Here is a 136,564-nt window from a genome sequence, read left to right on the forward strand (position 1 = left end):
TAATGGTTTGAAGTTGCAAGGTAAGGTTTCATTTTATTTAAATATGTTTTGCTTTTCTATTGCATTTTGTTTATAGTCTGTTTATTTTCTCCTTCTGTGTGCTTGCAGGGTTGCTGCTTTGTTTCTGTTGCTTAACTGTTTGTCGGCGTCGCTACTTCCAATTTGCAAGCAATTTGCTCCTGTGTGCTTGCAGGATTCTGGATTTGTTTATGTTCTTTAACTGTTTGTGGGCGTGGCTACTTCCACTTTGGAAGCCATTTTCGAGGTTGCTTTGTGAGTTTCACGGCGTGAATGCTTTGAATTTGTAAGGTAAGTTTTGCCGCTTGCAACCGTAAGATTTAATTTGTTTTATTGTTGTAAGCAATATTTCTCTCTGCAAATTTACGCATGGGTTTGTATATAGTCATGCAGTTAGGTTTTGTTCTCGTTGTATGAGCTTCATGCCTTGAATGCTTTGATGTCCTTGCAGGGTTGTTTGTTTGTTTATGTTGTTTAACTGTTTGTGGGCGTGACTATTGAAATTGCAAGGTAAGTTCTCATTTTATTTAGATTCTTTATGCCCGCTTGGAACACTAAAATCTAATTTGTTTTGTTGTTGTCGGCAATATTTCGATTTGCAAACTACTTTGTCTATGTTATTAACTGTTTGTGGCCGTGACTACTTCCAATTTGCTAGGCAATTTCACATTGCTTTGGATATAGTTGTTGACTTAGGTTTTGTTGTCGCTCTAAGTGAATGATTTGAATTTGCAAGGTAAGTTCTGGTTTTAGTTAGATTGTTTTTGGTCTTGTAATGCATTTTTGTATACTCTGCTTATTTCCCGGTTTGGTGTAGTTGCAAGGTTGGTACTTTGTGCATTTTGTTGTAGGTTAAAAGGGTTTTAGTTCAGTTTTGTTGTTTGCAAATATTTATTGATTTAAGTTATTGCTTTGTTTTAATCTTTTCGATATTTATTGATTTAAGTTTATTACTTTGTTTTAATCTTTTCGTCCCCGGTGATGTGCACCAATGCAGACTGTTTTATTGGGCTTGTTTTTGAGGTTGTCGGTGTTAATGGTTTTAGGTTGCCAAGTACTTGTTTATTTTGTTTTTTAAGTTTTCAAAATTTGTAATGCATTATTTGATAGCGTCCTTATTTTTGGGCATGGTGTGCTTGCAGGATTGTTACTTTGGTTATGTTATTTAAGTGTTTGTGGACGTGATTACTTTCAGTCTGTAATGTCTCTATTCACTTTGATAGGTATTTAGGTTTTGACCATTATGTTGCCAATTAAATTCTGGTTTAAGTTAAAAGAGTTTTAGTTTGCCAGTTGTAACCCTAAAATGTAATTTATTTTGTTGTTCTCAAGAATATCTTTCTTTGAAAATTTTCACCAAACATTCAGTATTGAATTTCAAGTTTTCAAAATTTGCAGTCCTTTATTTTATAGGGTGTTTTGTTCTTTTATGTACTATACTTGCATGGTTGTGACTTTGTTTATGTTATTTAAGAATTATAACGTTTGCTCAGCCTGAATATATATGCAGTTATGATACATGTATATGAATATATAAACATGTACATATATATATATATATATACACACACACACACACACATGCACACATATATTATGACTTCCTTGTGGTCATCTCCATGTGTGTGCTCTGTTTCTGAAACAACACTATCTTTAATGACTTCATTCCTGAGGTTGTGCATGAATGTCGGCATTCTTTATGTGTGCAAAGATTAACAAATTCTTAGAGTACCTATATATGTGTGTGTGTGTGTGTGTGTACACATGTACGTATATATATACATGTACATATATATATAATTGTTTTTCTTAGAATGCATTGTAGTCCTGATATATATATATATATATATACATGTCTGTATGCGCATGTATACATGTATATAAATACACATATGTACGCATATATTTATGCATGTATGTATATATACACATGTGTGTATGTATATGTATATAGGATTTTATTAGATCTCTGTTTTAATAACTATGTTCTAAAGTGTGTAGGATTTATTGATACAAGTCTGCATTGTAGTCTCAAAGTAGTGACGTCCACAAACAGTTAAATAACATAAACAAACTATTTGTATAATTGTTTTCCTTAGAATACTTTGCAATACTAATATATGTATATGTACATACCCATATGTACATATATACATATGTCTATATATGTGTATATAGGGTTTTATTAAATCTCTCTTTTAATAACTCCATTGTAAAGTGTGTAAGATTTGTCGATACAAGACTGCGTTGTAGTCTGAAAGTAGTCACGTCCACAAACAGTTAAAAAACATAAACAAAGTATATATGTAATTATTTTTTTTAGAATACTTTCAAGTGTTGATATATGTATATGTGCATACACATATGTACATATATATACATATGTGTATGTATAGGCATTTATACATGTATATAAATACACACATGTATGCATATATATATATATATATATGTGTGTGTGTGTATGTACATATAGACATGTGCGTATGTATATGTACATAGGGTACTCTATGTTGTAGTCCAGTAGTCACGTCCACAAATAGTTAAATAATATAAACAAAGTAGCAAGCCTGCAAGCATAAAGGAATTTTTACAGTGCCAATACTTTTATATATATATATATATATATACAAATGTAATTATATATATAAATGTTCATATATATACACATGATGTACATATATATATATCAATTTATCTTACTAAATAAAAGCCTTCGTGTGCACACAGTAGTAAACACTCATAGCCAAAACAAAACCTAACTCGACAACTAAATCAAAAGTTACAAGAAAATTTACGGAGCAAAATACTTACAACAACAACAAAACAAATTACATTTTAGAGTTTCAAGCACCCATAACAAACTAAGAGCCCTGCGAGTGCAAGACGCAAAAAAAAAAGCACACTATAAAAAAAGGCATAATAAATGCAAGAAACTTTAAGATGAACATTTGTCTTGCAGACTAAAAGTAGTCACATCCACAAACAATTAAACAACTAGGGTGGAAAATACCTCACAAAGGGGAAGTACTTAGTTGCACAAAGAGTTAAACAAAGTGACAACCTTGCAAGCAGATGAAAGGAGAAAATAAACAGACTATAAAAAAAATGCATTACAAAACAAAAAAGAATTTAAATAAAACCAAAGCTTACCTTGCAAATTCAAACCATTCATGGCGTGAAGCTCACAAAGAAACCCAATAAAACTGTCACAACTAGAACAAAACCTAACTCCACGACTATATACAGCCTCATGTGAAAATTTGCACAATAAAATATTGCCTACAACAATTAAACTTGAAGTAGCCACGGCCACAAACAGTTAAACAACATAAACAAACATGTCACCCTACAAGCACACGCAAGGAGAAAAATAAGCAGAATATAAAAAAAATGCATTACAAAACAAAACAAAATTTAAATAAAACGAAAGGGAAAAATGCATTACAAAATGAAAATTTCTTGCAAACTGGAAGTACTGACGCCCACAAACAGTTAAGCAACAGAAACAAAGCAACAACCCTGCAAGCACACGGAAGGAGAAAATAAACAGACTATAAGCAAAATGCATTACAAAAGAAAAACATATTTAAATAAAACAAAACCTTACCTTGCAACTTCAAACCATTAACGATGTCAAGCTCATAATGAACCCCAGTAAAATAGTCACAACGAAAACCAAAATTAAATAAAATGAAAGCTATTTCCAAAAATTTGTACAGCAGATTCGCAAAAAATGAATTACAAAATGAAAAAGAATATAAATATAACCAAAATTTACCTTGCAAATTCAAACCATCCATGGCTTGAAACTGACAAAGCAACCTCGAAAATGCTTTGCCATTACAAAACAAAAACACATTTAAATAAAATGAACCCTTACCTTGCAAATTTGAACAATTCATTTTGTCAAAGTCACAGAGAACCCCAGTAAAATAGTCACAACAAGAACAAAAGTTAATAACCTTATGTGAAAATTTCCAGACCGAAAATTGCAAAGTGAAATATTGCTGACAACAAAAAAACAAATTAGAATTAAGGGTTGCAATCAGCCATAAAGAACGTCGACATTCGTGCACAGCCTTGGGGATGAAATCATTAAAGACAACATCGGTTTGCAAACATTAAACATAACATTGCTCCACAAAATATTTGGTCGGAGTAACACAAATCACATTACTAACTTTGTGCACATGAAGGCTTTTAATCTCGAAGATAAATATCCACTAACAAATGTTCCATATTTAGAACGTTAATATGTTGTAATTGATGTCTATAATTGTGATTTTGTGACAACTGTAAAATTGAATACTTACCTTGCAGAGTGAAAGAATTCATGCCCATACTTAAATATGTATCTATGTATACATATAGATATATGTATATGTATACATGTATGTACACTGATATAGACATGTATACCTGTATATATACACATGGATATATATATACACATACTCTAAAATAAATGCAACTAAGCACTTCTCTTGCAGACTGAAAGCTTTGTAAGTTGACTCATTAGTCAATTTACAAAACTTAAAGTATTGGCCTAATTATTACAAGTTTTTATAGTTAGTTAATAGTAAATTCATTATGATTCACAAAAAAAAATGTGATCTACTTAAAGATTTGTAGTATTATTCTTGTATATTCACTTTTTTTAGTAATGCATTTCCACTCTGTCATTCAAACAGAAAATAGCCACACTAACACAATCAAATTTCAACAATGGATAGAAGATTGAAATCAACAAAGAACATGAACAATGTAATTGAAAGCATGTTGCAAGAAAGCAACAAATTAAAGAGCAACCTCAGAAAGATAATTGACCACTACCAACATAAATCACCAAAGCAAACAACAATCAACCTCTCTACATCTTGTAGTGATGTAACAACCATACATAGTATTGAATTAGCACCTTTACCAATACCAAGTACTAAACAATTAGTTGTTGCAACGGTTATTTTCACATTGGGAGACAAAGTATTTAAATGGACTGATAATGAGCTTGGATGGGTTGCTTGGGTTGATCCTATGTTGTTGTAATTATTCAATCTTTGAAAAGTTACATTCACATTTTGGTTAATATTCGAAACAGACAGAAGCATCCCATTTTTTCAAAGATCTTTGATGAGATGAACTCATATTTTATTAATATGCTCTCAAATATGTAAATCATGATGTCATATTTAATGTTTTTTAAGCTTATCAGCATATGACCAATTATCATTTTCAATGCATGTTTCAATCACATTATGATCAATTCATTGCCATTTGAAACAAAAAATAAATTGTAACAACGTTACTCTATGCTCAGTTAATTTTGTTATGCTTGTGCATATATACCTTTGATAAGCTTACATCATGTTGTGATTGTATTTTGATATAAGAACTACAATTCATCATGCTTATAATTTACTTTTAATTCTCAAAAGGTCTATATGCACAATGGCATCTTCAACAGCTACCTCTGAATCAATAGAGCACTCCACTATTGATAATTTGGTAAGCTAAATTATCAAAGCTTTTCAATATAGAAAGCTTTTATGCTCTTTTTTTGGACAGTGCATCACTCTTTTCCATACCACCATTTTCATTACCACATGTATCCTTTTTTCATAGCATAGTGCAAAAGTAGATGCATACTCTATAGACAACATAGCTTGATTACATAGTTTACTAACACAAGCTTTACATTAACAAGTAAGGAAATATTTGAGCTGCTTGCCAATAAAATTAAATGCTCTATATTCATATTGTTTTTTGTAGGCAAAAACCCAAGAGTATGTCCCTACCCCTTTTGCAATTCAATCTATCAATGTTGGGGATGACCTTCCTTCAGCATTGCTACAAGTTTTGTCATTTCAGAAAATGCAGAACACAACAGTTGATACTGACAGACATAAATTAGTGTTATCTGATGGCACATATATGCAGTTGGCAATCTTGCCTTCTAAATATGCTACTCTGATAGATTCAGATATTCTAAAAATAGGCACAATAGTCCAGTTATCGAGTTATACATGTCGATACATATGGAACACAAGGTAGAAAATCAACTATGATTATTAAATACAATATGTTTCATCTTTTTTTAATTTCATTTTTGTATAATTAATAGTAATTTAAAAAGAAGTCTTTTGTTTTCACGGGACTATTGTAATACTTAGTCTGGAAGTGAAACAAACTGATTGCCCGTTCTTTGGTAAACCAGTATACCTGTTCAAAGAACAAGAACCAGAAATTTTGTCTGAGGATAGACCATCAACATCTAAACGATCTCTTCAGTTTGCAAATGAATTGCCATCCCCACAAACAACTACTTCTGAAAATATAAGCCCTATCAAAACTTTGAATCCATACCAAAATAAATGGACAATCAAAGGGAGAGTTACTCATAAATGCCCTATTAAGGCATATAGCACAGCCACCAAAAATGGCCATGTGTTTAGCTTTGACATTGTTGATTGTGAGGGTTCTGAAATTAGAATTACATGTTTTGATGAGATAGCTAAGTTACACTCTAACCATGTGGACATAGGTTCACATTATATTATTTCAAAGGGATCTGTTGAGGCAAATGCAAGGTACAACAAACTAAACATAACAGCTGCAACGACATTACATATCAACCCAACTTTTCCAGAAGCAGAGCTTCTAACATTAAGAGGAAAGGACCCTTTGCTTGTTGTACCCTTTGTTGCAGAAACTATCCACATAGATGGAAAATATACAAGAATGACAATTTCTTCAATCCGTGAGCGGATAAGCATCAAACTAGAAACAATTCAGACAACTTTGCTAGTTGTTCTGTGCTTTGTGAATGTAAATGACCAAAATTTCTATTACGTAGCCTGTCCACTAATAGTAAATAGAAGGCCTTGCAAGAAAAAATGTACACAACAAGTTGATGATTCTTGGTTCTGCTCTAGATGTCAAATCACTATGCAAGACTGTAATTATAGTTACCTCTTGCCACTAAAGTTACAAGATGCCATAGGTACTCTATGGGCCACTGCATTTGATGAGGGTAGCATTCACTTGCTACACAAAACTGCAAAACAGCTTTATGCACTACAAAATGATGCAACAACAATAGAGACAACTTCCTCAGTGATTAAGAGAATATTGTCACGTTACTATTCATTCACACTACTGGTTTCTACTGAGACATATAATTCAGAATCAAAAATGAAAGTGATAGTCAATAAAGTTGCTCCTGTTGAATTCAAAGCTGAGTGCCATGCACTACTTGCAAAAATTGGCTGCCTAAGTACACAGACTTAGAATTATAACGTATCTTTTTTTATTATTAAACTTTGCAGTTTACAATATAATTATACTATTAGCTAATTTACATATTTAATAGTTTTACAAATACAAACAATTACGTTTTACGAAGACAAGGCTGCTTCTATAAATATCTATATGGACATTTCTTACATCTATCGATTATCTCTTTGAAATTTTTACCTCTTGACATAAGTTATTTGCAGTCATACTCATTACTTTTAAATGTGTTGACACTATGTTGTTTGCAAAAAAATTACACATATAAGCACGTATATCATTGTTTTTCTGGTCTAATATCTATCTGTATAACAATACAACACCACAATTATTCATACTTATAGAATTCCACAGATATACAACAATACTTATATATGTACATAACTATATATAAGTATTCATAGTTATAGTCTTTTTGATATACACATGTGTAGTTATATATGTGCATATGTTCATATACAAAACTTTGAATTTTTAAATGATATGTATATGTACATGTGTATATGTGTGCATACATCTGTATGAATCAGAATTTACTATAGTTGTGCATACCTATATTAGAATCATGCTTTTAAAAACATGAAACAACTAAGAACAACAAACAATTATACATATATACACTGATATATATATATATATATATATATATATATATATATATATATATATATATATATATATACCATTATTATTCATAGTGTTAGTTTTTCTGATATATACATGTGTAGTTATATATGTGCATATGTTTGTATGCAGCACTTTGAATATTTAATTCATATGTATATATACATGTGTATATATATACATACATGTGTACGTAACAAAAATTACTATATCTATGCATACCTATATTACAATGCTACCTTTTGAAAAACCAACTTGCTAACAGCAACATGTCTACACAGTCCAACACTACAAAGTCAATTTATGACTTTCCAAAACCCATACATTTTAAGTAAAGTAATTTACAAGTATATAAAAAGGTGTACATATAAGTTGAGTGAACGAGGGCAACAAAACAACATAATGGATCATTAGAGATACAAATAAACACAACAAAAGCAGTTTACATACAGAACAAATCCTCTGAAATCACATAACCATAGATGAAGCAATTTTCAATTCTCATACATTCTTGATACATACTTCAAAGTTAACTACCTTCAATTATGAAAATTCTGACATACCTCTGCTCTCTTTCAAATATTAGATATCTATCCAGCCTTGCCCTCAAGAAATTGATGCTATCAAATTGAAGAGAAGCAAGACCAATAGAACTTATCATGCAAAGAACAGAGCCGATATCTCCAAGAAATGACAACTGAGGCGTCATGCACTACATAAACCTTCCAATAACTCATGAAAGTTATTAGAAATAGAAAACAATGATGTTGAGCAAATTAATCTCAATCAAACATTTTCTATTGCTCCTGAACTTGCTATGAAGACTGCTTCGTTTCAAAATACGTTGTCTAATTTCCGCAAAAATATTGATATATTGGAGGTCACATAGCCATGTTCTGTTTGCAAAGAAATGTATGTGGGCATGAATATTAAAAAAGTCAATCACGTAGTTATGTGCATGAGATGTTATGGTGAAAAAGGCTTGTGAAAAAGGCTTGCACCGCTTCTCATTATCAAACAATATGGACCCAGGTGAGCAACCTTCTATTTTAAAGTCTCTCTCTCAAGTAGAAGAAATGCTCATATCAAGAATTGCCCCTATTTTACAAGTAACACATGCAAGGGGAGGGCAATACAAATATTCTGGCCATACAATAAACTTCCCACAAGATATTTCTGAAATTGCAATAGCATTGCCTCGCCATATTAACCAATTAGAGATTCTAATTGTCCGTAGAACCAATTTGCAAGGATTAACTTATGACTGTTATGTGAATAGATTTCATGTCATGAATGCAATGGCTTACAAAATGAAACATGATCAATACTACAAGGATGTAGTTATTGATCCAGATGCAGTGCATCTATTGCCAGAGCAAACCATTGACATTATAGAGCTACTACATTTAGTGCATTTCCTACAAGAAGATGTTGTTGAAGATACTTCTACTCTGTTGAATATTAACAATGAAGAACAAATCAAGGAGAATAGTTCCTCATTTATCCCACAACTACCATCATCAATATCATAACTTGATGCAATCAAAAACATCCTCCATCTAGATAACAGCAACAACAATGTTATTCCTTGGCCACAAATTAGTACATCACCTATCAATGAGTACAATACTGAGGGTCTCCTTTCCATGGCATTCCCAACGCTTTTCCCTTCTGGAATAGCTTTACCACTACAACAAAGAACAAAGCAAGTGCATTTACATGAATATGCTTTGCACTTGATCAAATACTATGATCAAAGATTTGGGCAACATGTTCATTTTAGATATTATATCTACAATCTTATGATGAGACATCGATCCCAGCAATCAGCTTTTGTCTTCATTAAGACTAATCTACAAGATAGTCTTCCACAGAATCTTTATGGCCTAAAGGAATACTTGCAAAACACACTATCAAGTGAATTACCAAATCATATCATGCGATATGCAGCCTCATTGCATGGTACACGAGCATTTTGAAGCAAGTCCCGGCATGACCTTATATCAATGATAGAACAATTAGGTGCACCTACACTATTCTTCACCTTAAGTTCAGCTAATACAAAATGGCCAGACTTGCATAAGTTATTGCCAAAATCAAAGTCAGCTAATACACCCAACAACACAAGACAATTTACTAAAAATTTAGTCAATAATCCCCACATTACAGCTTTATACTTGCACTTAAGATTTCAAATCTTTCGTGATGAAGTAATTGTCAAAGAACTGAAAAACTATTGACCACTGGTACAGATATGAATGGCAACACCGAGGATCTGCACATATACATGGCTTTCTTTGGTTGCCAAAAGCACCAAATGTTGATAACCTTGACTAGTCAGATCATGCAAGTATCCAATCAGTTAAACACTTCTTTGACCAATACATCATAGCATGGAATCCACATCTTGAAGAAGCTTGCTTGAACAGGCAATATATGCCTGCAATTTCAGATCCATGTCTTGTAGATACAGAGATCATATCCAAATCAGATCCTTGCACTGATTACACTGAGCTACTCAATGTTTTTCAACGCCATACAAAGTATTCAGAGTATACCTGCTTGAGGAAAAAAAACTCAATCCTTCAATGTCGGTACAAAGTTCCCTGGCCTGAACAACTTGAATCCTCACTGATATTAGACCACAACAATAACCCATCATACAAACCAGCAAGGAATGATAACTGCCTAAATGTACACAACCCAACAATGCTCGCCATATGAAGGGCTAATGTTGACTGTCAGCCTGTCTGCTCCAAAAAAATAGTTCTACAATATATTTCGAAGTATGCATCCAAAACTGAACAAAAGTCAGAAAGTTATATTAATATCTTGAAACGTATAGTTGAATCAACAAATTCAGATGATACAATCCTCTTAGCATACCAAAGGCTGCTCATGGGAATTGTTGCTGATAGGGACATTAGCGCACAAGAAACTTGTCACATGCTGCTTAAACTCCCATTGATATCTTGCACACACCAATTTGCAACACTGAATGTTGGTAAAAGAATCTTCCAATGCATAGCTAATTGTGATGAAGAATCTCAAACCTCAATATCTTACATCTCAAACTACATGAATCGACCATCAGAATTAGCAAACCTGACTCTGCTTCGTTCATCCCAACTATATACATACTCTGAGAACCGTAAATCATGTGAATGGATGAAAAGAAAGCTACCCGCAATTGTAAATGTCTACCCACAACACAAATCTTTACCTTTAGAAGAGGATAGCAGTTTTGAAAGTTTTTGTTGGAGTGAATTACTTCTTTACAAACCATTACGAATTATTCCTCTGCATAGAGGGAGCTCAGCTAAAGAAATTATCATAAATTGGAAAGCTCTTCAAAGTACAGATTACATTCGGTGGCATGTAAATGGTTTTGAAGAACACATTACCACAGAAAATGGTGAAGAGCTACAAACAGAAGATATTCTTCAATCAACTCATGAAGATCTGTACGAATGGGAGTTTTTGTCACAAATGGGAGCATCAAACAACTTTGACGTTGTTGCTCTTCAAATGCTTGGCAAACGTGATTTTGATCTACAATTTGATTGGACTGCTTCTATACCTGATGAACCACTACATTCAAAAGCATCTAACTTTATTTTAACAGAGAAAAGCCAAGCACCCCACAATCTTGCCAATCCGCATTTAAATGCACCTACTAACTATGAGCTTGCACGAAACCAAATGATTGCACTTGATATTATTAAAACTCATGTTGAACAGAACCTGCATTCTTCACCATTGGGATTAATCATTCAAGGAACAACAGGTACTAGAAAATCATTTCTTATTGACTGCATATGCAGATAGTTAAATTCAAATACAGAACATGCACAATACCCTTTGCTTGTACTAGCACCAACAGGTGTCTCCGCATATAATATCCAAGCAACCACAATCCATGCTGCCCTCTATATACCCATTCAAGAATACAAACCCTTAACAGTCCATTCCCTATTAATGTTTCAAGAGCAATGCAAACACTTACATTACATTTTAATAGATGAAATGAGCTTTTTTGGCCCTCAATTACTCATTAAGATTGATAAAAGATTGCGAGAAGCTTTTCCCAGCAGACAACATGAATCATTTGCAGGTATCTCAGTCATTTTGGTTGGTGATCTTGCACAGCTTCCCCCAGTTATGGATAGGCCATTATATGCATCTCACTCAATGGCACTGGCTCTATGGAACACATTCAATACTATTGTCACCTTGGATATTCCATTTCGTCAACAAGGCACAAGTTCTTCACACATAAGATTCCATGAAATATTGCTTAATATTCGCAACTCAACACCATTGCAAATAGACTGGGAATCCCTCCAATTGTGGTCAACCCATGCTTTGACACTTGCTGAGAATAATCACTTCAGCCAACAGAAGCATTTGTTTGCAACAAATGCAGCTTCAAGTGCACAAAACATAAAAATGTTAACACAATTGCACTCGCCCATTGCACGTGCAACAACAATCATTGCACATCAAAGAGATAAGCAGGCACACCAAGAAGAACAACTACCATTTGAAATTCTTCTTTCTATAGACCAGGAAGTTACGCTTATTGCAAATTTATGGATAGAAGTTGGCCTTGTAAATGGTGCTTTGGGTCAAATCAAACAAATTGTCTACGATGCAGCTTCCAAACCACCTGATTTGCCAAAATATGTTGTTGTTATTTTCGAACATTACACTGGGCCTTCATGGGATCCACATAATGCAAAACATGTCCCAATTCCACCAATTACTAGAGGAAACCGAACACAAATTCCACTAGCAATGGCATGGGGCATTACTATTCACAAATCACAGGGGTTGACATTAGACTTTGCCACAGTTGACATCGGTAAAACATAAAAACAAGGCCTAACATTCATAGCACTTTCAAGAGTAAAAGTAATTGAACACCTACATATACACCCAAGCTTCACCTACCAAAGGTACTCCTGATTGAAAGGTGCAACATCAACAGTACTTCGATAGGCAGAGGAAGCCCACTTGTTGAAGCTTTCGCACAACATAGAACAAGCATACCTACAAAACAAACACAATCGGGTATGCAAATCACATCTTCATTATATTTTCATGTATTGTATATCTTGTATTCAATGTATCAACACAAAACAATATTTATACTTTTTAGGATGGACAACACAATTAATGTCTGTGGAAGTCAAGAGCCCTTTTACATGGCCCAAGTCTACAACAAAAAGGTACACACCTAACACCTACTTCCTATTCAACAATTTTGTAACTTTCAACAAATTTTTCCCCTCCTATTTGCCAAAAATTGTTTCTCGTACATTCTTATTTATCACAGCTTCCAATACACTTTCATTTTGCAATGCACCTATTCACTTTTGCACATATAATGGTTTGTGATGCTATTTACTCACTGCAACACTATTTACAATTGGTAAGTATTATACTATTTATCATTGCCTACCTTTTCTCATTAACATTCCTTTACACCTTCAACTAAACAATAGCATCATATGAATATAACAATTACTATTTTTTGCCACTTGTTCAATACATTTAATATTAACTAATGATGTACTAATACAAGATTCTTCCTTTGTTTATCTTCTTTAACTGCACCTCTTCCATTTCACAGGTATTATACTTTGTGAAGGTTAGCTTTCAAAAAGAACAACATCCAATACACCAAGTTCGGTAATTTGAAGGTATGTAACACTCTTCAAATTTTTTGTCCCCTACTTTCAGGTTTCTTGCTTTGTTTATGTTCTTTAACTGTTCATAGTTTTCACCGCATTTATTTGTGATGATGTTTCCTCACTCTGCCTCTCTTTACAATTACTAAGTATTATACTATGTACTAATACAAGATTCTCTCTTCCATTTCACATGTATTATACTTTGTGAAGGTTACCTTTCAAAAAGAACAACATCCAATACACCAAGTTCGCTAATTTGAAGGTATGTAACACTCTTCAGATTTTTTGTCCTCTATTTTCAGGTTTATTCCTCTGTTTATGTTATTTAACTGTTTGTAGTTTTCACCACTTCCAGTGTGCAACAGACTTGTTCACTTTTACACATTTATTTGTGATGATGTTTCCTCACTCTGCCTCTCTTTACAATTAGTAAGTATTATACTATTTATCATCACCTATCTTGTCAAAATTAACAATCCTTTACACTTTCAAGTTGTTTTGATTGAATAATTTAAATTTCAGTAAAAAATAACATCATATGAATATAACAATTACAAATTGTAACCACTTGTTCAATGCATTTAATTTTCAATAATGATGTACTAATACAAGGTTCTCACTTTGTTTATGTTCTTTAACTGTTTGTGGACCTCAGCACTTTCACTCTGCAATCTCAAGAATTTCAAGGTATGTAACTGTAAAGCGGAAAAATCGAACCCTAGTTGTTCTCCCCTCCCCAACTCCAAGGAGAGAGAAGGGGGAGTCACTAGGGTTGATGGGTTTCACTTAGTTGAGACTTTACATTCAAAAGAGGGGTTGAAACCCACAAGATCCAATCCCACACAATGCAAGATTGGATTCTAAATGAGTTTCAAGGGGTTGTGATAGCAAGGATACCCTCTTTTGTAAAGAATGTAGATAGAAAGATTGAACTAGGAATGCATGTAAAGTAGGAAAGATTCGCTTATAAACAGAGATAGGGATATGGGATGAAGTTGCGGACCTGGAATTAGCAGTAAAATGTCGAGATGGTGTTGTTCTGCAAATTTGAGCGAAAGTTGACGGGACGATGGCGCCCGGCGTGCACACGGTCCTCCGAAAAATCTGCGAAACGAAGGGGGATCTGTTCGTCTCTGCACAAGGATTCCAGATCTTAAATTACAGCTGCGTACCTGCAACCTTGTTGTAAGAATGTTTGTATTCTTACATGCGAAGGTGTAATTTATGTAGTATGTTGTATGTTGTATGTGATCTCCTCTTCAATGGTTGAATCCTTGTCTTGAATGCAACACCTAGCCTTGAATGGAGACTTAGAATGCTCAATTGCTTGAAGGAATGCTTGAATGCTTGAATGTTTGAATATTGCTTCCGCGTCTTGCTCACATATATTTTCCTTCTCCCTTTTTTTGGAAGAGGAAATGTAGTTTATATACTTGTCAATTAGGGTTGATAGACTGATTTTCCCGACCTTAGGCCGACCAGGAAACATTATTTCCCGAATTGCAAACTTAAAGACCCGATGCCCAAAAGAGACCGGGCCCAAAATAGGGCCAGGGACCAGGGCGCTGGGCGCCATGGTCCCACCTCCCGGGACAGCAGGGTGCAAGGAGGGATCAGGCCAGGGTGCAGAAAAATGCAGTTTTTGGTGTCGTAAATAGGTTTCGGGGTCTCCATTCAGGTTCAACATTGCACCGCCATCGTGAAGACCCAAATGCAGTCGAAATTGCAAGTGTCGCAATTTTAGGACGCTACAGTAACGGTCTTCAGATTTGCTCCACTGTACTTCTAGGCTCCTTGCTTTGTTTATGTTCTTTAACTGTTTCTACATTTGACCAATTTCAGTCTGCAAGGTACCTATTGACTTGTACGTATATAATGATTTCTGATGGTATTTGCTCATTGTGCCTCTCTTTACAATTGATAAGTATTGTACTATTTATCATTACCTACCTTTTCCCATTAACATTCCTTTACACCTTCAAGTTATTTTTATTTGATAATTAAGCTTTCAGTAAAGAATACCATCAAATGCAGCTAGCTCATTGGTTTAACAGTATGTAAACCTTGCATACTTGTTCAATATATTGAATTTCCAAAGTCTGCTTGCATGCTCCTTACTTTGTTTAGGATGTTCAACTATCCATCCACATGTTAACTTTTACACGTATTATGCTTTCTCAAGGTTTTGAATTTGTACCTATTATTCAATTCAACATTTAACACCCGTTCCCACTTTCAGGTTCTCTTCACTGAACAAATCAGCTTTCCATAAAGAACAACAGGTAAATCTTTTCAGATTACAAAAATATTCTTAGGTAGATAACAATATCATAACCACTTGAAAAAATTAACTTCCTTTCACATCTTAAACCAAAGTTAATTTTTATTTTCATAAAGTTCAATACAAAAAAGCTCCCTCACAACAAACAAATACTCACATGAATCATACAAGAGATTCCAATTCTGCAATTACACATCCATCAGGTATTATATTACTAAAAACTACTAACTTTCAAATTTTCAACATTTTCAAAGTTTTTAACTTCAGCAAATTTATATGTTATCCAAATCTAACATATATAAATGAAACAATGATGCAAGTCTTTCATCATATACATCACATGGAATTCAACAAAAGACTATATAACATGTTGCTCTTACCAGCAGGGGGGATGGAGGGTGGATAACAACAATACTCTGGGTCCAACCAAAAAAATTGGTTGGGAATAATATAGCCTACAAAAAAAAATGTAAAACTATATTCATGAAATATTCTTCAAGTACATCATGCTGCATACACCAGCATGGGGGATGGTGGGTGGAAAATTTTCAAATTTGGGAACAACCATTGGTTGGGATATGTACACAAAAATTGTCTTACTGTACAATTAACTCTTTGACTTTAATAAAAATTTCGTAGTCAGTTATACAATACAATATACTACTCAATATCACAACTGTTAATATTTATAACTCTACAACATAGATCACCTCATGTCTCCTTTTTTCTTACTTCTGTAGTCACTCTCATTTATTGGGGAACCTTAGTTTATAAATGTGAAGAACTAAGTAATTCGAGAGGACGGGGTAGTCATGTGTATTTGTATAACAGGAGTATTTGTTACTCATTTGGTCTATTCAGGCCTTTTACCATTAACTAATTTGTATGACTCATTCATGTTCCTCCAAACATACTGCCTTAACAATCAGACCTATCAGCCTCCTGCTGCAGGCACTTCCCCTACAACTACTAATTTAGAAGTAGAAGTGAACATGCAACAACAAGAAAAGACAAAAATTTCCTTGATTTATAGAGCACATTTAATACTTATGAAAATAAGGTAATCTTATCACAATTTTGATCAGTGTAAAATATAAAAATTGACATTCACAATATGTAAAGAAGAATACAAAGAACAATTGCAAGTTAAAAATACAAACAACATACAACCAATAAAGACTAGTATGATTCAAGGTTTGAGTTAATATTATCTTATTTCTTTGAATCTTTGAGGCATGAAGTCTTTTCAATTCTTGTACAATAATTATGAGAGAGACATAAGTCCTTTACTTTTGAAAGCCTCTTATATTTATAGCCTTTCCCCTTTGTAACTAATATGCAACTAATTTACGAAAACTTTCTTTTTTGAGATAATAATAATATTTTATACTTTAAAGTTCACTTTTAAGTCATAAAAATGAATTAAACTACAATATCAAAAAAGTATAATGAATAAATAAAATAAAACTTAAAAAAGAGAAAACATCATGAATTTTATTGAGGAAAAGAAAGATTATGCAGGTTCATGCTACCACAATAATGTGTCTTATTTATGTGACATCTTTCTTTTTTTTATGCGGATTCATGCCACCACAATAATATGTCTTACTTAAGTGACATCCTTTTTTTTTCTTGAAATTACATATTCTTCAGAAAAAATAATGATTCAAGCATTGAGGGTTTATCCTTGTCTCTAATCTTAAATCAAACGCTTGATGGAGTCTTCTTCACAACAATCAAAATGCTAAAAAAAATGATTTTGCTTTACCTTTTGAAGGATCAAATGGATCCATTTAGAAATTCCAATCTGTAAGTATGTAGCCCTTAGTATAATATTTCCAACACGCATAATTTGAATATATTTAATTTGATTATTATATGCATTTTTATAATCTTTCCAACATGTATAATTTGAATATATTTAATTTGATTATTATATGCATTTTTTATTTTTAGGTGAACATTAATTTTCTACCACAAATTATGGTCTCTATTCCACACATACAAAAAATAAAGAATAGAAAAAAAATATAAAAAAGATTTATACTAGGTATTGATTTACTTACTTGAACAAAAAAGAATATGTTAAACCGGATAAAAAAAAGTTATGCCTTATGGAATAAACCTATCTGAATTATAATTAATCTTACTTCAAAAATTAATAAAAAATAAAATATGAAAAATTATTTCTGCACAACGTATTAGTGTTAATAGTCTATGTTTAGACCTGTTCATGGGTTCCCTAGGGTTAATCATGTGTGTAGTATTCATGATACTGTTGAAGTGAGTTGGTCAAAACCTGAGAGGGGTTGGGTGAAGATTAACTTTGATGGGGCCTCAAGGGGGAATTCGGGAACTTTGGGTGCAGGGTGTGTGGCCTGTGATGGTGAGGGGAAGATTCTCTTCACAAGCGCTAAAAGATTAAAGGACAGAACCAATAATGAAGCAAAGGTTCAAGCGACATTGTTAGCTACTGACTTGGCAGGGAACATGAAGGCTACGAAATTCCACTTGGAGGGGGATTCCCAAGTAGTGGTAAATGCTCTTATGAAAGATGACACCACGTGCTGGAAATTGAATAAGTTCATAAATAATATTTGTACAAAATTAAAATCCTTTCAAGATTTATGTACCTCCCATGTTAAACGAAGTGGGAATGTCATTGCTGACAGCCTGTCCAACATGGTGTAGGAGCTATCCAAAGGTGAGGTGAGGTGTTGGGATAGTAATGATAGCATTGTACGATGGAGTTAAGATAGCCTTCCAAGTTCAGTACTTCTGCAAATTTGATATGTGTGACTTCTGACCTGCTTTTTATCCAAAGTGTTGAGTCCGATTCGTGTTTATGGGCATTTAATGCGGAATGTTTTCTGAAATGGCGGCAGTTATGGAGTGTGCCTTCTTTATTGCTAAAATTGGAATTTTCAATCATTTAATGTGGTTGTCAAGAAAGTTTGGTGGGGAAGATTATAGTTTTTTAGCAGAGCTAGACGGTTTTGAGGGGCCACCAGCATGGAAGCAAATTTTACTCTGAAATCTTCAAAGCTAATGTCGGCTTTCTGGGGTAATGTCCCTGCGAAGAGGCTCGAGAATATGTTTTTGGAAAAGGACCCTCTGTTCTTGAAAGCAGTTCAGTTGGCTCTTGGCGAGGAGGTGGCGGTAATTGGCCATAGATATCATTCAAGGGTTGATATCTATTCCTTCATCATGCCCTGGGGACTGGACTTAGGTCATTCATGTGAGGAGGTTAGGAAAGTGATGAGGAAGATTGTTTCAAGTTAATATCTATTAAACTTGGAGTCTCTATTGGAGTGGGTTGTTTCGGGTTGGGGCTTCAATGTCTCTAAAGGCATTCCAAAGAATAATGTTGAGCTCCGGGCCAGACATTCACGAATTTGTTTTTGCGACGTCGTGAGGAGGTCAAAGCCCAGTTCTGAGATGATGTGAGGCAAGGGTGGGAGGGTCTAGTAGTCTATGCTCAGATAATGGAGATGGAAGAAATTATTAGACGGGTGGATGAGGAGGCTCTCTGTAGAGTTGGCAAGACAAGTCGAGCTAGGCGAGGTGGTGGGCGGTTTGAACAGGTCGGAGGATGCATTGTGCTCACATAATGTTGTTGCTGAATGAGAATCATGGTGAACAGTGGTACCCCTTGGTACAAAATATTTTATTTTAGATTAGATATCTCGTGTTTCATTTTTTTAATGAACAGTTTATGCCATTTTGGCACGTTGTAATTGAACTTACTTTTTACAGTGGGGATGGGGGAGGGTTTTTCATTTCAGCTTGATGAACAACATGGTTTTGATAGGATGGTTTGGAGTTCAGATGGTGGTTTTGGGTGGATGATGGTTTAGCATGTACTATCTTTTATCTTAATAAAATTATAAAATCACCAATCAAAAAAAAATAGTCTATGTTTAAGAATTTAAAATTTTATTCTTTTTTGTAAAAAGTTTTGTGGTGTGGAATAACTGTTACTTTTAAATAAATATTGTTAATTATAAAAAATAAATTAAATTTTCATAAATTATTTTTTATTTTTAAATGCATTTAGAATCTACACGAAATATCAAAAATCACTAGTTCACATCATTCTCATATTCTTAACAGTTTAATTGATATCCAGATGATAAAAGGTAAAATTTTGGTTTAAAAAGATAATTTCAATGTGCCGCTTTAACTAAAAAGTGAGGCAAATTATTGTGGGCCATCAAAACTTCCTAGTGTAACTACTAAATATTATCATTATTGTGAAAAAAGATAAAAGACATTGATTTGTACATTTTGAAATTGACAAAAAGCTTGGGCCGTGACCATATACTAGAGATTGTAATGACATTTATTAAATGAATTCTCCAAGTGTTCAATGAATCATTTGTTTTTATGCTTTGCTGGAAGAATTTGGATAGATCTTATGACATTTGATAAGTAAAGAGGTCATAGTGTTTAGCTTCTTTATAGCTTTAAGGTTAATTTTTTCTTTATTAAACAATTATTTCATGATTATTTAAAAAAAAATGATTATTCTCACTTGGATCTGTTAGTGTGAAAAAGTGTTTTACCTAACTAGTTTGATTTTAGCTTACTTAGTTGAGTACTATTCACACTATGATTAAGTTCACTTAGGGGTTGAAATAATCTATCCTCGCCTTATGGGAGGTTAGAAAAACTTTTGTCTCACCTCATGTAGACTCACCAAGTGTTCTAACACTTGTCCATAGAGTCCTACACTTGTTGCGCACTTGGAGAGTTAAGTAGATTTTGATTCCTACCTTCTCAACTCTTCTTAGTTGCTTTTATATGCAAGACACATCTTTGTACATTTGGTTACAAGTGATAATGTGACATTTCTCATTTTGCATCTCTTTTAGGCTTGATTTTGAGAGGGACATGGGCATAAAAAAAAAGAGTGTGTTGTAGAGAAAAATCGACATCACAATTACACTCAAAAGGGTAAAAAACCCATGTTTTCATATAAGGCACTCCATATTTTAGCAACCAAAAAGTTTTTTGTGTTTTCTTGGCAGCCCCTAGCTAGGTTGTATGAATTTGTATTGTTGTATCAGTTCATATGTGTTCTCGTTTTGTGTGCAGGGATTTTTCATGTGCTCAAATATTTTTATTTGTTAAAAAAATTGCATCACAAAATATTTTTTTTTGTATTTTAGAAATGCAAAAAAATAAATTATTTTTTTACCTTTTAAAAAAGGCACCTACGTAGGCTTGCATATTGCGCAATTTCTATGCAGTGTACTGCATAGACATGGGGGTGTTTTTAATTTTGTTTTTTAAAATTTTAACAAAAAAAAAATTAACCATTTTTTTATGGCAGGTAATTTTCCAACAAAATATTCTATTTAAACCGATCAAACATCCAATTAGCCTACAAAATATTATTTTTCGCTTAGCTAGCACCATATCATCCTGCACACCCAATCATTGCTCACTCACACCCAATCAACATGTTGATGTTAGCATGACATTATTTTTTAAAGCCCCAAATCACCCCCTCCCCATTGCCATGGTTTATTTTTACCCTCAACTTTAGGAGGCCATATCTTGGTCATATGTAGGGATTTTTAGGTGATTTTTTTTCATTGTGATTATTTTGTAATTCTCTATCCAATGATCTAACTCATTTTGTAGAATGATGTATGGATTTTTTACAATTTTTTGTTTCTCAGAGGACACCCTACACAATTTTTGAAACTTTGAGAGGCTTGTTCAAGCTCATGTGGACACATTTTTCAGTGCCATTTTTCTTAGCTGCAAGGATTTTCAAGCTATATGAAGTGGTGATATTTATTTTATTTGATAGTATGCCACAACACCATATTCTAATTATGCCTTTTCTAGGCCTTATACATATTTTATCTTTTGTAAATGCACTAAAATAAAGTGTTGTGTTATTGTATACTTTCAGGGGGAACTATGTATTTAAATACACTCATATAAAGTGCCACAAAAGTGAATGTATTTTAAGAACTCATTCTCTAGCATATATTTCTATAAATACACTCATATAAAGTGCCACAAAAGTCAAGGTGTATTACTTAAAGAGGGAATGGTTGATCTAATTTTGGGTCTCATTTCTATGCACGTTATTATGCCCAATTTCAGTTGATTTTCCATCATCACTTTCTCATTAACATTAAGGGGGGAATCATGACATATGTATTGCTAATATTTTATGTTTTTCAATGGAGGAGTGGAGGAAACTTGTCAAGTCTTATAGACTTCACACATTTGTAGGGGTTCATATAGACCTAAACTTTTTAGATCTCTCATGTGGAGGATCTTTTCAATGGATCATTTTGTGAGATTCATGAACACTAAGCACTTCTAAGTAGTGTACTACATGACACTCGTGTTTTGTTAATTTGTCTTTGATCATCTTTGTTGAACACCAAGCACTTCTAAGTAGTGTACTACATGACGCTCATGCTTTGTTATTTATGATATTGGATCATAGGTGTATCTGTTGATCTACATATTTTGGAAGTTCGTTGATGAACCAACATACACTTGTCCATCTTTTGGCATAGTTCTTGACATGCTTCAGGAGTTCTTCGTCATCATGTTTATCTTCGATTGGACATCTTTGTAGGAGGTTTATCTTGCTCTTTCTCTCTTTTAGGGGCGAGTTTTGTTCCCACGAGGTTTTCTCCTTTTCTCTATCTATGAGAGATCTTTATTTGTACATGAGTACCTTATTAGGTCATGTTGTCGAGACTCATATTTTATGTGATTCGCTTACTACCTAAGTTTCACTTAAGGGAGGGTGTTAGTGTGAAAAAGTGTTTTACCTAACTAGTTTTCTTTTAACCTACTTATTTGAGTCCTATTCACACGATGGTGAAGCTCACTTAAGGGTGGAGACATTCTCTCCTTGCCTTATAAAAGGCTAGAGAGACTTTTGTCTCATCTCCTGTAGACTCACCAAGTGTCCCAACACTTGTCCATAGAGTCCCATACTTGTTGCATACTTGGTGAGTTAGTCAGAGTTAGACTCTAGATCTTCTCGCCTCTTCTTGGTTGTCTTTATATGCAAGGCACCTCTTTGCATGCATTTGGTTACAAGTGATAATGTGATATTTCTCATTTTCAATCTTGCTAATTTGTGGAGAGTATTTATTTTGTAATAGATATTGGTTGTTTCCAACATGATCTAAATGTTAAAATTCATCTTCCTACAAGAGTTTGGAGCCATTCAACCCAAAGTTAGCTATAATTTTGCATTTAATTTCATTGTGTAACTTACAATATTCATTGAGAACTGATTTTAGGATTGGTAACTTCCATTCAACACTCTTGAACCAGACATGTGAGAGGTTTTTTTCTAATTTCATGTAAAAATCCTTTTATAAATAGGTTCTTATTTGCATTTGAAATCTGATTGAGCTCTCTTATTACATTTAACCATAACACTTCTTCCTTAATAATCGATTGCATTTTATCATCGATATATTTCTTATCAATTTTATTTATAATGCACATATTTATCACCTCTTCAATAAATTTGAGGCAATCCAAAACTATATGTTCTACCCAAGTTTATGTATTTTTTTCTATAAACTTAATACTTTCTAATTTTAGCAATAGTGTCCTAATTAATATTACCACCAATAGTGATTAATGTGATAGATGTAATGGAAGTTGCATGTATAGGTTGTCCATTAATATCTATAATTGATCTAATGTGTTTTGTCAAAGAGTAGACCTACTCTTCAAGTTGCTTTGTAGTGTATTTTTCTTCTTTGATTCTCTAAACCAACTTGGCAATTAACACTTAGATTTTGTGAATGTCTTCTATTGTTGTGAACATGGGCATTTTTCATTGTTTCCCCTTTGTGAATAAGACACATTATCTAACTTGTTATTAGTTGGGTCATAATAGTTCACATGATCACATGTTAAGTTTACTTAGAGAGTTAGAAATGTTTCTATAAGTCTCTAGTACACATGTGACCTTATCCTCTAAATTTGTCTCATGACATAGGATTAAGGCTATTACAGTCATCCTAATTAGTCATATATCTCAACCTTGCCTATATAAGGAAAGTCTCATATGTACATAATAGAAGGCTAATCTTTGATCAATAGATCATAATCAATTTTGTAACATAATCAAGTAATATTTATCTTGCTATTCTCTTGTAGAATGTAATTTTTGGAGTTGCATGTGGTTCTAGGAGCTTGAACATATTGCTAAGTCTAACATGGTATCAAATCTTTAAATATATAAGCCCCTTATTAAATCTAAGTGATAATTAGGTAGGATATTTTGTTAGGTGCACTTTGGGGTAAAATGAACCTCACAATTGAATTGTATTAGTAAACAGATTTGTGTTTAGAATAATCAAAGAATTAACTCAGTTTAGCCCAGGTATGAAGACAATCTGCAACTAATAGTTGGATAGATTATTATTGAATTAATGATCTTCCTCTACATTTAAGAGGGGTAACCCCCTCATAAAATCAAGTTTTGATTTTCTGGGGTATGCTTTTAACCAAAAAGCAGGAAAGACAAACTAACAATTATGTGTAACCACAACACCATTGCAATAGATGACACACAGATTACCCATTTCAACACTCATGAATGATGATGAATGATGATTAAGAGGAACTAACAGCAATATCTTCCAGAAATATATATATAAAACTCACAAATTTTACAACATATATTCACAATAAAAAATGACAGAAGTATCAAAGATAGATTATAAACTCTCACATAAGACAACTTACAATCTAAAAGAAAAACTATTAAACACACAGTTAAAAGAATCCTTATTCTTTCAATGAAAATATGAGCACACAGGCTCTACATCTATGATCTCAAAATGGTTGTGCTCTCTATTCTTTAACTTTTCACAGAATCGAAACTGCCTTCTTCCCAACCGATTCTCACTCTTGCATCAAAATACGAAACTGCCTTCTTCCCAACCGATTCTCACTCTTGCATCAAAATACGATAAGTATCAGAAAAATTAGGACCTTCAAAATAACTTTTGATTGCATCATAATAGAACTTCGATTTCATAACTGTTTCTTTTCAAAGAATCAATTATAAAAGTAAATTTTATGACTTCCGGAAACCTTTAACTTCAATAACTCCCAATCAATTATTAAATTGCCATTTCTAACTTTATGCATCATCACTTTACCATAGACATCAATATTAAGCTCATTAATTTGAGTTACAACATTATTATAGTGAAAATATTGAGAATGGGCAGTAGTTCTAGTTGTCTTTTCTTCTCGCTGAAGAAGTCACTCTGCAAATGCTGTGGAAGAAACAGAAACTTGTCCTTTATAAGATGGAGTTGTCCCCACCCATCTCTAAATTGTTGCAACACTTAGCCAACACGATCAGCTAGTATCATGACTGGAATTAATAGAGTTATAGACAAAAACCCTTTCCCCTAAAAGTGTAGAATTGCAAGAAGAAAATATCTTTAACTGGCCACTTGCATCTATTATTAAAGGACTTTTTCTCAGTATTAAGAGTCTTTTGAAGCACATTCAATTCAATAATTTTGAGTTTGTTTCAACTCCAAACTGAGATAGTTTCTCAAGGGATTTGTATTGTTCTTCATATTGGACAATATGTACCTTTATCTGTATCTGGTCATGGTTTCCTACCAGATTAGCAGCATCTGTATTAGGAAGTTTGAGTTTAATTGGTTTCTCCCTCAAATTCATGAGTTGTCTTTCATTTAGATCTCTTCCAAGCAAATTCAATGTGGATTTTAAAAAACCTTTGTGCATTGGCTTGTATTGCAACCTCAACTGAGAATCAGTAATGTTAACAACCTATTTCCAAGATAGAAGGAATTTTGATGCATTATCAAATATAGTATTTGAAATGTAAACCAGCTTTTGAAGTGCCTTGTGTTCCTCTATTACAACATCGTGATCTCCTGTAGCAAACATATTGCCATCTTTTGTCGCATGCCATGCTAGACAAAGTACATGAAACAATACACGATAAAACATATTCTCTCAAAATGATAAGGAAAACTTGTAACCCCTCGCCTTAAGCAAGTCAAATGACACCTCAAATACACAATTTCTTACTCCAATCTGAGGATCAGAAGTTAAATTTGATAAACCTGCAACAATGATAATCGATTTTCATGAACGTGTTTTTGAATAAAGCTTCATTAAGAGCATTGATGTATTCCATGGCTTTGAAGTCGAGAAGCTTAATTGTATTAGCTTGCGCCTTATTGATGACAACATCTATATTTGGGGTGAAATATGCCACATTATACTCCATTAGCATAGAGCTTCACAAGCATTATCTTTTCTCTGAACTATCACTCCTTCACCCTGCATTATGAACAACCAGGCTCCTCTACCACACTTGTTGACGATTTGTGCATGAATGAGGTAGTTTTGAAAATGAATTGGGGAATGGGCATCATTTCAGTAGCCATGATAATTGCTTCTCCTGTAGGCAACAACTTTTCAAACTATTTGCATCGAGCAACCACCTTAACATCGAAAAGTTGCAATGTGGGGCACAGTTTTATGCATATCACATAATCATTGCGATCCACAAAATCACATCATGCAGCAGTATCTTATCTAACGATTCACTCGTTGTCTGTATGCCTATTCCAAAGGCACAAGTCGAGAAGATGCTATCAAATGTTGTTGAGTTTTGCTTTTATTGCTTCGAAGGCATTCTCTGTGATAAGCCACATATTGGTACACCGAAGGGATTTTATTAATGTATGACCTCTCAATCATTTGATTCATAAATATGTTAGAGAATGAATAAAACCCACAATTCAAAACACCATTGCACTTGATGCACCTTGATTCTCTATTTGAAGACTTTTACAAGCAGTGCACATAAATTGACAAGCCATTTTTAGCATAAGAGTTTCTAAAACCTTTTCAACAAATTCATTTTGTGCAACTGCAATCATTACTAGCTGACAAACACGACCACCATTTGAAGCACTAGTAAATGAAAACTCAATCTAAGACATCTCAGTCCCTCTGATTTCATTTTCTACCTCAAGACTAAATGAAACAGTTGTGGCTAAGCCAGTCTTCAGTTGTGAGGTTTCCGAGATTATGAACTTTGACCAATGTACCTGCTGAGGCATCAAAGGCAAAAATATTCCTTGTATGCAGTCCTTGAAGAGGCGAGTCCCAGTGTCTGCATCTACATCAATAATACTGAAAGGGTCATCAAGAAGATATATATGTGCATCTTGAAAACACTTTTAGTTGATTGAGCAATGATGGATTGTTCTAGGTCTCATAATGTGCTCTTTATGGTTTCATAACCCTTGTGACTGTCTTCATATGACTGCCTTAGCTTCTTGACTGTATTTAAGTCGACCGATATGCATTTCATACTATCCAGTGTGGTTGACATTTTTTAGACCGTGACCTATGTTGTTTTCTTGGTGCACATTAGATTCATATCATTGTAAGGTTTATATAAACTCTCACATATTCTATACATCGACCATTAGGTAATTTGGAGACTCAAAACTACTTAAAGTGTGTTTGGGAGTCAAGCTAGAAAAGTTAAAAAATGGGCGTACTAAAAGCAGGCCAACAAATTTCAAAAGCTTCAAAAACCCTGTATGAAATCAAAACTACTTAAAGTGTGTTTGGGAGTCAAGCTAGAAAAGTTAAAAAATGGGCGTACTAAAAGCAGGCCAACAAATTTCAAAAGCTTCAAAAACCCTTTATTTTCATACAGGAAACTTCATATTTTGACGACAATTTTTTTTTTGGAAATTTTTGTCAAGGTTTGAAAAATTTATAAGAAAATTCCATATAACTATAGAAAATATATACAAGTTGTATGGTCTATATAGGTTGTATCATTTGTAGATTATGTAATTGGGTTGCACTAAATATTTTGTGTCATGTTATGTCTACAAAATATTTTATAGATTTAATTTAAAATCTATGTAATATCACACTAGCAAGTCACTATTAGATATGGGTTTCTATTTTTTTACATTAAAAAAAATAAATAGAGGATAAATGGGTGCAATAGTTTAACACTGTGCCATAGGGAAATAAGTGATTGGTTTCGCTCAGCCCCGAAGGCTTGAACCCCAATGTGTAGTGTGGTTGCCATCACCACTAAGTGTTACCATAATGCTTCTTGCATTAGTGGTCTACCCCAAATCATTGCCCAATCAGCCAAATCAAACTAATAGATAGACCTTTGTAAGCATTTCCTAGGCTAGTTGTGTCATACAACCACCATCAAAATAATGCTATCAGACTATTGTCCCCCTTGAAATAGTTTTTTTTTTTCATTTTGTCATAACATAACTTTTTGCTAGAGTGCCAAATTTTTGAAAACGAGATATCATTAAGAAGATGGTTAACAGCACTTCATAGTGGTACAAACTGTTTTTGTTGGATTTTTTGCAAGTCCTTGATATTGTAATTCATGCCAAATCTTCATTTTTGTTTAGCATCTCTTCAAGGAGGTGTGCTCCATAGATCTCTTTGAGCTCTATTTTTTTTTAAGAGGCCTTAATGACCACTTGAACCAAAATTTATGGCCTCCAACCAAAATTTATGGCCTCCAACCAGAATTTATGGCCTCCAAATGTTGGGTCTCTTCATTGGAAATGCAAAAACATCCCAAACACATAAAAATGTTATAATAGGAAAGTTTTACTTGTTGACCAATAATGATGTGTGATGTGGTGTCATAATAAATTTTTGAATGGAGATAATGGATCTAAAATAGACTATCCAAGTTGGTGAGTTGTTATGATAAAATTATGAGAGGTGGATGGGATAGGTTACTTTTTATCTTATTAACTCATCTTGGGTTTTGAATGTTAGATTTCTAACTAGGGATTTGGGTGCTTCAATTTGCATGGTTTTAGCTCATGGTTTCCTAATTTCTAGATTTTATGGTTTCATGTATTTCATCTCTTATTTCTAGGTTCTTGAGATGGAAGGGTATTTATAGTAATGGTTGAAGGTGCTATTATGCTATTTAAATTAGTCTAAATATTTGGTTGGTGATAATACTATAAAGGCTTACACTCTACAAGTGTAACTTTTGATTATTGAATAATACAAGTCTCTTTGAAGTGTAGACTTTTCCTCCTAGAAGGATTTTATCCATGTAAATCATTGTGTTATGGTATATTAATTTTTATGTTTATTTCCTTGTAATTGTATGCTTTGTTTAGTTATTTGCACATATCTACTCTCATAAACTAATGTAGGAAGCACATTTTACACCTATACTTCTTTTCACTTTTGAATCCTACCACAAAAACTATGCAAATTTACATTCCCTAGCACTAAGTCACTAAATTCTAGTAGGTCAATTTCAAGGATAGACATATATTAACACCCTTGGTATTTATATCTCATCTTCACCTATTTGACAATCAAGGATCTTTCTTGATCTAGAGATACCAACCATCTCAAATGAGTTATATTAGAAAAAACATTAAGCTTGAATTATTAATAATTTTTTGCATAAATTTCATTTAACTGACTCAACAAGTACTTATGATATTTATTAGTAAGCATAATATAGGATGGGGGTTTCTAGAGATCCCATGAATTTGAAATTAGCAACCTAAACATATATGAGGAAATCTAGTTGCTTGTGGTTGAGTGAGTGTTGCATAGTACATATGAATTATATTTGATGAACATGAATATTTATGAATAAAATTAGGGCTTAGTAAGAAAATAAGGATTAAATGTGTGTCTTGTAAGAGCAAAAACTGAGCTTTGATACCATGTACAAGTTGATGATACAATCATAGGAGCCAAGAATCATCTCCAAGCAAAATACCTACCACACAAAAGAGATCAAGCAAAGATAATATGCTCAATAACAACCTGAGAATTATGTATTGATTGCACAAAATAACTATTGAATACAATGCATAAAGCTTTCTTTATAGAAATAAAAAGATGTCCTAATCCTAAAATTATGAAAACTAAAGAAAATCAAAGAGGAGCTAGAAATAAAGCTCAAATACAACTAAACTAAAGTACCATTAAGTAAACTTAAGCTAGAAAGCATAACTCTAGATAAAAAGGCATATAAGTTTAGCTTAAGTGAAAAAGTAATTAAAGGACCTAATTAATAAAATAATTAAGTAAAAGTGTCCTAATTACTCTTACAACCCCCCTTAAGATTAACTTAGGGAGTAGCTAAACAACTAAATATGCAAAATGCATGCATGAATGAGTCCTGACAATAAAGGTCTAATCAAGTACTCGTGTACAAACCAATGTAAAGCAATGAAACTCTAAAAAACAAAGATAAGGAGAAAAGCCCAGTGGGAGAAAACTCTTCTCCAAAAGAGAGAAAAAGACATGAATGTACTAGTGAAAGAAGGAAAGAAGGAGGACTCAATGTGACCCCCCAAGTATTGCTTATGTCAAAATGGTATAATAAATGTCTCTCCATAAGAGAGAGAAAATGAGGATATGAATCCCCCCAATGAAGAAGTGGCTTCTATGCTAATGATGATTGCCTAAAGACAAAACATGATCCACTACCTTCAAACAACATTTCTCCCCTTAGGAAGAAACAAATCCACTCCCATAAACAAGAAGAAGTAGGAATTCAAATCCAAATATTGTGTGCCTTTAGAAATTGCTCAAATTTTGTTGTGTCTATGAGATATGATGCCACATGACTCTGCAAAAACTAATGAAGAACAAGATCCATGGGAGATGGGGCGATGAAGATATGTTGACAACACTAATGCAGTTGTCAACAAGGAGGAGATGAATATCCTCAAAATGATCCTCCAAATTTGCAACATGAGACTCCACAAACAAGGATGATATGTTTGTAAGATATGAATCCCAAGTAGTTGTGTTTGGAAGAACAATGTCCCATTGCACTAAATTAATGGGGGCCATGCATGCACCAATTCCAAGGTCATGAGGAACAATAGAAGATGAATATTATTGAGATGAGATCTAAATGTGATGAGTAGGAACATGAAGATAGGCCTTTGATCAATCAAAACATAGAAGACATGTGATATACTCAAGCCTCTCTAAAGTACCATTATACAAGGGTATGAAATTTGAATGTGTAAGGAAAAGAAGACAAACTAAACAAGATCCTATTGGAATGGAGAGATATGAGGGTCTCCATGAATCTCCTAAAGTCTAGTCCAAAGTGCACCAGGACACTCAAGGTCCAATATAGTACACATAGTGTCATGATCAACACTAGAACAAATGAATTCTACAACATGGCCTATGATATTACCTCAAGCTAATATACCTCCTGGAGTCACCAGTTCACGTATGATTCCATACAAATAAGGAAAAATATTTAGCATCCTGACTCATCTTAGGATGCCATGTCTCTAAGATTCATAATTGCCCTTTGCCAAATTGATAACATAAGGATGAAAATAAAAACACATGATACCTCCTCAAATGAAATAATCAGACCCCAAACACCTCAACACATGTAACGTAGATCAAATACAATCCTTTCCAACAAATACAACCATTCTAGATGCCAAAATGTCATAGTAGTTAACTAGATAGTGAAAACATATAAATCTGAATAAAACGTAGCTAGGAAAAAATATAGAAAAGTAAACCTAAGATTTGGAGAGATGATTCCTCCATCTTTGCAACAACATCTGGTTTACAGAACTGGGAGTCCAAATATGCAATATATGGCCTTAGAAGTGTGAAACTAAAGTTCTAACTTTGCAAGCCTGGTACACAATATTGGAGTAGAATCTTACAAAACCACTTGCACCACTAAATTAACCCCTGAACTAGCTTTTTGACAATATCTTTTTTGTTCAATTTTGACTCCGTGTGACCAATTTATGGCCAAAACCGATTGCATATCAATTAGAGCTTGGAAGGCTTGAAAGATTTCCAAAAAATGAAATATTCCAAAATGAAAAAAATGCCAAAAATGAGAAATTTCCAAAATTTATGATGTAGGTATAGGCTTAGACAGGTGTAGGTACGACCATATAAATTTGTGTGCCTCGTAAAATGTTCCCTCATATAATTTGACCCATAACTTTAACTACTCATATTTTGATGAAATGAAAACCAAATTTAGGGTTTTGTGATGCAGTGAATGCAATAGAAACATCCATTTGAGCCCATTATGCATGAAAAAATCACTCAAGGTTGGATACCTCAAGAATATAAAAAATAACTTGGGGGAACTGCTTTAATACCATGTAAGAGAAAAGATTGAGATTTGATACCATGTAGAGGTTGATGGTACAACCACAAGAGCCAAGACTCGTTTGCAAGAAAAACACATGTCACACAAAAGAGCATGAGTAAAGATAATATTCTCAATTATAACCTAATAATTATGTATTGATTGCACAAAATAATTGATTACAATGCATAAAGACTTGCTTTATAGAAAGCAAGAGATCACCTAATCCTAAAATTAGGAGAACTAAATAAAAGCGAAGAGGAGTTAAATAAAACTCAAATATGGCTAAACTAAAGTACCACTAAGTGAACTTAAGCTAATAAAGCATAACATTGGATAAAAAGACACCTAAGTTTACCTTAAGTGAAAAAGTAATGAAAGGACCTAATTAATGAAAAATTAAATAATGTGTCCTAATTACTCCATCATGTCTTACTTTTATAAATGAAGGCTAAATAAACATGAGATGTAGTAGTGGATGTAAGGCACGACCTTGGGTATGCTAGCACATCATATTCAAGTTGTAGGTCTTGCTAGAGAATAGTTTGAACTTTCACACACAAGCATCACATAGTAGTCAATTTGGAAGGAACAAAACCCTTATATCATTAAAATTGAAATATTCTTAGCCTAGTTTAAAATAAATGTAGAGAGATTTGTTACTAAATATAGAATATATACCAACTAGCAAATGACACTAGTAAGAACATGAACATAGGTTGTATATATAATCCATTATTTATGGAGCATGGGAAGATATTAGAACAAACTTTGTATTTAGATTATGTTATAGAAAAATTTGGGTACCAGATTAGATTTCAATCTATCAATCATACCAATTTGATGGACAAATAGAAATGGTTAATAGGAGTCTTCGTGACCTACTCAAAACTTTAGTTGAAGAGAGACCTACTTAGTGAGATTTTATTCTTGACTAGGATTTTTTTGCATACAATAATTCAGTTAACAAGTCAATTAGTGTTTTCCCATTTCATATCATCTAATGAGGATTTTTATGAGGTATCATAAAATTGATAAAGATGGTTGCTAATAAAAAAATATAAAGAATATACATTATAGTTGCATGAGGAAATTAGAAAAGCAAATTCAAACAAATATTTTTAAATAAAAGAAAAAAGGTTGGTGAGAAAAGGGGAGTGAATCATTTGCAACTAGGTATAGTACTTATGTGGAAAGAGAGATTTCCCAAAACGGAAATAATAAAGTCACAATATGTTAATTAGCTAGTTAGTATACAAAATAAAGATAATAAATTAAAAACAATATTTAATTAATATAATTTAGGTATAGTAAATTTATATGCTTAAATATGATCATATCTTATTATATGATCATTTCTAATTCAACTGAGTTGTAAGTTTTGAGATACACAATTGAAAACGATGACATTACTTTAAATAAGTGAATATTAATTTAATTCTCCTTAAGTATTATAATAATAACTAATCAATTGAAAAAGCATCAAAGATCCTCCTCAAGTTTTCTACAACAGATATTAGGTCAAAGCATTCAATGTCTAATAATCGTTTGAAGTGAATGATAGGTCAAAACATTAAAATTACTAAGATATATATTGATGATTATAAACTGATAAATGGAAATGGGGACAAGCCAAAAACAAGGTTCAAATGTTAGTATGTTAGTTTCAACCATAAAACCCACAACAAATGAACTAAAAACTATTCCAATACATACCAAAGGAGATTATAATCATAAATGAAGTATGAACAAAATAAAAGAAAGGAGAAGAGCCACCCTGAGATGCTTCCATGATGCCTTTAGTTGCTCCTCCCTTGTTTCTTTCCTCTCTAAAATCCAAATGAGTGTAGCTCTCAGTTATTAGCACTAACCATGGATGCCAAATGGAGATTCAAGATGGTTGAAAATGAAACACAAATGCTTATGCAAATGCAAAGAGTAATGCTATGAGAAATCTCAAGTATTTATGCTAATTCTAGTATAGTAACCATGCTCTAATGCTTCCTTCTTTGCTTGAGGAGTAGGGTTTTATTTATAGGAAAAATAGAAGATTGAATGGTCAAGATTGATCCGGTTTGTGGAGGGTCAAGATTGCATGATTCATGATCCATGTGATGGTTTTCAACCTAATCCCATGATGACAAGTGTCAACATGAGATGGCTTGAGAAGAGAGGGAAGGAGCATTTAATACTTGAGAAGACATGAGGGTAACCTCATATGGGTTGGGTTATTAGATAAAGCTATTATCCAAGGGTAAGGATATTATCCAATGGGTAAACTCTTGTGAAAAGTTTACCCATAGTTAAACCTTGACTAAAGGGTCAAGACCCATGTGGGTTAGTGTGTTGAAGAAGGGAAGCATTTATGACTCTGTAAGAGTCGTAAATGGTTGAGATGATGGGTTGAGATTTAATTTTGGTTTAGGATTCTGTAAATGATTAGAAGAGGGATTAGGCTAATTTAGAAGGGCTTAGAAGAATCTAGAAGGGGGTTAGAAGAATCTAGAAGGGGATTAGTGAGCAAGTGGGTGAGGATAAATAGCCCTTTTAATTAAATGTTTTATTTAATTAAAATAGGTAGTGCAACTTGCATTTATAGGAGAATGCAAGTGGATGGGATTATTAAATAAATTATTATTTATTTAAACAGGGGTTTGATAGGGGATTTTAAATAAATATTTCATTTATTTAAATTAGAGGAAAGGGGAATTAAATTAATTTATTAATTTATTTAATAGATGGGACTATAGTTTTTTATTATGGAAAAACAGGTTTTGAGGGGACCCGAAACCCCTTACAACAAGTTTTGGAGGGACCTGAAACCCTTAGATTTTACCAGGATCTGGAACCCAAAGAACAACGCTGCCAAAGAAAACTAACCAAGAAAACCAGCAGCCCAAACAAAGCTAAGCCAACAAACACCAGCAGGAAGAACCAGCCAAACACTTAAGATATAATCAATATAAAACAAGTTGGCTACACCAACTAGGCTAAAGATTCAAACTATGACGAGGGTTAGCATGCACCCTCAGCCAAACAACAAGGATGTTTCTGGCTCCCTTGACCTGAGACAGAGACTTCAAACAACAAAAATCATGACTAGCTCATAACCAAAAACAACCACAATCTGGACTATGCCCTTGAAAACTATCAGCAACCAGACAGATGAGAAAAGACAAGGAAAATGAAATAAGATTCTTAGAGATAAAGGGATTTTGAAAGGCTTCCCTAACCTTAAAACTAGCTTTTGAAATGGCTCCCAGAACCACTTCAAAGGGTTTTGAAGTGGTACCCTCAACCACCTTGAGCTAAAACAAAGGCCCGATCAGGAAAGAATCCATCCAACCAAGCTCCGCCGCACTCTCCACCTCAATAGGAGAAGATGGAAAATAGCTTGAGAGAAAAGATCCAACAACCAAAAAAATCACCATCCTCAAGAGAAAGGTCCTCCAAACCATGAGAGGAAGCACCAAAAAACCACTTAACCACCCAAACACCAAGCAGCCACTCCACCTCCATAGGAGGGCACAACGCCTCAAGAAGAGATCCATGGGACTAAGTAGTAAGAGGAAAAGCCCTCAAAAGGGAACCAATCGTGGAAGCACCGAGGGCCCACATAGAAGAAACGAGACCATCAAATGTGTTACCAAACTCCAACAGCACAGAAACAACCCCCACCTCAATAGGGAGAGAACAAAGTTTCTTCAGAAGGAGAGACCACACCAACTACAGCACAATACCAGAACAACCTCTGCCCAGCATAGCCGCCTCAGAACAGGAGCATCCAACTCCTTCCCTGAAAGATATCTCCATCTCTATAGGAGATAAACCCTTCTTAACAGGCACATAGAGAGAAGAAGGGTGTCGAGAAACAGCCCAAAACCAAGGCATTTCCACCCAAAGGGCATCAGAAGAGCTCCACAAATCCCAGCCCGAGAGGAGGAAAATGAAAGAAGAAGCACTGCAAGCACAAAATCCTCCGACCCAAAAGGGGAAAGGGTGCAAAGAAGGGACACAAGCCAAAGTAGAGAAAAATGGCCTAACAAGACCGACCCAGCAGACAGGAGAGGAGGAGAGAGCCGCCAGAAAAAATCTCCACTGGCTCCAACCCACTAAGCCCGCAGTTGCAACAGCCCAAACAACCGCCTCAGTGAGAGACCCCAGAAGCTGATGCACTAGAAAGAGGGAACGAAGGAGGCATCGCGAATCATCCAGGTCAAGCTAGACAGTGATACCCATTGCCAAGGCTCCCAAGCCATCATCCTCATTGTCGTCTGATTCCTCCCCTTCCTCCGCAATAGCTGAAACCCTAGCTCCCGCACTCCCGCTCCCACTCATGGAGACTTTTTAATCCAGTTACTACAGATGGGACTATAGTTAGTAATTAAATAAATTTATTAAATTTATTTAACTAGGATAGAAGAAGAGGCGAATGGTGAATTAATTAAATATAAATTTAATTAATAGAGGAATATTAGTGTATTAAATAAATATTAAATATTTCATTTAATTAGTGTACAGATTTATGTGTCTACATTTGCCGCTCTTTTAGATGGTGCAGTTTATTGTGTCGTTTTAAAGAAAAACTAATAGGCATGAGAAAAAAATGCCCCAGGGATGTTAGTTTGTGGGTTGGTATGCCCCCTCAAGAGATGGGCCAAAAATTTTGAAAAATCGAGCGATCTCTTGAAAAATAGAATGAAGTGGGGGAATGATAGATAAGAAGAAATTGAATTAAATGGTGAAAGAATGGAGAAACGACGAGGCTCAAAAGATCCTAGGGTCCATGGTGGCGAGTGGGGTGAAGCAAGGGTAGGGTTGGCCCGAGTATATTAGGGCGAGAAGGGGAAAATTGGTCTCATTTCCCCACTCCTCCCTAACGATCCAACGCTCTAATAACGACCCTTTTGGAGCATATTGTGGCAGAGAAGATGGTGCTTTCGATCACAGATCACTGCTTTGAGTGCATTTGGAGGTACCAATGGCCAGCTGACTATGGACCCTCGATAAGTCCAGTTTGAACCTTTGTCATTTGAGCTCATTTATGGCATGTTTTAGCTAAGGAAAAATTTTGAACAACAAAGGTGCTAAAACCCTATTTTAGTGCTTTTGTCGCCCAAAGTGGCACTTTTGCTCCGCAATAGCGCTTTTGGCATGTAGTTGTGGCGCTATCATTGAGATAGTGCTATTGTAGGGTAGGATTAGTGCTATTAATTTTAGTAGTTTTGGTGCTTTTGTGGGTTCATCTGGGAGGGTAAGTTTTAGCGCTTGTGGTGCACAATGTAGCGCTACTGCTTGATTTTAGCACCTTTATAAGGTGTTTGAGTGCTTTTATTATTGTTTAGTGTTCTTGTGTAAATGGTTTAGTGCCTTTGGGTTGTTATAATTCTAGTGATAGGGGTTTTAACACTTTTGTTAGTGTTTTTAGGATAGTCAATGTCGATTGCCCCAGTTACTTGTAAGATGATGACAGTTGATGTCAATTTGTTGTTTAGGCTTGGTTGTTGCATTGTTCGAGATTCAGTGTACCTATTGAGACTAGGCAATTGATATAAATGTTTGTCATAGTCTAGGTGTAGGTGAGTCGAGATACCTATTGAGACTTGAGATACTTGATTAAAAGTATCTGATGAAGTCTAGGTAGTAGCAGATTGTGTATAGCAAAGAGGTTGACATTGTCATTTTGATTATGTTGGAGGACTTTCGTGTACTACAGACGCGAGAGAGGTATCCTACCACTTAGCATCTAGGGGATCAGCTGACAGACCTAGAGATTGATTGTGTGTGTTCTATTGGATTGTTCGATATGATGCACTTACCCATGATTCAGATGAATTGTGGATTGCTAACAGTGTTGGTCGAGTGATGGCACGGCGAGACCTGTTCATTCCATCTCCCGACGGGAGAAATGACAGTGACGTTGGAGGACGTCTAGAGGATCCTTCATATTCCTATCACTGGTGAGCTAGTGACATATGACAGCGTAGTTGGGGAGGCAACACTACAATGAATCTTCCCTTACCCAGAGTTGGAGGTATATGACAGGTCAGTCCCGTGGGAGGACATTGCAGATTTATATGAGCCATTGCCAACAACGTTGTTAGGGATTGTTGGAGGAATATTATACCCTGATTAGAGATTGCATGGGTTGGTTGTCAACTAGGGACATGTTATTAAGCAGATGGCCAACGAGGGTACCCAATATGCATGGGGGCCATGTGTCTTAGCTCACTTGTATAAAGATTTACATGATGTGGTCTATCATGAGATTACTTCACTAGGGGTTGGGATCAATTTGTTGCATATCTGGGCATGGGAGAACTTTCTCGTCACTCGACCAGTATACATGAGATTCAGGGCCATTGATCAACCCTGTGTGTACATGTATGGAGGGATGATGACTCAACCCCAGCTGGGGAAGATGGATTATTAGCGACATGCTATAGATGATCTAGATTCAGTGGTGTGACGCCCATACTTAGATTGTGAGTCGTGGGAGGATGATGCGGAGGCGATTCCATATGTGTATTCTACTCGGTTTTTTATCGGTCACACATTACATTATCAAGAGACATCTACCAGGTCGTGTGATGAGACAGTGAAGCCAGACACAAGGTATGTCACGGGGTTCAGGAGAGTATGCTCTATTGGTACACAAGAGATATCGGTGGGGTCCTTTTTTATCGTATGATTACGTATTGGTAGAGTTTCATGGGTTGCAGCCTAGGCCATGGCCATACAGAGTAGATGTGACCAATGTAGGAGTTACTGATGAGTAAACACAGTACCTTACTGTATGCGGGAAAAGCGGGGCTATGAAACTCAAGATGTGAAAAATGATGTTCAAAGGGTTTGTCCACACACCCACAGGACTTCTTGGTGCAAGTTATGGAGTCATGAGGAATGACTCAACTTCCCAAGGTAGGTTCCATGGTTCTCTATCTCACAAGGTCCCTCAAGCCAATGCCTTTGCTCTCATATCACTGAGTAAAGTGACTTAGGGATGACGAATGCAAGAACGAGGGATGCTTTAGATTGATTTTAACATGAAATGCATCCTATTTATGCATGATTCTACAAATGAGTTAAACTAGATGATAAGATGACAAGGTTAGTAACAATGCTATCCTAACATGATATACTAGTTAATGATTTAAACTAATGATAATAGAAATACTCTAAAATAGTTATTAGATTAATAACTATTACAAAGAGAGGCTAGATGTATTGATAAAATTGAGCATAAATGAGATACTAAAAGCTTGGATGTATAAAAATGGATAAATGAGGGCTCTATTTATAGGAAAAATAGGGCAATGGATGGTCAAGATTGGAGGAGTTTATCAAGGGTCAGGATTGAAAGTTGTCAATCCATGTTTACAATTTCCACCAATGAAATGGTGACAATTGTCAACATAAGACTGCTTGAGAGGAGAGGTAAGAAGCATTAAATGCTTGAGAAGACCTCATGGTTACCTTAGAAGGTAAGGGTTAAGGTTAGGTTAGGGTTATCCAATGGATAAATCTTTTACCCAAAGGATAAACTCTTGTGCAAAGGTTAAAGGGATAACCATGGTCAAAGCAATGAATGCTTGATGAGACCCCTGGGTTAGAAGAGGGTTAAGTTAGGCAAAAATTCTCTAACCGTGCCACTAAGGGTTAGTTAACCATTAATGGTTTGAAGACTTTGGGGACAAATTTGTAAGAGTCCTTCCAAATTTGGGGGTATTCAACAAGTTAGCCTGTTGAAGGCATAAAGGCTTTAATGCCTTTTGAAGACTTTACTCCAAATTTGAGAAGTGACCTCCTCAAATTTAGGGAAAGGGGATAATTGAAAGGTTTAGGTTAATTGATTAGGATTAGATGGATTTTAGAAGAAATTGGGAAGAGGGTTAGGATGCAAGTGGGAGATGTAGGAAAATGCAAGTGGATGAGGGATAATAGGATTTAATTAAAATAAATTGTTTTATTTCAATTTGGTTGCAAATTGGGGATTTAAATAAATTAGATTTATTTAATTGGGGGGAACTATTTAATTAAATGTAAATTTAATTAAAAAGTAGAGAGAAGGGATTTAATTAAATAAAATGATTTATTCAATTAAATGATATAAAGGGCTTAAGTGAATTTAAATAAATAAATTGAATAATATATTTAATTAAATAGAAGAATGTGGGTGATTTAATTAAATTAGATTTAACTAAATAGAGGAATGAGAATAAAATGAAAATTTAACACTCATTTAGGAATATGGTCATTTTTATACATCTACATTTTGCCCCTCTTTGAAGTGGCGTGTGTGCACATGTTGATTCAAAGAAAATGATGTGTTGTCATGATTTGGTTGTGATCAGTGTGATGTTGTGTCGAGATGCTCATGTCGTGCCCCAGATTTGATAAACGATGCCCCAAAATTGATAAATGATGTTGATAATGCCCCCTTGGGAGATGAATCAAAAATTTGAAAATTTGATTTGTTTTGATAAATTTGATTGCATTTTAAATTTTTGTCTATGTTGAATGTGATAAGTTGTTTCATCTCCGGATAATGATGTTTGTGCGGGTTAGAAATGAGAATACGAGCAATTTACGTGCTCGTCCACGCAACCCTAATTTTCATTTACCTTATAAGAAGGTAAAAAGTGATTTATTTTGCCTCATTTGTGCTTGTTGACTTTGGAGAAAGTGACATTTGGAGAAAAGACAAAATGTCAATTCCTTTTGCTTCTCATCGATTCGAGCGTGTTCAGAGGTATCGGAGGCCCGCCACGTATGGACCACCGGTAAGTCATCCTTTTTTACCCCTTTTTTATTTTGGATTTGTCATTTTTTAGGCATGTTTTTGAATTTTTCCACGCGGATTCAACGGTTTAGCGCGTCGGGTAAAAACCAAAGCGCATACAATAAGTTGCATAGCGCGTAGCATTTAATGAAGTAGGGTAGCATCTGGGTAGATTAGGATAGTGCATGGGTGGGTTAGGGTAGCACATAGAAATAGGTTAGTGCATCGGGGGCACAGGGAAGCACATAGGGGAAAAATGGTAGCGCATAGGGTTAGCAGGGGCTCGCATGGGTAGTATAAGATAGCGCATAGATATGACCTAGCGCATAGGGTTAGGTTCATAGCATAGGGCCTAGGTAGGATAGTGCATAGCCAAGAAGTGGTGTGTCGATAGGACAGGGTAGCGCATAGGTGCAAGCTAGCTCGTAGATAAAATTGTTTAGCGCATGAGCGGAAAAATTTGGGTAAAGTAGGATTTTGGATGAAGAAAAATAGGTAGGTTTTTGCCAGTTTTGTCGAGATGGGTGCCAATTGTCAGTCTGCATGTCTATTGTCATTGTTTTGATAAGTTGTCCAATATGAGCTTCAATATGGATTTTGGATAGATAACTTGATTTGATTTGCAATGTTTCAAGTTGATGTTGATCTGATGTTGATTTGATATGATATGGATTTTGATATGGATGTTTGATATGAACTTGATTTGATATGCATTGTTTCAAGTTGATATACATGTGGAACCTGAGTTGTTTTACAAGCTGATATGATTGTGGAACTTGAGTTGTTTTACAAGTTGATGTGATTGTGAAACTTGAGTTGTGTTACAAGTTGATATGAATGTAAAACTTGAGTTGTGTTACAAGTTGATGTGATTGTGGAACTTGAGTTGTTTTACAAGTTGATATGATTTGATATGGAAATGGATTTGATATGATGTGGAACTTGATTAGATTTTCAATGTTTCAAGTTGATATGAATTTGATTTTGATATGAATTGATTTGCTAAGGAAATCGATGTTGGACTTGTTTTGTTTGTGACAGGAGCGCATTGGGGTTGTTCAGTCGCGAGAGTGATTTCTGAGACCGTGGTCATTGATACACAGGCAGACAGGGATATCATTGAGAGGTGTGGTTTATCCTCTTTGTTAGAGATGCCCCAGTTTATCATTAACCGGGGTTTATTGACAGCGTTGGCCGAGAGGTGGCATAGTGACACCAACACCTTCCATTTGGCAACAGGTGAGATCACAGTGACACCTGAGGATTGCTATCAGATTTTGCAGATTCTCGTGGTAGGTGCACTTTTACCTTATGAGCAGATGGAGGAGGGCAGGACAAAGGCTCTTCACTGGATTCTATAGGATGATACGGTTTGCAGATATGAGATCCCTTGGCAGGAGTTCATTGATTTGGATTACGCTCCTCTACCATCAGTGCTGGAAGGATTCATAGGTGGTTTCTTATGTCCCGACCATAGGTCAAAGAGACTGGCAATAGGATGGGGGTTGGTCTTGGAGGACATGGTGACACAGGGTTGTCGATTTGCATGGGGGTCGGCTATGCTAGCCCACTAATACAGGGATCTACATTAGGTGGTTTACTTGGGGTACAACAGTCTATCCATTGGAGTGACACTGCTACAGATATGGGCATGGGAGCATATTGCTATAGCCAGGCCACTTGCGGACAAAGATAAGCCTGCTAGGTGCGCATATGCATATGGATATAGAGGGATAGTTATCCAGCATAAGCTGGGAAAACTAGAGCATTGGAGGAGAGTGTTAGATGATATTTATATGGTCATTTGGAGACCGTACATGGAATGTGAGCTATGGGTAGAGGATGGGATGGAGATGCCCTATGTCTACATGTCCCGATTTCTAATAGGGCAGATGCCCTTTGTAATCGAGAGATTCCTACACAGCTAAGTGTTGCGACAGTATGGTCGTTAGCAGGGGATTCCATAGGGAGCATGCTTGTATGCTCGACGGAGACATGATATACCAGAGTGGGGACCCACTATTGATAGCGCGGTGGCGGTTGAGGAGTTCTTTCACTTAGCTAGCCAGATATGGGACTACGCCTATGGGGTAATGGATGCAGGGATGACAGAGGAGTTTGCCACACTGTTTGCGGTGCATGTTGTGGCTAGGATATCAAATCCAGCGGAGATGATTCCCGCTTTTGACGATGATGAGGATGAGCAACTCGAGAGACTAGGGAGATGGGGAGAGGATGGAGAGGAGCTGGATGAGGGAGGTGGGGATGGTGGAGGTGATAATGGTAGAGGAGGTGGCCGAGGTCGACGAGGGGATAGAGGGAGAGGAGATCAAGGGAGAAGAGGAGATAGGGGTGGTGATGGTGGGGATAGAGGGATTCAGGTGGAGAGAGCAGTGTGGTGAGCTGTGGTGGATCAATGAGAGATACCCTGAGAGAGGTGGCTTTGAGAGCCAAGGAGGCAGAGTACTATTAGAGGCATTATGAGGATGCAGTGCCCAGGGAGCGCCGAGTTTCGAGTTTTACAGTTCTGAGATCTAGTTGATCCAGGGAGACTGGGTGGAGGACAGAGAGCAGAGGCGTGACAGGGCCTACTAGATAGGATCCACCTAGAGTTCCAGGTGTTGGGACATCTGCTGCAAGATCGTCACCCTCAAGAGATAGTCATACCTAAGAGACGTTGTCTCCATTGTATTTTGATCATTTTGTTGTATTGGCACAGACATGACATATTTTGCACATTGATCATTTTTTAGATATATTTGACACCATTTTCCTTGATCCTCATGTGATGTGTTATGGATGATGCTTTCTATATGATTTTGATGTTTCTATGATGATGATGCAATGCTTAGATGTATGTGATTTGATATGTGATGAATATGATGTGTTAATGCATGATGTTATGAGATGTATCTTGAAAATGAGATGTATGATATGATATGTTGTGAGATGTATCTTGAAAATGAAATGTGTGATATGATATGTTGTGAGATGTATCTTGAAAATGAGATGTATGATATGATATGTTGTGAGATGTATCTTGAAAATGAGATGTATGATGTGATATGTTGTGAGATGTATCTTGAAAATGAGATGTATGATGTGATATGTTGTGAGATGTATCTTGAAAATGAGATGTATGATGTGATATGTTGTGAGATGTATCTTGAAAATGAGATGTATGTTATGATATGATGTGAGATGTATCTTGAAAATGAGATGTATGATGTGATATGTTGTGAGATGTATCTTGAAAATGAGATGTATGATATGATATGATGTGAGATGTATCTTGAAAATGAGATGTATGATATGATATGTTGTGAGATGTATCTTGAAAATGAGATGTATGATATGATAATGATGTGCAACTAAATGCAAGATTAAAAATGATGTGCAACCTAATTGTAAAATGATATGCAACTAATTTTAAAATCATATGCAACTAATTTTAAAATGATATGCAACTAATTGTAAATGATATGCAACTAATTTGAGCATCCTCATTCTTCCATTTTGTAATCTCTGTATAGTCACATGTTTTTGCTTTTTTTGTAGGTATCATCATTGAGCATTGATTTGTTGGGATATGTTGAAAATTTATACAAGCATAATGGTATAATTGAACCATAATGACCTGAGAAAAATTTACATGGTTTTTTATTTTGCAAGATAGCACAAGCGTCAAGGTATAATTGAACCAAGACGACCTGAGTGCGAATTGTGCATAAACATATAAGATTAAACCATTTGTATGCGCAAAAGTGGAATCATATCTTCAGTGATATGTTGTGAATCACATCTCGAGACAAGTATTTGCACAGTACAAGTGATCTCCTCATAGACATAAAACTAAAAAATATTGGAGTCCCCATGACTTTCTCTAGCTTGATGCATCGTTGAGAAAATGTAGAGGATTCAATAGTTCAAAAAGTTCAAGCGCAAAAATAGTCAAAACTTCATGCAAGATGCAAACTTTTGATACTTCAAAAAATCATCCATCATGTTTTGTGAATCCTTTTAAGTGATCAATGTTTGTTTTTGTGATTATTGATTTGTTTGTTGGATAGGATGTTCTGAGTTTGCTGCAAGTTTTGATTGAAGACGAAATTTTGATCAATGCTGCCCCTAGCTAAGTTTTCCTCTTAATGTGGATATGTATAGTGATTACCAAGCCATGGTGGGATACGATGAAAGGATATGTGGATAAACTAGGATAGTGACTACGCTAAGTATGTCCTGGATAATGCGATAAAATGCCAGGCGATGGTCGATAGTGCTGGACTGTGGATATAATAACTTGTTAGTAAAGATAGATAGAGGAGCTTTCCCTTCGTAGTAGCGCCTGTTGCCAGGTTTTCACCAGTTGCTTTTATTGTACTTTTTTATTTGCTTTTTCTTGATTTTTGATATTTTTTTTATTTTTTGATATTTTCGACTTTTCCGTGCATTAGACTACTCAAGTGTAGTATTTCTTCAGATGGATGTTGTTAGTTGGTTCATCGAGCACATCTCCTTCTAAAGTTGTTAGCTGATAAGCACCTGCTCCATAGGTTGATATGATGGCATAGGGACCTAACTAGTTAGGTTCAAATTTCCCTTTCTTTTCCTGATCTTGTTGATTTCTAGGATTTTCCTTGAGTACTAAATCACCAATTTTAAAATTTTTGGGAATGACCGTGTGGTTGTAGCCTCTGCACATGCATTGTTGATATGCTTTGAGGTGAGTGTAGGCATGTTGGTGTCTTTCATTGAGAAGTTCTAGCTCTTGCAGTCAGTTGACTTGATACTCTTCATCTGGAATGAGGCCTTTCAAAGAGACTCTGAGAGATGGAATTTCTACCTCTAGGGGTAAAATTGCTTATGATCCATATACCAATGAATATGGTGTAGCTCTTCTAGGTGTGTGGATGCTAGTTCTGTGTGCCCAAAGTGCTGGATTGATTTGTACATGCCAATCTTTGCCTGCATCATTTACTGTTTTCTTTAAGATTTTCAATATTGTTTTGTTGGATGCTTCTGCCTAACCATCCCCTGTGGGTAGTAAGGTGTAGAGAAACGATGTTGAATTTTGAATTTTTCACATAGTTCTCGCACATCTTGGTTCTTGAAAGATCGTCCATTATCTGTGATGATGGAACTTGGAATGCCATATCTGCATATTAGATAATTAAGGATAAAAGAGGCAATTTGTTTCTCAGTCACTGTGGTCATGGGGACCACTTCAATCCATTTGGTAAAATATTTTGTTGCAGTAATAATGAACTTGTGTCCATTTGAAGATGCAAGATGTATTTTGCCAACTAAGTCCAGTCCCCACTGGCAAAAGGGCCAGGATGTTGTGAATGGCTGCAGTTCTTGTGCTGGTGCATGTATAAGATTGTCATGGATTTGGCATTTAGGACACTTCTTTGCAAAATGGTAAGAGTATTTTTCCATCGTTAGCCAGTAATATCCCATTCTCAGAAGTTTTTTAGAAAGAGTAGGACCACTTGAATGTGTGACACAGATACCTTCGTGAAGCTCTTGTAAAGCAGAGTTAGATTCATTACGATCAAGGCAACAAAGAAGAGTACCATCTAGACCTCGACGGTACAGAGTATCAGCAGTGAGAGCATAACGGGCAGCTTGCCGGATAAAGTTGCGCTTTTGGTTTCGGGATAGGTCAATGGGTAGGATATTGTTTTTAAGATAGTCATATATCGACCCGTATAATGGAGAGTCAGAACCGGTCAAGGCATAGATAACATGGGAATCAGAATGGTCATAGGCTGGGGAGAACAGTTGCTCTACCAGACACTCGTAACGACTCTATTGCTCTTGAATTTGCAGTAGTAAAGCGATAGTACCCATTGCATCAGCTGCTCTGTTATCCAACCTTGGTATTTGCTTGAAGGTGATGTGTACAAAATATTGTTTGAAATCATCCACCATTCATTTGTATGGTAGCAGCTTGTCGTCCTTCATCCGATAGTCATTGTTGATTTGATTGATGACTAGTTGTGAATCTCCATAGACTTAATTTTGTGATTCTCCATTCCACAACCATTTTGATGCTTGTAACTAGTGCCTCATATTCAGTAATGTTATTTGTGCATGGAAACATTAGTCTATATGATCTGGGTATGGTGTGCCTGTTAGGAGTGATGAACAAAATGCCAGCACCTGAGCCATGTTGAGTATATGATCCATCAAAGTATAGGGTCCATTGTTTGGTAGAAATAGAAAGAATATCCCTGTCTGGAAATTCGATCTCCATTGGTTGTTTTCTCGGTAGCGGTGCTTCAGCTAGTTGATCTGCAATTGCTTGTCCCTTGATAGCTCGTTGCTCGGTGTAGTGGATATCAAATTCACTGAGAATCATGACCCATTTAGCCAATCTACCTGTAAGAGTTGCTTTGCTAAGCAAATATTTGAGAGGATCAATTTTTGCGACTAGCTTAATTGTGTGAGCTAGCATGTAATGCCGGAACTTTTGAGAAGCAAATACCACTGTTAGACAAGCCTTCTCAATGAATGTATAGTTGAGTTCATATCTGTTTAATGTCTTGCTGATGTAATAGATAGCTCGTTCCTTGCCTTGTTGATCTTCTTGTGCTAATAATGTCCCCAGTGATATATTTGTTGTTGAAATGTAGAGAATGAGTGGCTTCCCTGCTATTGGCGGTACTAGAACTGGTGGGTTCATTAGATACTGCTTGATTTGATAGAATGATTCTTCACATTTGGCTTCCTATTTGAATGGTACATTTTTATGTAGCAAATGGTTGAATGGTAGAATTTTATCTGCTAGTTGAGCGATGAATCGCCTGATTGACTAGAGTCGTCCTTGTAGAGATCTGAGCTAGTTGATGTTCTTTGGTGATGGCATCTCCATTATGGCTTGTACCTTTGCTATATCCACTTCAATACCCTTTGTTGAAACTATGTAGACTAGTAATTTGCCTAATGTTACCCCGAAGACACACTTCTTAGGGTTGAGCCTGACTTGGAATTTCTCCAATCTGTCAAAAATCTTTTCTAAGATGCTTAGATGTTCTGCCCGGATAAATGATTTAGCTAGTAAATCATCCACATAGTCTTGCATGAAGGTATGCATCATGTCATGAAAGATTGTTGTCATTGCTCATTGATAAGTTGCCTCTGCATTCTTTAGGCCAAATGGCATGACATTCCAACAATATGTTCCCCAAGGACAAGTAAACGTTGTTCTATCTTGATCCTCTGGGGCTATCTTGATTTGATTATAGCCCAAAAAAAATGTCCATTAGTGATAGCATTGCATGGCCTACTGTGAGGTCTACAATTATGTCGATGCTGGGAAAAGAAAGTCATCCTTTGGACAGGCTTTGTTGACATCTCTAAAGTTGGTGCAAATCCTGATGCTGCCATCTGGTTTAGATACTGGTACGATGTTGGAAATCCATTCAGCATAGTTGATAGGTCGAATAAATCTGATGTCTAATAGTTTCTTCAGCTCAGCTTTGACCATGAGTGCTACATGTGGATTCATCTTTCTCAATTTTTGCTTGACTGGCTTAGCTCTTGGAGCAATGGACAAGTGATGCATGATTAATTGTGGATCAATCCCGGGCATATCTGCATATGACCAAGCAAATTTGATTTTCTTTTCTTTGAAAAAATGGATAAACTCTTATTTTTCTTCCTCTGTCAAAGATTTTGCAAGGTGTATGTTTTTTGCTACTTATGTTGTACCAATGTTGATTGATTAAGTGGGTTCAATAAATATGGGTAATCGCTCCTGATAATGTTCAGGAAGAGTGTCAAGTCTCCCATCTTTAGGTGCCTTAAAAAGGTTTTAACCTTCAGATGCGTCCTTTGTTTTTACTTTTTTGTGATCTATTGCTACCATTGACTGGTTTTCAGCAGTAGATCCTTTATTTTGTTCATTTTTGTGACTGAGAGACTTGGTACTCCCCTGATTGCAGATGTTGTTACTTTATTCACTGGTAGAGTCTATTTCTGGGTTAATGATACACAAGTAATGGATAATGGATTCATCATTCGAGAAAATTGGTATGTCATGATTTTAAGGTTCGTCCCAGTCTATGAGGTCAAGAAAGATAAGTGGTAAAGAATCATTGGGTGGATCAAGTTCAGCTGTTGTAAGTGTTAGGATGGAGGTATCATCGTGGTTGGTCAGGATATTAAATAAGTTAAGGATTTCATTGAGGTCTTTGATGGTATCTTCTTCTATGTAGACTTGCTCGTAATGTCGTTGCTCGTTTTCTTTGGCGTCATAGATATTATGTGGACCAAATTCAAGTAGTCTAGGTTCTGTGTCGTGTTCTTCTTGAGGGATAGGTGTATGACTGTCATTTGCAGCAATATCTTCAGTAACATTAGAACAAATGCCCTATTCATAGTCATTTGAATCAGTCTCAAAGGTATTATCCCAAATTCTGGCAGTGTCGTGGACGGGTATGTTGTAGGGTGAAAACAAGTCTTTGATGATTGATACAAGTCTGATAGTTTTCTCTGATTCTGTATCAGATCCTGCTTCCACTCTTTGCATTTGTTCATGTATTGTCTCTCCTTCGGGAGGAATGATGTTATCAGGAGTTGATTCCTCTTTGTCAGACATTGGTTCTTGAACATGATGTACTTCGGTAGTAGATGCTTCCTTCTTTTGATTGATGGGCTTCCCTTGATGTTGCTTTCTTTCTTGATATTCTCGTTCTTTACACATTGTCTCTGCTGATTCAAATAGTGCTTCCTGCCATGAGTCCTCCTTGTATTTCTTCTTTGCCTTCCACTGAGGTTTTTGGTATTTTCTTGGTGTCTTCCTAGGTGGTAGAGTTTGTTCATAGCCCAATCCTCTTTTGTCTTTACTGAATTGTGAAGGAGGATCTAATGGTTCTGTGACGCCTTCCTAATGCTTGCTGATAGGTCCTTTGCCATTGTATCCCGTTTGTTGCATGATTAAGTATCCTTTTCCATACAGGTGTGTTAGTATAGCTACCTCCATAGTAGTCGCTTTGTCTTCTTCCTCGTCCTTGTATAGCCAACTAAGGATGTCTTTTTCCTCTAATTCATGTGCTAGAGTGCCTAGTTGGATAAATTTGCCATCAAACTTGGTGATGGGTTGTGTTGCTTGATGTGCTGATGTTGTAGGTCATCCATGAGATTTAGGCGATGCTGGTAAGTTGGCTAAACACAAAGGTTTCAAAGAGTATTCTCCCATGCCTTTCTCTTTGAATTTCATTTTCTGCTTGAAATCCATAGATAGTGATTTAGACTTTTCTTGCTGAATAGTTGGTGCTGAGGAACTTTGTTTTTCTTTATTATGTGGAACCAAGCTGTCTTGGGCTACCCCCATAGCATTAAGATGTTGAAATGGGTTATGATCTGCTGATATAGAAATCTCTTGTCCATTGTAGGGGAACTTAACACACTGGTGATAAGTAGAAGGTACTGCTTGCATTTCATGTATCCAAGGTCGACCCAATAAGATATTAATTTTGAGATCTATGTCTAAGACTTGGCACATAGTGTCCTTTTGTATTGGTCCTACTTGAACTGGTAACATTATTGTTCCTTTGGATGATCTTTCTTCATCATCATATGCTTTGATAGTGATCTTTTTGCGTGGATCAATAGATTGCTCAGAGAAGCCTAATGCACGGATAAGTTTCAAGGTTCAAATATTGAGTCCAGCTCCTCCATCTATTAATACTCTTTTGACTCGATGCTTGTAGATCAAGACTTCAATGTGGAGTGGAGTATTGTGAGGATGGCTTAATGAGCTATTTTCATGCTCAGAAAAGGTAAGGTTATGAGGCCCTTTCATGTGAGCCACCATGGCTTGGAATTTATTAGCATCCAGATCTTGAGGTACATTTGTTTCCAATAGTGCTTGTTCCAAGATGTCTTTTTGTTTTGGGGATAGTTTTAGCAACTCCAGTATAGATATTTGAGCAGGATTTTTGCGCAGTTGACTGACTAGATCATATTGAATTTTGGGTATGGTGTTTATTGTTGACGTATGCCCCTTCAAGACATATTTTTGATCTCTAGTTGGTACATTGACGGATTCATGTTCACGCTTGTCTTTGATTGTAATGACGTTTCCTTGATTGTCCTTGGCTGATATATGATTGATGGTGTTATTGTATATGTGATTTATCTGAGCTCCATGTGTATCATTTGAGGTTGAAGCTCCATCCTTGTTGTAGTTTGGAAGAGGATTCTTAAATGCTCCATGGTCACCATTTATCTTGAGACCATCGACTGTTAAATCTCCTCTATCAATCATGTCTTGAACAATGTTTTTCAGTCTCATGCAATCATCTGTTTGATGACCTTTTTTGCAATGACAATCACAAAAGTGTGAGTCATTCCACCAAGGTGGTTTGATTTGTGGTTCAAAGTTGTTGATCGCTGGTAAGGAGATAATTATGTTTGCCAGGAGTTCTCTGAATGCTGACTCCAATGATTGCCCTAGTGGTGTGTAAATATGTTTTGGAAAGTTGTTGGTGTTACCTTGTGAGTTTGTATTAGGTCCTCGATTGGTGTTGTTTGCGTTGAGATGATCTTGATTGGTATTTGGTGCATAAGTGTTAGTGCCTTGGTTAGCACCTTTTGGATTTTGTAGCCAGATGATTACCTGATAATGCTAGCACTAGTTGCTTGGATTTTGCATCATTTGATTTGTTTCCTCCTTCATTTCCAGTGTTTTTGTTTCTGGTCCAGAATCTGGATTTGTCTAAGTTGTTGTTGTTTGGGTTGTTGTAGTTGGATGAATTTGTTCCTTCTTTGAAGAATTTCAATGTTCCTTTCTTGACACATGCCTCCTCTACTTGGATGCCATTTTCAATCAATTTGGCAAAAGATGGTATGCATTGAAGTTTGAGTATGTAACTCATCTCACTATTCAAGTTGTCGATAAAAATTTCCATCTTTTCCTTTTCGGGCACATCTCGAGGATATCTCGAAACCATACGTCGCCAACGTTGAAGGAATACCATGAATGTTTCATTGTTTTTCCATTTGGTATTACAGACATCTAGCATAGTGATATCATGTTGAATGTTGTAGGAATATTGAGTTATGAATTTGTTGACTAATTCATCAAATGATCTGACTGGAGATGTGATTTTGGATAACCATTCCATTATTTGTCCTCTCAAGCTTCTTGGGAATAACCTCATCAAATAGGTGTCATCATGGGCAAATTCAAGACTCATGGTACAAAATTTCCGAACATGATCACGAGGATCACTTTTCCCATCATATTTGTCAAATTTGGGAATATCTGAGTTTGGGGGAAAAGGTACCATGTTTAACCGTCTGTCAAAAGGATAAGGACAAATTTCAGTCAAGGAGTACCATACTGTTGTCCCTTATTGCATGTCTTGCATTTGTTGAGCGAGAGAAATCAAAGGTGCATGTGCCTGTCGAGGGAAGAGTTCTTCCCTCGCATTGTTTCTAAGCTGGAATGGTGTGTGCAGGGGTATGTTTTGCTCAGGGATGTTTTTCTCGGGTAAATTCTATTCTGGTAGATTTTGCTCAGGTATGTTTTGTTCAGGGTCACGTGCTTCCTCCTCTCTTTGTCATTCTTGATAATCATAATGTTGAGATCTTGTTCTAAATATGTCAGTATCGAAGTCTTCAGGGAGTTTAACTCCCTTGCTTGTGAGCATGAGTAGGTATTTCTCTTTGTTGTTTTCCATGAGTCTTTCCACAAGTTTTTGAAATGAAGTGCTTTCTTGACACTCTTGGAGGAGTTCCTCATAAATTTCGGTGTCCTCTAGAATTGGACATTCAAAAGGATTTGATAATCTTCAATCCATGCTGGACTCTGGTTGCATTTTGCTTTGTTTGTTTTGTTGAGAGCGATTGACAACGGGCATCTAGTAGAAACTTTCTACAACAAAGGGAACGAACTCCTCTTCGATGTTTTGCTCAGGGGTTGGTGGTTCAAATTGAGGTATATCATGAGTGATGCACACTTCAGGGAAAAAGGCCGAATTGATCTTTCCTCCTTGATTTAGGCATTGACTGAATGTTGATTTTTGACAGAATGCTCTACTCCTCAATGGTTCTTTGTCAAATTCGTTTGTTTTGTCTTGAAGATACAAGCGCATATGACAGAGGAATGTTCAATGAGATTTGAAGAGCTAGGGATTGATGTATAAAAATTTGTTCCTTTTGGCAAGTTTCAGAGAATTGGGTTGTTGTTTCCTTAACTTAGTGTTATGATAAATACTCTTTCTTCTCATAATATGAGGATTAGTCATGCAAAAGTGATCAGTGGTTTCCTTTGATTTGTTTTGGATTTAGTTATCATGTTTGGAAACTCAAGTTTTACTTTATCAAATGAAGGTTTAGATGCCCCCTCATGACAAAGCGTGTCAAATGATATGGAATAGGAGCTTTCCTGATATGGAAACTCGATTTGACAACTTAGAGTTTAAAACAAGTGTGTTTTTGGATAGAAGTATGTTTGATTGAAGGACCTATTGATACTTGTGATGATGTTTCCTAATTTTGATAGGAGAGATGTGTTTTATCTTTGTTACTAGTTTTCAGATTTTGACAACTTTGTTTTACGGAGAACTTGCTTTGGGAATAGTTTTCGATACTCTGTTTTGATTCTCTGTTTGATGAAGTTCGAGTTGAGGAAAGAAAGCTTCCTAAATTGTTTTCAAATTTTTCAAAAATAGCATATGTTTTCCCCCCTGTTTTCTCAGTTTTTGCTACGCGCCAAGACTGAAATGCAATCCGCTACTGAATTTCCTCAATGCACTAAAGAATAGACTCCACCCGCTAAGCTACCCTCTATGACGTGCTAACTGGTTGTTTCGAATTTGTTTCAGTCTAAAAGGTTATGTGCTAATATGGGCTGCCAATGAACTAACTGCTGGTTTCTATGCGCTAATTCTTGATCCCCACGCGCTAAGTTGTTGCTTCAACGCGCCAGAATGTTTCCAGAAAGCGCTAAGTTTAAATTCATAGTGTTGGATTTTGATGAAGCGCTAAAGTTCAGAATGAATGCGCTAAAGTGAAGTTCGAGTGCACTAAAGGATGGTTTCTACGTGATAAGAAGTTGCTCGTACGCGCTAAACTGCCCTGATAGTTTGACTTGGTGGTTTTTCTACAATTTTTGGTTTTTGTTTTCAATGATGATGGATGATTTTTTGAAGTAATAAATGAAAGCATGACACAAAAGAAGCAACCATTTTGCTTAGTCTAAACAATGAGTGTATGTTCTGCGAGGATGTGTTCAAATCCCCAATGTTTTAACAGGTTTAGATACAATAACATACAATTTAGTCAGACTCTTTATTCAAGGGTCATAAGTAATATCATAGCCCACTAGTCTTGATACTCCGTCAGCTCAAACAACCTTGTCACCCCCTAGGGGGCACCCATTTTTTTGCCTTTTGCTAGAAATTAACCCAAAGTGAATTGCTTCACAATTGAGTATTTATCTTGGGAGATATATGGTGAGCGATCTTGGGGGCGGATTCTTCCCCACCCTTGCACTATGATATTACAAATGTTTAGATATTGACTCGGCTCAAATTTTCTATGCTAAAGTTCATAATCAGGCTTCCCATTCGGTCGTCAGTGATAAACTCCCTCAAGAGGCTTCCAAACCTTTAGAACAAAGGTTTTACGTATCTCAAGGATACTGAGGGAAGGCTAATCGTTGCGTGCAATAGTTGAAAGGGACTTTTGTCACCCTCCACTTTTGATTATAGTGGGTTGGAACACTTGGCATCAAAGTCGTTTCCCACTTAGGTCGTTCCCTTCACACTGGCCAAAGAATGGCTTTAAGAGTTTTTCAACCCCTTGGAAAGGCAAGCCTGCTAAAGGATTTAATGCAATAAACACTGAAAGCGTAAGAGTGGTCTGGCTTTTTTATCACCCAGTTAAGGGGAGAGCATATTCCTTCCACTTTCGCAGCAAAGCAAACAAGTGTTCTTTTTAACTTTTTATTGCAATGATTTGGTAAAATTTATATGGAGACATTGCTCCTCAAAAACATGGTGTTTATTTTATCCCTTTAAAGAATTGATTTTTTGATCTAGAAAAGGAACTTGGTCAACAAAGCAAAATTCTGATTTGGCATCAACAAAATAAAATAGGCAAAAGGGGAAGATCTTCCCTCTTTAACTTGAAACAAAATTTAAATAAGTGTGGTTCTTTTTCCTTGCAAAAATTTAAATTGATCATTTTATGCACCAAAGGATGGTGAGGTTCTTTTTAAAGCTCTTTGTTTGCAAAATAGAAAGATTGTCTTGTTCTTTTTAGAGCCCAAAATTTTAAAAAATCTCCTAAAAAAGCAAGAAAGATGTTTTTGTTGTTCTTTTTATTTGTCCAAAATATAGATGAGTTCAATTTTATCCAAACAAGAATTAAAAAACTTTAAATTTTAACTAACTTAGCTAAGTTAGTAAAAAAAATTAAACTATTGTAACTCTTAAAATAAAACTAAGCTCCAACCTGCAAGAAATTGTCATAAATCTTGCAAAATATCAATTAAAACAGTTAGAAAACATTGGCTCTTGTGGACTTCTACAAGTCTAGATTTAATCTCGGTTATAAATTAATTGTTTTTGCCTTCTGTCTGTGATGCGCTACAGAAACGATTGTATGTGCTACAAGATAACTGGGTTGCGCTATCAGACAGACCAAAAGCGATGTACTATTTTCCAAATGCACTGCTCTGTTAAGTTCCCGCACTGAGACCTACAAGAAAAATGTTAAAAATTCTATGCGCTAAGGGATGGTTTGCATGCGCTAGGAAATAAGTCCCACGCACCGAACAGTGAGCCGGATGCGCTGGAATGTTAACCAGATGCGCTAAGGGATGTTCCCCATGCATTGATTCTTATTTCTCCCGTACCTGTAAAAGTGGTTAGATTCAGAAACCGAATTGATTAATAGGGTTATGCCCCATAGTGGGTGTCAAAAATGTATGCGGGAAAAGCGGGGCTATGAAACTCAAAATGTGAAAAATGATGTTTAAAGGGCTTGTCCACACACCCACAGGACGTCTTGGTACAAGTTATGGAGTCATGAGGAATGACTCAACTTCCCAAGGTAGGTTCCATGGTTCTCTATCTCACAAGATCCCTCAAGCCAATGCTTTTTCTCTCAAATCACTGAGCAAAGTGACTTAGGGATGATGAATGCAAGAACGAGGGATGCTTTAGATTGATTTTAACATGAAATGCATCCTATTTATGCATGATTCTACAAATGAGTTAAACTAGATGATAAGATGACAAGGTTAGTAACAATGCTAACCTAACATGATATATTAGTTAATGATTTAAACTAATGATAATAGAATACTCTAAAATGTTTATTAGATTAATTCCTATTACAAAGAGAGGCTAGATGTATTGATAAAATTGAGCATAAATGAGATACTAAAAGCTTGGATATAAAAAATGGATAAATGAAGGCTCTATTTATAGGAAAAATAGGGCAATGGATGGTCAAGATTGGAGGAGTTTATCAAGGGTCAGAATTGAAAGTTATCAATCCATGTTTACAATTTCCACCAATGAAGTGGTGACAATTGCCAGCATAAGACTGCTTGAGAGGAGAGGTAAGAAGCATTAAATGCTTGAGAAGACCTCATGTTACCTTAGAAGGTAAGGGTTAAGGTTAGGTTAGGGTTATCCAATGGATAAAGCTTTTACCCAAAGGATAAACTCTTGTGCAAAGGTTAAAGGGATAACCATGGTCAAAGCAATGAATGCTTGATGAGACCCCTGGGTTAGAAGAGGGTTAAGCTAGGCAAAAAGTCTCTAACCATGCCACTAAGGGTTAGTTAACCATGCCACTAAGGGTTAGTTAACCATTAATGGTTTTAAGACTTTGGGGAAAAATTTGTAAGAGTCCTTCCAAATTTGGGGGTATTCAACAAGTTAGCTTGTTGAAGGCATAAAGGCTTTAATGCCTTTTGAAGACTTTACTCCAAATTTGAGAAGTGACCTCCTCAAATTTAGGGAAAGGGGATAATTGAAGGGTTTAGGTTAATTGATTAGGATTAGATGGATTTTAGAAGAAATTAGGAAGAGGGTTAGGATGCAAGTGGGAGATGTAGGAAAATGCAAGTGGATGAGGGATAATAGGATTTAATTAAAATAAATTGTTTTATTTCAATTTGGTTGCAAATTGGGGATTTAAATAAATTAAATTTATTTAATTGGGGGGAACTATTTAATTAAATGTAAATTTAATTAAAAAGTAGAGAGAAGGGATTTAATTAAATAAAATGATTTATTCAATTAAATGATATAAAGGGCTTAAGTGAATTTAAATAAATAAATTGAATAATTTATTTAATTAAATAGAAGAATGTGGGTGATTTAATTAAATTAGATTTAACTAAATAGAGGAATTAGAATAAAATGAATATTAAATATTCATTTAGGAATATGGTCATTTGTATAAGTCTACACTTATAGTGCATCCCTTTCCAAACATTTCAGATCTTGTAGATCCATTGCCACCTTTTGAGGATGATCGGGCACCAGGAGGAGGAGGAGGAGGAGATTAGATGGGGGAGGGGGAGGTGGAGGTGGAGGTGGAGATGGTGGAGGAGGTGCAGATGGGGGAGGAGGTGGAGATGTGGGTAGGGGAGGTTGTAGGGGTTTTATGAGGGGTAGAGGTGGGCACCCAATGAGATAGATACAGGATCCACCTAGACAGGTACCAACAGTAGCAGAGGGGAGATTGGAGGGTGAGGGAGGAGCAGGTGCAGATATGGGGGGAGATATAGGTGCAGGATTTACAGAGATGGGTGGGGGAGGACAGGGAGACCTGTGCGAGGTTATGATAGTGTGGTTACAAACTCGACTTACCACCATAGATAATAGGATTCATGACCTATAAGCATAATTAGATGATAGGGATGCAGAGATTGCCACCCGGGATGTGCAAATATTTTCCCGAGGGGCCAAGACCACTACAGTTTTGAGGGAGAGAGATGATGTGGTGGACAGACTGAGACAGGCATGGGACATGATCTGAGTGTTGGAGGGAGTTTAGGGATAGGGCCCTACAAGTGAGGTGATGAGAGAGATACGACGGGCTAGGGCATAGATTGACTACTGGCAGGGGTTGTATGAGCAGGTAGTGCCCAACAGTCAACGGGATATGAGTTATTCATAGATGCGGTAGGCTAGATCAAAGCACTCAAAGAGGGGTCAGAGTAGTAGGGGTGTTATGGGTCCTCCTCAGCGAGGTGGTGATGGTTGCGGTCCTTCTACATCCGGTTAGAGTGTTGCTTGATGTGTATTTTGACATTCTTACATTGTTACTTACTGATATTTGGATGGCTCTTGGTAGTCGATATTATTGACATGATTGTACTCTGATCCATATGTACTTTATTTTGATGAGAGATATATGATGAGATCTTCTTTTTGGCGGCAGTGATATGAGATGTTGTTTATGGTGATTTATTGTGTATACATGATGCATGTGAGTTTATTGATGTGATATGCATGTTATGTGATGAATTTTATATGTTTTTATGATGCTCTATGATGATGATTTTTTTCATGATGACTTTATAAACGATGATGTATGTATATGTGGATAATGTATGCAAGTGGTTTTGATATATTACATGTTTATGGATGGATGCTCATGTATTGATTTTATGATACAGATGATTTCTTTATGTATGTATGATGTTATTAAGACGTGAAATGTTAATGATGTGTTAAAATGATTTAAAATGGGTTAATGCAATATAATGATATGATTACTGATAATGGTAGAATGTAAAATGATGTTATATATAATGATGTGATGTAATAATGATGTATGATATAATGATGAAAATGATTTGAGGAGTTGTAAATGATAAATATATGATAGTGATGAGTTGGAAATGATAAGGATAATGTGACAATATGATAGATGAATGATAAATGATATGAAAATGATTTGATGATAAATGATATGAAACTGATGTGATGATAAATGATGTATAATAAATGATTTAGCAATGATGTTATATAATGATGTGATGATAAATGAAATGAAAATGACGTGATGATAAATGATATATATGATAATGATAATGTGATTTTGTTTGATGATGAAACAATAACAATGTAATGATAAATGAAATGAAAATGATGTGGAATGATCCAATGTAATGTAATGATATGTTTGATGATAGGTAATGATAAATATATGAAAATGATGTGGACATGATAAGGATAACGTGATAATATGAGAAATATATGATAATGATGTGGATAATGATAAATGAAATGAAAATGATGTGAAACGATCCAATGTAATGTAATGATAGATATATAATGATGTAAAATAAAATTAATGATAATGATGAAATAGGATAATAGTAATCATCTTAAATGATAGATGAATGAGGAGATGCAATGCACTAATGAAAATGAGCCTAAATGTAAGATGAGTGATGTGTATCAAAGTACTCGTTAGGATTTGTTGTAGCTTTCTCATAGCAACCTTATTCAATCCTATATGCATGCGTACAAAAGATATGTGCAATGAATGTATGAACAAATGGATGAGCAGTATGCAACGTAATGCAATATAAATAGATGAGATGAAATGGCGATCCATGGCCTATTCATAATACTTTATTTCCTCATTGAGCGTGGTAATACCGATCTTGGCCAAGGTATTAGAAACCAAGGTTGAATGTTGCACCTATAAACAAACACGACAGACAAGAAAAGTTCCCCTCCATTCTGGTTCATATGCATATGGTTGAGGTATATGTCGTAGTCAATAAGCTACAGTGATCCATGACTTTAATTTTTGCATAGGATCTGGTAGCTTAGTGAACTTCCCACGTAGACACCATTATTATGTGCCCTAGAACTTCATTGGAATAATCTGTAGATAGAAAATAAAGAAAAAAATATCATGAACCATCTTGGCTACTCTAATCACTTGTGGATATCTTGGAGTAGCATAGGAACTTGATATATAAAGAAATAATATGACCAAGTGCTTATCAACCAAACAAAATCTTCTTGTCAAAGAGATATGTCACCATATCTTGTTTTGAAGGAAGGATGCATTCTATTTTAAGATGGTTTCATGTATGTGTTGATCAGATGTTTGTTTGTTTGTTTATTGATCTGATAGTTGGTCATTTTGTAGGTAGCTCAAATGTTGTTTTGCATCTGGCTCGATGTTTATGTACAATGAAGAAGTGTATTGCAATGTTTTTGATTGATTTTTTATGTTTTCTAATGTTTTTGGGTGTTTGTTTTGTTTTGAATGTTTTTGCTTTTTCTGTAGGATATTTTCTGAACATTTTTGGTATTTTTTAGATTTTATGAATGTTTTTGGGATAATTTCAGGACATTTTCCAAATGATTAACTCAGCGAATCACCACTATTGAGAACCCACTCCCATCATATAGTAAAATTTTTCCCCCAATCAGGTGTTAGGTTGAAAGCATGATGCGGGATTCACGAGGTAATAACCCTGATTTTAGATCAATAACAAGCCATGATATATATGATGTATGAGTGGATGCAGTGGATGTGATCGCAACAAGTCTGAAAGACAATAGAGCCGCAACCTTTACGAATGGCACATGTTTACTAGGTTTTCACCATTGTACTTATCCAAGGCACCACCGAAGTGATTTTCACAGTTTGGATGAATGATTTTTCTTTACTATTTTCTTAATTTTTTCATTTTATTATTTTTGTACTTTGTTCAAGACTTTTTCTGAATGTTTTTTATCTTTTTGAAATTTGATGCGCCTGATGCTATGCACAACTTATGTATGAATTTTTTTGAGATGCATACTATTGATTAGATCTGTCAATGGTTCTCCTTCTGAAGTTGCTAACTGATATGCCCTAAACCCAAAGACTGCAGTGATGACATATGGACCCAGCTAATTGTATTCAAATTTGCCTCAGTGTTCTCTATTTGCTTGATTGTGGGGATTTTCTCTGAGAACAAGATCTCCTACCTCAAATATGTGAGGTTTGACTCTATGATTATAGCTTTTGCTTATGCGTTGTTGATATGCTTTTAGGTGATTGTAGGCAACTTGTCGCTTCTCATCAAGTAGTTCTGAGTTCTGAAGACATGAGACTCGATACTCTCCATCATTTATCAGATTATGCAAGGAGACCCATAAGGATGGTAATTCAACTTCAATAGGCAGGATGACCTCTGCTATATATACAAGTGAGTATGGGGTTGCGCCTATAGGGGTTCAAATGCTAGTTCAAAATGCCCATAGTGTTGGATTCGAACAAATGTGCCAATCACGACCCTCATCATTGACTATTTATTTAGGATCCTCAATATGTTATTGTTTGAGGCTTCTGCTTGACCATTTCCTTATGGGTAATATGGGGTGGAGAAACGATGTTGGATATGCAACTTCTCATAGAGTTCATGAACATCCTGATTTTTTAGGGGAAGCCCATAATATTTGATGATGGACGTGGGTACACCATACTGACAGATCATGTAATTTAGGATAAATGAAGTGATATGCTTGCTAGTTACTTGGGTAAGTGGAACAACCTCGATCCACTTTGAGAAATATTTCATGGTGGTAATGATGAATTTGTGACCATTGGAGGAAGATGGATGGATTTTACCCACAAGGTCAAGTTCTGACTAACAAAAGGACCATGGTATTGCGATGGGTTGCAGTTCTTCCGCTGGTGAATGTATCAAATCTTCGTGAACTTGACACTTCTTGCATTTTCTAACAAAGTAATATGGATCTTTCTCCATGAAGGGCCAATACTATCCTGCCCGCATGATTTTTTTAGCTAATGAAAGGCCACTTGAATGAGCCCCACAGATACCTTCATGTACTTCTTCTAAAGTTATGATCACCTCACCTTGCTCTAAACATCGAAGGAGAGTACCATTGAGACTTCGTCGGTATAGGGTTTCGACAATGATAGTGTATCAGACGGATTGGCGTATGAAAGTTTTTCATTGATTGTGTGATTAGTTTGGTGGAAGGATTTGATCGTGTAGGTAACCATAAAACTCACCATACCATGGGGAATCAAGACCGATAAGTTGACATACCATCTTGGATTCCGGGATATCATAAGTGGGGATCCAAAGTTGTTCAACTAAGAACTCATAGCGTGTTGAGTTTTGTGGAAGATCAAGGAGAGAGGCTATTGTAGCCATTGCATTTGCAACTTTGTTATGATCTTGAGGAATCTACTCAAAAGTGATAGCTATGAATAATTCTTTGAAACTATCAACCATTTATTTGTAAGGCATGAGCTTATCATCCTTAGTTTGGTATTCATCATTGACCTGTCGAATTACTAGTTGTGAATCGCCATAGACTTGTAGCTCCTTTAAGTTCCATTGTACAACCATTTTTAGTCCGGTGCTCAAAGCTTTATACTTTGTTATTTTATTCATGATGGGAATGTGAGCCTATATGATTTGGGAATGATATCACCTTGAGGAGTGATAAAAAGAATGCTAGCCCCTAAACCATGCTTGGTGTATGATCCATCAAAATATAGCTTACATTGTTGTGTTGGCATGACTATGAATATTTCGTCATCTCGAAAATTTGAGATGAGCTGATGGTCTCCTATGAGTGGCTATTTGGCCAAATGATCTGCAATGACTTTCCCTTTAATTGCTTTTCAGTCCACATACTCGAAGTCAAATTTGTCAAGAAGCATAACTCATTTTGGTAGACAACCTGTGAGTGCCACTTTACTGAGTAGGTACTTGAGTGGACCGATCTTGGAAATGAGTTGTATCTTGTGTGTAAGTGAGTAATGCCTCAATTTGATTGTTGCTAAAATCACTGCTAGGCAAGCTCATTCAATAGGGGTATAATTGAGTTCATACCCTGCCAGTGTTCTAGAAATGTAGTATATTGCACATTCTTTTCTTTTGGCATTATGTTGTGCTAGTAATACACCTAAGGTTGTAGTTGTAGCTGATATGTATAGTAACAAAGGCCTATCTAGAGATGGTGGTGTTAGCAATGGTGGCATCATCAAGCAATCCTTGAGCTGATAAAACGCTTGTTGGCAACTCCCTTCCCATTTTAAAGAAACATTCTTATGGAGCAAATGTGTGGAGGGATGGCATTTATCGACCAATTGTGTAATGAACTAATGGATTGGTTGTAGACTTCCTTGTAATATCCTCAACTTACTAATATTCTTGGGAGGTGGCATTTCCATGATTGGTTTTACCTTTGCGGTATCAACCTCAATTCCTTTATTTGAGGCAATGTATCCTAGGAGCTTCCCAGAGGTTACTCCAAAAACACACTTCTTTGGATTGAGGTGGACATTATATTGTTCTATTATTGTGAAAATTGTGTCCAACACTGTGAGGTTACCCTCTCTTGTTAATGATTTAGCTAGTAAATCATCTACATAATCTTCCATGAGTGTATGCATCATGTCTTGGAATATTGTAGTCATTGCCCTTTGATATGTGGCACCTGCATTCTTAAGACCGAATGACATCACATTCCAACAATATGTACCCCATGAGCATGTAAAAACTATCTTATGTTGATCCTCTAGAGCAATCTTTATTTGGTTGTATCCTTAAAAACAATCCATGAGTGATAGCATTGCATGTCCTATTGTGAGGTCTATAATCATATCAATGTTTGGAAGAGGGAAGTTGTCCTTAGGACATGCTTTGCTTAGATATCTAAAATTCACACAGATATGGATGCCCCCAGTTGGTTTTGCCACTAGTACAATGTTGGATATCCATTCTACATAATCAATTGGTCTAATGAAACCAACATCTATTAGCTTCTTGAGTTCTTCTTTTACTAACAATGCAATCTAAGGATGCATCTTTCTGAGCTTTTGTTTTACTAGTTTGGCTCCTTCTACTAGTATCAAGTGATGCATTACTAGCTTTGGATCCAGCTTTGCCATGTCTGCATAGGGTCATGCAAAATTGATTTGTTGATTTTGAAAGAACTCAATAAAACCAGGATCTTCGGCTGGAGTCAAGGATTCTACTAGATGTATTATGTGTGGATTTTTTGGTGCCCCCAGATTAACTTCTTTTGTCTCTTCGATGAGAATAGATGATCTCTCTTGATTAGTGTTGAAGGGGAGAATGTCAAACCTTCCATCTTCAGGTGCCTCAAAGAGGTTTTCACCTTTGGATGCATCCTTTGTTTTTACTATGTTGGGGTCAAAAAGTGCCACAATGTGGTTTTCACTTTAGGATCCTGTTTTGATCATAATATTTTTGTGACTGAAACATTCGGCATTCTCTCCAAAGTAAGTCGCGTTGTTAAGTTCAATAGCGAATCCAATCTTGGGATCCCTGCTTGGTATGTCATCCCGTAATTCAAGAAAGTCTATGATTGCATCATCATTTTGGAAAATGTCAAGTTGTTGGGGATTTGTTGGTTCTAGTCAATGAGTTCGAGGTGAATAATTGGCATGAATTCATCAATGATATTGAGGTCATATGATGCGTTAGTTAGGGTAAATATGGAGGAATCCAAGTCATTGTCATTAATATCCTCTTCGTAATCAGGTTCGGGAGGTGACTTATATGTTCTTGAAGTTTCTTCAATATTTGGATCCCAAAAGGTCTTGATCCATGGATCTTCGTCAACTCTTTTATCTTCTAAAGAATCCTCATCAGAGTCATGTAAAGAACCCCATTCACATTCATTTGAATCAGTCTCAGAATCACTTGGTAGATCTTTATCACTGTATGTTATAGGGATGTCTGTTGGTGTGAAAGGTTTGTCGATAGTTGCCTCAGGGGTTTTTGTTGATGTTTCTTGGGTGTTTGAAGTGGACAAGAGTTTTATCCCTAGAGTGATGAGATGGTGTGCAACATAACTCTTTTTCTTACTCGCTGTATGTGTGGACTTCATCTGAGAAGTCTTTTGTGACAGGGATTTTTTGATCTTGTAGGTTGATCTACAATGGACACTATCCTTCATCTGGAAGGGATGAATTTGGAAGTGGACTACTTTTGTTTGCTTGTAATCTTGAGCTTAGAACAGCCTCCCAAACCAAAGTTGAATCTGAGTCCAGTTTTATCCCTTGGTTGTAACAAGGGTTGCAATGGATCTTGTACACCTTGTTTGTGGGATCTTGATGCACTATGGCCATCATAGCCCATCCTTTGCATCATGGTAAAACCTTTACCATACCTCTCAATAGGGATCTTGATTTGTTGTCTAGTTTTATCAGAAGAGTTTGTGTAGATCCATCCTGCGAAGTCTTCATCAATAGTTTCATGTTCTTGTGATCTGCCTAAGATGAATCCATCAAGTGTATCAGTATTGGTTGCAATAGGTGGCTTGAGTGACATTTGTGATTTGCCATAAGTCCTAGGTGAGAGGGGTAGTTGGCCAACACAAAAAAGTTGAATAATGTTATATTCTCTTGGGCCTTCATCCTTTACTTTAATTTTCAACTTCTCCTGTTTGGGTGTATGGATCGGTGTACTGGTGAGAGAAGTCGGGTGGATGTAGGATGATGATGTAGTGGCTTCCTTGTTGCTAGGGACTGTGATATTAGGTTGATGTCTGATATTGTTGCAAAAGGAAAATGGATTGGCATCACCAAGTATAGTAATCTCTACTCCATTATGTGGAAACTTGATGCATTGATGATAAGTGGATGGTATCGCTTGCATGGCATGAATCCATGGTCTACCTAATAGGAGATTGTATGGAAGAGGGAGGTCTAGGACTTGACAAAACACATTCTTCACCATAGGTACCACCCGTACTGGTAGAGTAACGCACCCTTTAGAGGAGCATTCTACATCATCATATGCATTGATGGTGATCCTCTTTCTAGCATCAACTGCTTTTGCTACATACCCCAATTCTATGATTAACTATAATGTGCAAATGTTAAGGTCAACTCCATTATTAATCAAGACTCACTTGATTTGTTGTTTATGTATGAATCCCTCAATGTGGAGAGGGGCGTTATGCAGTTGTTTAAAGGACACGTCCTCATTCTCAACAAAAGTGAGACATGGTGATGATTTGAGACTTCCAACCATGACTTGAAATTGATCTATATTGAGGTTGGATGGAACTAACGCTTCTTGCAAATCTTGGTCCAAGATGGTTTTATGTGAGGGTGATAGGTGCAAAATCTCTAGTATGGAAATGAGTGCGGGCATTTTATCCAATTGGTCCACAAGGCTATATTGTTTGGGCATATATGTCACTCTTGATGGTGCTCCTTGTATGGTACTTTTGCTATGACGAGTAACAATGTTGCATGTGGGATCTTTACCTTTTATTGTAATGGTTGCAACTTGTTCATTGGCATCATAAAGGTTATTAACGGTATAGGTATATGGTGCGCATGTATAGTTTGTCATGCTATCTTGGTTCTTACCTTGATGGGAAGGACCTCCTTTCTCATATGATAGGAGTGGATTTTTGAACATGGTATGATCAGTATTGGAAGTTTTTGCATTATGAACATCTACTTCTATATCACCTCGATCAACAAGGTCTTGAACAATATCTTTTAACCGATTGCAACTGTTTGTTTTGTGCCCTTTTCCTATGTGAAATTCACAATACTCATTATATCTCCACCATGAAGGTTTAACTTGTGGTTCGTAGTTTGATGTTTTGGGAAATGTGATGAGATCGAAAGATATGAGTTGTCATAATTGATAGTTCTGATACTTAATGTTAAGTACAAATGCCAAGCTAATAAGATGAGAGGGGGGGGGTGAATCATACAAACTTAATCTTCCATAAAAACATCAAATTCAACCTCGGTAACATATACTTCAGCAATATAACCAAAACTACTAAACATGCAAACTCAAAAGCATATAAACATCATAACACCAGATTTAATGTGGAAACCCAAATAGGGAAAAACCACTGTGGGATTTCGGACCCACTAAGAAATATACTCTTCTAGAGTATGCTTGGTTAAAAGCAAATCCTGTTAAAGATTACAAACACATTGCTAGATGTGACCCGATTAAGGGATTTCCCTCAGATCTGTTAGGATCTTCACCTTGTTAGAAGTGACCTTGTTAAAGGATTTCAAACACTCAATCAGAATGTCACCTTGCTAGAGGGTTTTACAAATAAGAATGTTAAGTCCACTCGGTTAAGAGATTTTATGTGACTTCACAAAATAATAGTAATAAAAATCTATCTGCAACTTCACATCTAAAATGCTAAAGCAGATTCTTATTTGCTCAATATAATATAGGACTGATCTTGTCCATCTACTGGGCTCTATACTCTGTTATTCAAACAGGTCTTCAAACTTATGTGCTCGGTAATCACTATGTAGCATCCTTGTGCATACACTTGCCTGCATACATTGTTTATCAACAGTTCCTTATTTATAAACAATTCGCCAACCGCTTAATCTCATTGATCACATTTCTCGTGATCAATCATAGCGATCAGATCTTCAAACTTGACCAGGTTCAATGTATCCTTCGATCTGAAAAATGTTTTACCCTGCCTTGGAACTTGCATACATTTCTTGGAACTTGTGCTAGGGTATTGCGGTTCAATCTAAGTTGTAGATCTTCCTACTGATTTTCCTTTGCCATAGATTCTTTAACAAACTTCATTCACAGCATACCAATCATTTAATCATAGCCAGCTCATCAACTTCCTTCATTAAATAATGTTTTTATTCATTCAATGCATTCTGTTATTACTCGGTTGCAACTCGGTAAATACTAAACTTTACTCAGTAGACATACCGCCTTCATTAACCGATAGCGATAACCTTAGGGTTTACCGACTAGGTTCTTTGCTCGGTAACATAGTATAGTATTAACCTTACAATAAATAACATATGTATGATATCAAAACAATCTAAACATCATGATCTCATCATTGTCTAACTTGGTAATAGTTGCCCATTGAATAACTTATTTCTCCCCTTATTCATCACATTCTTTTTGTGTCTTTTACTGACATCTTTATACTCATCAAATCATACTTCTTAAGATATGGCAACATCATACTGAATTAGAAAATCAATTTCTTGACATCAATGACAAAATAATAATATTAAGATAGTAAACATCCTTAATTAGTTATATCCATAATCATCAACAACCTTCTCAATATCCTTATTGAAATGCCAACAATCTCCCCCTTTGGCATTGATGGCAAAACTAATTGATTCAAATTGTTGTGAGATTCTGAAATGCTAAAATGCTCTCCCCCTGTCATCAGTCTTCTCCCCCATACATTAGTCTTCTCCTCTTTTCTTCAGTCTTCTCCCCCTTTGACAACAATTCCAAAAAGTAAAGAACTAAAATATAATTTCTTCCTGTATGAAGTGATTTCCTGCTGTTATGTGTCAACTTAGTCTCGGTCAGAGCATTTATGTCTTCAATTCCTATTCCCTGTATTTGTTTCTTGCACACCTTTAGAAAACATCCTAAAGTGTGTAAATCAACATCAACTCCTAAAAGATATTCTGTAGAGTCATCGAATTGATGCTTTCACCGAACTCGGTTAGTGAGTAGAAGATAGGGGTAGGACCCCTAACTTACTTCCGAGATACTCAAAAGTGTCCCTTGGCAGTGGCTTGGTGAAGATATCTGATATTTGTTCCTTTGTGCTAACATACTCCAACACCACTTTCTTCTCTTGGGCTTCTTCTCTAAGATAATGATATTTGATAGAGATGTGCTTTGTCTTAGAGTGCATAACAGGATTCTTTGAAATGTTAATGGCACTAGTATTGTCACAGAATATAGTTACTGGCTCCGTAACTTTCTCATTTATACCTTCCAACAATTGTTTGATCCATGCTATATTGGTACAATTCAATTCTGCAACAACGTATTCAGCTTCTGCTGTTGACTGTGAAACACATCCTTGTTTCTTGCTAAGCCAACTCACTAGTCTTTCTCCTAAAAAGAAAGCTCCTCCACTTGTGCTTTTCCTGTCATTAATGTTGCCTGCCCAATCAACATCAGTATAAACTTTTAAATCAAAGTCATTTCCTTTTTGATATACTAAGCCATAATCCTCAATGCCTTTTAAGTATCTGAAAATTCTTTTGATTGATGTCATGTGTGTTTCCTTGGGATCTGCAGAGAATCTTGCAACTATACCTACTGCATGTGCTATGTCTGGTCTGTTATGAACAACATATTGTAGCTTTCCAATCATGGATCAGTAAAGTGTCTCATCAACAGATGCAAATTCATCATTCTTTGATAATTTATAGTTGGTAGTCATAGGAGTACTTACTGGTTTTGAATCCTCCATTCCAAATTTCTTCAAGATTTCCTTTATGTACTTGGATTGAGTAATAAAAATCTCATTTTTCATTTGCAGTGTCTGTGAACCTATAAAATACTTTATCTCACCGATTAATCACATCTCAAATTCTTTGCTCATTTCATTTCCAAAGTTCTTGCATAAAGAGTCATTTCCACAAAATATAATATCATCAACAAATATGGTTGAGATCAGTATTCCATTTTCATCATTCTTCATGTACATATTGTTGTTTTCACTTGTCCTTGTAAAACCAATCTTGATCAAATGAGAGTGAAATCTTTCATACCATGTTGTAGGTGCTTGTTTCAGACCATATAAGGCTTTGTTCAATTTACATACCTGATCTTTATTATTGTCTTCAGCAAATCCTTCAGGTTGTTCAATAAAAACTTCTTCTAATATACCATTCAGAAATGCAGATTTGACATCCATTTGATATACCTTGAAATTTTTGAAAGTAGCATATGCCAACAATGTTCTTACTCCTTCTAGTCTTGCCATAGGTGCAAAAGTTTCACCATAATCAATTCCTTCTTCTTGAGCACAACCTTTGCAAACTAGTCTTGCTTTATTTCGAATGACCTCACCTTTTTCATTCAGCTTGTTTCTGAAAATCCACTTTGTACCGATTACATTTTTGTCCTCCGGTCTTAGGATTAGAGTCTATGCGTCATTCTTCTTGATTTGATCAATCTCTTCTATCATAGCATTTATCCAATCTTCACTGTTAAATGCCTCTTTCACTATTCTCGGTTCAAATTCAGATATTAGACATGCATTATGTCTTAGTTTGTTCCTTGTCATTACTAGATCATCTTTATCTCCTATAATCTGACTTGATGCATGATGTCTTCTGACATACTTGGCTAATACAAGCTCAGTAGGCTCTGTATGATCTTCTTCATCACTCGATAACTAGATATTCCCTTCATTTCCTTCAACAGTTCTCTCGGTAAGACTTGTCGGTTGAACATAGACAAATTCATCATAGTCTTCTGGTTCTTTGGAATTTCCTTCATCATTTCTTTTTGCAAATTCATCAATTTTCACATTTGCACTTTCTACTATTTTGTTAGATGCTTTGATCAGACATTTAAATGCTTTACTTCTAGAAGAATAACCAAGAAATGTTCCTTCTTCACTTTTCTGATCAAACTTGTTATTTCTATCATCTTTGTGTACATAGCATCTACTTCCAAAGATTTTGAAGTAACTTACATTAGGTTTCTTGCCATACCAGATTTCATATGGTTTCTTCAAAGTTCCTTTCTTCAGTTGTACTTGGTTCAGGGTGTAAACTGTTATGCTTATTGCTTCTCTCCAAAATGTTTGTGGCACTTTCTTTTCAATCATCACGGTTCTGGCACAATCCACAATAGATTTGTTTCTTCTCTCAACTATCCCATTTTGCTGTGGAGTTCTCGGTGCAGAGACTTGTCTTTTAATACCATGATCATTGCAGAATAAGTTGAACTCATCGGATGTGAACTCTCCTCCTCTATTTGATCTAAGACATTTCAGTTGTCTTCCTGTTTCATTTTCAACTCTTGCCTTGTACCATTTAAACATTTGAAAGGCTTCTGATTTGTATTTTAAAAACATAACCGACATCATCCTTGAATAGTCATCCACAAATAATATGAAATATTTATCACCATAATAACTCTGAACTTTCATAGGACCACAAAGATCAGTGTGCACAAGATCTAAAATTCCCTTAGAAGTGTAAGACTTACTTGTAAAGCTTGATCTTGTCATTTTACCCATTTGTAATCCTCGGCACATAGCATTCTCAGGTTTTTCCAAACTTGGTAGACCTCTTACTCGATGCTTCTTACTTATTTTGATTAGATTATCAAAATTTACATGACAAAACCTTTTATGCCATAACTAGGTATCATCTATCTTTGCATATAGACACTTATTTCGAGTTGAGTCAAGGTGAAATGTGTTACCTTTTGTTTGTGTCCCGGTAGTAGCTAACTTTCCATTCTTGTCATGAACTTTGACAATTCCTTTCTGAAATTCTATTTGGTATCTTGTATTGTTTAGCTGTGCTACACTCAACAATTTGTATTTACCTTCAACCCAATAAACATCATTGCATCTTGCATTGTCAAGAAGTGTTATGGATCCTTTACCTTTTACTGGACATGGTGCTTCATTACCAAATCCTACATAGCCACCATCATAATCTCTTAACATAACAAACTTGTGTTTATCACCTGTCATGTGATGTAAGCATCCACTATCTATGATCCAAGAATCATTAGTTTTTATGTGAGATATTAGGGCTTTTTCTTCATACCTTTCTTCATCTGATCCATCTTTGATAGCCACATAAACTACTTCCTCTGTATCAGTTTCATCTGATTTATCATCATTGGATTCCTCATCAGCTATTAAGCATGACTTTCTATCTCTTCTTCTAAAGTCTCGGTGTCCTCTGTAATGATTGTCTTTTTGTCTATCATCTCATTAATCTCTTTTTTCAGTAGAATCTTTGTTTGGATAGTTAGAAGCCATATGTCCTATCTTATCACAATTGAAACATTTCAAAGGTAGTTTTCCTTTATACTTACCTTTTCCTCTCGATAACCTTCTGGCTAAAAGTGCTTCAAACTCTTCTTGCTTTCTGATTTCCTCATACAGTTTGTGTACTTCCTCCATGTTCTTGCGAAATCTTTCACTTGCTCCACTATGATCCCCTTTAGTGTACTTACTTATTCTATCATTGTAATCATCAGATTCACAAATATGAAAATAACTAAATGTAGATTCAACTTTATTTACCAATGACCCACTGTTATCAAAGTTACTTAACTCAAATGCATGTAGCTTACCAATAATAGCATCTAAAGAAACTGGCATATTGGATACATACCTTAATTCATTGATTGCAAAGACTCGGATTGCATAAGCTAGTAGAAGGGTTCTTAACAACTTACTTGTTATATCCTTTTCTTCAATAGTTCCACCTGCTCCTTTGATTTGATTGACAATCTCCTTTAGTCTTGTACTGTACTGGGTTATGTTCTCACCTTCATTCATCCTCATAGATTCAAGTTGTCCTCTTAGACTGTCCACTTTTTCTCTTTGAACATGTTCATCTCCACCATACACATATATGAACTTGTCCCACATTGCCTTTGCATCATTGCAACCTTCTAGATCATTAAACTCTGAGTCCATCAATGCAGATGTTATTTCAATCATTGCTTGGATATGTTCTTGCTTTGCCTTTATCTCTTCCATTGTTAATGGATAGGTGCTCGGTGTAATGAAATCATTCTCCAGATAATATATAGCATATTCTCCAACTCCTGATAGGTGCAACTTCATCCTTTTCTGCCATGTAGAGAAACTTGACTTGTTCAGCTTCGGTGCATCCCTCTTATACATCTTTGGATTTTTGCCTCAAGTACCTTTAAACTTTTCTTCCGGAGTCCAAAGCTCTGATACCAATTGATAGTACCGATACTTAATGTTAAGTATAGATGCCAAGCTAATAAGATGAGAGGGGGGGTGAATCATACAAACTTAATCTTCCATAAAAACATCAAATTCAACCTCGGTAACATGTACTTCAGCAATATAACCAAAACTGCTAAACATGCAAACTCAAAAGCATATAAACATCATAACACTCATAACACCAGATTTAACGTGGAAACCCAAATAGGGAAAAACCACTGTGGGATTTCGGACCCACTAAGAAATATACTCTTCTAGAGTATGCTCCGTTAAAAGCAAATCCTGTTAAAGATTACAAACAAATTGCTAGATGTGACCCAGTTAAGGGATTTCCCTCAAATCTGTTAGGATCTTCACCTTGTTAGAAGTGACCTTGTTAAAGGATTTCAAACACTCAATCAGAATGTCACCTTACTAGAGGGTTTTACAAATAAGACTGTTAAGTCCACTCGGTTAAGAGATTTTCTGTCACTTCACAAAATAACAGTAATAAAAATCTATCTGCAACTTCACATCTAAAATGCTAAAGCAGATTCTTATTTGCTCAATACAATATAGGACTTATCTTGTCCATCTGCTGGGCTCTATACTCTGTTATTCAAATAGGTCTTCAAGCTTCTGTGCTTGGTAATCACTATGTAGCATCCATGTGCATACACTTGCCCGCATACATTGTTTATCAACAGTTCCTTATTTATAAACAATTCGCCAACCGCTTAATCTCCTTGATCACATTTCCCATGATCAATCATAGCCATCAGATCTTCAAACTTGACCAGGTTCAATGTATTCTTCGATCTGAAAAACGTTTTACCCCACCTTGGAACTTGCATACATTTCTTGGAACTTGTGCTAGGGTATTGCAGTTCAATCTAAGTTGTAGATCTTCCTGCCGATTTTCATTTGCCATAGATTCTTTAACAAACTTCATTCACGACATACCAATCATTTAATCATAGCCAGCTCATCAGCTTCCTTCATTAAATAATGCTTTTATTCATTCAATGCATTCTGTTATTACTCGGTTGCAACTCGATAAATACTAAACTTTAGTCGGTAGACATACCGCCTTCATTAACCGATAGCAATAACCTTAGGGTTTACCGACTAGTTTCTTTGCTCGGTAACATAGTATAGTATTAACCTTACAATAAATAACATATGTATGATATCAAAACAATCTAAACATCATGATCTCATCATTGTCTAACTCGGTAATAGTTGCCCATTGAATAACTTATTTCTCCCCTTATTCATCACATTCTTTCTATGTCTTTTACTGACATCTTTATACTCATCAAATCATACTTCTTAAGATATGGCAACATCATACTGAATTAGAAAATCAATTTCTTGACATCAATGACAAAATAATAATATTAAGATAGTAAAAATCCTTAATCAGTTATATCCATAATCATCAACATCCTTCTTAGTATCCTTATTGAAATGCCAACAATCTCTCCTTGTCTGTTATAATGCCAACAATAATATCTTTTCAAGAGTTTCTCCCAAGGGTGTGTACATTCGATTGGGTTTGTAGGTAGGGTACCTATTTTTAGGTGTCTCTTGTTGCATGTTAGGAGTTTGATTTCCTTGATGTTTTTGGGGATTACCTTGGTTGGTAGTTGGGTTGTTGCAATTATCTACTTGCCTTGCAATTTTGACTATGGGTTGAGAAATTTTGACAATTCTTGCATCTACAATACCATCATTAACAATATTTTTGTTCTTGGCCCAAAATTTGGGTTTGTCACTATTGTAGGTTGGTTGTGGACCATCCTTGTTGTCTTTGTAGATTTTGACAAGTCCCTTTTTGATATGGGCTTTCTCCATTTTAAGCCCTTGGAATATCACGTCTTTGAAAGTGTTTGAACATTTGATGTCTAAGTAGAATTCCATTTCTTCATTTAAGTTGGAAATGAAAATTTCAACTAATTGTTCCTCTGGAATGGGGAAGGAACATCTACTAGAAAGGTGTCTCCATCTTTGTAAGAATGTCAAGAATAATTGCCATTCTTTTGTTTTGTATTGCATAGATCAGCCATGGAGACTTTTCGTTCTATGTTATGTGAATGATGAGTGAATTTTTTTTGTGCTAGATCTTCAAATGTTTGTATTCCTTCTGGCAAACGTGAAAACCATTGCGTGGTCGATCCACCTAAAATTTGAGAGAAGAGGCACATGAGATATGTTTCATCATAAGCCACCTCTAAGTATGTAGAATAAAATTCTCTTACATGGTCCCTTGGATCTCCTTTCCCTTTATATTTGTCAAATTTTGGTGTTTCAAAATTGCGTGGGAAAGGAAGCATAATCATGTTCCTATCAAATGAACATGGACAAATATCTTCGAGAGCATATTGTTTTTGCGACCTTCCTGAGTGCACTTGTTGAGCGAGTTCTTGCATTTGTTGTCTCAACATATCCATTTATGTGGGAAGAGGCGAGACATTCCCTTGTTGATAGTTATCGTCATAGTTGTGGGTATTCCTTGCCCTTCTATCATCTTGATTTCGTTCTTGCTGGTGGTTATGTTGGCCTTGTTCTGGTATATCCCCTAAGTTGTGACACGTCAAAGTCTACTGGGAGTTTTTCTCCTTCTTGAGCGATTCTTAGATAATGGGCGTCAGCATTTCCCTTGAGAATTTCCTCAAAGAGTCTATTAAATCTGGGATTGCTAGTTGCTTCTTCTATTCATGCTTGTGTAGGAGAGTCTGGGTTGCCTCTTTCAGAAAAGGGGTTAACGTCATCATCATCATCATCATCTTCTTCTTCTTCTTCCCATATTTCATTTTGAGTTTGTCTTTAACTTTGAGGCCTAGTCCTAGCCATGTTTGAAGCGCACATTCGTGGAAGTGAGGTGGGTGAAGAAGTGAGTGGTTGATCCCCCTTTTTAGTTCCAAGATGATATGATGATGATGAGTTTGAAGTATTTTGTGGATGTTTGATTCCTACACAAAAAGGTGGGGTATCAACAAAGTCCTCTTAGAATTGCTTAGTGTTTTCAAGAATTGAAAGATGAGGTGTAGCAAGACGTTTTTAAGCATAAGATACCTAGCTTTGAGAGGATGCACTCAAAAGCTAGTTTTAACCCATCTAGATGCTTAGTAATGCCCCTTAGGATGATTGATCCTAAATGTAGAGACACACAAAATAGTATTTTTTATTGTTGTGATTAGCAATATCCAAAATGAACTAAGGACAAAACCTTTGTGAGTTTGAGAGTAGAATGAATTTTTGATGTGTTTGGAATGAGTGTAAGACCTTGGAATTTCTACTAAGGGACTATGTATTTGATGATTGAATTTTGGAAATGATTTTGAAGTGAGAAGGATGAAAGAAATGATTATGATGTTTTGATTTTTGGAAAGATTTGAATTTAATTTGTGGAAGATGAAAGCTTTAGAAAATGGTTTATAGAATTTTTTAGAAAATGACTTATGTAATTTTTTAGAAAATGACTTATGGAAGATGGCGAATTTAGAGTATGATCTGGAAATGATTTAAGGAAAATGTTTGAATTATGAAAGATGGTGAATTTGAAGTATGATTATGGAAGGTGTATGAATTTGGAAACATGATTATGGAAGATATTTGGATGACTTGATTTTGAAATTGGGAAATGTTAATTTGAATTGGGAAATATGAATTTAAATTATGATTATGAGAGATATGTGAATTTGGAAATGTGAATTTGAAATTTGAAAATGATGAGTGATTAGGATGAAGAGGAAATTTGGAGAAAATTATGATTTGGTAAATGATTTATGGAAAGGATGAGATGAAAAGATATGGAAGATGTGATTTAAGAAAATAAAATGTATGAACTTTGGAAATGATTTGAATTTGATGAGCAAAGATGAAATATAGAAAACTTTATAAAATATGGAAGATGGTGAATTTGGAGTATGATTTATGGAAAATGAATGACTTATGAAGATGAAATATGAAAGGTGTAATATTTGAATCTCTAATAGGTGATTGTGGGTTGTGGAATATATGATGGATGAATGCGTTGACCATGATTGTGTTTATATGATAAAGCTCTTCTTTGAAAGAAAGCTTATGATGCGAGGGGTTCTAGTTCAAAACCGTCGGGAAAATTGTAACTAAAATCGTGATAGCGATGGATGAAGGTGCGATGCTTTAACAACAACTTACAATTTTTGTATAAGAAAATTCTTCTCTTTTGGATTTTCTTTTCACTTTGCTTATTTTTGGTTTGTCAATAAATTGATTTCTTGGTGTATTTGAGAGATTTCCAAACACGAAGCATTTGATGGCTTTTTCAAGAATGTTGTTTTGGTTGTTTAGATCATTATAGGGATGTAACTTGTTTCAAATGGTTGGTGATCTCTTTGACAAGAAGACACAACAAGCACACAAGCACATATGAACACTTCTTTTTTCTTGAATATGATGAAATGTGTATGTTTAGGATCTTTTCAAATCCGCTCAAGGGTATTTTCAAATCCCCTTTTGCTTTCACAGGTTTTGAACAAATGAAAGACAAATTAGATAGACTCTAGTATTGTCAAAAAGGTCATTCCTAATATCAATAGCCCACACTTGATACTTTTTCAGCTCAAACAACCCTATCACACCTTGAGGTGCACTCATTTTTTTTTGCCTTTGTCCAGAATTTGAACCAAAGGGAATTGCTCCTCAATTGGATCGTTTTCTTGGGAGATATATGGTGAGTGTCTTGGGGGTGGATTCTTCCCCACCCTTGCACTATGATATTACAAATGTTTGGTTAACTGACTTAGTTTAACTTCTAGTCTTAAGGCTCATAGAAAGGGTTCAATTCATTCTTCAATGATAAACTCCCTCGGGAGGCTTCCCAACCTTTAGAACAAAGGCTTTACGTATCTCAAGGATACTGGGGGAAGGCTAATCAATGAGAAAAATGTTGGACATGATTTTCATCACATTCACATTTGATTATAGTGGGTTGGATTACTTGGCATTAGTCGTTCCCCACTTAGCTCATTCCCATCTCACCAACCTTATGGGCTTCTTGGGAGGGTAGGCCTGCTAAAGGTTTTATCTTATTGCAAGAAATGAAAGAAAACAAGTAAATAGTGAGTTTGACTTTTTGATCACAAAAATTAAGGGGAGAGAATATGCCTATCACTTTCGATTCATAATGAACACTTGTTCCTTTTACCCCAATATTACAAAATGATCTAAAAAATACTTGGAAATTTTGTTCCAACAAAAATGGTGTTTATTTTATCCAAGATAACAATGATGAGAATATCATAATCTTTGAACTTTTGTGAAAAGAAACCTTGTCAACAAAAGAAATCGCCAAATGATAACAACGAGGAATTTGAAAGAAAACTCCCAACTTGATATTGATTGTTCTTTGTTATCTTTGCAAAAAATTGAAAGACGGCTTGTTCTTTTTATGCTTTGAAAACAAAGAAAATTGTCTTGTTCTTTTTATGAGCACCAAAAAAAATGTGAACTAACTTGAAAAATGTAAATATTTGATTTGTGGTTCTTCGTTAGCCCTTTACAAGAAATAAAGTGGGATTCTTCTTAAAACACCAAAGATCAAGTGAAATTCTTTTTAAGCACCAAATGGATAAGTGAGGTTCTTTTTAAACCTTTGCAAGAAAATAAAAGATGAATTCTTTTTAATCCCCTTTGTAGCAAAAGGTAAAGATGAGGTTCTTTTTAAACACCAAAGTAAAATGAAGTTCTTTTTAAGCACCAAAGTGAAAATGAGGTTCGTTTTAGTCCTTTTGTAAAAAAAAAATGTAAAATTTGTAACAAAAGAAGCAAAATGAATTAAACTATCTCCTTCAAAACTTACACAAAATGTTAGAACCTGCAACAAAAATACTTAAAATGTTAGTCCACATGGTGGGCTCAAAAGCCTAAAAATTCTTTGAGGTTACAAAATTAGCTCTCTGTTTATTACAAAAGCGCTAAATTGATACTTGGAACAAAAACGTCAGACAAAGAACATAAGCACTAAAATAACCTAAAAGCTAAAAACAAGCTGCAAAAGCGCTAAAGTAGATCACAAGCGATAGAAAAGTCAATAAAAGTGCTAAATCATAAGCATATAGATAGGTTATAAATGCGCTAAAACGTGCATCAAAGGCGCTAATATGGGTGATGAAGGTGGTAATATGGGTGACGAAGGTGCTAAACTGGGCGACGAAGGTGCTAAAGCAGGCGACGAAGGCGCTAAAGCACAACCTGTGCATGGAAATTTGCAAGTTTCAAAAAGGTTAGCTAAAATTTTAACTTCTTAGTGTTGGATTCACGTCGGGTTCACCAAAATGGTGCATGGAAAAGGGGACAAGCCAAAAACAAGGTTCAAATGTTAGTATGTTAGTTTCTACCATAAAACCCACAACAAATGAACTAAAAACCATTCCAATACATTCCACTCTCCAAGATCCAAATGACTGTAGCTCTCAATTCTCAGCACTAACCATGGATGCCAAATAAAGATTCAAGATGGTTGAAAATGAAACACAAATGCTTATGCAAATGCAAAGAGTAAATCTATGAGAAAAATCAAGTATCTATGCTAATTTTAGTATAGTAAAAATGCTCTAATGCTTCCTTCTTTGCTTGAGAAGGGTTCTATTTATAGGCAAAATAGAAGATTAAATGGTCAATATTGATCTGGTTTTTGAGGGCCAAGATTGCATGATTCATGATCCATGCGATGGTTTTCAACCCAATCCCATGATGATAAGTGTCTGCATGAGATGGCTTGAGAGGAGAGGGAAGGAGCATTTAATGCTTGAGAAGACTTGAGGGTAACTTCATGTAGGTTGGGTTATTGGATAAAGTTATTATCCAAGGGTAAGGTTATTATCCAATGGGTAAACTCTTGTGCAAAGTTTACCCATGGTTAAGCCTTGACTAAAGGGTCAAGACCCATTTAAGTTAGTGTGTTGAAGAAGGGAACCATTTATGACTTTGTAAGAGTCTTAAATGGTTGAGATGATGGGTTGAGGTTTAATTTTGGTTTAAAATTGTGCAAATGATTAGAAGAGGGATTAGGCTAATTTAGAAGGGCTTAGAAGAATCTAGAAGGGGGTTAGAAGAATATGAAGGGGATTAGTGAGCAAGTGGGCGAGGATAAATAGGCCTTTTTTTTTTGATAGGTAATTGGCCGAAGCTTGAATAGCTTTTGACTGGAGCTATGAACCAGTGGGGCCACAATAGGGAGCCCCATCCCCATTACATATCTTTGAATTATTATTATTATTATTATTATTATTGTGTTTGATTAGATTGACCCCAAAACCTTCCCCATCCTATGGAAGGCCAAGAGTCACAACTTAGAATTCCTCTTTAGATGTCCCTATTGGGAGTTGAACTTGGGTCTCCACCATGAAAACCCAGTGTTTTAACCAGTTAAGCTCAACCCCTTGGACGGTAAATAAGCCTTTTAATTAAATGTTTTATTTAATTAAAATAGGTAGTGCAACTTGCATTTGTAGGAGAATGCAAGTGGATGAGATTTTTAAATAAATAATGATTTATTTAAATAGGGGTTTGATTAGGGGTTTTAAATAAATATTTAATTTATTTAAATGTGAGGAAAGGGGAATTAAACAAATTTATTAATTTATTTAATAGATGGGTCTATAGTTAGTAATTAAATAAATTTATTAAATTTATTTAACTAGGGTAGAAGAATAGGCTAACGGTGAATTAATTAAATATAAATTTAATTAATAGAGAAATATTAGTGTATTAAATAAATATTAAATATTCATTTAATTAATGGACATATTTTTGTGTCTATATAAACATATATTAGATTATGATGAGATTTCCTTATTAATGCTTGGGTTCCATATAAATTTACCATACCTAAATTATATAGTTATTAAAAGTGGTGAAATCATCCAATTCAATAATATTGCCTACACCTATACCTATATTATATAGTTATTAAAAGTGGCGAAATCATCCAATTCAATAATATTACCTACACCTATATTAATGTAATTCTCCCTAAGTATTATAATAATAACTAATCAATTGAAAAACTGTCAAAGATCCTCCTCAAGTTTTCTACCATAGTTATTAGGTCAAAGCATTCAGTGTCTAATAATCATTTGAAGTGAATGATAGGTCAAATCATTAAATGGTTAATCCATTTAATAGAGTACTTTTATCATCTCTAATTTGGCTTCTCATCTCTACTTCCATTAGCCTTCACATATCATTTAGCTAAAATGACGGTTTACTTCAAAATGGAGTTAGAGTACTTATGTGGAAAGAGAGGTTTCCCAAGGGGACCTATTTTAAATTGATAAACAAGAAAATTGAACCTTGTAAGATTTTACAAAAAAATATTTGACAATTTGTCTATGAGGTTGGTCTTTGACTAGAGATAGGCATTTCACCTTTCTTCAACACCATTGATTCACACCCATATGCAAGTGATGACCATGTTGATAGTAATTGTGAGAGTGATACAAATATTGTTGACTAGATTGATTAAATATCAGAGTAGAGCATATAAGCAATTCATAAAATATTATGGGAAAGGGTTGTGAAGAAGACGATAAGTGAAGACCATAAAGAGTATTTGTTTAGATGGAAAGACAAGGGGGTTTGTAGAGGTCAATGGATCACGAAGATAAATTTGCTCGTTTAAGCAAAAGGATAGTTTAATTCATAAGAGCCCCAGGATTACAGGCTCACATTTTTGTATCATTGCTATTTAATATAGAAACACCTGTAGGATCAATGACAATCAACATAAAAAAAAATGCTGAAACTTTTGTTGTTTTATTTTAATTGTTTTGTTTGTAGGTATTTGACAAGACTCAATAATACCAAGACGAACTTTCTAATTTGATGGTTGATGGAATCCATAAACTAGTTTTGTATGTAGATCATTAATTAGAAATCATAAGTTTTGGAAGTGTACGAGCCCTTATTTTATCAACACAAGTTTAGACATATCGAAGTGGTTGAGAGCCAAGGAAAGCATACTTATATAAAGATAATTGTGGAACAATTTGGAGACATCTTTATGCAAGTGAGATCTTCTCTTTCGTTAGTTGTATATTGATCTACTTAGATTGACATATTTAAATAAAGTATATATGATATTACAAATCTAAAAACAAAAATTAAAAAAATGTAAAAATACTGTAGACATAAAATATAATTAGAATTTATTTTGAGTCCATTATGACTTAGATATTATCCCTTCATTACCTAATTTTTTATGTTAGAAGCTAATCCTTGTTCATTTAATATTTCAAACTTGATTATTTATCAATAGATCTTTGGTCTATTGATTAAGTTAAATGATTCTTAATGAACATACTAAATATAGACTTATAGACTTGTGCTGCAGATAATTTACATGAAAAATCTTTAATATAAAACTTTAAAAACAAAAAATCCTTAATATTTAAGAACAGGCTGTATTCACTTCTCACTGAATTGTTCTATAAAACTTATGTATAAAACTGTGATCTATATTATTCCTTTAGAATCTTTAAATTTAACATACTCCAAATTGCTTTATAGCATTTCAGACCGTTTAGAAATTTGTGTTCCCTGTATTTAGCCCAGCAAAGATTAATCCATGGTCTAGAAGCACACCTTATATGCCTAATATTAGCAGGCTGCAACTGTTATCTATATTACTTAGAATCTGTTAAATTTTTCTTACTCCAAATATTTGTTAGCCTAGTTGTTTTTTTGGCATTTCAGACCGTTAGAAATTTGTACTCTCTGTATTTAGCCTAGGAAAGATCCATCCGTTGGCAAGATAGACACCTTGTATGCGTACTGCTAGCAGCTACAAAATATTTTAAAAGTTAGAAATCTATACTCTCTGCATTTAGCCCAGGAAAGATCCATCCGTTGGCTAGAGACACACCTTGTATGCCTATTGCTAGCAGGCTACAAAATATTTTAAAATCGACTATTTGGTTCTGAGCTTGTATACCAGTTTACTGTGCTGAGGCGCACCAAGCCCGTGTGTTAGTGAAAACATCTCGCGGGGCTTGCCAATCGACCCGAATATATAACCACATTCTTTGACTCTGTAAATTATGTAGAAATCCAGCATGGGGTCTCCTTCGCCTATGATAGTGGTGGACAACGGCGGGGGCTTCTGCAAGGCTGGATTTGCTGGCAACAAAAACCCCACGGCCGTTGTTCCTAATTGCCTCTCCCGCTCCCACTCATCCAAGAAATGGCTCATCGCCGACCAACTCCACCACTGCGACGACATAGCCGGGATCTCCATTCGCCGCCCCTTCGACCGTGGCTTCCTTGTCAATGCCGACATGCAAAAAGAAATTTGGGAGCGCCTCTTTAAGAACCTTCTGAAGACTCGTCCCTCCGATTCCGCAGGCCTCCTCTTAGTCGAGCCCCTCTTCAATCTGCCCTCCATCCAGAAGGCCACGGACGAGCTCGTGTTCGAAGATCTAGGGTTCCAGTCTCTCTACGTCGCGGACTCGCCTTCGCTGGTGCATTTGTACGAAGCGAGCAGGTCTCCCATCAGTCTCCTGGCCAGGACACAGTGTAGCCTCATCGTCGACTGTGGCTTCTCCTTCACGCACGCGGCTCCCGTCTACCAGAATTTTACTATCAATTATGGGGTCAAGAGGATTGACCTTGGCGGGAAGGCGCTCACTAATTATCTGAAGGAGCTTGTTTCTTACCGAGCTGTGAACATGATGGATGAGACTTATATTATGGATGATGTTAAGGAGAAGCTCTGCTTTGTTTCGCTTGATGTTGATCATGATCTCCAACTAGCGAGGTAAGCCCTAAATTCTTTAAACCCTAAACCCTCAATGTATATATTTTCTTAGAAGAGATTTAAAGCTTCCGCAAATCAATAATGTTAAGGAGTGAGTTTCCAGATCAAATGGGAATACATCGATTTAAAAAAATATTCATGTTTCAAACCACCCAACGTTGATCATCATCAGGATGAATTATTAAATAACTAAACAGGGCTCTATATATAGGCGGACTGTAATGTCCCCCACTGGGACTTAACCTAATCCGCCCCAAAATTCTACAGTTAGGGTTTGAATAATGCTTGGAAATGGAAATTGTTATCTCAGCATCCTGATGTAGGGCCTGCAACCAGCTTGGTATCACAAGATAAATAAACATATAAACCCATACTCTACAAATAGAATTCAGATTTACTATCGTAGCATCCAAGTTGTACATATGAAATTCCCTCCGAAATTCTATTCAACCACCTCATCATCATTATGGAGCACCATTTGGGAGAGCATATGAGGTGCCTCGAGCCATTCCACCCAGCCAGGAGCACGGGATGGCAACCTTCATTCGGCCTCCCAGCCCCACTTGGGGTTTCTCTATCGGCGTGGGTTCCTAGCTACTTGCAATCCTGCGTATGTACCATGTCTCCCCTCCAAAATGAGATGATCCAATGGATGGAAATCCTAAAGGGAATTATCGTGTGTCACTTTACATACAGACAGAAATAAAGATATCGGCATTTGCATACATATATGCAAGGTAGAAGATTTTATCTAACATTTGTAAGATTGATAATTTTCAATGCTAATTATTAGGCCATATAAATATATACACATATCATACTCCAGAATTGGATACACATGTAGTTTGCTGGCTTATTATGGGTGTAACCTCAAATGATACTCTTTATCTGCTCGATGGTCAGTACTCTGAAATTCCTTGCTCTCTTATGATGATCACTTGATTGCTTGGTGGTGTTCTTCTATATCTCTCCATTAGGGGTGGAAGGTTGTGACTTATCTTCAAGGTGGGACCATTGGAAGAGAAGTGCCTCTTCAGAACGATTTGTTTGTTCACTTAGTCGCACCTCTTCCTAAATCGCATCATATAGAGAATCATCACCAACTAAATTCACATTACTCCTCAAGAATGTATCCTTCCTTTGTAATGCTTGTGTTAACTGATATTAATTATCTTATTGGATAGGATCGGTCATACCTCTTCACATTGTTACAAGAAGACTTGCTTTAACAAATTGGGTTTGCTTTTGTAATCACTAATTGCCCAGCTCTTAGCAAATGATAACTTCTCATAATCGTCGTTCTATTAATTGTAACTGCTGTATTACCATCGCTTAGCAAATCACATATACAATCACATTTGCCTTATTAATTGTTGTCTTATTATATCTTAGTTGCTGTACATGTGGTCACTGTCATATATCAAAGGTTTATACCTTGATTGCTGGTCTGAGACTCGGTATTCCTTCATGAAGTCGCTTCTTAGTTAGGATTAAGAATTGCAGTTTTAATAAACATTAATTCCTGCTCCTTAACTGGCATAAAGTCTCTCCTTCATAAAGTTTTTGACCAAGGTTGTATAGCTGTCTGATGCATCGGTGGAGGGTGAGTTTATGTGGCAGGATGGGATTAGTCTTAGAAGATCGTGAAGTCTCATAAATGAGATAATTTTCTACCAATGACATCATTAGATTTATTTATTTCTGTTTCCTCCTTGCTTGAAGACGGATAAGACGTCGTTTCTTACCAAGCTGTGAACATGATGGATGAGACTTATATTGTGGATGATGTTAAGGAGAAGCACTGCTTTTTTTCGCTTGATGTTGAGCATGATCTCTAACTAGTGAGGTAAGCTCTAAATTCTTTAAACCCTAAACTCTCAATGCATATATTTTCTTAGAAGAGACTTAAAGCTTCCGCAAATCAATAATATTAAGGAGTGAGTTTCCAGATTAAATGGGAATACATCGATTTAAATAAAGTTTCATGTTTCAAACCACTTAATGTTGATCATCATCAGGATGAATTGTAAAATAACTAAACATGGCTCTTTGTATAGGCGAACCCTGATTACAATGAAGAGTAAAGATAACTTTTCAATCCTTATCATTATTATTATAATTGAGCAGTGGTCCCATGGAAAGGGGTTGCCATCCTTTTTCACACAGAGAAAGAAATGGAGCCATGTGCAGTGAAATGGCCCCATGAAACAAGAAGTTCATTTGCTTGCTACTCCTTTGCACGGCTCAACTGTTAAAATGTATTAACTAGTTTTCCTTTTGTTCCAAAGTTTTCACCACAGGTGGGCTTTCATATTGTATGTACCAATACTAAGTAGGAGCAGGGAAGGTTTCAACCACCCTCAACCTTGCAATAGCCCGGCAGATTCTCCTTTGGGAAAATAGCTCTCTCTGCTCTGTTACCATTGGATTATAATAATTTTCTATGCAGGGCATTTGACAACATTGCTTGTCCTCAAGCAAGTTGACAATTTTCTCAACTGAGCCATCCCCTAATTCAAACTCAAGCTGTACATATGTATATATATAAAGACATGAGGCATACATGAAGTATACACACAATTCATATAAGGTAGTGCAGTAGGAAACTTGAATATTTGTAATACCACTTGTAATACACATGAATACATGCAAGGAATGAAGCATAAGAGTATGTAAGCCATGGAGCATCTATGTAGGGTTTGAAGTAATATACATGAAGTCATGTAAATACATGCAAGGCTTGAAGTATACATAGAAGTCTTGAAGCATAGACATAAGTAATGCATGTAGCAATATTTCACAAATACACGTAAGATCTGAAGCGTAAGCAAGTATATGAAACATATACAGAGTAAACACTCTATGTACAAACCCAATACATCAAGCATACACATGAATACATAAGACATGAGGGTGTAAATCCAAAGCATATAAGGCAAGAAGCATCTACATAAAACATGGAGTATACACATGAATATACACAAGGTGTGATGCATATGTGTAATATAAGTGAATATAAATAAGGCAGGCAACATACAAGTGAAATACATGTAACACATGGATCATATAGTGCATAAGCATGAGTCTACTTGCATGCACACAAATTCTCTCAAGTCATGAAGCATACCTGTGAGCTAAGTCACAGGATACGGCGATTTTCATGGAAGAGGTTCGAATTTAATCGAATTTCAAACTTCTATAAAAAAATCGAATTTAATCGAATTTCCTCCATAAAGCACTGCTATCCGCCTCTAAACACAACTCAGCTAGTCGTGGGTATTCTTTGTATATGCTTTGTATCTATTGGGTCATGGGTGTCTGCAACTGCTGGGTCACCCTCGGATTTTCTCCAACAAGGGTCGCTATTCTGATAATTTATTAGAAGCATACATATATTTAAAAATAAACAAAATTATAGAAGGCGAATTTTATCCGATTTTTTTTTCGAATTTTTCCCTTGTCGAATTTCATCCGAATTTCATGGCTGTCGATTTCGAATTCGAATTTGAACCTTGTGACTTAGCATGTGAGTGTATGTGGTTATGAGAAAGGCACTTATGTAGAACAAGCATACACTAGATCGGATGTAAAACATACATGATACATACACTTAGAGAATGCACATGGGGCTGACATTCTTAAAACACATCAGTCTGGAAGCATCCGAGAAAGGCATATAAAATGCACATGGAATACACATTGAAAACATATCAATCATAATGCGAAGCATATTCAAGACATAAAGCATACGTTAGGAAGGTGTGTGTGATATATTCATGCTGAAAATGTGACAAACATGGAGCAATCACATCAATACAAGTATACATGTACATGTATAAAACATACAATGGAGCAGACATATTGAAGACACATCAGACACATAAATATCCACAAATTATGAAGTGTATATACATTTAAGAGAAACTTACATAAGGTATGTTAATACCCTTAAAGCATGAAGCAATTCACTTAAATACATATCAGACATGTAGCACAAATCCATAAAGTATATACACAAAGTATGAAATAGCACACATGTAAACATGAAGTAATATAAATAATGCATGGAGCAGAGATGGAGCATTCACATAAATACAAAGTAATATACCAATACACTGAGGCATAGAGTATGCACTTAAGACATGTAAGGCTTGAAGCAATACACAAATACAAAGCACGTGTAAGAAAGGCAATCATGGAGTGGACATGCTGAAGATACATCAGTCATGAAGCAACACAAAGACACAAGGCATACATGCTGAAAAAAATATATTAGACATGAGACAATCACTCAAATTCATGTAGTATATAAGCAAAGAGTACACAAAGCATACATTAGGAAGGGGCAAGATATAATCATGCCGAAAACATGATACTCTCACAATCATTCATACAAGACATACACGTATACAATGGAGCAATCAGGCATATAGCAAACACACAGATATATGCAAGCCATGAATATACACTTGAGAGAGATATACACAAGGCACATGAATACACCTTAAGGCATGAAGTATACACTTAAGGCAATAAGTACACACATAAAACATAAAGTATACACATAGAGAAAACACGTGACGACTTGAGTATACTTCAAGCAAGAAGAATTCACATGAAAATTAGGAAAGCGTATAATGTGATTATGTCGAAAGCAAGACAGCATTAAGCAATCCCATAAGCATTTATACCAAACATACATATACAATGGAGCAATTGGGTTGAAGACACTTCAAGCATATAGTAAACACATAATCATAAATCAACACATTTCATATGCAAATATTGTAATATAACTTGTGATGCCGTTAAAACTATGCCTAAATTTAAACCAATCCGTCCCTTTTCCCAGAAGATCGTTTGGCTGTCTAGGGCGCTTGAAACCAACTCTCAAGTTAGCCCAGATTACTGAACTCAGTCCATTCACCCTTGGGGCATCCTATCGGATGGAATTACTCCGCCCCTCCCTAGCAGCCCCCATCTCCCTTCGGGATGTGGAGAAATACGGAACTGATTATAGTTTTAGGACAATTTAAAGATATTTTGGTTATCAATTATTTATTTATCTCGTTATTTATTCATAAAATACTATTTATTGCAGTTGGACTTGCTGCTGAAGCGTACCTCAAATAGCCTTGCATGGCAATTCATTGCCCAACTGTTTACTGTTTCCTTTTCTAAGCATTAACTAACTACCTGCAGGATGGCAGGATCATAGCTCTGATACCATTTGTAATGTCCCCTACTAAGTTTGGTCCTGTTTTGACCCTAATTCATCCATATCAACATACTTATGACTTAAACAAAATTGATTAGGAGACCAAACTATCTTAAACATCGCAGTTCGTAAGATATTGACAATCCAACAGAGAAACATAAACTTATATTTGATATTGAACTCAATCTGATTTATAATATTTTATTTACCCATTCATTCAAATTACTAATTTCTATATATATATGTATGTATTAATTATTTATTTTCAGTTAGTAATATAATATATATATATATATATATAAAACTAGAGAGCAGCTCTTATAAATAATTGCAGCCATTATATTATTCCCTATAATTATATTATTATTTATTTTGAACAGTATTATTGTATACATTTTACTGCAGATCTGTTTATATAAAATAGTGTAATAATTGTAATTTTATTATTATTATTATTATTATTGTTAACTAAATTTATATCACTATAATTCTACATAAGAATGTTATCGGGCTTCATATGTATTAAGATACATATTAAGCACATCCCATGCATACTACCAAGATTACAGGTATTACTGCCCGTAACTCAATAACAGTTCCGTTATGGCCCGATTAATGGTCTGTTCGATGTTCCCCTGATCCGAACCATCTTCTTCACCCTTAATCCCTCCGTTGCAATGTTGGAGACTTCTTTTCTACTTCCAACTCTCAAGAGTCACACTTCTTTCAAAAGTCCTCTCTTCTTATTATAGAGGCACTTCTTCATAACCAGCCGACAACTCTTCTATTGGAACTATTATCTAATTAGTCATTTGTCTAGTCACTAAAATGAATAGACCTTAGCAATGATTAATGGTATTAATGTTACGTTTCTTAGCTTATTATCACCACAACTCATGCCTCTTTATTTTAAATATATAAATTAAGAATATGTAAATCATGTTTATAATATATATACATATATATTACATTTATAATATAATATTAATTTATTTTCATTTGAATATTTCAAAATATTATTATTAATAAATATTGAATAATAATATTTAATAAATAAATAAATTTCAAATAATTATTTGTTTGGTAATTATATTAATTAATAATAATAATTGTTTCATTTACTAACGATCAAGGATGGGACATGACAGAAAACTTGGTAGGTGCAGCAAAAATATAGGATGCATAAAAGATGTGGAAAAGTGATTTTGGCTTATAGATACAACCACACACCTCACACTTTCTCACATGACATTCTTGCATCCATTTGAGATGATTGCAAGGAGTTTTTGGCAAATTTGAATAATTTCAACGACAAAAATCTCTAAGACAACTTTGAAGAATGCCCCCACCTCTAAGAAAATTCCTCCAACATTAGACTTAAAGTTTCTGCATTTTTTACTTTGTTAGAGGCATCCATTGACTAAAAAAAATTACCTCACCATTTGAAGCTACCAAAAAAATTGATAATGGTTGAGTTCTTTTCACCCATCCTCCGATTTGAAAGAATAGTGCAGCCATACTTTTGCCATCGCTTCTTTTGTACTACCACAATTAATTTTGCCTCTTCAATTGCATCCATGAGCAACTTCCTACTAAAATCTTTTCAAAAAGGTGCCTTGTAACCTTTTCTTGCTGCTTCCAAATAGTTACTAAATTCTCCCAAGAAGGGCCACTCACTAGATTGAAGGGGTACGGTTATTGAAGTACCAAAAATTGACACATGCCTTATCAGCTTCTCGATGCACCTCCCCGTTCCACTCTATACCTTGCAATGACGGCTATGCTCCAAGGATGTTTCTAGGTATCAAAAGCTATGTGGTGTATGTAGGCACGTACTTGATGCAGATGAAGTGGATGCCGATGTGCTTTGTATGTGTGGACCTGTTGTGACGTATTCACACATTGCCCCATTGCAAATGGGGACCCCTGCTTTTTGCTTTCTAGGGTTTGTTTTCTAGGTCTTTTAGGGTTTTGTCTGTTAGCCTTTGCAGGATGATTGCTGTCGAGGGGATCGTTGGATTGCAAGCTTTGCTTGAGCCAGGGTGAGTCCATAGGGCCCCAGAATTAGGGTTTCTTTGAGAGTCTTCCTTAGGGCCTGGTTTTGCTCTTGTTACTAATTGTGTCTTGCTTGGTGAGTGAGTATCATTCTTGAAGGTCCGAGCTAGGTCAAGTTGGTGAGTGATAAAGTCTGGAATGTCATCCTGATCTTTAAATGTCCTGAAATTTGGCTAAGTTTGGAATGTCCTAATCCTGAAATTTGACCAAGTCTGGAAAACTGAAGAATCCTCCAAAAACTAGATTTTGCAATATAACTCCTGGAGGTCCGAAACCACTCTCAAACATCCTGGAAGTATATATGGAATATAACTTAAAGTATAAGTGCTTATGCTTGAATGTTATATTCCATAAAATAATCCTGACGAAGAGGCTAAAATGTCAAAATTCGCTCTTGTGGTCCAGAGCGAATTTCAATTTTCGCTCCTGACCCTTCCAAAGGGTCCAGAGCGAAAATTCACCAAAGACTCAAGATCTTGCCTAAGTCAAAGAGTGGTCGAGCAAGTTTGCAAGGATATGGAAGGAAATGGATCTAGGATCGAGTCTAAGACAAAGTCAAGTCAGTTTGAAGGTGAATTGAGCCTAGAATAGAAATTTCGCTCCTGAACCCTTCCAAAGGGTCTAGAGTGAAATTCTTGAAAACACTCATTTTCCCCTTTGCTAAAGTCAAGACCAAGATGGAGATGAAAGGAGAGTAGTCTATGTTTGCCTCCCAAAGAAAACTAGAGTTGAAAAAAGCAAGAACCAAGGTCAAATCATGATTTTCACTCCTGACCCTTCCAAAGGGTCCACAGCGAAAATCCTTGTAGCTCTTATTTCCTTCTTGTTTTGGCTAGGTGTTGGCGTGATGTAGGATAAATTGGTATGTTCTTGCCTTGGGAGGGAGTTGGACACTTTGCAAGATGAAGATTTTAGCCAAAAGGTGAATTTCGCTCCTGACCCTTCCAAAGGGTCCAGAGCGAAATTCATCATAAACCTTTTTTGCTCCCTTGTTTTGGCTTGGAACCTTGCTCCTTTGATGGAAAACGATCTATATTTGCCTCCAGGAGAAAATTGAAGTTTAAAAAATGAACAATCAAGCCCAAATGGTGAATTTCGCTCCTGACCCTTCCAAAGGGTCCAGAGCGAAATTCTTGAAAACTCATATTTTCTTCTTAGAGATGGTCAAATTCTTGAGTTTTATGGCATGGTTAGGTGGACTTTGATGTGTTCTTGCCTTTGAATATTGGATTGAGGTAATGGAGTAGCCAAAACAAGCTCAAAATAGGAAATTCGCTCCTGACCCTTCCAAAGGGTCTAGAGCAAAAATCTTAAAATCACCTTTTCTCCTTGCAAAATCAAGTCAAACTTGGGTTGGATGAGAGAAGAGAGGTGTTTCCTTGCCTTGTGAGGTGAATTCAAGATGAAATGATGGAGGAACATGCTAGAAAACTTGAAAATCGTTCTTGGCCCTTCCAAAGGGTCCAGAGCGAATTTTCTCAAAACCTATCTTTTCCCTCAAATTTATGCCAAGCCTAGTGTGGGTCAAGATTAGAGGTGTCTTTAGGCATGTCCTTGAATGGTCAATAATTATCAAGTTTGAAGGAATTGAGCCAAATGATGAAAATCGCTCCTGACCCTTCCAAAGGGTCCAGGGCGAAAATTCTTCAAACATCTATTTTCCCTTGCAAAATCAAGTCAAACTTGGGTTGGACGTGAGAGGAGAAGCTATTTTCCCTTGCAAAATCAAGTCAAACTTGGGTTGGACGTGAGAGGAGAAGTGTTTTCTAGCCTTTTGAGGTGAATGCAACTTGAAATGATAGAGGAATAAGCCTAAAAAGTGATTTTCGCTCCTGACCCTTCCAAAGGGTCTAGAGTGAAAATCTTAAAAACCATCTTTTCTTCCAAAATTTGAGCAAAGTCAAACCTGGACAAGGGTGAGAGAAGTCATTTGGATTAACTTAGAGTGGATTTTAGTCACCAAGAATGCAAATTTTGAAGCCAAAATGAGAATTTTGCTCTTGACCCTTCCAAAGGGTCCAGAGCGAAATTCCTAGGATCACCCTTTTTTTCCTTGCAAATCAAGTCAAGTTTTTGGTTTTTATGGCCTAGATAGGAGTGAGGCAATGTGTCCTTGGTCTTGGAGGTGGATTGGATTTGAAAAGATGAGGAAATAAGCCTAAAATAAGATTTTCGCTCCTGACCCTTCTAAAGGGTCTAGAGCAAAAATCCTAAAATTTACATATTCCTTTCAAATTTATGCTAAACCATGCCTAGGCCAAGGTGAAAGATGCCCTTGAGATTGCCCTTGAGTTGATTGTTGTCTCCAGAAATGATGATTTTGGCCTAAAGGAAGAAATTCGCTCTTGACCCTCCCAAAGGGTCCATGGCGAAAATTCTTCAATCATCTTTCTCTCCTTGCAAAATTAAGTCAAATTGGAGTTGGATGAGAGAAGAGAAGTGTTTCCTTGCCTTGTGAAGTGATTTGAAGTTGAAATGATGGAGAAGTGGGCTACAAGCAAAAAATTCGCTCCTGACCCTTCCAAAGGGTCCAGAGCGAAAAACCCTAAAACCATCTTATCCTCCAAATTTTGTGCTAAGTCAGGCCTAGACTAGGGTGAGAAAAGCTATTTGGAATGCCTTGGAAAGATGTTTGATTTCAAAAGTGAGAATTTTGAGCTAAAAGGTGAATTTCGCTCCTGACCCTTCCAAAGGGTCCAGAGCGAAATTCTTCATCTGCCTATTTCCTCCTTGTGTCAAGTCAAGACAAGGAGTCCTAAGGCGTAGTTGAGGTTGAAATAATGTTACTTTGCCCTGCAAGATGAATTGAAGTAAAGGAGATGAGGAATTGAGACCTAAAGCTTGGATTTCACTCCCGACCCTTCCAAAGGGTCCAGAGCAAAATTCCCAGTATCACCTAAATTGCTCGCAATGACGATCAAGAAATGGATTCCGAGGCCTTGGTGGAGAAAAGACTAGTGTATGCTTGCCTTGGAAGGTATTTTGGAATAAAGACATGATGGAATTTGTCCAAAAGTGCAAAATTTGCTCCCGACCCTTCCAGAGGGTCCAGGGCGAAATTCTTATAGGGCCTGTCCTTGGAAAGATTCTTGAACAAACTTAATTTTGATGTCTTCTTGTTGATGATTTAAGGTATAAAATGCTATGTTGAAATGAATTTATTATGTGTCCTTAATCATCTTTTTGTTTGTCTTGCAGTTAAAAGGCGACATTCTCCAGCCCGACATCAACAAGGACGACCTTCTCCAGCCCAGCATCATCAAGGACGACCTTCTCCGGTCCAGCATCATCAGGGATGACCTCTTCCAGTCCAGCATTCGAAGGAAAGGTACACCATCCATCCTGCACATCGAAGACAAAGGAAGTTAAAGCAAGGGTTCGTTGAAGAAGCAGACAGTTTCAGAAGAGTTAATTAAAGCTAGCTTCTCAGCAATATCAAATTGAATATCTACCAAGTTACAAGTGTCAGACAAGGTGGCATCCTATTGTGACGTATTCACACATCGCCCCATTACAAATGGGGATCCCTACTTTTTTTTGCTTTTTGGGGTTCGCTTTCTAGGTGTTTTGGGTTTGTTTGTTAGCCTTTGCATTTTGAGTGTCGCCAGGGGATCAATAGGATGGTAGGCTTGAGCCAGGGGAGTCAGCAGGTGCCCCAGAATTAGGGTTTCTTTGAGAGTCTTCCTTAGGGCCTGGTTTTGCTCTCGTTGCTAATTGTGTCTTGCTTTGTGAGTGGGTATCATTCTTGAGGGTTTGAGTTAGGTCGAGTTGGTGAGTGATGAAGTCTGGAATGTCATCCTGATCTTCAAATGCCCTAAAATTTGGCTAAGTCTGGAATGCCCTAATCCTGAAATTTGGCTAAGTCTGGAATGTCCTGATCCTGAAATTTCACTAAGTCTGGAAAACTGAAGAATCCTCCAAAAACTAGATTTTGCAATATAACTCCTGGAGGTCCGAAACCACTCTCAAACATCCTGAAAGTATATATGGAATATAACTTAAAGTATAAGTCTTATACTTAAATGTTATATTCCATAAAATTATCCTGACGAAGAGTCCAAAATGTCAAATTTTGCTCCTGACCCTTCCAAAGGGTCCAAAGCGAATTTCACTCCTGACCCTTCTAAAGGGTCCAGAGTGAAATTCTCCATAAGACATTCTACTTTGACCAAAACCTAGAACTAATGCATTCCTAGGCTTGAATGAAGGTAAAAATGCTTGTTTGAATGAAGAAATGTGAAAATGAAGGATTCTAGCCAAGAAGGTGAATTTCGCTCTTGACCCTTCCAAAGGGTCTAGAGCGAAATTCCTTGCAAGCCTATTCTTTTGACCTTCTTTTGGCTTAAGACCTTATCCCTTGGGTGAAGGATGATGTTTAGTTACCTCTTGAGGTGATTTTGAGTTGGAAAAAGGAAGAATCAAGCCCAAATCATGATTTTCGCTCTTGACCCTTCCAAAGGGCCCAGAGCGAAAATCCTCCTAGACCTCATTTCTTTCCTTATTTGGCTAAATTTTGATGTCCAAGGCATGTTGAAAGGGAGAATGGGCATATTGAAATCCTTAAGGACGTTTGAAAGAGTTGAGGAATGAGTGTTTTACCCAAGGAAGGAAATTTCGCTCCTGACCCTTCCAAAGGGTCCAGAGCGAAATTCCTTACAAGCCTATATTTTAAACCATGCTTGAGCTTAAAACCCTGTTCCTAGGGCGAAGAGAGATGAAATTTTACCTTGCAATGAAGATTGGGATTGAAAGAATGATGATTTGGGTCTAGAAAAAGGAAATTCGCTCCTGACCCTTCCAAAGGGTCCAGAGCAAAAATCCTTAAACCCATCCTTTTCTCCAAGATTTGTGCCAAGCCATGCCTAGACCAAGGTGAGGGATGCCCTTGAGTTTGTCCTTGAATTTTGTTGTCTCAAAAAATTATGATTTTGGGCTAGAAAGGGAAATTCGCTCCTGACCCTTCCAGAGGGTCCAGGGCGAAATTGTGCAAAACCTATCTTTTCCCTTAGTTTCATGCCAAATCTAGTGTGGATTAGGATCAAAGAAGGCCTTAGGAATGACTTTGACTTAGCAATGATTATCAAATTTGAAGGAATTGAGCCAAAAAGTGATTTTCGCTCCTGACCCTTCCAAAGGGTCCAGAGCGAAAATCTTAAAATCACCTTATTTTCCTTACAAAATCATGTCAGACTTGGGTTGGATGAGAGGGGAGAAGTGTTTTCTTGCCTTGTGAGGTGGATTCAAGTTGAAATAATGGAGGAATAAGCTCAAAACAAGATTTTCGCTCCTGACCCTTCCAAAGGGTCCAGAGCGAAATTCTTGGAAACTCATATTTTCCTCTTGGAGATGGTCAAATTCTTGAGTTTTATGGCATGGTTGGATGGACTTTGATGTGTTCTTGCCTTTGAATATTGGATTGAGGTAATGGAGTAGCCAAAACAAGCTCAAAATAGGAAATTCGCTCCTGACCCTTCCAAAGGGTCCAGAGCGAAATTCCTAAGATCCCTTATTTTCCTAGCAAAATCAAGTCAAACTTGGGTTTTTATAGCTTGCATGAGTGTGAGGATTGATGTTCTTGCCCTTTTGAAGTTGGTTGAGGTTGAAAGATGGAAGAATAAGCCTAAAACAAGAATTTCGTTCCTGACCCTTCCAAAGGGTCCAGAGCGAAACTCTAAAATCTACCTATTCCTTTCAAATTTATGCTAAGCTATGCCTAGACCAAGGTAAAAGATGCCCTTGTGATTGCCCTTAAGTCGATGGTTGTCTCCAGAAGTGATGATTTTAGGCCAGAAGAGGAAATTCGCTCCTGACCCTTCCAAAGGGTCCAGGGCGAAAATCCTTTAATCACCTATTTTGCCTTGCAAAATCAAGATAAACTTGGGTTGGATGAGAGAAGAAAAGTGTTTCCTTGCCTTGTGAGGTGTGGATTGAAGTTGAAATGATGAAAAAAATGAGCTACAAACAAGAAATTCGCTCTTGACCCTTCCAAAGGGTCTAGAGTGAAAAACACTAAAACCATCCTTTTCTCCAAATTTTGTGCTAAGTCAGGCCTGGACTAGGGTGAGAAAAGCTATTTGGAATGCCTTGGAAAGATGTTTGACCTTCAAAAATGTGAATTTTGAGCTAAAGTTGGAATTTCGCTCTTGACCCTTCCAAAGGGTCTAGGGCGAAATTCTTATAGGGTCTGTTCCTGGAGAAAATCTTGGGCAAGTTTCATGTTAATATCTTTTTGTTGATGATTTAAGTTGAAAATGCTATGTTGAAATGAATTTATCATGTGTCCTTAATCATCTTTTGGTTTGTTTTGGCAGATGAAAGAAGACTAGGCCAGGACAAGGACGACTTTCTCCAGCCCAGCATCAACAAGGACGACCTTCTCTAGCCCAGCCTCATCAAGGACGACCTCTTCCAGTCCAACATTTGAAGGAAAGACAAGGTGGCATCCCAGTCATCACTCCTCCAGTCGGGTTGGTCCACTTCAGCATGTACCTACCCCGGCTATCCATTGGTCGAATATTCCAGAGAAGACATGTATCCAAATAATGCAATTATTTCATTGGCCAGAATTGAGTTTGTTGTAACAAACCCTAATTAGGGTTTTCATTGTAAAATCTCGGCCATTGATCTCAAGTTGATCTGAGCCATCGAATTGTATTGAGGGCACTATATAAGCCCTGGCTCCTCATTTGTAAAGGCTAATAGTTAGTCAATGGTTAGCTAATAGTGAATAGTCAGTTGATAGAATAGCAATTAGAATAGAAAGAGAAGGCAAGGATTGTTGCCAAGATGTTGTTGTAAAAGACTTGTAAAACTTCATTGAAGAAATGGTGAAATCTATGGGTCGATTCAACAATTTGCATGGTCTTTATACTTCTCAGATTTGATTTCATGTTATTAGATGAGTGGAAGAAATGTGTTTGATTGATGGTGAAATTAGTATATCCATACTACTAGCAGTTTGTTGATTGCAGACTTGCCTTGTGTAGTCAACTGGAATCATTCAGCTTGAGCTTAACTTCAATTGTCGCTTCTTCATTGACATGCATCAGCCTGATGGTGTTTATGCCTGTAGTGATGATTTGAACATCATAAAGCTTTCCTCCGAAGATTGCACTAACCTTGTGGAGATGGTCCTAGGATGTCAAAACAAGACTTAGTTAGAATTTCATCAAAGGTCATTCATTGCTCTTACATTCTTAGTGTCAGAATTAGATCCTTTCCTTGCCCTCATCCTTTTTCCTTTTTTAAAAAAAAAATCTAGGCTAGTGAAATCCTGTGATTCCAGGAAATCAGACGTTTAGGTTGTCAAGTGTAAGTCCCCTTGTGATTCCAGCAAAATCACATCATACCACAAAGAGCTTATCCACGAGTAGAGAACCAACATACAAGAACCTTGGAGTTGCCTCGACTGATCCTTCGGCGAGATCTTCACCAGTTGGGAAACTTTGCTCAAGAGAGGTTAAGGTACCTTTAGGTATTTTATTCTGTGTTTGCATGTGCATGAAAAACACATCAACACATCCCAGTCATCACTCCTCCAGTCGGATTGGTCCACCTCAGCGTGTCTAGATTCAATGTACCTGACTCATGGGAGATGGCACAAACTTCGATGTACCTACCCCGGTTCTCCATTGGTCGAATATTCGAGAGAAGCATGTGTCCAAATAATGCAATTATTTCATTGGCCAGAATTGAGTTTGTTGTAACAAACCCTAATTAGGGTTTTCATTGTAAAATCTTGGCCATTGATCTCAAATTGATCTGAGCCATTGAATTGTATTGAGGGCGCTATATAAGCCCTGGCTCCTCATTTGTAAAGGCTAATAGTTAGTCAATAGTTGATAGTAGGTGAATAGTTAGCTAATAGTGAATAGTCAGTTGATAGAATAGCAATTAGAGTAGGATAGCAAGAGAAGGCAAAGATTGTTGCCAAGATGTTGTTGTCAAAGACTTGTAAAACTTCATTGAAGAAATGGTGAAATCTATGGGTCGATTCAACAATTTGCATGGTCTTTATACTTCTCAGATTTGATTTCATGTTATTAGATGAGTGGAAAAAATGTGTTTGATTGATGGTGAAATTTGTATATCCATACTACTAGCAGTTTGTTGATTGCAGACTTGCGTTGTGTAGTCAACTGGAATCATTCAGCTTAAGCTTAACTTCAATTGTTGCTTCTTCATTGATATGCATCAGCCTGATGGTGTCTATGCTTGTAGCGATGATCTGAACATCATAAAGCTTTCCTCCGAAGATCGCACTAACCTTGTGGAGATGGTCTTGGGATGTCAAGACAAGACTTAGTTAGAATTTCATCAAAGGTCATTCATTGTTCCTACATTCTTAATGTCAGAATTAGATCCTTCCCTCGCCCTCATCCTTTTTTCCCTTTTTTCAAAAAATCTAGGCTAGTGAAATCCTGTGATTCCAGCAAATCAGATGTTTAGGTCGTCAAGTGTAAGTCCCTTTGTGATTCCAGCAAAATCACATCATACCACAAAGAGCTTATCCACGAGTAGAGATCCTACATAACAGGAACCTTGAAGCTTCTTCGATTGATCCTTCTGCGATATCTTCAGCATTCGGGAGCTTTATTTAAGAGAGGATAAGGTACCTTTAGGTATTTTATTTTGTGTTTGGTCGTGTACAAAATACACATCAATAGGACCATGAATAGAGCCCACTATGTCTTCAAATTTTGTATCTTAGTTTTTTTCTATTTGCAATAAGGACTAGAAACACTAGCTACGACTCTTGCTACGACTACCCTTGTCTTCCCCCCTTGTAATTTTTCCCTTCTATTAGTGCAAGGTGTGCCTTCATCTCTTGTTTTATCTCTTGTTTTGGTGTTGATACACCGTTTGTCATCACAATGAGTAATGCTCACAAGATGTTATTTGAGGCGATTGATGCCTCCATGATATAGGTTCTAGCATGTTGTCCAAACAATTTTCCCAAGTTTTGGTCCCTATACAACATATTTTCAAGTAGGGTCTCTAGCTAGGGTGACTGGTTCTTGTGATTGGTGTCAATTGGGTTGAGCTTGAGCTTGATGTGGAATGGGAACTTGATCTATAGGCCAAGGGTTCTCTATTTGCCATTGTATATAACCTACATTTACAAAATACAACATTTCAATTTTTAAATACAAAAAAATTAGCCTTAATAATTACAATGAATCAGCATAAATTTAGCATAAAATTAGTTAAATTAACATAAAACAGTTTAGATCAGCTTAAATTCAATATATAACCTAATCATTTTATTCCCCAAAAAAGGTCAAATCAGAAAAATAATTTGTTCATACGAAAATAGTGAATTCATTAAAAGAATCGGTCTAATTGAACAAAATACATTCATAAATCCAATTTTTTGGAAGTAAAATTGTAAATGCTACTAAGTTTTAGGAAAGGTTGAATTGTTTATAATCTGTATGCTAGGTTTTAGCAGCTAAAATTAAATTAAATGCTTGCAAAAAAAAGAAAAAGATAAAAAAAAGAATACTAACCTGCCTTTAAATTTGCCCTAAAAGTATTTGTAATCAGTTCAAATGGATGTAAGAGTGCTATGTAAGAAAGTTTGAGGGGCGTGGTTGTATTTATCATAGAAGCAATAATCTGCAAAAAAACGCAATTATACCCCGATTCATAGTTGAAAATCTCGGACTCGCCTTGGACTCGGCAAACCAAAATTTTGGACTCGGACTCGAACTCGTGAAAGACTCGCGAAAGACTCGGCAAAGACTCGGCAAAAAAAAAAACCGTAGTTTTACAAAAAAACATAAAGAAATTAATGCATTTAGAGAACATAAGTGCCATAATTGAAACATTACACATGTCATATGATCTACAAAGTACAAACACGCAATATTTGAAATTTCATCATTCATGGCAGCATATTCAAGTTTCAAGTTTCAACTCTAAAATGTATAATACTATAATGGCAGCATAAGTATATAAATGTTCACAAAATTACATATAATGATATGTCCAAGTCCAACTGCAAATGTGAAAAACAGCAATGTGAATGAACAAACCAAAGAGAAGACTACATCTTCCTCTTTGTATTTTTCCTAATATAGCTCAATTTTTCAGGCCCTGAGCTAGAAGTAGTAGCAGTGGGTGTTGTGGTATCTAAATGGTGAGATGATTCTTCTTCAAAGTCATAGTCCTCATCATCATCCTCATCTTCGTCCTCATCTTCATCCAATCTTGCTCCTTCTGCATCTTGTGCTGCTCCTCTCTCTATTTCTGCAATTTCTTCTTCGGTAAGGAGGACATCATCACCATCATTTTGTTCATTCATGGTCCAATCACCATATGGATCAATTTCATCCAAGTCAATGGCCTCATGTGAAACACCCTCCACCTGTCTAACTCGAAGGTGAAGGTTGTACCGAACAAATACTAGATCATTGAGCCGCTTTTGTGACAATCTATTTCTCTTCTTTGTGTGAATGCTTTCAAAGACACTCCAATTTCGTTCACACCCAGAAGCACTGCATGGCTGAGACAAAACACGGATAGCTATCTTTTGAAGATTAGGCGTGCCGGCACCATAATTCTCCCACCATAAATCTACAAAAAACATTTAGAAATATTAGAATTGAGAAAAAAATGTAACAATCAAGTTTGTAGGTTTTTTCTTGCACTATTGAACTAAGTTCCTAAATGTTTTACCTGGTTGTTGTTTTCCTCTCCTATCAATTGCTAGTTGTGATGAGAAGAGTCTCCCCTCTGCACTTTTGTAGATCTTGAACAATGGAATGAACATTTCCAAATTTAGAAATAGATACTAGATAGTCAAAGTGTCAAACTCAAATTCAATAATGAACATTTCCGAATTCATAAATAAAGATAGGGCAATTGCAAATGTCAAATCTCACCTCCAACTCATCAAGAACTTTGTCTCTCAACTCAGGATCAGGTGTCATCTTATCAATGCATGTAATAACACCTGCCATGACCTCCTCATCAGCCCTAAATGAATCAGAGAAGTAGAATTTCGGGTTCAAAAAGTAGGCGAAGGCATGTATCGGTTGGTGGAGTTGGTTTGTCCACCTACAATCAATGATGCGCCAAAAGATTTCACATTTTCTTGCATTTCCACGATAGTAATGTGAAATGGCCTCTTTGGCCCTATCCATGGCCTCATAAATGAAACCCATTGGCATGCCCTCTCCATCCACCATACGAAGAACCCTCACCAAAGGTTCTGTCACCTAAAAAAATTAAAACAAATTTTAAATTAGTACAAAATCAACCCCTAAAAAATAAAATCAGCAAATAGACAAGATTGTATAAACTTTACTTTTGTGTTTGTTACTTACCGCAATCAACTCCTCTCCACTTTTATTGAACCCTTCATCAAAAACAATGGTCACAATCTTCTCTGCTTCAGGTCTTTTGGAGTATGCAGACCCCAACCAAGCATCTGACACAAACATCTGCTTAAGATGAGGAATGGCACTAAGAATACTCTGCAAAGTGATGAAGTGGCTAACAAATCGTGTCACTCCAGGTCGCACAAGGTCCTTGCCATTTGTGTGTTTTCTCATCAAAGCAAGCACCCAAGTATGGTTGTAGATGAATTTGGTGACACTTTTTGCATCTTCAACCACCTTCTTCACCCATCCAATCTTCCCAATGTCCTCTAGCACCAAGTCCAAGCAATGTGTAGCACAAGGACTCCATGTAATCGAAGGATGCCTCTGCATAAGCATTCTACCTGCAGATACATATGCAGCTGCGTTGTCCGTGATAATTTGGACAACATTCTCAACTCCAACTTCCCGAACCACACCATCCAACAGATTACACAAAGTCTCTGCATTTTTTATTTCATTTGAGGCATCAACAGACTTTATGAATACCATTGCACCATTTGAAGCCACCAAGAAGTTGAGAAGAGTCCTATTCCGTCCATCTGTCCATCCATCAGATAAAATGCTGCATCCTTTTCTCTTCCAATACCTTTTCTGATCATCAACCACACCTTCTGTATTTTTCACAGCTTTCTCTAGCAATGGCCCACTGAAGTCATGACCTGTTGGGGCCTTAAACCCCTTACCCGCCACTGTACATGCATTAACAAAACTTTCCCAATACACATTGTTTGCTGCATTGAAATATAGATTATTGTAAAACCAAAAGTTTGAAGCTGCTATCCGTGCTTGTTCATGCTTCTCTCTATTCCATCCTGTACCTTCAAGTGAAGGTTGTGCACCTGGAACATTGCGTGGTACAAAAAAATTAGGGTCTGATCTAACAGGAGTGCCACTAGCCTCACCCTCATTGTCACCAAAAGATGAAAGTGACTGACGACCCCGACTGTGACCAATGGGGCCCGAAGTGGACAATGTGGGATTCATTGCAGCTGCCATGGCTTCTCTTGTTTTTTGCCTTTCTTCCTTATGCATATCATTCTCAGCAAGAATGGCCTTCATCTCTCTAATAATTTCAGGAGTTGATTTGGGGCATGCCTCCACACCATATCCAGGTATTTGTGCAAGGTGGTATTTTAATCTATTGATTCCACCAGTCATCCATCTTGTGCATTCGGTGCAAGTGACCTCCCCCTTTTTGCTTCCTGCAATCCCATATTTCCAAGCTTTATCTCTTTGTCTTCCTGACCTTGGGGTTGCCCTTGGAGTTGAATTTGCCATTGCTGATTTAACATGAAAAAAAAAAATCAGCAGGGTTTTATGGAAAATCAACAAAAAAAATGACAATGAATCATTTGGGAAAAATAGCATTCAAAAACAAGAAAAAAAAAGAGGAAATAACTTAGGAAAGAAAATAGAAAAAAATTTGGCAGCATATCCCCTTGTTTTTCAAGATTTTTTTCAGTTTCAAAACAATGAAATGATTCAATTAAAAAAAAAAAATAAAGAGAAAAATCCTTACCTAGATCTCTCTTGCTGATTTTTCCTTCTTCCCTCTACTCCTCCAAACCCTTCTAACCTGCTCCAGCCAAAAAAAAACCAAAATGAAGTCAAAAAATTAAAAAAAAACTCGTTTTTAACCCTCACGGGTGCGTTTTTCTGGGCCCGCGAGTCCCCGTGAAAGACTCGCGAGTCCCTGTGAAAGATTCGCGCGAGTCTTTCACAGGGACTCGCCTGGACTCGCCATGCGAGTCCTAGGCAAGTCGACTCGCGGCGCCAAAGGACTCGCGAGTCCGTGGCGAGTCCGAGGTGAGTCGGAGAGTTTTAAAACTATGCCCCGATTAATTGGGAATTGTCATTGGAGTCGATTTTTTGAAAAAATCGTGTTTCAAATGTCAACAATTTTCAACGACTTTATCTGCATTTAAATCATTCAATTAATTGGTAAAAATCTTGGAAAAAAATTAGAAACCCTAAAATTGACGCAAAAACCCAAAAAACCCACGAATTGTTAAAACCTAGGAAACGCCTATTTAGCGGCCTGCACGACATATCTACTTCACAACTGGTTGGGAAACAACGAAAATTCATGTGAAAGAGCTCCAAGACGGGATGAACCGACGGTGTTTTGCAAATTTGGCCAGCACAACAAAGTTAAATGTTGCGAATTTGTTGTAAATCTTGCTGGGTATGTTGAAAGCTCAATACCAGTATTGCCCTTAATTTTTTTAATTTATTGTGAAATTATCAATAGTATCTTTTGTTTTGTTCAATTTTTTATGCCTGTTTGTAAAGATTTGTTCTATTTCTGTAGACATATACGAACTGATAAAAATGTGGCTAGAATGTTGTTATATTTCATCTTTATTTGTGTCTTCTTTAATTATTAAATTATTGTTTTATTGTGGAAGTTTTCTGTTTCTATTTTGAGTTCAATTATAATCATATGATTTATAGCAGCATATGATTTATGGCATACTTGTTAAGATCAATTTTAGTAGAATTGAAATGGGTACTTTTCTTTACATCCATCACAATCAAGAAATAGCAGAGGACATTCAGAAATCTGTTTTGTATTGAAACATAGGAGATTTGTGACATTAGACACAAATAATGACTGATGACAAAGTGACTCCAGACTAGCACACTTCTGTTAATAAATAGAGAACACAAATACGTACTTAAATAAGTTCTGACCTTATGGATTGGTCATGCTGCAATACAACTCGACTCTGCATGATATTTCAGAAATCCTTTATCAAGCAAATCTTTAGCATTACAATGAATGGAACACCCATTATATTTCAGAATTAGAGTTTAATTCAGTTGAGCCGAGCCATGAGCCAAATTTGAATGGAGTATTTGAATTATATATGTCTTTGATTTATAAATCTATGAGAGAATTGATTTCTTATTTTTTATTTTCATTTATATGTTTTCGTTTTTTTATTTCATTTACATTTTTATAATGTAGGCAATAGGATATCGACATGTAGCATAGAAATGAATAAAGTTTAGAAATAGAACATTGCAATGCCAATAATGATGCAATAGGATATTGAGATGTAGCATAGAAATGAACAAAGTTCAGAAGTTAAAGTTTGAGTGTAATGTGTTTGGAGATCTGATTATTGATCACAATGCCACGTCAAAAAGACTTTGTGTGGACGCATTGCACACTAGTTCCTAGTAGCATGAAGATCAAGTGCAATTGGTGTTAAGATGAGATTAGTGGTGGAATTTATTGTTTCAAATGATATTTGTCAAAAGAATGAGGAAATAACATCGAGACATGCAAAAGATGCCTTGTAGAGTCTCGTATCAGGCAAAACAATCTTTTGAAGGGATTGCTGAGAGTAAGGCCAAAAAGGGGTTTCAAGGAATTTGGGTCAGACCATACTTCTATAGCACGTGGACCAAACACAGTGGAGGAAACATTAATACTTTCTTCCAACCTCGTACTACACTAGGATCACAACCACTTTGGAGAGTATATGATGGAAGAAAACTGTCACTAAACAAGCCAAGAAGACAGTTGGTAATTTTTGGTACTCCTCTAACTTGGCATTCCATGTTTTCAGAAATTCATATTAGCAACTTATGGTAGATAGCATTGCAGTTGTAGGTCCTGGGTTTGAAGCCCCATCTTATGAGTCATTGAGGGTTGGTATGCTCAAAGATGCAGTACATGATGTTGAAGATGTTGTAAAAGAACATCAGTTACAGTGGGTTAAAACAAGCTACAACATTATGTCGGATGGCTGGATAGATAGAAGGAACCAAACTCTTATTGGCTTCCTTGTTTCTTGTGAGATTGACACTATTTTTTTGGAATCTGTGGATGCATCTAATATATTGAAATCCACAGTTGCAGTTGTAGGTCCTGGGTTTTAAGCCCCATCTTATGAGTCATTGAGGGTTGGTATGCTCAAAGATGCAGTACATGATGTTGAAGATGTTGTAAAAGAACATCAGTTACAGTGGGTTAAAACAAGCTGCAACATTATGTCGGATGGCTGGATAGATAGAAGGAACCAAACTCTTATTGGCTTCCTTGTTTCTTGTGAGATTGACACTATTTTTTTGGAATCCGTGGATGCATCTAATATATTGAAATCCACAGTTGCATTGTTTGAGATGTATGACACAGTAGTTATGGATGTAGGGCCACAAAATGTAGTTCAATTTATCACAGACAATGCTATTGCTCTTTGGAGATTTTTGACAGATAAATACCCCTCCTCGGAGACTTCTGACAGATAAATACCTTTCTATGTTTTTTACACAATGTGCAACACACTACCTTGATCTAATCTTAGAGGACATTAGAAAAATTGAATGGATTAAAGAGGCATTGTAAAAGGCTCACAAGGTTACCAAATTTATTTATAATCACACAAGGATTTTGGCTATAATGCGTTTTTCACGGGAGGCAAGGAGCTAGTTCGACTAGGGGTGACAAGATTTGCAACACACTTGCATTGTAGAAACTATGTGAGCAAAAAAGTGATTAGAGTCAAATGTTTTTAGTTGAGTGGATGGAGTTTAGCTTCACAATTCAAACACATGGCATAGTAGTGGCAAAGTACATTTATTCTACCAGCTTTTGGGAATCGATTGAGCAAATTGTAGAATTTTTAGAGCCTCTAGTAAAAGTCTTGAGACTAGTTGATGGGAAAAACCCTCCATGGGATGTGTATTGGGCAATGGATAGGGCCAAGGAGGTGATAAGGAGTAAGCTAGGAAATAAGAGGGAGAGGTACATGCCGTTGTGGGACATAATTGATAGGAGATGGAATGGATAGATGCACACTTCTCTCCATGCTGCAAGATACTTGCTTGCTCAATCCTTTGTTATTCTACAAGACTTTATTCATGGATGACAAAATATCCATGAATGACAAAATATCCATGAATGAAGTTTTGTAGAATAACAAAGGATTGAGCAAGTATTTTGCAGCATGGAGAGGAGTGTGGATCTATGCATCTCATTTTGGTCTGTGCATCCCATTTCCTATCAATTATGTTCCACAATAGTATGTACCTCTCTCTGTTATTTCCCAACTTACTCCTTATCGCCTCTTTGGCTCTATCCATGGCCTCATACACATCCCATGGGGGGTTTTTCCCCATCCATTAATCTCAAGACTTTTATTGGAGGCTTTGAAAATTTTACAATTTGTTCAATCAATTCTCAAAAGCTAGTAGAATACATGTGCTGGTAAAATACATGTACTCTGCCACTGCTCTGTCATTTGCTTGATTTGTGGAGTCAAACTCCATCCACTCAGTTGAAACAAACATTTGCTTCAAATCACTTTTTTGCTCACATAGTTTCTGCAATGCAAGGAAGTGTGTTTCAAATCTTGTCACCCTTAGTCGAACTAGCCCTTGCCTCTTGTGAAAGAGCACATTATAGCCAAAATCCTCGTGTGAGTATAAATAAATTTGGTAACTTTGTGGGCTTTCTGCAATGCCTCCTTTACCCATTCAATTTTTCCAATGTCCTCTAGGGTTAGATCAAGACAATTTATCAATCAGAAGTCTCCTAGCAGCAATACAAGTAACAACATTGTTTGTGATAAATTGAAACACATTTTGTTGCCCTACATCCATAAGTACCGTGTCATACATTTCAAACAATGCAGTTGTGGATTTCATTATATTAGATACATCCACAGATTCCAAAAAAATAGTGCCAATCTCACAAGAGACAAATAATTTAATGAGAGTTAGGTTCCTTGTATTTGTCCAACCATCTGACATAATGTAGTAATAGCCACTGTAATCGATGCTCTTTTACAACATTTTCAACATCATGTACTGCATCTTTGAGCATACAAACCCTCAATGACTCATAAGAAGGGGCTTGAAACCCAAGACCTACAGCTGCAATGGCATCTACCATAGGTTGCCAATATGGATTTCTGGAAGCATGGAATGCCAAGCTAGAGAAATACCATAAATTACCAATTGCCTTCTTGACTTGTTTAGTGACGGTTTTTCTCTATCTTGTGCTCTCCAAAGTGGTTTGTGATTCTGGTGCAGTACGAGGTTGGAAGAAAGTATTAACATTTCCTCCACCTATGTTTGGTCCATGTGTTGTAGAAGTAGGTGCTGATCCAGATTCCTTGAAACCTCCATCTTCTCCATCCTCCTCACTCAAACGGTTCCTCCTAACATCTGCAGAACTAGAGCCTAGTTCGATCCCAATTCGCCTAGTTCGATCCCAATTCTTGTCTTTTTGGTTTTACTCTCAGCAATAATCTGCCTGATACAAGACATATACATGGTATTCTTTGCATATCTTGGTGTTATTTCCTCATTCTTTTGATAAATGCCATTTGAAGCGATAAATTCCACCATTGACATCATTTAGACACCAATCGCACTTGACCTTCATGCTACCAAGAAGTGGTGTGCAATGTGTCCATGCAAAGGTTTTTTGACGTGGCATTGTGATCAATAATCAAATCTGCAAAAGCATTTTAATTCGGAATTTCAGCATTTCAATAGATAATTTTAAAGATACGAGTTTTTATGACTACAATCAAATGTTATGAGTGGACCAAAAAGACAATTGTGAAGGCTTTTATATTGCATAAAAGAGGGAAAGGTTCAAATACAAGAGGGTCAAGTGATGCACACCCAATACGAACAGTACATAAAGGAAATAGGAAGAACAACCAATTTGTAATAATAAATAATGTAAACATAAAAAACAATCTCTATAACTTTTGAAGAGAGATCTCATACGCTGAATTGGTTTCTTATCATGCTATTAGAGAGTGGACTATTTTAGCATAAATCAGTAGATTGGTTTCTCACTTCAAAGTGACCCTAAAAATATGCACATAAGACACAAAGACCTTTTTGTTCTTTTGCTAATTTACTCAATCGCACCTTTGACAATATTGAATTGACTACGGGCAGCGGATGCAACAAAATGGGCAGTGGATGCAGCAGCAAAGGTGGAGGCAAAAGGCAATTTATCACTATGGGCTTCATTGGATGTTCATGATATGCCTAGGGATAATATTGTTCCTCAACGAGAATTGCCATACCTCTTTGTTATTGACACCAAGGTTAAAGGGTTGGTCAAATGATTTCCTAAGAGCTTGACAACTCCATTGTAGGCATTTTTCAGTGGTTAACAATCATTTTTGATGGCAAATTGGTAAAGGGAATTTGCTTTGAAAAATGCCTACAAAGCAAATTCCTTTAACAAAGCAAGCAAATTGGTGCCATCAAAAAGGATTGTTATCTAGGCATTTTTCAGTGGTTAATAGCCCAGCAACTGATTTCTAGTTAAGCTGTCCACTTTCCACCAGGCTATACATGTACTTGTTGGTATGATTTGAAGCTTGGATGAGATTTTTGGTGGTTTTTGAGGCTGCATGATAGGTGGTGTCAGGTAGCAGATTTGGTGTCAAAAAATGAAGATATGAATTTTTAAAGCCATTTGCCCTAGCATGATCTTGTGCTTGTTTGCTGTTTCAGAGATTTTAAATCAAGTTTTTAACCTTGGAATGGTTGTATTTTGCTGGATGAGGCTGGTTTAAAGGATACAAGCAGCCTAGGAGAGTTTCCTTGTGTTGAGAGGAGCTAAATAAGCCTATCACTACAGCTGGGAGGCTTGTAAAAGGTGACGAAATTCCATTTTGGCATTTGCTGTTGGCTGTCTACACTTAGGAACGGCTACAGCAGGTTTGCAATGGCTTTGTAATGGGTTCAATTCAAGGTATTTAAATGGCTTTATAGATTTTGCATTTCCTGATGAGATCAAGAGGCATCCGAGAGTGCATCTTCTTCTTTATCTCAAAGTCATCTTGTACATTCATCCAAAAATCTTCTACTTGAGACACATGCCTATACTTCCTTCCAGCCATTTCTTCTACATTACCACGAGGATCAAAGTTCTCTCTAGAGGCAAATGGTGTAGACAAATAGAGAGATAACTCCCAAGTGTAATGGAATTAGTGATGACAGCTCCATGTTTGTACCTCAAGGATCTGGTACATGCTAACAATTGCCTTGCCACCTCAAGAAGTACTATCCTATCTATGGGATAATGTGGTAACATATAAGGAGGAGAAGGACATACTTGGATCCTTATATATGTGAACTTGGGAAATTGAATAAACCATGCTCCATATTGTTTAACTAGTTCTTGCGCGTCTTGAGACAACCTTTGATGAATTCCTCCTTGTAGAGTCCTGGTGATGTGCATTGTGAAAGTATTGTTGATCAATCTATAGTGTTGTTTAGGTGGATGATGCAATATCTTATAAGAATCACAAACCCTTATCTCTTTGGGCCCTCTTCCAACTCGGCCTCTATGTGGTAGTCCTGCATATTCATAGCTTCTTGCTAAAGAATATATGATATATGAGCTCATGTGGAATGACTTGGTTGGAATCAACCTTCTCAATTGTACATCTAAGTAATTACCTATGATCCTTGCCCAATTAATCATTCCTTTCCCTTGAATAATGATTTGAATGAAAAAGAACATCCACTTGTCAAATCAAAAGGCTTGAGGAGCTCCTACAACTCGGCCAAGCAAGGTTATCATATCTCTAAATTCTTCTTGAAAGTCAATTCGATGTGGCCCATTAGGTATCTTGTTCAAGTGAGGTCTACTCTTTTGCAACCAATCCATGTTTATGATTGATAGGCACGCGTCAGGATCATCTTCATAAATTGACTTGGTTCCTTCTAGACTTCTATAGATCATGTCTCTCTGTTCTGGTAGATGGAAGGCTTAACTTATGGCTCTTTCTGATAGGTAGGCAAGAACAGTTCCATCCTCAGCTACAATCGTCCTTGAGTGTGAATCATAATGCTTGGCGCACTCGATCATCAATTCATGACATCGAACTGTAGGAGGGAAGCCTGCCTTGATGATGGCGCTCTCTATTATCCTCTTGGCTATAGGTGACGGTTTGCCAATGTATGGTGCCTCATGAAACTTCTTCACATTGAAATTTCCTAGATTTGTGTCTCCAATGTTGCTCCACCGGGATGTAATCTTGGTCTCCAAGTCATCACTCTTTTGGTCTTCTTTGATGAGAGCTTGCCTTGATGATGATCCACTTGCCTTAGGTGCTGCCATGATTTACCTGTGAGAGGCGGTCAAGTTAGGATCTTGGTGAATTATTAATGCATTAAAACCTATAAACTGAACCTTGCATCAAATATGAAATTAATTACTAAAAGGGTTCTAATTGACTTTGACAAAAATCATTACCAATCTAAACTAGACCTGCTCCTGTCCTTAAATCTGTCTAAATGATGAACTTACCTCTGATTTAAAAACTTTATCCTAAAGAAATCTGATTAATGGTGACTGCTAATGTTCAAGAATTCGCTGTCCTTTCAATCTCTTGCTGTTCAAATGATGAATTCCGCATACCAATCTGCTAGACTTTGACTTTGTTGATGTCTCCTTATTCGATTTGCCTTGCTAATGATTTAATTCTGCTGTCTTGAATTCGAAATCTGCTGACTGCTGAAGGAGTACGCTCAATAAAATTTGCTGATGATAGTGTTTTGTTTTGATGTTAGAATGATCTTGCGAATTCCCTTTATATATGCGATCTAGGCTAAGGATATGTCTCTTAGAATGTAAGGACAACCTGATTTTGTGTGAATAAAAATGTAAATTATTTTTCATGATGCTGTCCGACTTGGTAAAGTTTACTTTCCTTTCAATCAATTTGAATTTTGAATTTCTTTGGGCTGCAAAATACTTGCTTTATAGGATTTCGCTTGGGAACTCATGCAAGTTACATACATTTCGGTCTAAACAGTGATTTTGCTCCATGTCCTTGTTAAGGATAAGCCCTAAATGGTCAAGTTAGCTCTCTGTCCTTTCCAAGGACAGGACCTATGTGGAAAAATCCCCCTGTCCTTCCCAAGGACAAGACTTAGATGACAAATTCGCTCATCGTCCTTCTCAAGGACAAGATCTAAATGAAACTTTTCGCTCCTTGACCATGATTAAATAAAATATTTCTGAACTATCATTAAAATATTACTATCATTAAAATATTTCACAACCCTTGACATAGATTCTTTAATGCTGGTTCATTAATTTGGTTATATTCAATTCATTTAGGAATTAATTATTAGCATTGTTATTTTGTTGAAAATTAGTTTTTGTTAAACCCAAGGCAGGACTGAGAGGGTGGGTGAATCAGTCCAAAATAAAAATTAAATGCACCACATAAATAACTAAGACGGGGATGTGGTTGGAAATGTCCCTACATGCATGAGATGTTCCTCCACAGTCTCCAAGCATCTCCAGAAGTCTCCCGCTCACGATAAAATAAAAAAGAAGAAACGAAGCATATATATTCAAGAGAATGATATCTCTCAACATATCTTTTACAGGTTTTTCAAAATAAGGATATTCTAGTTTCTAGGACAATGCAAAAGTTTAGAACAAACAAGAAATAACCCAAATTGGAATGAACAAAAAAGCTGGCTTTGAAAAAAAACCACAACAAGAGATAGAAAAATTACATAATAGAGGACTCTATTACAAGGGGAATTCTACCTTGTATAGTAGTATGCCCAACAAGAAATAGAATTCCCTATTTCTATCCAATATCATCTTGACATAGATTCTTTTCTCTAGTGCATCATATTTTTTTCAAAAGTTTTAAATAAATTTTTTTCTGTAGTGACCTCTTGTAGGTCAGTCTGTGTTTCCATTTCCTTAAGTAATGGTTTTCCTTGTTCAACTGTTATTTGTTGTTCTATTTGTTGCTCTGTTTATGTCTTTGCCTATTGCCTTGTGTTATCATCTGCCGGTTTTTCTTTATAAACCATATTTTAGTAGACACAACTTTTCAAATTTATTGAAAAATATATATTTATAGTTCAACAGATAATAAAATTAATATCCATGGTATTCTATCTAATGTAAGCCAGTCAAGAGATAAATAAGTGTTTGAGCATCATCAAATAGGAAGGGAGATTTAAACATACTAAATATCATCTTGACATAGATTCTTTTCATAAATTGGAATTTTGAATTTCTTTGGGCTGCAAAATACTTGCTTTATAGGATTTCGCTTGGGAACTCATGCAAGTTACATACATTTCGGTCTAAACAGTGATTTTGCTCCATGTCCTTGTTAAGGATAAGCCCTAAATGGTCAAGTTAGCTCTCTGTCCTTTCCAAGGACAGGACCTATGTGGAAAAATCCCTCTCTGTCCTTCCCAAGGACAAGACTTAGATGACAAATTCGCTCATCGTCCTTCTCAAGGACAAGATCTAAATGAAACTTTTCGCTCCTTGACCTTACCAAGGACAGGACCTATACTAAATTATCGTTGGCTGGCCTTTGCAAGGTACGCACACATTAACTTGTCTCATTTTATTTGGGAATCAAGATTAAGACAAGGAGTTCGCTCTACGTCCTTCATAAGGATAGGCCCTATAGTGATTGAATTCGCTCTATGACCGGCCTAAGAACAAGACATATAATGCATTTCGCTCTGTGTCCTCGATGAGGACATGACCTAAAACAATATTTCGCTCTTTGACCTTGCTAAGAACAAGCTCAAATCGCTCTTGGACCCTTCTAAGGATATAATCAAATGCTTAATTTCGCTCCAAAACCACGGTAAGGACAAGGTATAACAAACTCGCTCCAAAACACTTTCTAAGTTCGGTCAACCATCAACAAGGAGAACAACTTCGCCCAATGTCCCTTCCAAGGATAGGACATATATATCATTTTCGCTCAAAGACCTTCTCAAGGACAAAGTCAAGAGGTGAATTCGCTCTAAGACCAAGGTATGGACAAGGTCAAGATATGAGGATTTCACTCAAGAACAAAATCAAGATAGGAGAATTTCGCTCACCATACTTGGTAAGGACAAGATCAAGATAAAATTCGCTCCATGACCTTCCTAAGGACATGACCTTTATGACAAGATTTTGGCAAATTGTCTTAAGGACATGAAATTCACCCCTTCCTTTTGCATCAGCTTAAGTTCTCAACCTCTTCATATGAAAACATCATAAATTCAGCCTCCCAAGAATGCATATATAAGAAATTCGCTCTGTGACCTTCAGAAGGACGAGACTTCAAGTTTGCTCTAGGACCTGAGCAAGGTACAAGTCAATACACTTAGGCAAATTTCAATCCAATGATGATTTTGATGGAGACCTTATTCTCAAATTGGGGCAATGTAGGTAACCCTATGATTAACACTTGACTTGACTCTTCAACTTTGCTTGACAATTCACTCCACTCATTCACTAGAAAAGAGCATAGAGAGAGAAAAATACTCCTAGAGAGGGCAAAACCTAAAAAAAAGAGAGGGGTCCCCATCTTGATGGGGCGATGTGTGATGTGGTCACAACAGTCTTCATCCACCATGGCTGCGCAATGGCCTTGGGACTATTACCAACATTGCTTTCACCATCATAACATTCCTTGTTCTGTAAATAGACTTGTCTTCACCAAGATTTGTCTATTTACATGGTCTTTTCTTAACAAATGAGGCACTGTCATTTTGATCATTTCCAATCTCTCTCTGCTACCACGAAGTGTACCTCTTTTACTACATTATGTGCAGGGAGTGGAGATTATCTGCATCTCCTCCTGGATAAGATTCTCCTTGTTCACAATTACCCTTATTAGTGATAACTTTTACACGCTTGACTGTCTTCTTTTACTATACTGAACCAAAGACAGGTTCTTCAAGCTTTTACCAGAGTTTATTGCAGGGAAGCTGATTCTCACAAGAATATTCAATAGATCTACCTTGCGTCAAAACTTTTCCTTATTTACTGTCACTGTTACCTCTGATTTCTTTACTGTCCTTCTAAGGGTTGCAACATTACTGTCCCTTAGCCTTTCATGGGCTGTACTCTTGATGATAGTCCAAATATGTTTCATGAGAAGAACTCTATGCTATGCTCGGAATCTTGATTGTCTTTGAGTCCTCTCCATAACTCTAGGATTGCCACTGTGTTTTAAGTGACCTCTGCCCCTTAAAATCTTTCTCAGAACTCTCTATATGGCCTCCACCAATGTGACAGCCCATTGATCCATAGGCGTACCATGACCTCTGTCCTTGTCCTGACAGTGGAACACCCTTTTGCTTTCATTATGACTTTATTCATGGGGGTTTGAGTCTTGTGTTACTGTTTTTTTCTTGATTGTCTTTGCTCATGACATTGGTGCATAACAGTGTTCTTTGCTGCATCATTTCATTGATATCCACTACCTTCATTGCTCTAAAAGTGATCTACTACTCATTGAAAACAGTGAACTACCATTGAACAGTTATATATTCCTAATTTGAAGCCTTGATTGTGTGACTGTCTTTACATGACCTCTGTGTTGGTTGTGAACTGTGATCATCAATATTGCTTGCTCTATTCCTGATCTTATGTAAAACTTCACAGTATTATTTTAAAAGTTGCTTCTTTCAACACTTAGGTCATTATCTAGAGACACGACAAGGGACCAATGACTGTACCTTTAGCATTACATTATATATATTGTTTATCTTCAATGCTAGGCCTGCAACAATGTCTTTACTATCATCTTGCTTACAGTCTTCTCTCTTATCATGGTACATAATGCCTGTGTATCCACTGTCATTGTTGAGGAATCTGCTGTCTCTGTCTTAGCTTCAATTGCCTTCATCGTGGAGTTTTGGTTGCAACAATGAAGACTGCAATCTCTGTTATAACTGTGACCCTCTTTTTGTGGTACTCGCTGCTTTATTGTCTTCTTTGTAGATCTTCCTTTAAGAGAACTCTGCCTTATGTATTATGACTGTCCTATCTCCATCTTATGATTGCAACCATGATTTTTCTTGGTGATCTTGGGACTGCTATGACTGATTTGTATTATTTGGTTTTGCAGCTTATGACAGTGAATAAACACTTTTGATCTTTCATTGTTTCTTTGCCCTAAAACTGCTATCTTTGTTTTCAATTTGAAAGGCACACATTTGTCTCAGATTTTCAATCACCACATCTCTCTCAGCAAACCCCAACTAAATTGCTGTGCTATGGATAAAATCTGCTCATAAAATGGTTCTGATTGCCCTTAATGCGTGGGTTCTACCTGTTGCAACTTTATCAACACTCCCCTTATGCATGCAACATGTCAAGCTACTCCTATGTGGCTATTATGTGATGTTCTTCAGTATACCCTTGTCTGCAGCCATCACTATAGCTTCATCTGGACCTTAAAAGATTGAACCAACAGTCTTAGGGTTTCTCCTTGCATAGAACAGTCCACGTGAGTGGCCTTATGCATGCAACGTGTCAAGCTACTCCTTTTATGTGGCTATAAATGTTCTTCAGTATTACCCTTGTCTGCAGCGACCACCATAGCTTCATCTGGAGCTTAAAAGATTGAACCAACAGTCTTAGGGTTTCTCCTTGCATAGAACAGTCCATGTGAGTGGACCAAATCACAGTTAACCCAATCTCCTTGACAATGGTTCAACTTTTATCCACGGGCTCTGACCATAGTTAAGGTAGTTTGAACTGAAAATGAACTTTCCCTCCAAAACATGGTCTTTTCTACTTTTTTGCAAACAATTCAGTCAAAACAAGTTCAATGGTGACAACGTGGACAAAACCAATCAACTTCAACTCTTCATACAAATCTTTTTGACTCCTACTTTGTAGGCTTTTAATCCTTTTGACATGTTAGCCATTAATTTTCCCCTTTTTCCTCCCTTGTCGCGGCTTGTCTGAGTTTCTTAACCTCTGTCGTGGCATTCTTCACTTATAGAATGGCCCGATCACCCGACATGCTTAGAGGAGTTTGCGAGAAGTTGGCGTCATTAGAAAGTCGGACTTGTGGGTTCTCATCGAAACAAGTTCGAGGATTGCGAGCTTGTCCAATCTTCCGATCCTCCGACATCTTTTATATTGTGATTAAGGCTGGGGTTTTTCAAAGCTTTAAGAGACATCTTTATCTTCGATTTCAAAGCAAGGACATTTTGGTGATGTAACCTCAGGTTATTTTTGTAACTTGCTTGAGTGGCTACACGGGTGGAGGAAAAGATAGAATCATGCTCGAATGCCGTCGAAATTAAATGAGCCTGTTAGGTTGATAAGAATAACTTCTTGCCGTTCCTCCTTCTGCCTCATGAACTGCCACGTCATGCACTGCTTCCAGGGAGCAAATCAAGGGAAGATTCACAAAGTACCATCGTTAATGGCTTTCAAGCAATTAAGGACACGAAAAAGGTGGCGGCATGCGTTACTACGTTTGATGCTGCCATTTTTTGCAGCTAACATTAAAGATAGCTAAAAAAAGAAAATTGTCATGACTTGTCCGTATCAGAATGGTTTTGCCTCATGACGGTGAGTTGCCATTTCACAACCCAGATTTGAATTGGCCAGAGAGAGCAGGAAGATATTGTCCGATTTTTTACGATGTTTTGCATGGAAAGCACAAATTGATTTCAGTGAATATAGGAAGGCGGTCACTATATTAGAAAAGATTGCAGAGCAAGCTGAAAATCACAAACAACGCTTGCAGGGTGAGCTCGCAGTAGGAAAGAATCGGGATAACCACATTCAACAAGATGGTGCTTAAGGCTAAGAAAGGTCCTTTGGTGCAATCAGACGTCAAATATTTGTAGGATGATATTCTTCTTGACATGAGTGACTACGTCCGGGCAACTAATACTTGATACTTGATGAAGATAAATTCAACGAAGTCCTATGGGTGCTGATTGAAGAGGAAATGAAAGTGGACAGGATTGACCGTCAAATTGCAGGGCAAGATCTAGTGCCTGATGAAGAAGAATGAGCATGAAGTTAATAGTCCATGAATAGGGTTTATTGAGTGATTTATTGTTTTCTTTAATAGCATGTTTAAAACGGTTGTTTTTAAAACCGTTACCTTTAAGAAACCGTTTTCTTGAAAATGGAAAAGACTTGGGGTAATAGTTATAAGTTAATCGTAGTTTTAAGGGGATCTTTTTTGGGCAGACTTTGTTTTACTTTGAAGAGCAAAAACTTCTTTTAATATATTTCTGTTCTACTGTTTTGAATATAGATAAATTGCTAGTGGCTTTCAGATATTCGTAATCTTTGAATTATGATGTGTGGATGCTTTCCGTTCTTTTGAATGGTTATTAGTGGATGAATTGAGATGGTGAATGGTTTTAATTTTTTGTTGCTGCAAAGATATTATCTGTGAATGATATTTTGTGGTAATCTAGTTAATTCAAAATTTGGAAAGTCTAAAAAGTGTTTTTTGTTTTATGCATGCCTTTACAAACCTTTCTGGTTAAAAGTTATTTCCTTATTTGCTTTTTGGTTAAAAGCATTTCAGTTAATTCTTTATTCATCAAATATCATCTGAAGGTAGCTGCCACCTTGTAAAATAAGCAGAGAATCAATCAGTAGATAGTTTGTTTAGACTGGTTCAACTGTGGTTACATTTGTCACCTTTGTGGGTGTGAGAATATAGAGTTAGGTGATAAATCTGTCAACTAACATGACATAAGAAATACTTAAACACAAAAAATTATTGTAAAGCTATTTTTGACATGAAGGCAAAAATAGGCAACAGTAACAAGAGTGGACATCTGAGTAACCTTCCAGATATCTAGGTAATGCTACCTCTGATCTCTTGACAAGCAGTTGGATAAGTTAAGTTAAATTTGTTTAATAGTAACTGAAACATATATTTTTGGAAGGGCTTTGAGAAATAATGAAATGCATTTGAGGAAAAGGATCACTGCATGAGTAGTTGTCATTTAAGTCACAATAAAAGTTAAAAGTTTTTAAGTGATTAAATATTTGCAGACATCAGTAAATGTGGCAAGTCTAATTTTTTCAAAAAATAATAAACAGGTTTATATTATCAGTTGTACTGATACACAAGTTTATGATAAATTTAGTGGAATAGAACTATATTTTTTCATATCAAACATTAGAAAATGTTTTCTGGACATTTGTCCATTTGGCAAATTTAATTTTGTAAACTTTGTAAATTTGTCCATATGCCAAAAGATATCCTACGAAGTTCCTTTTCATGCTAGCAGCTACAGCTTTAGTCATCAGCTAAGTTGCACAAATCTGGAAATAGGTGAGGTTTCTGATAGGAAGTATCTTAGAAAATGTAAGGGAACATGAAACAACAAGGGAAACAATTAGTTAAAAGCTAATTGGAATGAATAGGAATTCAAGTATTTATTTTCCTCTCCAGTACTAATTTATAAGAGCATTTTTGATCCGTTCTTCTAAGTTAAATAGCTTTTTGTCTCACAATCCTCAAATTTTCTGGAAATGTTAGAGAGATAAATTTCCAGAATGGTCCTGAATATTTTCCAAATTAAGAAATGGCACAAAAACTGTTTCCAGAAGTTTCCAGGGGCGTTTCAGTATGTTCCAGAAATGGTAACCAGCCCCTGCTCAGAAGTTTCCTGCAACATTGATCATTAGAAATAAGTTCTCCATTTATTGTCTCCTTGATATCATGATAATTGAAAAGTCCTAAGCACGCATATTACTCATGCTATGTGCAAATTATTGTAATACATGGAGAGACTTTGGAGGGTGTGATATATATTAATTGTACTAAATGATTAATTATGACCACAATCTTTTCTGTCATTAATTGTCATCCATCTCTATATCTTAAATGTGTTCTCTACACATTCTATTTCTTTAACTTACAACATACTTGTGAATTCTTTCCTTGTCACAAGCTTCCACGTTTACAGAAAATAATAATTATTTTCTTTGCTCTGATTTTGGATATCAAAGGATCTCCATGGCATACCCTTATATTTGAATGAAGGTTGAGGAGATACATCTTCATTGACTTTGGCATTCCCTCAGCAATGTCATGGTCAAAACTGTGAATTGTATTTTTGAACATGGGAATAAACATGATTGGAGCAATGAATATCAACTCGAGTTTGATATCTGGTGTATGTGAATATTGAAGTTGAAACTTGGAAGTCAAGCATCTGTTTGCATCCTCAACTGCAGCCTTGATATTCTCATAATTACTAACATGCCTCTAGAGAAGAGCCTCAAGACACTTGGAGTTGGAGTTGGAAGTCAGATGACCATTTTATCCTTAACCACCACCTTGATGTTTCCATGAATACTTGAGGATACCTGTGTCTAACAGTCAACTCAACTACTGAAAAATGTGACTTGAGCATTCTGATTAACTTTTCGTTGAATTGTAGTATTAATCAATCTTGGAGCAGTGAATATCAACATAGTTAATCACCTGGGTCTATGAAACTTAAAGCTGTGAGTCAAACATCCATGTGCATCCTTAATATTGGCCCAAGTGCTACCAGCTTTCTTGAGTTTAGTGCACATCTAATGGCCTGGGTCTTGAAAATATCCACGTGCATCCTTAACCACAGTGTTGATATTGTTATAACTTATACCTATAAGTATTGCTGGCCTTTTTGAAGTCGCCAGTTAACTCAACTACCAAAAATGTGATGCAAGCGCTATCAGACCATTTCATTAAACTTTTTATTGAATTCTGGTATAAGCTATTGAATGGAAACTCGTAGATACACTATGTATTTCACAAAATTCATATTCACTTATTTTTGTCTTGGCATTTGGAATTTTGGATTAGGATTCTGCACTGGAACCTGTATATGTGTTACATCCTTGGTTTTCTCATTGGTGCTTTTAACTTTTTTCTTATATATGTCAGAAGCCTTCTGGATTCATTATAACTGAAAGACCTTCTAAGTAGGGTACTTGGGATAAGTGTTCCACTTAGCTTTCCCTTCAATCTGTTAAATTGTGCTAGTATCAAGCTTCTATCTACAAAATTCTTTATGACAATTTGATTCCTGCATGGGTTAACTTTATCAACCATAAGAGTTAGAATATCCACCTTAGAAACCTCCTTGATCTTCTGTATTTTAACTAATCAGTTTGTTAAGATCACAGGATCAGCTTAGTATCGCTGTTATGCAAATCCAAGTTATTGTTCATCAATACTTATAATTTTTTTAAAAATTGGGTCTTAATTCAGGGTCTATTTATTTGCTCCAGTTCTCCATATAATTTGTTTAAACCACCTGTGAATGAATATTAAAGTATTATTAATATTTAGTATGTAATGGTCATTTAGTCTTTAGCAGGGCTGCAGGGAGATGCGTCTTTGATCTCCTGGGACATGTCTCGGGGACCTTGACATGTTTTTTGTACTGGAAATGTGTGCGGAGACATCCCTACCTGCAGGAAATGTCCCGCCAATGTTTCCTTCTGTTTCACACATTCTATTATGGATCTTCTATTCTTGATATTCTCTGCGATATTCGCACATTCATTTCATTTGGTTTTACTAAGAGATATGCAATGAACATTGAATATATATTGTTGTGTATATGTTTGGCAGACTTCAAGAAAAACTCGATGCAGATCTCTTTCTTCTTCTCCCTTCACCTTTCCACTGGCATTTTTCATAGGCCTAAAAGTACCTAGATAAAGAATGATTTACTATGTCAAATGAAATAAGGTTTTGCGTCCAAGTATTAGAAATTGGCTTTTGAGATTATTAGTATGGAAACAACTTTGCTACAAAGTTTATACTTGATAAGTGGACGACTTCTAAATTTTTTTCCCATTTTATTTGGGCACTTTAAGTGTATAAATCTACTGTTTGAGGTTTAGCATAATAAAGATGGAGGGACATTCATATGGTTTATTTATATGTATTATAAGTGGTAGATTTGGAGGGTCATCTAAAATATGCATAAGAAAGGATCAAAAGTTAAATTAGTATGATTAATTTTCCACTTATAATTGTGTGGCTATCCACCGTCCAAACCACTCCTCCACCTTCCACCTCGTAGTGTAGAATATTATGTAATCTAAAGTGGTCTATTTGTGTAGTGAAATAGAAGAATAAGAATAGATATGTAGTATGAATTTTTTGACTCTTTGACATTTGTGTGTTTTAAAATTTAATTTACTGTTAAACTTTAGTAGTGTTTCTTTATTTTGAAAGTTCAATGTCAAAATATTATGCAACCTAAAGTGGTCTATTTGTGTAGTAAAATAGTAGAGTAAGAATAGATATGTAGTACTAATTTTTTGACTCTTTGATTTTTGTGTGTTTTAAATTTAAAGTTAATGTTAAACTTTACCAGTGTTCTTTATTTTGAAAGTTCAATGTCAATTTATTTTTAGTTTTAATGTAGCAAATTTATAAATTATTAAATTATATTAAAAAAATTGGCATCTCCAAGTACCTCCCGTCTCTTATTTTTCAAAGTTAGACGTACCAGTATTGGTACCAGTCACTTGACAACTATGGTCTTTAGTATAGACTTAAGGAATACTCTTTATTCTTTTAGTTAAGTTCTTATACTTTTGCTTGATTAGTTGTTGCTCTTATCCTTTCTGAACAAAGCATTAGTAACAATTATTTAAGGCGAAATTCGCTCCTTAGTAATTATCAAATGTCTTGGTAATCATTCTATATTATACTTTTTGTAATATGGTGTCAAAGCTCAAGCTAAACTTTGGGATCTGAGAACGCGTGAGACCTACAGACTGTTGTCAGCAGTGACAGTTCAAGGAATGTTTAAAGCATAGATGAGCCAAAAGACATAGCCTGTATGAAATCGTACAAGGAATATTTTGTGTAAATTTTTGCAAGAACAAATCGTAGGGTTTATATGCGAAATCACATATTTTTTTTGTTGATAATCCTGTCCAATTTTCAATAAAAATCATGCCCATTCTTTACAGATTCGTGTTGGATTTTTTTGTTAAAAAAATCATGCGATTGGTTAATCTGTATTTTGGTGATTGTTAAATCTGCAAAATGTCGTTTTTCTAGTATTGAAGGTTGTGCAGGTAGGAACAAAGTTTTTAAAGGATCTTTTCAACAAAATTTTGGGTTTCTAGTAATCATGGAAGATACAATTCACAATATTAATTATTATTAATAGGGTTGAAGAAAATATATTCAATCATCTTAATCATATAATATATACAATTCATTATTTGGGTTCAACCATAACGGGCTTAGATAAGGAGACATGGTAGGGTGCCCGAAGTGATCCTCACACTAGGCCCAAGAGCAGATATACCATCCCTCTTGGCCTCATGCCGCCTCTGCCATCCATCCTTTGCAAGGTGGTGTAACTAGTGAGGAAGCTTGTAGTTGCCCTCCCTATTCATATCGCCTTATTCACCCACCAATGATTAACATTCCTTTGAATCCATTCCCACAATCAACTATTGTAGAGGTTGGAGGGGAAACTACAATAGGGTGCCTGAAGCATCCTTCCCATTTAAGCCCAAGGGTGCGAAGCATCCAACCAATACAACCCGACCCCTTGGCCGACAAGTGGCAGGAACATCCAACCAAGCCAATTCCATCTCTTGGGGCGGTGTACTTAGAAGAGGACCTCATATCAGTTTATCCCTCCTTGTATTTCCTCCCTACTTTGCCACGATTTGATTGATGCAATTTGATGAATAGACTAGAAATCTAGTTATTATACCTTATTACTAATATCTAACATATAAGATGTTATGTATCAAATATATTATTAGTTGTATACATAGTATTGCCTATATTAGTATGCGAGGAATTATGCATTAAGCATCCTTCCCATTTAAGCATAGGGTGCTTGAAGCATCCTTCCAATTTAAGCCCAAGGGTGCGAAGCATCCAACCAATACAACTCGACCCCTTGGCCCACAAGTGGCAGGAACATCCAACCAAGCCAATTCCATCTCTTGGGGCGGTGTACTTAGAAGAGGACCTCATATCAGTTTATCCCTCCTTGCGTTTCCTCCCTACTTTGCCACGATTGATTGATGCAATTTGATGAATAGACTAGAAATCTAGTTATTATACCTTATTACTAATATCTAACATATAAGATGTTATGTATCAAATATATTAGTAGTTGTATACATAGTATTGCCTGTATTAGTATGTGAGGAATTATGCATTAAAACATTATCATGCTGCATACATTAAGCATATTAAATATATATCCCTGCATACCACAAAGGAATAAGATGCGACTGCCTGCAATAAATAATAATTTCTGATAGCTGATATATTAAGAATGGATCCGCTCTTGATGCTTGTTGAATTCCTTTTGTTGATTTATATGTTTTCGAATTTCTGATCCGATTCCTTATTCTTTTTTGGATCTGCCTCCTCCAATCCTCTTCATAAATACCTCTTATACCCTCACCATGGTATGCAACGTATTGGAGGGAGATGCCGCTTCCAAATGAGATGACCCTTCATTATTTTATACCTTTTTAAATGCAGACTTGGGCCCTCCATAAGGGAGGTTGGCCCTATTAAATAAATAAAGGTTTATTAATTTATTTTGAAACCAACATCACCAAGGGTGGGTGCTAAACACCAAGGGTTGGCCAGCCATGAGTCGGCCCTTAAAGAATATGATTTTTTCTTAATTAGCCGCTGATCTTTAATCAGGTTGGCTCTCCCACTGCTCTTAATTAGGTTGGCCTTCCTTAAATAATTAAGGCCGATATTTATTATTTAGGGCCATCCTTGTATTTATTAAACCCTTGGGATTTGATTATTCAAGCTGCGATTTGCTAGCTTATTTGCTGTACCTGCTTCTCCTATGACGAGAGCCCTAATCTCCGGCCCAGTTTTGACAACTTTGACCAACACCTTCTTTGCCATATCTCTGTAAGACTTCCTTTCTTGCATCTTTGTTTTATCACCATCAATATCATTAAAGCCATTTTGCACTAATACATTTATTTTCTCAACCTCCATTACTCCCCACACCCTCGCAATAATACCTAGTACGGCCTAGGCACTTAAATGATGTCAAGAGAATTAGTAACCAATTCAAAAAAAGGGGTAAAAAAATCAAACAAAACAAACAATCGAAACCTAAACTTGGAACCTGATCAAGACCACCCAAAACCACCCCCTTAGAAAGCAAAAAGGACAAACAGTCTAGGAAAGGCGAAAAACACAAATCTGAAATAATTTCAAGAGGGAGAGTTGTAACAATGGCCAACAATGGACGACGACTGTTTGTTCCCATATGCACCCCAGAGCTCCTCCTTTTCCTCATCGAGATAGCCTTTTTTAACAATCTAACTTGTGAAATTCAAAATTATGCACATTTAAATAAATGCATCAAAAAATATTGTCATATGAGCCCAAACAGAGCCTTGGAAGTTCTCAAAATGAGAATTTCTTAGTGACACTGAGAATCTGCAATTTGTACAAGGGCCAACAATGGAGGACGACTGTGCGTTCCCATATGCACCTCAGAGCTCCTCCTCTTCCTCATTGAGATAGTCTTTTTTAAAAATCTAACTTGTTAACTTCAAAATTATGCACATTTAAAAAAATGCATAAAAATATATTGTCATATGAGCCCAAACAAAGCCTTGGAAGTTCTCAAAATGAGAATTTCTTAGTAACACGAGAATCTGTAATTTGTGGAAACGCTAGACACAAAAATAAAGAACTCTTTACACCATCGCGAAACTCGTGAAATTCCATCTCAAACAAAAACAATGCTTGCAAAATAGAGCTTGTATGACTCAAAACTGAGCCTTTAAAGATCAGGTTTCAAATCAAAACTGCAATCTAGGACAGGTGGATTGTGATGTCCCCAATTAAAAACAGGTCGGTTAGTCCTTTTTGCTGAAGTCCTCTAATAATAAATAAAGAAAGTTTTAAATAAACAATAAATTAAAATTAGAAATAAATGTAATTATTAGAATTTTTGATTAAGTTGGCCCCTGAGATTAACATGTTTTGGGGGGTTCCTCTCTTGTGGCCGACTTGGTTTTGTTTTTGTTTTGAGTAGTTATTCTCCCCTAAGTCGACTTTCGGGCAATCATGTATTTATAAGGGTTGCTATTATTTGGTAGGAATGCGAATTTTGATTTCTTTTGGTATGCACAAGAGGCTATCTAGTTTCTAGGACAAGAACCCTAGAGGAGTGATTTTTTAGGTCAGTCTAGACGCAAACCTGGAAGACCTTAACCTATTTGGAGCACCCAAGAAGAATTTCGAGGAGATACAAAAGCATTGGACATTTGGAACTTTGGAAGAATCACGCAACATCCTGTTCAAGTCTAGGAACCACTACCAAACTTGTAGCTGCTGGGCTTGAATGCAGAAAGTGTTGAATTACTTTTGTTATTGATGTCAAGGTTGTTTGAGTGTCAGCATTTGAGTTGGTTGCTTGTGTTTCTTTTTCAGCAGTGCCACATCTTCAACTGTTTGATTGGAAGTATCTTGCAGACTAAGTTGGTTTGTGTAAAAAGTGTTTTCTTCGTTGCTGAAGAACACGTGCTTAAGTTGGTTTTTGCTGGCTTGAAGGAGATGCGTGGACAAACTTGCCATGTGTTTTAATTTCTCCTGTATCGTGCTGGATTTGTTTTTATTCACCACCACGTCATAGGATAAACACTTTTATTGGAGCCTTTTTAAAATTGTTCTGCTGTGCGTTTTTTTAATATATGTGTATGCTTGGAATGTTTTTCTTCTGGCTGCAGTAGCATCCTTTTTCAGTGGGAGTTTTTGAAAAAAAAAACACCATATTTCATTGCATTTCTGATTCGCACAGGTGGTATTTGCTGGACAGATTTGTGTATTTTTCTGTGTGACCATGGTGGAAGAGGTGTCGCATCTTTTTAAAAAATCGTAGAACTGCTGAGCCGTTTTTTTTGCAATAAGGTTGATTCTTTTATCTCTGCGTACAGTGGTTGAGACTGAGATGCAGTGTTTCAAGATGATACGGGTGGCGTGAATCGTTTTTTAATTAATGAATTATCTTTTTTGTTTTGTCTCTATTGAGCAGCCAAAAGAAAATTAAAAATGACCATCTTTCGACGAAATGATCTCACAAAAAAAAAAAAAAGTGTCTTTGGTATTAGCCTTAGTTTTGGAGAGATGTGTTGGCATGATGGTTCTAAACAAGGTGTGAGGTAATGTAGAGTCTGTTTCTCTGTGGGCGTAATGAATTTTAAGAATATTAAAAAAACGATTCATTTTACTGGCGGAGTTTGCGTTGAAGTGCTTGGTATGAGGCGTTTTTTTTTCTCTGTAACTGTCTGTTTTCAGACAGGATGATTTGTTCCTTCTGAACAAATGGGTGACATGATATCTATGGTAGATTGGTCTGAAAAATGAGTGTATGAATTTATGGACATTTCACAGTGATTAAGAGGTTATTTTGGATGCAATTAGTGTGAAGTGTTGATATTGTTTGATGAATAAGATATGGATGTGTGAAAAATGAATAAAAAATTACAGAGCTCTGTCTTCTTTATTGTAATATAATGTCTCCAAGCTGGGTGGTTGTATATGAAGTGGATCCTTTGTTTATAAACATTGATATATCTGATTATGAGGTTACAGTATGCTGCTTGCTGAGTGTTTTTTCAAAAACATATTATTGAAGATTTCTTTGAGAGGTTGGTGCCTCTGTAAACTGAAGTTGGTGCTCATTTTTGTAACCTGGGTGTGTGCCCATGAATTGTTATTGAAAGCTTTTGAGCCGTGGTTTTTTACCTGAAGGGGTGTTCCACGTGATATCTTGAGTTCATGTGCTTATGTGTATTCCCTTTTGTATGTTCTGGTAATTTCAAGTTTAAATTTGTTAAAATATTGATTCAACCCTGCACCCCCCCACCTTTGACCCCCCGCCCCTCTCAGTACCTCTCAGTATTTTTCTGTTTTTTTTCAGAAATATTTGAGTTTGGACAACATGTAGTCACTTTCTGAGACACCGTGGTTCCTTCTACTTTACTCAAATCCTAAGGAATATATAGATTGGTTCATCTAAGGATTTATATGTTTGTAATCATATTTTTGTTGCAACTGATGTATAAATCTCCTAGTTAGCCTACGGGACCATGGAGAAATCGGCTTACGACAACATTATAAAACATGGGCTAGAAAGGGGACATTACACATCATTTTAAAATCCAATTTAAAATGATATGTGTAATGTCCCCTTTCTAGCCCATGTTTTATAATGTTGTTGTGAGCCGATTTCTCCATGGTCCCGTTGGCTAACTAGGAGATTTAAGGGATCTTGAGGCCAATTGGCCTAGGTAGTTTCAGTTTCAGGTGATTTGACGTGATTTGGTGCAGTTAAGTCAGTTGGGTCGGGTCAGAGTGAGTCAATGGATTCGTGGATGGCGTCAGTGATAATTGTTTAATACGGACTGAAGATTCGATGATCATTTGATATTATTCATTAATTTAATGATAAAGTTAAGCTATAAAGTTAAATTAAATTATTTAACTTTATTGTTATTTAATAGATGACTTTACTGGGACAAATAAAGTATGTGTTACAAATATTAAATGTTCCCCTTTTAAGTGTACTTGGGCGACTACATGAGAAAAAAGAGTTTTTTGATATTAAAAGGAAGTGAAGACTTTAATCCCACATTGCCTGGGAAAGTGAATCAGCTCTCTTGAGAAAGAAATAAAAGACATTTAAGAGTCCCTCTTCCAACATGCTTGGTTGATTTGATAATTTGTGAATTTATTGGAGAGTTCATCTTCAAGGGTTTGTAAGGACGAAATCCCTCATGAATGACATTTTTCTCCCTGTTGCAAGATATAGTTGGAGGAATTAGAGGTGTTTCTACTTTAGGAAACACATTGAGCTGAGATTGAAAGTATTTCCAATGCTGGTTATTACCAAAGCTGGGCTTATTGAAGCGTTTCCAAATATTGGAAAACATTTTTGAAGCTGGATGTACTTGTTTTTGCTGGGCCATACTGTCTTGCTAGGGCCGTACCATTTACTTCTGGGCTGTAAATTAAAGGTGCTGGGCCGCACCTCTCATTGACTGGTCGAACTTGGTAGCTACAGCCAAACCATATTGCTGGCTGTCCCAAGACTTAAGAAGTTGTCTTCTTATTTGCTGGAGATTGGTTTCTAAGTGACATTGCAGGGGTTTGGAGGGGTTTCACAGTCATTTTCAGAAGTTTCTGAGTGCGTGTGCTGAGAATAATGCTGGTCGTACCTGTCATGAAGGCTGTGTATTGGTGCCTAGGGTTTGACAGCCTTATTACTGATAGCAAGGACTGCAAGTTTGGAAAGAGATTGCCACTTTGAAATCTATTTCTATTGATGTTGGGCGAACCTATGCATATGAGTATGGACTACGTATGGGAATAACGTACGGGTCCTCATTCCAAAAATCAGTAATAGAGGGTTTTCCATTTAATGGGTATGTCATTTGAATGTGTTATTATAGTCTGAAGTTAATTATATCAGACCTGTTATGAAGTTGTAATCAGACTAATATGGTGAATTAAAATCAGATTTAAAGGTGTCTGCTTAATCTTTGTTTACATTACTTTTTAAGCTTCTATTTCTATGTGTGTTTGGTTATGTATTGGCATTGATGTTCTATCACAACTAATGTTCCACCGGCGTTGGGGACGGGGGGACAGGTTTCCGAGACAGGGGACCAAGGGCCTAAGTTTGGGGATGGCGGAGGGACGACGGCGGGGTGGTGGTGCTGATATAGTATACATATACATATAGTACTTGAAAAACTTGTTTTGAAAAGATGTATGATAGTATAACAGTATAAGAATTACATTTGAAATGAAACTAAATGAAATTTGAAATACTCAATATAAATACCAAGATTTCTTCAATGCTAATTGCTAATTGCTAAATAAAATTTGACAAATGAAATTTGTCAAATTGGAGATTTCTAGTATATCAAAAAAGGAAAATATGAATATTTGATGCCATTGCAAAGTCTATAAAGATGACTACATGATTCATCATTACAATGAGTAGCCAAATACAAATACTAAAAGCAATAGCATTACAAAAGAGACTAGAGTCAAAGACAAAATGACAAAAATCAAAATGTAGCTAATGGAGGCCTCCAATCATGAACTCTTCATTGGAACTGTTGGATTACTGAAGATCAAGATCCCTCAAGCTCACACCAACTAGCACTGCATTTGAAGTGGTAGGATCATCCTCATCAATCTGTGAAGGCTCCTCTGGCTCTACATCCCATCGTGCCGCTGGACTCTCCTTGTACACAAGTGTCTTGCGGTCCATGAGACACAAAGCATTGTGTACAGCCACAAGCTTCTTTGCTCTCTTAAAGGTAAGTCTGTTCCTCTTAAGAGAGTGGATGAAGCTATATGTAGACCAATTCCTCTCAGCAGTTGAAGAATTGGAAACCTGGGATAGCAGACGGATGGCTAGAGTGGTGGTCAAAGATTTCGGGCCATGACAATTCCACCACAAAAGTGGGTCCTCCTGTGCCATAGTTTCTATATCCATCTTTGCCGCATCTGAATATCACTCTACCCAGTCTAGCCTTGTACCACATACTTATCCCAGCTTGCGCTAAATGATAGGCCGAATTTGCTCATTGTAGAATGCTAGAGAGGCGTCCTTCACTCGCACAACAACCCTCATCTGGTCAAGCATAGAGTCAATGCATTCATACACCTCTCCAAGGTTAGGTGCATCCCCATCCCCATATCTGATCACTTGGAATATTGGAGAAATGATGGAGACAATGTATTGCACATCAGTCCAAAACACATCACTCTTCACTATCTCCTTTACCCATCTCCCTTGCTTCGTCTTGGCCTCAACCCACCTATTCCACTCATTAGTCATAACCATGAGTTGCAATGCCTCTTGCAACTCAATCATTCTCTCCAAGAGAATGAAATAGGATGTGTATCTAGTCTCAACTGGTTTCAAGAACTCCTTCGTGAAGGTCCTGAAGAGTGCATGTGAAGTGTGGTGGCTGTAGATAAACATCTGCACATCTCTCGCATCAGTGACCACTCCTATAATGCAATCAATCTTCCCCATGTGCTTGAGTGCATTGTTCATGGCATGCACACAACATGGGGTCCACCAAATGTGTCTATAGGCTGCTCAATGAGTCTCCCTACTGCTCTACACACATGGGCTGCATCTGTCACTACTTGGACCACATTTGGTGGCCCAACCTCCTCAATAGCCTCCCTGAGGACCTGAAACTGAAAATCAACATCTTTGCGTTGCCCTGTACAATCAATTGCTCTATAAGGAAGTATGGGCCCTCTACACATGTGACCATAATGTTGAGGACCTGAAACTAAAAATCAACATATTTGCATTGCCCTGTACAATCAATTGCTCTAAGGAAGTATGGGCCCTCTGCACATGTGACCATGATGTTGATGAGTGGACGATGGTTAACGTCCGTCCACCCATCCATAACTATGCTGCACCCCGATGCCACCCAACATGCCTTCTCCATCAAAATATTGATTTTGGAATAGCATTTATCCAAGATTGAGGTCCTCATTTTCGTCTCACTTGGTGGCACATAAGATGTTCCTCCCTTTGCCACCATAGCCATCATCTCCTCAATAAGGAGACCGAGTAACATGAAATGGAATGCCATTGGCAAAGAAGAACTTGCCAATGGATTCATCTATCTCATTTCTTAGCTGCACATTCAACATATCAACAATGGTGTTACTCTGTGGTGTTTGCAAACTACGTTTCCTTGCCCTAGCGGCACTAGAAGTGGAAGTGGATGGAGATCCAAAAATCATTCCTCTCGTCTGCGAAGCATGAAAAGTATGTGGTGGATTCTGGCTGTGTTGAAGGGCTGCCCTAGCAGACAAAGTAGTAGGCATTGAAATATTTGTGTCATCTGGAACCCCCCAAAGCTTGTTAAAGTTCCAAGGTTGCATGGGTACGGGGGTACTCAGAGACTGGTATCGGTACCGGTATGGCTATTTTTTCAAAATAGGAGACGGGTACTTGGAGACGCCAATTTTTTTAAAATATAATTTAATAATTTATAGAAAATCTGAAAATATAATGACATTGAACTTTCAAAACAAGAATTAACATTCACTTTGAAGTTTAAGTACACATGTGAAATGAGTGAAATCAAAATGTTATACAAATGTCTGAAAATGGAGCTCATGTTGGTGGTTTTTGCTTCTGCCCATGCATTGCGTCAAACTTTTTGAATTTTGCGTGTGTTATTTAGGGTGGAGATGGGAGGGTTCGTTGACGTGGAGTCTCCTATGTGTAGAGACGTCTCCTGACGGGTCTCCGATATGGGAGACACATACCAATCTCCGGTATGCGTTCTAGGGGGTTGGGTTTGGGTACCCATGCAACATAGTGTTAAACTCAATTCTGTACTTTATATTTTTAGCTTCCTCCAAAAACTTACAATGTCTCACACCTTTTCCTGTCCAAAAAAGAAAGTGTGCATTCACCCTACTGATGCTACCAAACCATTCAGTGTCACAAATGTTGCCCTTCCACTTCCTTGCTCACCCACCTGAATGTGATGTGCCTTGTACTGATATTCTTGAAGCAAACTCTTTGAGAGGAGACTTAGAATTTAATCCTATTGGCTCTCAAACATGGACTCAACCTTTATCTAGGACTAGGGACCCTACTACTGAATCTAGATTGTATCTGGATATGCAACTAGCTTTTGATCTCATTTTCAAACTAATGTTGCCTCTATTGCCTCTCTTCATGTTGCCTTTCTTTCTTATGATGATTCTTATCTATGTGCTTGAACTTGATCAACTGGCTGTACCTTTACCACCTTCACTATTGGCACGGTGGCTCACCATGTTGTAGTTCCTATCCCTGCTATCCCACATGTGACGGTTCATTATCTGGTAGCAGGGTTCCTAGTTCCATACCTAGTTGGAGTAGTTCGAGATTGAGTTCCAAGTCCAGTGCCAATAGAAATGACTGAATCTTTTGCTTCACTGCTGCTGGATCAAAAGTTGCTGGTGCTGGATCGAAATATTGAGAAGCTCTGTTGAATCAATTGCTATAAGGTAGAAGAGATGCTAGGCAAGGTGCTGGTAGCTTTAGAACCGAGCGAAGGTCCCCCACCTGAATGTGATGTGCCTTGTACTGATATTCTTGAAGCAAACTCTTTGAGAGGTGACTTAGGATCAAAAGGATCCCTAGCATACGGTGCCAACAACTTTGAAGGGCAACCTGTACTAGTTAGTGCACTCGCCATAGAACTAGATTGGGCTCCAAGATCAGTCCTATGGTCACCTCCCTCATTAATCATTCTCACCATGAGAATGGATTTCCATCTCACCCTCACTCATGCCTTGGGAGCTCATTGTGAAATTGACATTGCATTTCACAAAATAAAAATAAAAATAAAATCAAACTAGTTTAACAAATAAATTTATTTTCCTATTCATCTCAAAATGAGATTTGATGTTGAATCTCGAGGGCAAAATGATCATTCATCATTTTGCCCTCAAGATTCAACGTCAAATTTTATTATTTTTATTTTTAATTTTTAAACAAAAAGAATCATAAATTGCAAATTTTATTTTCAAATATGATTCTTTTTATTTAAAAATTAAAATAAAAATAATAATTTTTTTAATTTAAAAATAAAATAAAAATAATAAATTTGATGTTGAATCTTGAGGGCAAAATGATGAATGATTCATTCATCATTTTGCCCTCAAGATTCAACATCAAATCTCATTTTGTCAGTTTGAGATGAATAGGAAACCAAAAATAAAAATTTAAAGCTAAACAAACAAAGAACCAAAAATGACATTGAAAATCAGAAAATAAAACCAAAAAAACAAGAAAAACCCTACCTTGTGCTTGAAAAATCTCTTCAAAATGCAGTAGAATTTTCTTCCTCTTCTTGCTTCTTCTCACTCCTATCACACTTGCAATCACTTTTCTCACTCCTTCAATCAGTCTTCTACAAGTTTTTCCTCCTCTTCAGCTTGCTGGAAAAAAAATCAGTCTTTCAAAATGAGAGTGAAATCAACAAAAACATGGTTTTGTGTTGTTTTGGGGGAAAGGGTGGGGCCCACGTCCAATTAGGGTTACCCCCCAACCTCCCAAAATGTCACTTTTTTTTTAAATTTAAATTTTAAAACCTGCGATGTCTGGGCATCTCCCTGTCCCTCGAGAAATGCCCCCACGTCTCCCATCTCCCAAGGAGACTTGAGGATGTCTCCATGTCTCCGGCAACAGTCCCCGTGTCCGAGACGTGGCCAAAGGGGGGGGGGCGTCCCCGTGGAAAACACTCAAAACTCAATAAATCAGAAATAAGACCTTGCATAAAAAGTGTTTGACAAAATGTCAAACAACCAAAACTGAAATTTAAGAAGGCAGAATTAGCAGGGGGCCTTACAATATGTTTTTGAATTTTATCATGGACAAATAAATCTGCATTGTTAAATTCTAGATAAGATTTGCAAGAGGATTTTTGAAGTTAGTTTATTTCAGTGGTATCAAAGCCACCTTTGAATTTTATTTCAGGGGTATTACAATATGTTTTTGAATTTTATTGTGGACAAATAAATCTACATTGTTGAATTCTAGATAAGATTTGCAAGAGGATTTTTGAAGTTAGTTTATTTCAGTGGTATCAAAGCCACCTTTGAATTTTATTTCAGGGGTCTTACAATATGTTTTTGAATTTTATCGTGGACAAATAAATCTGCATTGTTAAATTCTAGATAAGATTTGCAAGAGGATTTTTGAAGTTAGTTTATTTCAGTGGTATCAAAGCCACCTTTCTTACCAGCTTGTGGATAGATGAGTGATAGGGATCAAAGATACGTGCAAAGGGAAAAGAATAATGCAATAGGGTAGGGAGATCAAAGAGATTAATACCAACGTGAGGGATACCATGAGGGAGATGTTTCAACTTTAGCAAGTGCATAATAGGCCTGTTCATAATGATGGTGAAGGCAACATTTGGGTGGAGGAAAAGCTTCAGTTGGTTGTGAAAAAGCTTCAGCTAATGATGGGAGAGCTTCAGTTAATACCATGACCTTTAGGACTAAATTTATTGACAAGGAAACAACTGTACATATTGGGGAAGAACAACTTGATCTAGAGGGAGACATGACAAAATTTCATGATGTATATACTATGCTCTAAGCCCCGTTATCTATGCAAATCCAACTTTCAGGGATTATTATGAGATTAGGAAAGCAACTAGGCATGGGAGGAAAGGGTATAAAAGAAGGAAGAAAAGGGTATCAGAACCAAGTTGTACCAACCGTAATCAGATCTAGCATCCTGTAGCGTAGATCTTGCACTTTCTTGCTGTCGTGAAATTGATGACAGGTTCCAGGATCGAGGAGAGACCTTCTAAGGTTTTGTGATCAAAGGTTTAGCATGGTCACATCTTGGTCCTATATGCTTGAAGATCTGACTCTTTAGCGTCATTCAAGCTAAGTATTTTTGAGTCATTGCATTCTTGATTGCAAGATATATTATACTCAGCTTATCCAAAAGATTGAAGTATTATCGTTTGGCTGACCTAGTTCTAGGTTGTATTGATTTTATGATTCTAATTGCCTTAGTTGGTAGACTTATCTAATATAGAACATTATTTAGATATCATCATGATCTTTGATTTGCATACTCTTTTTGTTAGAACTTAGAAGGTATTCTAAATTTCTGTTGAGTGTTGCAAGTTATTATAGATCGATTCTTCGTTAATGTTTTGATTGGAATCAAGAATGTCTTGGACTCATCATCCACAATTGTCATCTATATAACTATGATCTAAATACTTGTTATGTTCTCTGCATATGTAATTTAGATATTGTTATTATGTTAAATAATATGGTCTGGTTCTATTATTGACTTTTGATCTAAAAGTTCTAAGTATTCTTGTGATGAATACTTATATGCATTCTAAGTGAGTAGCTATGCTTGGTTGAGGTATGCTTTTTTTTAATGATCTTCATTCATGACATTTTTGTTGACTTGAGTTCTACTTGACATGAACGACTTATGGAGATGTGTACAGTCACGAAGAGCTAATGATTGTTTGCCGAGGCAATCATTGATATAAGTATACCGACTGAGGTGTAAGAATTTTATGTTCTATTAATTATGGAGATGAACTCTTAATGAACAGATCGAAATCACTCTGACTTAATGTTTTGGCCTATGTGTAATTTTACTAATAGGTGTTCCTGATAGAAAAGTTTAGTTGAAAGATGATCTGCAATCATGTTTCGTAGTATGCAAGGGTTAATGCTAGACGAAAAAACTTATTTCTCCTGTCTATTACACAACCCTGTAGTTCGTATAATATAGACCTTCTTCATGTGCTTTTTGACGTATGGGATTCTTCTACTATCATAAACTACCTTGAGATCTGTTTGGTTTTGATCAAGTATAAATTGTGCTTGGTGGTTAACAAAGAGTATAATTAATGAGTATTTTATTAATATCATTTTGCAAAATGATGTTGTTATTAGATCAATTTTATCAATGCTCACTTGTTTTGATTTACTTCTGATTACTTCCTCTGGACTGAACTACAAATAGATGAACTAATGGATATTATGGCTGCATTCAGTCATTGGTCTCTTCTATGTTCTTTCTTCTGATTTGAGTGAACTATTACTTTCGTTTATTGTTACACCAATGTTATAAGT

At 36.2% G+C, this 136,564-nt stretch overlaps 1 protein-coding gene across 2 annotated transcripts; it reads left to right on the forward strand.

Moving 5' to 3' along the window:
* Positions 1 to 82,174: 82,174 nt before the first annotated feature.
* On the forward strand, positions 82,175 to 121,570 carry LOC131859501 (actin-related protein 6-like). Of its 2 annotated transcripts, none has more exons than XM_059213324.1 (2): positions 82,175 to 83,432; positions 121,484 to 121,570. In XM_059213324.1, exons 1-2 carry the CDS (start codon positions 82,732 to 82,734, stop codon positions 121,551 to 121,553), a joined length of 771 nt encoding a protein of 256 aa, XP_059069307.1. In that variant the 5' UTR covers positions 82,175 to 82,731; the 3' UTR covers positions 121,554 to 121,570. The 2 variants fall into 2 exon arrangements, with proteins under 2 accessions (XP_059069307.1, XP_059069308.1); XM_059213325.1 differs by lacking the exon at positions 121,484 to 121,570 and adding an exon at positions 85,035 to 85,104.
* Positions 121,571 to 136,564: the final 14,994 nt, after the last annotated feature.

The sequence above is a fragment of the Cryptomeria japonica genome, chromosome 10 (assembly GCF_030272615.1).
Source record: "Cryptomeria japonica chromosome 10, Sugi_1.0, whole genome shotgun sequence".
Classification (NCBI taxonomy): domain Eukaryota; kingdom Viridiplantae; phylum Streptophyta; class Pinopsida; order Cupressales; family Cupressaceae; genus Cryptomeria; species Cryptomeria japonica.

Coding starts and splice junctions, on each gene's coding strand:
- LOC131859501 (XM_059213324.1), top strand. CDS start 82,732: ATGGGGTCTCCTTCGCCTATGATAGTGGTGGACAACGGCGGGGGCTTC. Junction 83,433..121,483: donor CATGATCTCCAACTAGCGAG/GTAAGCCCTAAA, acceptor TATGTTTGGCAG/ACTTCAAGAAAAACTCGATG.